Genomic DNA, 134814 nt, shown 5'->3' on the forward strand with positions numbered 1-134814 from the left:
GGAAGCGTAAACATTCCCCACCAGGGAAATCAGGAGAGATCAGGTATTCTCCGTGTATTAAGGACATGAAGAAACTTGGCTCAGCTTCATAGAAGTCAGTTCTGGGAGAATTCAGAGTTCAGGAGGACAAAGGATGTCTGTGCAGGGGCTCTTCACAAAGGTAAGCATTTCCTGAGTGACTGAAGATACTGCAGGTGAGCCGGAGGGGCTTCCCAACCACTTTAGGTGTGTGATAGTGGAGAGCAAGGTCCCAGGGGAGTTTCTAGCACTTGTTAGCCTGTGAGGAACTCAGGATAAAAACCAGGGATTGGCGCAAAGTGATGTGCATGCACATGCCACTCCTTTTATCTGTGTTATTTTAAATCGGCCTTTCACCAAATTGACTGCAAGGCTGCTTACCAAGAAAGAAAGTTCAATATTATAAAACCTCACGGCAACCCAATACAACAAAGTCACACAAGGCCTGCAAATTAAAACAGACAAGTAGATATGCAGAAGTTCATTTGAAAGCCGGTACTTGAGAATCAGCCCTTTGGACTCTCCTGGCCCCTTGTTCAAGTTGCCATATGGCAGATTTCTGCCAGATGCAGGAAAGGAGCGTCCGGTGGAGCCACAGGCCCCTTTCCCGGCCCCAGCAATGGACATGGCCTTTTGCATGGCTGGCTCTCCTCCAAGTGGCTTCCGTGAAGGTTCTTGGGGGTGGGGTAGGTGCTAGGTGCCTACGGAGAGCTAGACCACCCAGAGACATTCTCATACTTTGGCTCCTGCTCCTTCTTCTCTAGCAAGGGGCCTCCTCTACCTCCTCCAGCCTGGTTGTGGCTGCTGGGTGACTCACGGCCGCTGCCGCTGCCGCCGCTCTCTCCACCAGCAGGAGCTCCTGGCCCCCTGGGAAAGCCCTGGGCCTCAGCCACCTCCTCCGGGGTGCTGGCTTCAGCACAGAGCATGGTGGCAGCCTCCTGGCCGGTCCCAGCTTGGGGCAGCAGCCTCCCGGCGTCCCCCTCGGAGTCCAGCAGCCCTCTCCTCCGCGGCGGCTTCTGGAGGAGGCCCTCCAGGCTCCTTCTCCTGGGCCGCTGCTGCGCCTCCTCCCTGGGCAGCTGCCTGGCCCTCTGCAGGCTCCCCAGTCGCTGCAGGACAGCTTGCACCGGCCCCTCGCCCCCCGCCTTGCCCACGGTCACGTAGATGGTGGTGACGCCGGGGCCCTTGGCCTGTGCTTTGGAGGCAGCCTCCAGGGCTTCCACTCTTTGGGCCACGTGCCGAGAGCTGTTCCCCCGCTTCCTGTGGCCCCCGGAGCTGCTCCTCTGCGTGGAGGAGGAGGAGGAGCATGGTCTGTGGCTCCCCTCCTCCCGACCACCGGCCTCCACGTTCTCGTAGCATCCCCCCGGCGAATCGCCCGTCGCAGGGAGGCCCTCCTGCCCAGCAGGGTCCGCTGCGGGCTGCTGCAAGGAGGTGGCTCGGGCTGAGCCCCAGGGGGCCTTGGCCTTCCAGGTGGGGTTCAGGGCCTCCGTGGAGCCTCTGGGACTCTGAGAGATGAAGCGGGTGCCTTCTGCGAAGGAGACGGAGGGGCGCTTGGCCTTGGCAATGCTGGAGGTGCGGGGGATGGTGAAGGGCTCTGAGTTCAAGGCTGACTCCTCCGGGGGGAATCCTGGCTGGTGCTCAGCACCGGCCGCTGAAAGAAAGGGGTGTGCGCAGTTTATTTTTCTAGAAAAAGAGGTGCTGGAAATCACCGTGAATGTCTCCCTTGTTCTCTTAGAATGCCCCCCACTTGAGAGGTGCTGGGACTGAGTTCCAGTGAGTTCTGACTGGAAAAAAACCCTGGTTGTGGGAGAAGGGCTCAGCTCTTAATAATAATAAATAATAATAAAATTTTATTTATATCCCGCCCTCCCCAGCCGAAGCTGGGCTCAGAGCGGCTAACAACAGTAAAATAATACAACATTCTAAAATCAGTTCATTCTAAAATCAGTTCAAATCAAATTAATGGCAACCATTGGGCTAGAGTTCTGTGAGGATTACCAAAGGAGGGGGTCAGGCTGTGCTCTGGCCAAAGGCCTGGGGGAACAGCTCTGTCTTACAGGCCAATATCCAGATCCCTTGTAAGATCAATGTTTACATTTGTGTGTGTGCCTTTGCTTTCTGCGTGGGGGGGGGCTAACCTGGGGGTCAGGGAGGCGATTTAGAGGGGTGGCCCCCTCCCTCAAAAATCCAAATGTCCCCACCTGGGCCAACAAAGGTTTCCCACCCACTGCTGGAGACCATGTCACTGTGGCTGAGCGTGTGACTCAGTAGCCGAGGTCTTGGCAACTGAACTGTGCCACACTGTGCCCGCCCGCCCCCCCCACCTCACCAGCCTTCTAGGGAGGCCAATGGGAAGAAGGGAGCAAGACCCACAGCCCTACCTTCCTGGGCAGGGGAGGCTGGGTCCTCCTGGTCGTCGTCTGTGTCGAAGGAGGAGGAGAAGGAGCTGTCCGAAGGCCAGGCGGCTGACGGGGGCTCAATGAAGCTGGGGTTGAAGGGGATCTCGGCATCATGGTGGGAGACTGCCCAAAGCGAGGGGGGCGGGAGAGAGAGGGAGAGAGAAAGAAACCCCAAGAAGGGGAAGGGGAGTGCAAGAGTTTTGATCTGCAGAACTGGCATCACTAACAGCTACCCCCCAACTTGGTCCTTTAGTATGGCAGCACCCGCACTCTGGAACTCCCTGCCTCTTGATGTACTGTTTCTGGCACCTGCTAAAAGCATTTTTGTTTAGGAGATGCTTAGAAATGCTGGTGCCAGTTTTAACCTGCTTTTAGTATATCGTCATTACAACTTTTTAGAAACACTTGAATTCAAGTTGTCAGCTTTGTGCATTGATAATCTTATTGTTTAATCCTTTTAGAAAACCGCTTTGAGGGTTTTCTCTTCTTACAATTAAGTGGGGTATAAATTTTATGAAATAAATAATAAGTTAACAAGAGTTTAGAGCAAGGCACAAACAGGAAGGTTCCCAGATCCTGGATCTCTAAACCACAGGCCTTTGCTCAGCACCCATCCATTCTCCTTCCCAGGCTTTGTTGCCCCACAGATCTTGGGGGGTGGGGTGCCATTGCTTTGCAGTAGCTCAGCTCAGGCACACCTGCCCCAGCTCTTAGGACAGCAAGTGGGAGGGAGCCCTCCACTGTCAAGTTGCGTGTAACCATAGATTGAAGCTGCCTTCTACTGCGTATACACTTGGCTCAGTATTGCCTACACCAGTGCTGTTCACCTTTGGTCCTCCATTGGGACTACAACTCCCATCATCCACAGGTAGCTTAGCCAAGGATGATGGGTTTTGTAGTCCAGCAGCTTCTTGAGACTCCAGATTGAAGAATGCTGGCTGGCAGCTGCTCTCCAGAGTTTCAGGCAGGGGACGTTCCCATCATCCTCACCTGGCTACACTGACAGGGATTGAACCCAGGACCTTCTGCATGCAAAGCAGCTGTCCTGTCCCTGAGCCGTGTGACCCTTTCTTACTTCCAAGGGGCACCAGGAGGCCAAGAAGCCGGACAAAGCCTTTCACAAGGCAGCAGAAGCCCCCGGCTCCATCTCACCTGTCACGCGTGGGAGCTTGTAGCCCCCCAAGGAGAAGCAGGGCAAGGCGGGGCTGAGGTTGGCCAACGTCCCCAGAACCTGGTGCTTCACGCGGGAGATGGGATCTCCCTCCGCAGCTGCCGACCTGGGGAGGGAGCAAAGAGATGCCAGCTTCACACAAGGAGGGTGTTGGGCATTGTGCAAGTGACAAGCAGGGACAAAGGCCTTACACACACACACACACACACACACACACACACACACAGAGAGAGAGAGAGAGAGAGAGAGAGAGAGAGAGATTTCCTGTGCACAGGTGGGGCCCCCCCTCTCCTGGTGCTGTGGGACAGGGAGCACAGCTGGGGAAAAGACACTCAGCAGCTCCTTTTCCGGCTCCAGGTGTGGTTTCTGACCCAGTTCTCAGTCTCTGAGGTGGTCAGCCTGTCTGTGGGCTCTGGCTCACAGGACCAGATGCTCCTCCAACAGTTTATGATGCGTGGAATACCACCAGCACTTCAGAAATCAGTATGGCAGATCTCGCTGGATCTCTAATGAGAGCAGTGGCTCTCCAGGGATCATACAAGGGCATCTCTCAGCCCTGCTTGGAGGGGCCATTGGAACTGAACCTTCTGCATGCACAGCAGGCACTCTGCACCACTGAACTGTGGGCCTTGTCTTAAAGCACAGGCAACTGCCTTGTGCTCCATCTTCTAGAAGACAAATATTGCCTGCTCTGACTGGCAGCTCTCCAGAATCCCTGGCAGAGAAGGGTCTTTTCGCCGGCCACCTGGACCTTCTAAGCTGGAGGTGCCACGGGGACCCTTTGCATAAGTGCTCTAAAACAAAGCATGTTTCTAGTCCACATTATTCTAAGTCCACGGCTGGCTTAACTGTTTCTCAAGACTGCACCCCCCCTCCACCCACCACCACCCCGGCAATTTCCGTTTCTAAACAGTGTCAGTGCCCCAGGCAGAGGTTGTGTACAGTGGCTGGCACATGGCTGTTGCTAAACAGAGTGTCGGGTTCTCCCCACGGCCTTGTATCAGTACCTGGCGTCCATCGGGGTGGACTCAGAGGAGCAGCAGCAGCAGCAGCAGCAACACATACAGAGGAGGACGAGGAGAATCAAAGGGGTCAAGATTCCTGCTAAGAGGGCTGCCTGGTTCTGTCCTTTTGGGGAGACGGAGAAGTCAGAGAAAGCAAGGGAAGAAGCCCCCACCTCTGAGATGATCACAGAAGCAAGGCCTGGCTGTGCTGGAAAGCAGGGGTGGCATCTATAAAACACCCCACCTTTCCTGCAGGGAGCTCAAAGTGTCCCACGTGGTTCTCCTCCACCCTTCCCCTTTTATTTTCACAACAACCCTGTGAGGTTGGCTGAGAGGGGTGGCAACTAGATCAAGGCCACCTCAGTGAGCGTCCTGATGGCCGGGTGGGGATTTGAACCCTGGCCTCTCACAGGTCCTCGTCCAACACTCCAAGCCACCCCCACCCCCAACTCTGGCTGCCTTGCTCAGTGGACGCAGCTGCAGTCCTGCTTTTCTCAAAGCAAGGACATCAGGGGCCATATCCTGGTGCACCATTTGCCAGTCCTCTGCATGCAAAATAAATAAGCTAAGCGTGGTCCTGTATAGCTCAGTTGTTAAGAGCGTGGTGCTGAAAACACCAAGGTTGGATCCTGCATTGCAGGGGGTCGGACAAGGCGATTTTCAAGCTCCCTTCCACCTACGGTTCTGTGATTCTATGTTCTATCTCCCCTATCAGAGGCCAGTTGCTTGTAACTGCAGGTGGGGAGAGTGTCTCTGCCACACTCCGTCCGGCCTTGGGGGCATCTGATTGGCCCCTTTTGGCCTGGCCCACCGAGATCCTGGCTCTCCCCATGTTCAGTGGCAGAGAGACGTGACATTTGCATGCAAGGCAAAGTGTCAAATTGCCACTGAAAAAAATCCAGAAGTCCCTTTATTATTAAGAGCAACTAAAACATCACCAATTAGTGAGCAGGGTGTTGAACCCCCAACAGAACTCTTCCTCAAGCTGGATTATCAAGCAGGGTGAATTGGTACTGAGGCCGTAATGCCTGCATTGGTCTAAAGGTTGCTTTGGTTATACAGTCCTAGAAGGGGGGGGGGTTAGTAAGGATGTTCCCTTTTCTGCAAATTTAAACCATTTCCAGGCTTGAGGCATCAGGGTGGCCATTGTGAGAAGAGGGGTGCTTATGTTCTTATGGGGCCTCCAGGTCCAGAGGTAGTCCACTTAGATTCCTGGGTTATTTAGGGTATTTGGGGACCAAGAAAGCAGGATACTGGTCTTTGATGGCCTGACTCAGCTGCTGCTGCTTCTGTACTGCCTTTGTGCCCTTAGTGACTTACTCCACTGGCAGTCCCCGGTGACAGGGTGGCACAGGCGCCCCCCACACTGGCAGGGCTCCGAGCAGTTGGGGCCGTGAGACCCTTCAGGGCAGGTCCAGTTGCAGCTGCAAAGGGAGAGAGAGGAGCAGGAAGTCTCCGAGCTGCAGCAGCCGCCTTGTGGGCTGGGAAGCCCACATCTCTTCCTCCACAAGCCCCCCCCCCCACTTTACCTGGTGCCCCAGAACCCAGCCTGGCACACACAGGCCCCAGAGGCCGGGTCGCAGCTCCCGTTGAAGCAGTCCGGGCAGGTAAACCGGCATTCTTCTCCAAATAAGCCCTCTGGGCAGGAGAGCTCACACCTGCAGGGGAGGAGGCAGGCAAGGGCAGCAGGACAGCTGACGTGGTGTGCAGAAGGTCCCGGGTTCAGTTTCCAAGGGCATCTAAGGCACCCACCCACAAACTAGTGGCGGCTGATGCCCGTAGGGCGGGAGGCAGGGAGCCAAGCAGTAGGTGGCACCAGAGCCTGTGAAGAAGGAGGGGTGCCCCTCTGAGCAGCTTCCACCGCTCTGGCTTGCCCTCCCCCCATGTCGTTGAGCAGGGCCTGCACCAGCCCCATGGAGCCCCTCTCCTTCCCCAGCTGCCCTCCCCACACTCCAGGCAGGTCAGGGCCACTTCCCACACCCAACCGGCCCCCACCTGCTCCCACCTGGCACCTGTGAGGCCTGCTTTGCAGCTCCGGCATTCACCCGTCTCTGGGTGGCAGCTCTCTCCTCGCTGGCAGCCGGGAGGACAAAGCAGGGCACAGTTCTCCCCATGGTGCCCTGGTGGGCATGGCTGCTTGCAGTGGGTCCCGTTCCAGCCCGGGGCACAGGCCGGGCACGATCCGTCCACGGGAAAGCAGGCCTTGCGGTCCTGGCAGTGGCCGCAGCTGTGGGGAGAGGCAGGATGCGGAAGAGAGGAAGTGGGTGCCCAGGAGAAGGGCTTCCCCAATATAATAATAATAATAATAATAATAATAATAATAATAATAATAAAAAAAAAATAATAAATAAATTTTTTATTCATACCCCACCCATCTGGCTAGGCTTCCCCAGCAGCTCTAGGCGGCTTCCAACAAAATATTAAAATACCGTAATACATAAAACATTAAAAGCTTCCCTAAACAGGGCTGCCTTCAGATGTCTTCTAAAAGTCTGGTAGTTGTTCTCTTTGACATCTGACGGGAGGGTGTTCCACAGGGCGGGTGCCACCACCAAGAAGGCCCTCTGCCTGGTTCCCTGTAGCTTTGCTTCTTGCAATGAGGGAACCGCCAGAAGGCCCTCGGCGCTGGACCTCTGTGTCCGGGCAGAACAATGGGGGTGGAGACGCTCCTTCAGGTATACTGAACCCTGCCCTCCCCGCCATGGCTAGTGTCGTGTGGGGCCAGGCTCAGCCCTAGCCACAAACCCCTAGCTTGCACGTACTCATAGAAATATTTATATACCGCCGTCTCCCAGAAATATATCATGGCAGCTTTCAGCCAGCTTACCTTTGCATGCACTGAAGCCCGTATTTCCCAGCAGGGCAGGGGTCCTTGCAGCTGTCGCCCTGGTAGCCGGTGTGGCAGGTGCACCGCCCGTCCTGGGGGGCACAGGTCCCGTGCAGGCACTGGCAGCTGGCCTGGCAGGCCGCCCCCCACTGCCCTGCGCGGCATTCACACCGGCCGGTCTCCTGGGCACAGGGGGAGCCGTGGCAGCTGCAGAGCGAGGAGCACCTCCTGCCCCACCAGCCCCGGTGGCAGAGGCAGCGGCCCGTCACGGGGTCGCAGCGGGAGCCGGAGAGGTTGCAAGGGCACTGGCGCCTGCAGTCGGGCGCCCACCAGCCTGGCTCGCAATGGCAGACCCCGGTGAGGGGGTCGCAGCGGCCTCTGGGGCCACACGGGCACACGGACTGGCAGAGTGGGCCCCACCACCCAGGGTGGCAGCGGCACTCTCCGTTGGCCGGGTCGCACTTCCCGTTGGGGTGGCAAGCGCAGCTCTCTTTGCAGTCCGGACCCCAGTACTGGTCAGGGCAGCCTGGAAAGGAAGGGCAGGTGGTGAAGAAGCTGCCTCGCTCAGCGTTGCCTGCACGGACTGGCAGCAGCAGCAGCAGCTGCTCTCCAGGGTTTCAGGCCAGGACTCTTCCCTCTGCCATAGAGCTGTGTCTCTCCCCATTAAAATAAAAGAGGGTTCTAGTCCTCATGCTTCTGAATCCAGGGTTGACATGGGAACTTGGAAGCTGCCATTGTTTTGTCTAGCTGTGGCTGGATGGTTTCGTGGGAGCCGATTGAAACTAAATCCTTCGAAGACAGAGGTCCTATGGCTGGGTCGGGATGGCATGGAGATGAGGGACCAACTCCCTTCTCTTGCGGGGGCCCAATTAGTGCCATTGCCTTCTGTTAAGAGTTTGGGTGTAATCCTTGACGCCTCCCTTTCCATGGAAGCGCAGGTTACAGCAGCAGCCAAGGCGACATTTTTCCACCTTCGCCTCATCAAGCAGTTGGTCCCTTACCTTTCCCGCCCCGACCTGGCCACAGTGATCCATGCGACGGTCATCTCCAGGCTTGACTACTGTAATTTGCTCTACGTGGGGCTGCCCTTGAAGCTGTCAGAATGCTGCAGCGAGGCTCCTCACGGGGTCTCTGCCAGGGGAGCATATTCACCCAGTGCTTTTCCAGCTGCACTGGCTCCCGGTGGAGTACAGGGTCAGATTTAAGGTGCTGGTTTTGACCTTTAAAGCCCTTCACGGCCTAGGACCCTTGTACCTACAGGACTGCCTCTCCTGGTATGCCCCACAGAGAGCCTCAAGGTCCATAAACAGCAACACTCTAGTGGTCCCGGGCCCTAAGGAAGTTAGATTAGCTTCAACCAGAGCCAGGGCCTTTTCAACACTGGCTCCGGCCTGGTGGAACGCTCTGCCTCATGAGACCAGGGCCCTGAGGGATCTGATTTTTTTCTGCAAGGCCTGTAAGACAGAGTTGTTCTGCCTGGCCTTTGGCTTGGAGCCAGTTTGATTCCCTCCATCCCCCTCTTTCTTTTTCCTTTTTCCTTTTCTCCTCCTGTAATGAGGCTGCATTTTAATATTTTAATGTTTCAGTATTTTAATGTTGTATTTTAATCTTGTTTTTAAGTTGTTTTCATTCAACTTGTTTTTATTCTTGCTTGTTAGCCGCCCTGAACCCGGCCTTGGCTGGGGTGGGCGGGGTATAAATAAAAATTATTATTATAGCGTAGTACTGCCTGCACTTGTCCACTGTGTGGGAGCCCCAGTGGGCAGAAGGCAGGGAGCCTAGCAGTAGGTGGCGCCAGAGAGCCAATGAGAAGCAGAACCCACGCCTGGGTTGGTTGCCATTCAGAAGGCAGGCAGGTGGGGGTTGGCTGAGGTGGTTGGGGCAGAGCCCCATTTGCCCTCGCGGACCAGATGGTCCGTCTGTCTGTCTCCCAGCCCCCTCCCACTCTGCCTGTGCCCCCCCCCACCTCACCCTGAAGCCAGTACTTACGTGCAATGCAGTTGGCCCCAAAGAATCCAGGCCGGCAGCGGCAAACCCCCGGGCGGACACAGACTTCCCCCTCCCGGCAGGCATCTGCTCCTGTGCAGAGTGCTGGCCGCGGCACGAAGGAGACAGAAGGAGGCGTTCAGAAAAGCCCTCATTCTCGGGCAATGAGAACCGAAAGAGAAAGGGAAAGGTGGGCATGCTCACCAGCTGGGCACTCCTGGCCCTCCTGTTTCCATCCTGGGCAGCAGGTGAAGACTGGCGGGTGGCTGGTGGTGGGGACAGAAAAACAGACAAAGGGCAAACAAAAAGGCACCCTGCTGGGCTGCATTTGGGAGAGTCATAGCATCATAGAATTGTAGAGCTGGGAGGTGCCCAAAGGAGCATCTTGTCCAACCCCCTACAATGAAGGGGGCTCCCACTCTCTGGTTACCCCCCCCCAGCAGCACCACCCTCCGCTGGCAAAAGTACCCAGGAAGAGTCGCAGTTTGATGGCGCCATCTATTACGCGAAGGAGCGTCTCCACCCACCTCGTTCAGCCTGGACACTGAGATTCAGCTCCGAGGGCTTCTCGGTGGTGGCACCCCACCCTGTGGGACACCCTCCCTTCAAATGTCAAGGAGACTTTTGTAACTGTTAGAAGGCAGCCCTGCCTAGGGAAGCTTTTTAATGTGTGATGTTTTATTATGTTTTCATATAAACGGGAAGCCGCCCATAGTAGCTTGGGCAATCCAGGCAGATGGTCAGGGTACAAATATATTATTATTATTATTATTATTATTATTATTATTATTATTATTATTATTAACTCCCACAGCCAGTAAGAACAGGCCTGCCTCTTCCCCCCACCACCACCTTTTTTTTTAGAGGGGGTGTCTTTGAAGTTCACTTTTCAGCTTTCTCTGTTTCCAGACTGGTCACTTTGGCCTACTGAGCCCAGTAAGGAAACGGAGCCCGCCTTGAGCCCGTATTGCAGCGGGTGGGACTAGATGACCCTTGGGTGTCCCTCCCGTCTCTACAGTTCCATGATTCTTTATTACAGAGCATGTCACCCAAGGGGGCTCCACTCCCTCCACTTTGAGTTTAGCTGTCGATCGGCAGGGGAAACTTTGCAAGAGGCCCCTTGCTGGCTCTGTGGGTGACCCTAAATGCAGGGAGGGGGGCGGCTGTTGTGACTTCCAGCTCAGTCCCAGCAGGTCAGCAGGGTCAATGGTCAGGGATGAGGATGAGGATGGGAGCAGAAGCCACATCATCATCTGGGGGGGGGGCACACAGGCTCACGGCCCCTGAATGAATGTGCCCATAGAGAAGTGGTTTTGTTTCTTCCTCCTTGCGCTTTGAACAGAGCAGTCCCAAACTTAAATAGACTTCAGTATGAATGGCAGGAAACCGAAAACACAATAGTGGGGGTGGGGGAGAGATTCAGAAGTGGAAAATGCGCCTCAAGCAGAGGGCACGGCATGGGACCCACACACTCTGCCCTCACTCCACAGCTCAGTGACACAGAACATCTTCTCCACATGCAGAACGCCCCAGGCTCAGTTCAGGAAAGGATGGGAGACCCTGTCTGAAACCCCAGAGAGCAGCTGCCAGTCAGTGCAGGCAATAGAAAGCTGGGTCAGCCCAAGGCCGCATCCTGTGTTCCTTTTTAAATCCAGTCCCAAAGAACCACGAGGAACAGAATCTCATATACAAGGGAAGGGTTGTAGCTCAGCCGCAGAGCAGGAGGACGCTGGTCTCAACCCTTAAGGCAGGGGTTGTCAATCTGGTCCCTACCGCCCACTAGTGGGCGTTTCAGGATTCTAGGTGGGCAGTAGGGGGTTCTACGGCACCAGCTGAATCCTCCTTCCATCGAGCACTGGTGGGCGGTAAGGAAATTTTACCATCAAGAAAGATGCATTAGTGGGTGGTAGGTATAAAAAAGGTTGACTACCCCTGCCTTAAGGCATCCAGGGGGCCAGTGATGGGGGAAAGCCAGCGAGTAGCCTGAGACCCTGAGTAGCTGCTGCCAGTCAGAGCTGCCAGTACCAGGCTAGATGGAGCAAAGGTCCAACTTGGTAGATGGCAACTCCCTATACTATGGAGGCAAAGATAGAACCCTTGCTTTGCGTGCAGAAGGTCAGTCCCAGGTTCAGGCCCCTCCGTGGCACCTCCAGTTCTAAAGGATCCCAGGTGGGCAGTGATGGGGGAAGGCCCTTCTCTGCCTGCATCCTGGAGAGCCACAGCCACACAGAGAAGGTCATGCTAAGCAAGATGGACTGGGTCTTGCCTGACTTTCCCAGCCTGGAAGCGAGGGACCCTCCACCACCCTCCACTGGGGGGGGGGTTGCTCTCCTACCTGCTGGACCTGCAGACGTTTCTCCCACTGGGATCCAGGTCAGGGCTGCTGCTCCCGTCCCCCAAGCCCAGCGCCTGGAGGCAGAGGAATAGCGGCAGGGCCCAGCGCTCCATCACCCGCCTTAGGGAGTCCCACTAGACTGACTCTCTGCCCGGTCGGCTGCTGTGGCCACTACTCCTGAGCCGCCTCCTTCCTGCTCTGCTTCTCCCGCCCATTTCCTCCTTGGGTTTTCCTGAGGAAGCAAACTGGGAGGTGGGTGGAGGGGCGCAGAGGGCAAGGCCAACAGAGGGACAGACACACATGTGCCCCTGGCTATCTTTAGCCGAATGCAAGAGGAAGAGCAAGGGAAGCCGTGGTTGCGGAGGGCGCCTCTTGGGGTCGACGGAAGGGAGTCATCTCCTTCCCCCAGTGTGTCTGGTGGTCCAGAAACCTTCTCAGTGATGGCTGCGATTTTTCAGTGGTGCCTCTTTGATAAAGGCCTTCAGAAGGTCCCAGCCTTCCTCCCAGCTCTCAGGACAGGCTCCAGGAGGGAGCCCCATGGAGGCAGCTAAGGAACTGGCACAACCCAAAGTCCCACAGTGAAGAGGGGAGTCAAGGGCCTTGTAGGGTCTTTCCTGTTCGCTCCCTCGCCTTTAGCAGAGCTTTGTGTCAGCAGATTAACAGGAAACACCTTTTTCCTGCTCCGATGGATGCTTTGCACAGAGACAGTCCCCCTGCCGCCGCCACCTTTGCTGCTTGAGGACTCGTGTCCAGCCGAAGTCTGTGTCCCAGGCTTTTCTGCGTTGCAGAGCTAAATCCAGCCCACCCATCACCAACACCTCTTTCCAGGAAAATCTGTGAATTGTAGGTGTTTGGGTTTCTTTTATTTCATGCATTTGTTTATTAAATTTCTATACCACTCTTCACTCGAAGATCACGGGGCAGTTTACAATAGAAAAACTCAAAAATGCAACCCAACACACAGTTTCATAGGTTGTTTAATTAGACAAAGGCCTGGGAAGAAGAGGAATGTTTTCACTGGGCACCTGACGATCTGTAATGAAGGCACCAGGTGAACCCCCCTGGGGAGAGCATTCCACAAGTGGGGAGCCCCCCCCCGGACCTCCTGCAGAGGTGGCACATGAAGGCCCTCAGATGGTGATAGCAGTGTCTGGATTGCTTCCTATGGGGAGAGGCGGTCCTTGAGGTATTGTGGTCCTGAGTTGTTTAAGGCTTTATAGGTCAAAAGCAGTGCTTTGAATTGGGCCTGGAAACTGGTTGGCAGCCAATGCAGTCAGTCCAGGTTTGGCACTGTGTGCTCAAACCCTCTTGCAACCTAGCCGTTGAATTCTGCACCAGCCAAAGTTTCCAAGCCATTTTCAGAGGCAGCTGCATGTATAATGAGGTGCAGCATTCTAACCTAGAGGATACCAGAGCACAGACCACAGAAGCTAGTCTGTCCCTGTCCAGACAGGGGCACAGCTGGGCCACCAGTCGAAGCTGATGGAAGGCATTCCTCACCACCAAGGCTACTTGAGCCTCAAGCAGCAGCAATGAATCTAAAAGGACCCGCAGGGACTTACGATGGCAGGGTTAAGTGTGCAAGAATGGCAGCTGGCTCCAAGACTCCGGATTCTGTGTGTTGTACTGCGCAAACTACCTGCGGGGTTTGGAGCCCCACTGTAGAATTCAGCTTAGAAAATTGACTTTAATCTTGTTTTAAGATAAAGGATGTCTCTAGTCTTGGGGAAGTTTAGTTCTCTTTGGAAGTCCCGAATCCTTCTGAAGGGAGTCGGAGGTGGGCTCCCGGAGAATGGTGTGCTGTGCTTATTCTATGAATGGTTGAAGCTGCTCTCAAATCCCAGCCTTTCTTAGGGGAAATGGCCAGCTATAGCAATCCACAAATGCTGCTATGTTCTGCTCTACGCTCATTGATTCAACTAGCAGCAGCTGTCAAACTAAATTGGTTTTATTGTATGCACAAAGCCAAAAACACATGCATTTCACGGCTGGTTTCATAATCACTCGGCAACCTTACCCGGCTTTGGCTAAGGTGTGTTGTGCCACCACTGATAGGTAATATCAGATTGGTCAAGCACTCTGCTGCAGTTGACATTTTTGCTGTTTAAATTGACTTCTTACAATTAGGAAATCAATAGAGAATCATGATCTGGGATGAACAAATGATTAACAGACGATACCCGCCAGGCAGATCAGGAGGGAGGCTCACTGACGAATCACCGCCCCACAAACAAATCAGAATTAATTAAAAAGAATTCAGCTGCAATTCCTGCATTGCAGGGAGCGGGAATTGAGGAGCCTTTGGGTCCCTTCCCACTCTACAATGAAATGATTCTAATGGTTAAATAGAGAGTAGGCAGAACGCGTTCTCCATATAAGTTTGGGGCAAGGAAATCAGAAAGGACACTCTCATCAATAAGTCATTTGGAGGGGCCCTAAATTTGGAGGGAATCCTGGTGACAGAGTGAGGACCCCCCCAAAAAACACACACACACTTTCTGTAATGCCCCCACCAGCCCTTCACTCATCTTCTGCATTTCACCAATGGTCTGATGTAGTCTAAGGCAGCTTCCTATATGATATCATTAATTAATTAATTAATTAATTAATTAATTGACCCACCCATCATCCTAAGGTCCCAAGGCAGGCTGCAACAATTAAAACACAATATATTTATATATTTAAAAATACAGTTTAAAACAACTTTTCATCACAGAAATAAGGTGGGTCCTTAAAATATACATTTCCAAAATGTCCAAAGAATCCAAGGGTGGAGAAATGCACCTGCCGCCCTGTCCAGTGAAGGTGCCAAGCGCACCTCTGCTGGGAGGAAGCCCCACAGCTCAGGGGTCGATACCCCTGGCAGCCACCACCACCCCAAACCTCTGAGGGGCCCCCCCTGCACCTGGAGGGAGGGCCCATTCCTAATGCATAGACCAGTTTCTTGACTAATCGAGAACCCAGGTCACCCCTTGTAAAAATATCTGCATGGACTTCCAGCCCACCTCCAGGTTATCACCCTTTGTACCTCCGTCCCCTTCATTCAGATTTGGGTCAGAGGGCAGGCTTTGGGTGGCAAATGGAGAGCAGGCCCTTTTTTCTGGGGGTGCAGGTGGCACCCCAGTTGGCCAATAATAAATCCCCCCCCCCCCGTTGGGGCTGGCACAAATTTAATAGTTTCTCAGTGCTGGAATGACATCATGGGATTCTCCTGACCTTTAACGGGACGGTGTGGCCCCAGTCCCCCTGCTGCATGTCTCAGTCTTTTACTGGCTCCTGCTTTATTCGCTTTCAAAGGTTGACCTTTCAATTGCAATGTTTGTGAACTACCTTGGGGATCTTCTTGTGCAATATAAACACATCTCTCACAAAAACAAATCACATTCCCCAAACGCGTGCAAATTATACGGAGGGAAGTGCTTTAGGTTTCAAACTGTGCTTCACGGAGTCAGGAAGATTTTGAGGCATGGTTCTAAGGGCACTTTCCTACATGAGATTCCAGGTTCAAGTGTGCTCAAAGCAGCGCTTCCGCCTGCTGTTCATACATCAGTGGCGGGGGGGGGGGGTGGCAACGGGGAAGACACATTGAAAAGTCCTTGAAGGAGCCCAGGCAAAATCAGCCCCCCAGCAAAGCTGACGGGGAAAGCAGGTTCACATCCCCCCAGCTCTGCAAGTCAGCTATATCAGTGCACATACATCTCAAAAGGGGGAGTATGCTTCCCCGGCCAAGCAGAGCGCCCTATGCAGGAATAAAAACCTCTGCGCCTCTCCCCTCAGCACCAGCAGACGACTGCCAGAGACACCTCCGAGCGGCTGTGCTGCAGGCCTGGGTTCAAGCAGGACTCTGCAGAGTCCCACGAGAGGAGCCTTCTGCAAGGCTGTCTCCCTGTTGTGGTTCAGCCAGCAGCGTCTGGCTCAAGGGAAGGGCGAGGGTCCACTTGGGGGGCTGAAGCTGCAGGAGGCCTCCCTCCCTCCCTGCTCCTCCTCCTCAGGACCCACATCTTGAGGGTCAACTATCTCCCAGGCTCCAGGGCAGTCTTCTGGCGAGCTGCTTTTGCTCCTCCCTCGGTACCAGAGGCCAAAACTGCAGGCAGAGAGAGAGAAGAATGAGAAACAGAAAGAGAAGTGGAGTTTGGCAGAGGTTGAGAAATGCCCCACAGAAGAACCAGAACATTCGCTTTTGAGTGGAGTTTTTGCATCTTCAATTTGATTTCACTGCTACCATTTACTGGATTATTAGAGTTTGCAATTGCTGGCTGAAATTTTGTGTTTCGTTTTTGTGTGCTTTGTTGTACATGTTAATTTCTATTTTGATGCTGTGAAACCACTCCAAGTTCTCATGCAGAACAAAAAGAATCATGATCTAAATAATAGACTGATTGGTTGGGTGAGAGTTTGGAGGCAGAAATGGCGGGTGTCCAGCCCATTCCCCCAGCTGAGGTCATACGGGAAGGAGGACGCCTCTAACCCCCCTAAGAACCATCCCAGGAGCCCCACAGCAGCTGGGTGAGGCCAGAGGGCACCCATCTAGTCCAGTCTCCTCTGCTTGCAAGCTGGACCTGAAGGCAGCAGCTACTCTCCCTGCTTGCAATTCCCAGCCACCGGTATTCAGAGGCATTGACTGCTTGTGCATTATGACTAGCAGCCACTGAGAGCCTCACCCTCCAGGGTTACTGTGGGAATCAAAGGTGAGCGGAGAACCATGCATTCCTCATTGTGCTCCCGGAAGCATATATAGGAGGATAAATGTGGGGTGTAAAAATGATCTTTGTTTTTTTGTTTTTTTTTTTAAAAAGCAGGTATAAAACTGCTATGGTTGTAGCATGATTAAGCCATCCCTAAGAACTCAGAACAGCTTTCCCTAACCAGATTCCCTCCAGATGTTTTGGGCTGCATCTACCAGGCAGCACAGCCCCACAGCTGGGGTCCAAAACATCTGGAAAGCACCAGGCTTGAAAGGTTTGTAAATGCAAAACCATCCTTTGCAGGCTCCTGCCTCTTCTCCAGCCACTGTGATCCTGCTTCACTCAGGCTGATTAAACTGGAGGCTGCCTTCAAATTAAACCTGTTTAATTCTGAATTTAAGACCGCCATCTGCCGCCCAGCGGCTCTCCTCCTCGTCCTTCTCTTGAAGGCTCTGCAGGCTTGGACTGGATGGGGCCAGTTTGGTCTCTCTGTGCAAGCTGTCCTGCTGCCCGGCTGCTCTTCCGGAGACGGGTGCCCCTACCTCTCACTCCAGCCAAAGCAGCCGCCCCTCTACCAACGGGGCTCCACTTACAAGCTCCGGATCTTGGACTCAGGGAGGCGGCCGTCCACACAGTCCGAGCCCGTGGGGGACGCCAGCCACACGCCCTCCTCCTCTTCGTCGCTGGGAAGAGAAAGGTCAGGCCGTCAGGTCTTTTGCCAGTGGGGTCCGAGCACAAACTGGAACTGGAGGTTTGCACAGCCAAAGCAGGTTGAAGAAGCGCTCTGTCGCCCGAGCCCAACCGATTCCTGCACTGCAGGGGGTTGGGCTAGATGACCCCTTGGGTCCCCTCCCAACTCTGCATTTCAGTGAAACCAGCAGAAGGACCTCCAGCACGCACAGAGTGACCCAGCCGCCTCCTGCTTTCAGCCAGGGCAACGGGGTTGTTTTTTAAAGAAGGGTGGGATATAAATTTAATTGACGACAATAATAATGTATACCAATTTGATTCCCTTCCCCTCTTTATTTTTTCCTTTCTCCTTCTGTGTTGGAACTCCTATTTGGGGGCTTCCCTGGCTTTTTTATGGCCCACGTAGGACCAGTCTGGATAGTTAGCCTTGGTGAAGACTTGACGTTTTTATCCCCAAAGAAGTTTCCACTGAAATGAGGCTGCATTTTAATGTATTAAAGTTGTATTTTAATCTTGTTTTTTAAGCTGTATTTCAATCAATTGTTTTTATATTTGGTGTTAGCCTCCCTGAGCCCGGTCTTGGCTGGGGAGGGTGGGATATAAATAAATTATTATTATTATTATTATTATTATTATTATTATTATTATTATTATTATTACCACCACAGAGGCTGGGAGCTTGTGTTACTCTGGTTGATGCTGGACTACAACTCCCATCATCCCTGACCATTGAGCTGCTGGGAGTTGGAGTTCAACAGAAACCGGAGGACAACAGGTGAGCCCTGCCCAGCAAGATAATCTTGGTCCCCAAAAGTCAGTCCCAGCCAGGCCTGTCCCAGGGCATCCACAGCGACCCAGGGCCAGGAGCTTCCTCAGCCACCGGCTCTTCCTGCCAGAGTCCCAGGTGGGCCAGACACACGCCGGCCCTGCAGGTATTGCTCAGGCGGAGGCAGCAGGAGACTCACCTGCTCAGGGGCTCCTCTGCTGTGCCCAGCATCTTGGCCCGGATCTTCCTGCGCTGCTTTTTGATGGTGGATTTCACGGCGTCCAGGAGGAGGCTGGGAATCCGCTCATCATTCAGCAACTCCCTGCGGGGGTGAAGAGAGGCAGGAGAGTCTCAGGAGAGCCTTGGAAGGAAGGAAATGGACTCTTCCCACCAAAGGGAGACAGAAGGGCCTGCACCTCCCTCCCACCCAGGAATTCGGAACAAGGAAGGACTGCTTTGCATGGCTCATTGTGAAACTGTGGAACTCCCTTCTGCAGGAGGCAGCGATGGCCACCAACCTAGATGACTTTAAAAGGGGATTAGACAAGTTCACAGAGTCTCAGGCCATCCATGGCTACTATCTGCAATGACTGACATTATTGATTGTATTGATTTTACATTCCTGTTGAATTTGTAAGTTGCTTTGAGTCATTTTTACTGCATCTAACAACCTTCCAAACACCTGTGACCTTCCAGATCAGCCTCTCTCAACCTGTGGGTCCCCAGATGTTGTTGAACTACAACTCCCATCACCCCTAGCTAGCAACGCCAGAGCTGGGGGATGATGGGAGTTGTAGTCCAACAACATCTGGGGACCCACAGGTTGAGAACAGCTGTTCCAGATGATCATGAGCTCCCACAGCCAGCAGTCAGGGTTGGTGGGAGTCAAGAAGAGCCCGGCAGCTGGATCAGGCCAAAGAGAGTCCATCTAGCCCAGCCTCCTCTCCTCACAGTGACCAACCAGATGCCCCCATGGGGAGCCCAGCAGCCAGCAGGACCCGAGGGCAACAACACTCTCCCCACTTTGGGTTCCCAGCCACTGGCACCCCAGAGACATTTACTGCCTCTGCCCCTGGAGGGAGAACAGAGCCCTGGTGTTTAGAAGCCTTCAATAGCCCTCTCCTGCTCCTCCTCTTTTAAACGCACCCAAGTCAGTGGCCATCCTTACATCTTTGAAGCCACTTAACTCGGGAGGAAGTTGTGGTTGCACAAGACCTGGTTGGCCACAGCTTCCCCACTTCTTAATTTAAGGTAAAGGTAAAGGGACCCCTGACCATCAGGTCCAGTCGTGACCGACTCTGGGGTTGCGGCGCTCATCTCGCTTTATTGGCCGAGGGAGCCGGTGTACAGCTTCCGGGTCATGTGGCCAGCATCACGAAGCCGCTTCTGGTGAGCCAGAGCAGAGCACGGAAACGCCGTTTACCTTCCCGCCAGAGCAGTACCTATTTATCTACTTGCACTTTGACCTGCTTTTGAACTGCTAGGTTGGCAGGAGCTGGGACCGAGCAACGGGAGCTCACCCCGTCGTGAGGATTTGAACCACCGACCTTCAGCAAGTCCTAGGCTCTGTGGTTTAACCCACAGTGCCACCCGCGTCCCTTACTTCTTAACTTACAGGAACCCAACTCTTGGATAAAACTGCACATCCCTCTGCTTAGGGATTCCATCCTCTAAGAGCAACTGGCCAGTAGGACCACCTGGCTTCCCCCTCCCTACACCCAACATAGGATCATAGAAATGGAGAGTTAGGAGGGACCCGAGGGGTCATCCAGTCCAACCCCCTGCAAAGGCAGGAATAAACTGACCGCTGGTAATAGGCCAACTCCTCTTGCACCAGGAACAGGCTGGTCTTGAGCTCGTTGCGCTCCTGCAGGATCTGCTGCAGCTCTTCCTTCGAGTAGGACCTCCTGCCCTGGCCGCTGCCAGGAAGCTCTTGGCCAGCCACCACCTCCTGGCCCTACGAGAAGGTGGGGAGAGGTCAGGACCCCCATCCCACGAGCCCGGCCTCCCGCCTCCCGCAGACCACCCTCTCTGGAGCCCATCCAGGGGGGTCTGCAGAGGGCAGCCATCACCAACTTAGTGCCACCCAGATATTTGGACATCTGGGCTGATGGAGAGCACCAGGTTGCCACAGACTGGCAGAATGCAAGGCTATTACTGTAAACTGCGGTCTGCCAGTATTTTTACAAGTCGATACGTAGTTCTGGGTTACATCCTCTCACCGTGGCGCTAGTCCTCAAGGCCTCTTTTGCTGCCCCCGCAGCCTTGCTCAGCCTCTCCACTTCTTGGCGGGCCTCCAGCAGGGCGCTCTCCAGCTCCTCCTTCCTCTGGAGGGCGCTCTGCAGCTGGGCCTGGACGATGGCCAGCTTGCGGCGAATCTCCTCGTTGACCGTCATGAAGCGGTTCAGCTGCTCCTGCAGCTGAGGACACAGGCACTGTGTTGCCGGGGGTTGGGCTGGATGACCTCAGGGTACCTTCCAACTCTAGGGTGCTATGGCCCATAGTGCCAGCCCCACACTGGGGAGGGGGAAAGGGGCCCTCACATGCAGGACACAGCGCTGCTCTCACGTGCCGCAGGAATGGCGCTGAGCACCTGACGGTCCCCTCCAGGCCAGCCCCTGTGCCTGCCCACTCTCACGTCCCCTTACCGCCTCAGTGTCCCGGGCCTTGCAGAGGATCTCGTGGGCCTGGGCACGGATCTCATCCCGCTGCTTGTCCACCACCTCCTTGAGGCGCAGCATCACCTCCTTCTCTCTGCGCTGGGTGCTCTCTGGACAAGGACGAGAGAGCTGAGTGGCACCCCTGGGCGGACAGTCACAGCACCCACCACCCCCAGCTCTGGCAGGGTCCTTGGTTGCCTTCACTAGCCCCAGACATTCTTCCTGACCTGGCATTTGCCCATGGTAGTATTATTATTATTGTTGTTGTTGTTGTTGTTGTATGTCCCACCTCTTCCCCAGACTCAAGGCGGCTTCCACAAATGGAAACAACTACACAGATAAAATCCAAAAAGCTAAAATCACATAAAGGATATCCGTTAAAATCAATCAGGCCTTTTGTAAAATTAATATCAGGGAGAATTTTGGCCGATGCAAGTTCTCCCTGTGCTCAGATAACTAGATCTCCAGGAGCAGCCACCACCAAGAAGGTCCCCTCCCCCCTCCCCACCAAGCACCCCTGTGAAGGTGGTGGGACTGAGACAAGGGCCTCCCCCAAAGATCTCAGAACCCAGGGAGGTTCATATGAGGAAAGAGAGGCTTTCAGGTGTCCCTGCCTTCATCCTAGGAAGCTGCCTTAGACCAAGTCAGGCCATCAAGGGAGGCAGCTCCACCAACCTCAGCTGGGCCGTCCATCCATCCCCCACCCAGCCCAGGGCCCAGGGTCTTGCCTGTCAGCTCCCTCCCCTCCATCCTCAGTCTCCGTGTCCGGAAGGACTCCACAAGGAGGATGGGGACAAAACTGGAAGGACTCTTTGGGCTTGATAAGGACATCAGAAAATCCTCCTGCATCAGGCCAAAGGGGGCCATAAAAGTCCAGCTTCCTGTGGTCACAGTGGCTGACCAGGTGCTTCCAGTGGGAATCCCGCAATCAGGATTGGAGCACAAGAGCCCTTTTCTGTGGCTTCCAGCAACTCTCCGACTGCAGAGGCAGAGTAGAGCCATAGTAGCTGTCAATAGCCCTTTCCTCCTCCTCCATGGATTTTTCTAATCCTCTTTCAAACCATTCAGGTTGGTGGTTGGTCCTCACTGCCTCCTGAAGCAAGGAGTTCCACAGTGTAACTGCACTGTCCTTTCATCCTGTCCTGAATGTTCCCTGAATCTCCCTTCTCCTCGGTCTTGGGGGGGGGCAGGGACAAAACTGGAATGAGTTGCTTGATAAGAATATTGTGGGGTGGGGGGGTGCCTGCCTCTCCCCAGAGATGCAATGCAGGGCAGTGGATTTGGCCGCAGGCTGGAGTGTTGAGACTGTGCCTCCATCACTACAAAACCTGCCCTGTTTGTAGATCCATCCAGCTGTTACAAAACACCCTAAGCCTCCGTTGACCTCCTTCCAGAGGACGCTGGGTGTGGGGAAACGCTGCTCCTTTTGAACTCTGGGGGTGACCGTGGACGGTAAACGGCTGAACAAGTGTGCAACCCTCCCTGCTGCACTGACACACAGCCCAAGTTGCTGCTCAAAGCGCACAGTCCAGCAGCAGCCAAGCCAACGCCTTTAGTGGACCAGCTGAATGTCAAGGGTTTTCTCTTTTTCAAAAACAAGGCAAGGAGAGAGGGAGGGAGGGAGGGAGGGAGAAAGTGCAGGCTGCAAAGGAGAAGACAGAAGCACCACTGTGTGAAGAGGGGCAGCTCTGTTGCTGTTCCTCTCCTCTGCACCCACCCACTCATCTGGGCCTTGGCTTCAAGTTCCCTGCAGGGACTTCCAGGCTCATTTACCCGGAGGGGAGAGAGCGCCCAGCCTCTGAGTCTAAAGGAAGCTTTTTCAGCCTGGGGGCCACATTCCTTCACAGACAACCTTCCAGGGTCCACAGGCCAGTGGTAGGCGGAGCCAGGAGCAAAAGTGGGCGGAGCAACACAGATGCAACTCCCACAGGGCTGCATTCCAGCCACACAGAGGGCAAAGACATCAACACATCCTCTCCAACCAGTCAAGCAAGAGAGATGTCACAGCTCAAGGAGACATTCCTTCGAGGACAGTGGGGATGAGGCCAGGTGAGGCCCATGGCCTGAGGGCCAGAGGCAAAGGCCTGGACAGCTGCATTTGGCACTTGGGCCTAAAAGTCACCGCCCTTGTTCTAAACCCAAAGCAACAGTTTAAAAACTCAGAAGAGTGGTGAGGTACAAGAGTCAGAAGTCCTGTTCCTCCTTAGCAACAGGCACTAGCCAATAGCCACCCACAACCCAGAGATGTAGAGGTCCAGGGTTGCAAATTATAAGATTATTGCATTATCTTAGAATGTTGTATAATCATAGAAGGGGGCATGGCTATGATTATAATGACAGGACCCTGCACTTCTGAATTTACCAGTACACTACTGCCCACAACTGCCCGGCTAAAGCAGGTGAGGGCAGCCAGCGGGTCTCAAACCTCCATTGTGTCTCAAGACAGACAGATGCCAGCCAGACTGCCCACAACATTCAGACAACTGCATTTCACACATTAAGTAAAGCAGGCCAGATTAAGGGAGGGAGGGAGGAAATCGTCATGTAAGAAATGCAACTGAATGCTGAAGAAATGCCTCCCTTTGTCACAGAAAAGTGTGGCATTCCTAGAATCACAGAATCATAAAGGTGGAAAGCACCCCAGGGCTCATCTAGTCCAACCTTCTGCAGTGCAGGAGAGGAAAAACCAGATCTCTCCATCGTCTGCAACCTGTGAATGCGACCTGCCCAGGTATTTGCACTCTAGTTGCTTGCTCTTGCTCTGGGAGGCCCCTCCAGCCTGTCTCCTCGCTCTGGTTTCCTCCACGCCCTGGCAAGCCAAGGGAGGAGAAAGCAAAAGAGAAACAAGGTGCACACGAGGAAGCCGTTAAAGAGGACAAGGTCTTGGGCGGTCCCGGGCAGGCAGCACGCAGCAAGTCATTAACCAGCTGGCAGCACATCTCCCACAGCCACGTGGGTTACATTTACACCAGTCACGAGGCAGGCGAGTTTCTGTCCCACCCTGGGAGATTCCCCCAGGCCAGGCACAACAACCCCACATGTCAGTCCAAGTGCCTCCTAAGGCACCTGAGCGTGGCTGGCGCAGTCCGTCCCCCCAATCCCGCCTCCCTTGCAACTCACCTTCCTGGGACTGGGTGCCTGCCAGCTGGGCCAAGAGGCGCTGGTTCTCTGCTTCAGCTTGGGCCAGACGGCTCTGCAGGAGGCACGCTCTCTCCTGGGCCTCAGCCAGCCGCAGCTCCAGAGCCTGAGGAAGAGGAGGGAGAGGAAGCTGGACCAGGGAAAGCATGTGTGGAGAGATGGAGGCAAAGCGCTCTGTGGGCAGCTCACAGCAGCTCATCCTGGGGGCTGTTTGAGGGCAGCCCTCTAGACATTGTGAACTGCACCTCCCATCAGGCACTGCCAGCCGGCAGGTTGGCAAAGGTTGTCCTATTAGGAAACCTCTTGGCAACTGGACTCAGGCAGAGCCACTTCAGGCAGAGGACAAGGAGGCAGCTGGGACCCAGCAATCGCCCCCCCCCCTTCTTCCCAGGGGCACAAAACCAGCCTTGGCCTTCTGAGGATCTAAAACTGGGCGCACACAGAGAGGCCCACGTGGAAAGTCCTGCACACAGCTGCTGAACCGATCTGGGAAGGGAGCAGGGGCCCCCAAGGAACACCCAAAGGTGCCTTTTTCTGCCGGCTGGTGCACCCAGCGCAGTAGGGTCTAGGGAAGGTTTGCTATTCCCAGCCGGCGCCCCCCCCCCGGCCTCCCCAAGGGGCGCTTTGGCGCCCAGCTACGCTCCCTCCCTCCCTCCCTCCCTCCCGTTTCCACTCGGACAGTGCCAGGATTCAGCCCTCGAGCGCGTCCGGCGCCCGCCGGGCCTCTGAGCGCGTGCAGAGAGCCACCCTCCCACCGCCGAGCTCGGCCTCGCCGCCCACCTGCGCCAAGTCCCGCGTGGGGCCCGGCGACGGCTCGCCGGCCTCCTGCAGCTGGCGGGCCCGGCCCGGCCCCTCGTCCCGCTCCGGCCCGCGGCAAGCCAGCGCTTCGAGGAGCTCCAGCAGACGCACCACCTGCGGCACCAGCCCGGCCACGGCGCCCGGCCCGAAGAGGCCCGAGAGCCGCTGCAGCTCCGAGCCCAGCGCCCCCGCCAAGCGGTACACGGGCTCGGCGCCCGCCGGCCCAGGCGCCCTCCGCTCCGCCGGAGACTCCATGGAGCCAGCGAGCCGCGCGGGGCGCCGTCCCCGGAGGGAGTCCCCGCCGCCTCGCCTCCTCTCCGGAGACAGCAGCCGCGCCGCTCCGCCTCCTGCCCGCCTCTCCGCCGGGGCGACTCGGGAGCGCAGAGAGCGGCGGGCCAAGGCGGCCTGGCTGGCCCGGGACCTGCCAGTGGACTTTGGGCTACTGTGACGGCGGCAGTGACGCAGCTCGGCCCCCGGGACTCCCTGCTGAGCCGAGGGAGGGAGGGGGGAGCACCCAGGGGGGCTGCTTCGGAGGGGGGGGGGCTTTTTCCTTCGAGGGAAAAGCAGCGCCTGGGGGATTTTTCAGGTGGTGCCAAAATAACGCCCTCCGTTTGTACTCCTTGAAAGGGAGGCGCAGGCGGTAGAAATGCCACGGGCTGCCCTCCCTAGTTGATCATTCTTGCGTCAGTCCGCAAACTTTCCCTCCCAGGAGCTGAAGGGGGATCCCCTTTATCCTCACGACAAGCGAGGGAGCCTGAGAGAAGCGGCGACCTGCTCAAGGTTACCCCGTGAACTTGACCGCTCAGCAGGGGTTTCCAATGCCCTTCGCCCAGGCCCTCGCCTGACACTCTAACCATTGCACTGCACTGCTGGGGATTTCCTGGCAAGCTTGTCCTAGCCCAACTGGTGGCAGTTAAGGGTAGGAGGCCAGTGTTTCAGAAGGCAAAAAGCCTGGATGAGGCCCACCTCCCTCACCCAGGGTCCTGTTTCCCACAGCTGCCAGACTCCCCAAAGGGAAGCTGGCAAGCAGGACTCAGCGCAACAGCCACATTATTCCTGACTGCAGCTTCCAGAAACTTGTGGCAGTGGCTGTCTTCAAGTCTTGGCTTGCGGCCAGTTTCATTGCCCAGGGGAGGGTCCGGGCAGCCGGTGGCTTATTGGCAGCCCTGAGCAGAGGACCTACAAGAAGTTTCTGTGTGGCAGCAGCACTCTTCGGCCATCTAACCCTGTTCAACATGCTCCGACTGGCAGCAGCTCCCTAGAGGAGTCTTTCGTATCAGCAGGAGGCTTTTAAGTGGAGTTGCTGTTGGGGATTGAACCTTCTGCCTACCAGAGCCCCAATGCTGAGCCTGGGCCACTCCGTATCTGAGCCTAGGAAGCTGCCTTATAAGGAACCAGTCATTGAGCGACTTAGCTCAGTACTGCCAACACAGGCTGGCAGTGGCTCTTGAGGGTTTCAGGTGAGCCAGAGGGACAGTCTCTCAAAGCACTATTGGGAGATACCACTGGGAGACTGACTTTGGGGCCTCCTGCATGTAACACCATCACAGAAATTAGGGCTTCCCCGGCTTGGAGGGCAAAATTTAACCTCCTTGGAGGGCAAAAATTAACCTCCTTGAAAACTTTTCTGGCAATGGGATGGGACTTACATTTCTGCCAACCGCCTTGTGGAAGCAGAGAGGCTATTGAGCGGTCTTTGTTTTTATTATGTATTTGTGTTTTTATATTGTAATTTGTATGTTGTGAACTGTTCTGAGGTCTATGCGTATAGGGCAGAATGCAAATGTAATTAACAACATCCTCTGCTGTTCCCCACCTGCTGAGAGAGACCACACAAAGCTCCCATTTATACAAAATTTTTATTAAACAACTGTAGAACTACACTCCGAAGCAGGCACTATACACACACATACCAACCAATACACACACTTTACACAAGTGTTGTAAAGTGACTTGACTCAGAAACCTTAAAAGGGGCGGGGGAGGGAGATGCTGAACATTAACTGGGCAGGTGAGAAAGGGGGGGAAGGTAAAACATGGCAGGCACTGTTGAATGTCAACAGTTCTCAGTCTTGGCCAGCGAGCGTCTGGTTCCCTCGGCCACCCTGGGCCTAGGAGTAGAGGTCCTCTCGGTCAGCAGAGTACACCTCCCCTTCCTGCAGGAGGGCAAAGTTCAGGAAGTGAGAGGGGCGGTGGACCTCGTGGTAGAACTCTTTGGGGTTCGCCAACTGCAGCTCGTACTTCATGTTGGGATCGTGACGGACACCTGCGGGGGGGGGGGGGAGACACAAACACCGCCATCAGTCCCATCTGGTCCAGCCGCCTCTTCTCGCAGGGGCCACCCAGATGCCCCTGTTGGAAGCCAGCAAGCAGGATTCGAACACAAGAGCAACTCTCCCCTCGTGGGGTTTCTAGCAACTGGTGTCTGGAGGCAGAGCACAGCCACTGTGGCTTCGTAGCCATCAATAGCCCCTGCCCCCCACTTCCTTGATTGCCCTCTAATCCTCTTTTAAAGCCATCCAAGTGGGTGGCTATCCCTGCCTCCTGTGGAGGTGAGTTCCACAGTCTGCGCTGCATGAAGAAGTCCTTCCTTCTGCCCTGAATCTTCTGACATTTAGCTTCAATGGCTCCTGCTTTGGTGCCAGGAATGGATGGTGAGAAAACATCAAGGCGGGCTGAGGCTAGGCCGACATGTGATGGGGAGTTCTGTGGCGCCTCCAGATGCTTTATGGACTCCCAGCAGCCAGGGCTGGCGGGAGCGGGGAGTCCAACAACATATCAAGTGCCACAGATCTCTTGCCCCTGCCCCCAATCCCGGCCTAGGCTGATTCTGCTGCTCAGCAGGAAGGGCAGAAGTTAGGCTGCCCTCCTCCCCTCCGTTTCCTTTCCGAGCAGAACGGCTACATCCTGCTTGGCAGGAAGCGAAGGCGCAGGTGGGGTGGTGGGCACAGCTGGCTGGTTTTCTCAGCAGCCTCATCTCTGCCACCAGACACAAAAGCTCAGAGCTTAAGGGGACTGGATCAGTCAGGGGGGGAAAGATCCTGGGGAGGGAAGGAGCGGGGTCTTGACCAGAGAGAAGGCCAACCAGGGAGAGCTGCTTCTAGGTCACAGGCCCATCAGCCTGGAGAGAAGAGGAAGAGGCTCATTATGGGATGGGCCATTGCAGCAGAAACCCCTCCGCCTCAACTCACCCATGAAGTTGTAGTTCCAAGAGCCTTGCGCTGGCACCATGAAGAAGCCCAAGAAGCGGTCGGAGAGCAGCATCTGCACCCTCTCATAGTGAGAGGGCAGGTAGCCCTTGGGGTTGTTCCCTTTGTCGGTGTTCTGCCTGCCCCACTCGTAGCCGCTGGGGGTCAGCTTGTAGGCCGTCAAGGTGCAGGAGCCGGGGGTGAAGCTGGGCAGGGGAGAAACCCGGGGTGAAGACAAGGAACAGGGCAAGTTCTGTTCCACCCTCCTCCTCAGCAGAGCTCAGTTCCCACCCGTGCCCTCCAAGAGGATCCAAGACACCCAGCACCCAAGCACACTGCCCAGGTGCGACAGTGATTGCTCCAGCCTCCAAGCAGGGCCCACAGCCTCTCCTGCCTCTGGGACTCACCTGCAGGTGATGATGATGGTCTTTTCGCCATCCCAAGAGGGGTTCTCGGCCATGACTTTGGCATGGGTTGTGACGTCCTGTGGGGAGAGCTGGGGCGACTCATTTGGCTGCGTGTGGATCCACCCCAGGGGCTCCATCTCCTGAAAAATTGAGAGAAAGTCATCGCTGACTCCTTCCAGGGCTGGCGGCAGGGGGAGGCTTCCCAAAGGGGGTGGGGTGGGGCGCCATTGGGTAACGGACAGAGCGAGCCAGACATCTCTGCAAGGAACGCAGGCAGGCCCAAGCCGCTGTGCCCTGCCGTGGGGCTCTGTTGTTCCTCTGCCCCCTCCAGCCCACTGGTGGGTGACCAGAAGCAGCACAAAGATGGTGGCAAGAAGGAGCAGCAAATCCCTGCTGGTATGCGACTAACACCCAAGGTCTGTGTTTTCTATAAAAGACCATAGACCTTATTATTTCAAGCAGCTTTCCTCGCTGGGCAAAAAGGTCTCTGGTTTTAGGATTAAAAATAAACAGATGTTCCCACCTGGTTTTTTTTGGAACTGTTTTCATGGGATGTTCCTAAATCACCTTGGAATGATTCAAAAATTCCAAGGATAGAACTGTGTTGCTGCTGCATTAACCACTCATGACTTCCTCCCCACAAAATAAAGGCCCATCACCAAGACCCAAGAGACACCCAGAGCTGCCTCCCCTGCCACGTTTGGGGTGCCCAGGCCAGACGCACCTTGAGATACTCGTGTTGGGGCAGCTGGCCAGGAAGGTGGACGGTCTGGTGAGTGCCCCACTGAGGCACCATCACGATGCACCGGATCTCCTTCACCTGGGGGTTGTCTGGAGGGCTCACCCCATACAGGTATCCAGCAATCTGGGAGGAGGAAAAAAGAAAAGGCACACCAGCCTCAGTGAGAGGCTTTGGCAAAGCAGCCCCCAGGAGGCAAAAGGCCCAGGAAGCCCCAGAAAACCAAGTTGGATGAAATAGGTCAATGGACAGGAAGGGAACGAGGGTTCAAGGCACACGCAGGAAAAAATCAGATCCAGTGAAACAGGCGGGGGAATGACTGGCCCTCCAGTGGTTGCTGACCTACAACTCCCATCATCATCATCATCACCCCTGGTCCCTGGCCCTGCTGGCTGCTGGGAGTTGGAGTCCGGCATCATCCGGAGGCCTGCAGATGATCCCCACAATGACAGCAAGAAGACCCAAGGGGTAGGGAAGGTTGAGCTGGAATTCAGGGGGCAGCAAAGCTTCACAGTATATGACAAAAACATCAGAGCCGTGCCGTCTACGTTGCACTGACATTGTACACAAAACACAACAGGAAGAACAGTTGTGATGTTCTGGAGTGTCAGTTTTCATGAGGAAAAGAGACAACTGAAGGTTGTGCCATTTTTATGACCAACTTCTGGCCTAGTTATAAAGCTTCCTTCCCTCTCTAATTAAATATTTGTCTTTGTCACACACAATTTTGCTGGCTGACACTGTGTTATTCTGGACTCCTCCCTATCCCCAAAGAGAAAATTCCTAGCATCTAAAACATTTTTGCTGAGGAATAATACTGACAGCGGGTATCAGTGAGATCAGGAGGGGAACAGAATGTGGGCAAGAACGCAGCCAGCCAGTTAGTTGGGAGGAGGGGAAAAGAGCCATGGGGCACAGAGAGAGAGAGCAAAGACACCCCCCCCCCGGGCCCAAGTCCGTTACTCCCTCAACCGCCACCGCCACCGCCTTCGCCACCACCGGCCAGGGCACCTGAGCACGCAGGTCTGATATGCAGATGAACTTTTTCAGGACATTCTTGGGAAGGATGTAAGTGTAGCCTGTCTCCTTGATGTCATCCGACGAGACGTAGATGTGGTTTGTCCGCAGGTGGAGGTTGGCAGCGGAGATGGCCCTGTTTGGGAGGAGACGAGGAGGAAGAGGAAGGGGGTTACTGGAGGACCCAGACACGCCCCCGCCTCACCCAAGGCCACATCTGCTGCTGCCACCACCAGCCCCTCGCTGCCCACCTGACACGCCACTCTGTCTTGGAGGAGAAGGTCTGGGTCTCGTAGTTGCTGGTGGTGGAGGTGATGATCTCATCGCCGTGCTTGTTCACGGTCCGCGTCTGGGTGGCCGTCAGCTGCGACTGCTCCTTGGTCTGCTTCTCGATCTCGGCGATCTGCTGGCGTTGCTGCGAAGGGGCAGAGATCTCCATGCCCAGGATGATGTCCCGGATCTCCGACTGCGTCAGGGAGGCCACGTTCACGCTGGCGAGAGAGGAGCCAAGAAAGGTGAGATGGGGCAGCCAGAGGCCTGGAGACACTCTCCTACCTTGGCACCTGCTAAGGCAGCAGGACAAACCTCCCTCCCTCTGCTTCTTAAAAACTGCGTCTGGTGCTAAGATGGGGGAGAAGGGGGTCAAATCAGGGAGGTCCAAAGAGTGCAATGCCTCAGGGACTGCATCTCTCCACAAGAACCGACATGGACCCTGCAGCCATTCCTCGTATGCCCCTGTCCCTCCACGAGAGGCATGTGCTTGTCCCCGCCCCAAAGAAGGAATGTGCCCCTCTGGCTGAAAAGCTAGGGAGCCTCTTACTTGTTCTTTTTCCCATAGTCGGCCAAGATCAAGTCCTTCAGCTGCACCTCCACTTTGATCCACTCCTCGTCCGTCAGGGTGGGCCAGATGTGGTGAGGCTCCGTGATGGTGGTCTTGTCTGGCTTCAGGATGACCTTGGCCCGGTCGTTGTTCACGTGCAGAGCCCGGAGGATGAGGATCAGGCGGGAGAAGGCCTGCAGGCCGAGAGAGAGGGAGACGGGTGAACAGGGATGCAAGTGCGTCTCAAAGGGTGGGCATCTGCGGCTGGATCTTGCTGGGGAGGGATTCCTTCTCTGGGAAGCCTCCAGAGCTTGGCCAGAGGGGGTGCCACCATGCTCCAAGCCCCTGGCAGGTGCCAGTTTCTGCTGGAGGGGCTCTCCCACCCAAGCCTCACCGTGTAGGAGGAAATGGTCTTCAGCCAGTCGTCGTAGAGGTTGAAGAGCACCATCTGGGGCTCTGTGGCCTTCAGGATGAGGTCCCCGAACTTCTCCACTTTCAGGCAGGCCTGGAAGGGCAACTGGAGCTCCGAGCCTTTGATGACGATGTTGGGGAAATCCAGCAAGTGCACCTGGGAGGAGGGAGAGAGAAGAGAGGCGGGTCAGGAGAGCAGGGTGGGGCCAGAGGTCTCCAGCGCCACCTGGAGGAGAGCAGGTGCCAAGGGAGTCACCCCCGTCCCAAGACAAAGACCCCAACCCACCTCCAGAGGGTCCAACATGCCCTTCCGAGTGACGATGATCTGCTTGGGCTGCTCCTCAACGGGCAGGGAGCGGATCAGGGCCGCCACTTCCTCAGCCGTCTTCCACTTGGCCAGCTGGAAAAGGGATGGGGAGGGAGAAAAGGAAGAGAAGGCGCTGAGTAAAGAACCAGCCCTGCCATTGGCCCAATGGCTCCTTTTAAAACTCTGGCGCCAAAGCAGCCAAGCCACAGGCGCATGCACAGCTGGCCGTGGAGCTGGCTCAGGCCCCGACTCCTCACCTGGCCCAACCGCTTCTGCCCCGCCCACACGGAGGTGTGGATGATCTTCAGGAAGAGCTGCCCCGTCCGGGGGTTGAAGATGAAGATGGCCCCATTGATGGGCTTGGTTGTCAGGTTCCCTTCAAAGGTCTGGAAGGGGAAAGAACAAGCCCTTGAGGGTCTAGACCCTCCGTTGCCCTCGCCCCCACCCTGGTTCAAAGCAGGTTACAGCAGCACTGAGAGATCTCTCAGGCCGCGGATAGGCTGCCTCCTCCCCACCCCGCAGGGTCAGTGGTGGCTCTCACTTTGTGGATGGTGACCCTGTAGACGTTGGTGTCGTCGACAAACCAGATGATCTGGTTGGAGAAGAGCTCCCCGTAGTTCTGGGAGGACAGGTAGGGCTCGGTGGGCTCGGAGGAGTAGAGCTGCAGCCCCTTCCGGATCCGCTCCCGCAGGACGTACAGAGCCGGGTTCGCCTTCATGATCTTAGCCATGGCCTGCTGGATCAGGGGCTTGCTCCCGGGGAACCAGTTCCCGTAGGCGCTGGGGAAGCCAAGCAGGGGGAAGGTCAGGGTCACAGGTCAGGGCCAGCCCCTCCCCTCCCTTCCACACAGCCGGCTGCACAGACATTCCCGTTCCTCCAGGGTGGTCGCAGTCACCTATATGGGGACCCATTCTGTGGACCAAAGAAAGCTCGGGGTCTGGTATGGTTGGCTTGCTTATCTACTTTTTGGTAGTCACAGAAAGAGAAGCCTATGGGTGGGCTACAGGCAACTATAGCTATGCTCGACCTCTGAGTAACAGCAGCTGAAGGGAATCGCAAGAAGGGAGCATGCTGTTGCCCCTGGTCCTGCTCATGGGCTTCCAATGATAGCATCTGGCTGGCTATTGTGCAAAGATGGAGGAGATGGGCCCCTCTGGGCCTGATCCAGCAGCCAGGCTCTTCTTCTAGAGGATTGCTCAAATTCACGGAGGGGGACAAGGCTACCACTGATTGCTGGAGGCAGCAGACTCCCTCCGCTGCCGGGGGAGGTCCGCTTCTGAATCCCGGTCGCGGGAGGACAAGGTGCGGACTGTGCGGAGATGCTCAGACCTTGTTTGCGAGCTTCTCCCTAGGGCATCAAGGTGCTGGGCTGTTTATTTTTGCTTTATCTAAACTTCTACCCTGCCCCTTTCTCTCAAAGGGGCATATATGAAGCTGAATGTCAGTTTAGTTTTGCCATCTTTAGCGAAAATGAATCCGCCTCCTTTGTCTTTTAGCACTGTTGTGGCTTTTAGTGTTTGATATTTTACTATGTTTTATATATGCCTAAGCCATCTAGAGTGTCTAGGGAAACCCAGCCAGATGGGTGGGGTATAAATAAAATAATAATTAAAAATTCAAGTCTCTGAGTACTATGGCTACTCCATGAGTTTTTCCTGATCCGAGTGCTGTCCACTGTTGACTGAAGCAGGGTTCGCTCAGGTGATTCATCTGGGTGAGCTGTGAACTTCTTGTAAGAAGGCTGTGTGGGGTTTCATGGTGTTTATGTACGAGGTGATGCGTTTTCTTTTGACAGGGTTTCCCAGCCCCCTCCCCTTTAGCATAATTGCTTTTAAGCCAGGCATTCTGCATCTCTACTTTACAGGGCGATTCCCTGCCAACCCACCTGGGCTACCCTGTGTTTCTCCCTTTCTCCCAAAGGAGATTAGACTGGACCAGTCTGATCCAGCAGACATGCTCTTCTTAGGTTCCTATTAAGAGGCGAGCCCCCAAACCCTGCTGGGACCCCAACCTACTTTGCACCCCCTGGAAAATGCCCTCCCACCCCCTCACCTGTGCAGGTTGTAGGCCAGGTCGATGGCGATGAGAACGCCGGTGGGAGATGGGTAGATGCTCATGTTGTCTGTGGTGTAGTCCAGGAACTTTGCCCGGGCATAACGCTCAATGTCGTGGGAGTCGTAGTCACCCCAGCGCAATTGGATGTCGATCCAGTACTTCTGGGTGGTGGTGCTGTCCATCACGTCCCTGTGCAGGAAGCAGGCAGCCGTTGGCATGGCACTCGGCAAGCCCAGGAGCCTTGCCGCCACCCCAAGGGGGGTCCCCCCTCCTCCTCCTCCCCCCTCCGTCCCCACTTGCCCTCAGTGGGAAGAAGCAGACGGACTCACTTGGAGTCTGCCAACAGGGAGGGACGGGAGACGTTCCACTTGTAGGAAGCAAAGAGGAGGATGTCTGCGCAGGAGGAGTTCATCTTGTAGGACTTCCTGGGGTGGATTGTCTCCTTCTGCACCGTCTCAATCTCCAGGGCATCCAGCTCTTGGTCAAACACCTGGGGAGCAGTGGACCACTCAGAACAGCCCCGTGGGCCCAGAAGTCACCACCACTCCCCCAAGAAGGCAGCAGCAGCAGCAGCAGCAACAACAACAACAGAGGGATCCCCCTGAGTCCTGTCTCACCCAGAGGTTTAAGAGGTTTCTGCAAAGCCTAGAGACTCATTCACTGTGCCAGAAGGTTCGCTAGACAAACCCTCTTACAGCCTCTGCCCCCCTACAATTTGGTGCCTTCCCATTTTCCTTTTGGGGGGCAGAACAGGAGCCAGAGAACCCCCTTAAGAGCAACATGGAACTGGCTGGAGCAGAGAAGGTGGTTTTCCCTCCACTTGGGACTCAGAATGTCCCAGCTTCACCCCGACAGCATCTCCAAGGAGGGCAGTGGTGGGGGAGAAAATCCACTAGCCTGCCACCCCGGAGAGACGCTGCTGCCAGTCAGAGGGGGCAGCCTGAGCTAGACTGACCAAGGCCAGAGACCAAGCATAGGGCTGCTGCTCCTTCTGCCCCACTTGGCCGCCTCCTCACCTGGCACAAGTCCATGACGATGCTCTCATGGATCTTCTGCCACAGATGGGCCCGGAAGATCTGGATGAGGGAGATCTTCAGCGTGGGGATCTTGCCGTGCATGAAGATGCCTGTCAGGTCCAGCTGCACCTGGAAGCCCACGTATACCTGCAAGGAGAAGGGCAGACGCTCAGGAAAAGGGGAGAAGCGCCACAAAACCTCAGAAGTGGAAAGCTGGGAGGTGCGGAGGAGAGACGGAGTTGATGTCCCCACCAGCTGCCCCTCAAGAGATGACTCAGGAGCAGCCCCCCCAAGCCAGTAGGAGACTCACGTTGGCCCTGTTGATGGTGGGAGACCACCAGAGGGTGAACCTTCTGTTGGGGATCTGGTTGAGACCTGAGCGCTGGGCGTTGGTCAGCTTCTTCCACTTCATGGACTCCTCAAACCCGGAAGCCTTTTCCCTAGAAGCAAAACACAGGCATGGTGAGGCCTGAGCTCAGGCCTGGAGTCGCGTAAGGGTCTTCTGACCTCTCTCTTCCACACTCCCAATCCTACTTACCAAAAGAGACCCTCCCAGGTTGGGAAGTAGGTGCCCTTGAAGAGGGTGTGCTCCAGGATGCCCTCCACCCCGCCCAGCGCCTGGATCATGTCCGTACGGTAGTTGTTCAGGTTCCAGAGCTTCCCGTCGTGGCGCTGGTGGGTCCACCAGAACGGGTTCTGCTTCAGGACCTGGAAGGGGCAGGGGGAGAACGTTAGAGAAGGAGAAGCGTCAGGCGGAGAGGAACAAGAGCAGAGGGCTCAGCACCCCTGGGCAGTTTAGGGAGGGAAGGTTTTGTCGCTTGCCAAGCCACCCGCCCTTGTAAGAGAAAGAGGGAAGGGTTGGTCATGGGCCCCCAGTCCCCACCTAGCCCAGTGGGGCAGGGGAGTTCCCTACTGGAGGTGAAAATAACTGCCAGGCTCTGAAAAGCTGGGCTCACCAGATGACATTTATCAGTTTTGTTGAATTAATTAAGCTTAGTAATTTCAATTTCATTTTGAACAAATGTACAATTAACTGTTACTGAATTTTGATGTGTTACCACGGTCCTTGGTTGGGTTGTGCAGACCGCTCTTCTGAACGATGCTTTTTACAGGGCAGGGTGAGAGAGCGCCGGGGACAGGTTTATGGAAGCCAGGGACCCTCCTACCTGGTACTGCTTGAAATCCGTCCTGACCCTCCAGCCCTTGTCGTAGGCCAGGGTGTGGCGGTCCTTCTGGAAGAGGGTGTTGATGCGAGGGATGCCCCTGTCCCACGAGTCCTCCAAATCCTCCAGAGTCAGGCGCCTGGGAAGGAGAGGGGGAGAGACAAGGCTGCCGTTGGCTCCTCACTCTTCTTCTCCTGCCCCACCAGGGAGGGAGGGAGGGAGGGAGGGAGGGAGGGAGGGAGGGAGGAGAAAGAGGCACTCTCCTGCCTCTCAAGCGCACCTGTTCTGAGCGATGGCCTCCTGCCTCTTGAGGGCATACTCGGCCCACACCCGCTGGGAGTCAATGAACTCGCTCTCCCATGGCTGGATGTAGCGGTACAAGTTGGGGATCAGCTGGTCCTCCTCATGGCTCATTCCCGAGCGGAAGTGGGTGATGCCCACGTCCGTCTGCTTGGACCACCTGCAGGGAAAAGGGGAGAAGGTGTGAGTGGAGAAAAGTCCCCCCCCCCCGAAGGTCTTTCCGCTCTCTCCCTCCCCACCCCACCCGGCCTCCCAGCTCACCTGAGGTCAGACTGGGGGATGAGGACGTGCCCCATGGACAGCATCCCCAGGCCCCCCAGCTCCTTGGGGGTGTAGAAGACGACCGGCGGAAAGCGGCTGGGCATCTTGGAGTTCAGGCCAATCTTGATCCGAGTCTGGATCTTGTTCTCGCACTTCACCAGCAGGTCCAGCAGCTCCTGGGTGTTCACCACGGCCTCCCGGAAGTAGGTCATCAGCCCAATCAGGGCCGTGTTCCACTTGTTCACGATCTGAAAAGCAGAGAGCGGAGAGCCAGGCCTCAGAGACTCTGCACTGAAACCACACAAACACACCCCAGGCCCAAAGACATGCCCCTCTCCTGACCTTGGTGAAGGTGGTGGAGCCGGAGGCCATCAGGATCTGCCTGACCCGGTTGTGGAACCTCTGCATGGATTCATCGTCCACCCGCAGGAAGCACTGAGCCGTCCGTTCCTTGGTCACCTGAAAGAGTAGCCAGAGCAAGGACTTCAGGAGGGCCCTGCAGTGCTGGATCAGGCCAAAGGACTAAACCTCAGGAAGAACTTTCTGACAGTGGAACTTTCCTTCTTTGGAAGTTTGGGGCCACCAGCCAGGGATTCTTTAGCCGTGCCAGCATCACAGGGGTCAGATTAGGGGGTCCTTTCCAACTCTATAATTCTGTGATTCTACCTAGCACAGCATTCTGTTCTCACACAGACCAACTAGGCACCCTCAAAGGAAAGCCCACAAGCAGCATTCCCTGCACTGGTGATTCACTTCTGTCTCCAACAGTGGAGGGAGAACACAGCCCTGTCTGTGAACTTGTCTAATTCTCTTTGAAAGTAACCAGAAGAGGCCTGCAGCAGGTGGATTAGGCCAAGGGGCCCCCATCATTGCCCAAACTTCCACACAGTGGTGAACCAGATGCCTCAAAGTGAAGCCCAAAAGGGGAAGCTAAGCACAATGGCAGCAACTTTCCCCTGCTGTGATTTCCATCGACCAGCATGCAAAAGTAAGCACCACCTCCCATGGACTGACTTGGCCGTGGCCTCTTTGAACCCAAAGGGGACTGCTCCCCGTCCCCAAACACAGCCCGCCCTCTCCCCCCACCTCGTTCTGCAGATTCCAGACGCCGTCCTTGTGTGTGAACTCCTCATAGCTCGTGCGGCACTTGGGCAGGATGCGGCACTCGAACCCGCACATGTTGAAGAGCAGGTTGGGGTTGTCCTTGCTGTAGACGGAGACGAAGCTGTTCTCCCACTGCACCGTGGTGACTGAGCGCGGCAGGCGGTTCTTGATGTCCCAGAAGACGGCCCGGCCCCTGGCAGGAGGGAAGAGGCGTCAATCCCCTGGCCCAGGCAGGCCCCACAACCCACCCACTTTCTGGCCACAGAGCCAGGAGGGCAACCGGCCCCTCCACTTGACCCCAGAGCTAGCCACTCACAGGTTGACGTCGTGCTTCATCAGCCGCATCCGGGCATCTCGGGGCCAACACTTCTTGTTGTTGTAGCCGACGATGTTCTCATTGTTGGGGTCCGGGTGCTCCGTCAGGTAGCGCTGGATCAGGTCCCTTGCCTCATCGGCGGTGAACCTGAGGAAGCAGCAGAGGGCAAAGTCAGGAGGGTCAGAACTCCACACCACCAGGACACATTACCCTTCGGGGCAAAGCTGGACATGGGCAGGCTGTGTGCGGAGGGGGGTCTTTCCAGTTCAGCAATGGGATCGTAGGAAGCTGCCTTGCGCCACCCCATCAGTCCATCCAGATCAGTGTTGCCAACACTGGCTGGTAGCATCTCTACAGGGTTTTAGGCAGGGAGGTTTTCCCAGGGAGCGTTCCTCCTGGAGCCCCCTATCTGCAGGAGCACCCCCCCCTTCTCCTGCTCCCTCCACGGCCCCCAGTACCTGAAGAAGATGTGGATGCGGTCAATGTATCTGCAGAAGAGGCGGATGGGGTGGGCCACCTCGGTGGCAATGTCCTGGAAGCTGAGGAAGTCATTGGGCATCTGCGGGGGGCCGGCCATCTCACTGGCGCGATGCAGGCCAAGCACCAGCAGGTCCATCACCAGGCCGTAGTACTGGACAATGAAGGAGGCAAACTGCAGGCCGCGGATGATGCCGTAGGAGTTGGTGTGGTTCATGTCCTGGGGGAGGAAAGAGAGAGGTCAGCCAGGGGGCTCAGCCGGGGGCACAAGCCCCAGCTAGCCAAGATCAGACTCCACCTGCGTGAAGGAGGCCCTGGGCCCTCAGAGGAAGACGCCCCCAGGCCCCACCTTGTAGTTGATGACCACGTTGTTCTTGGCTGTCATGTAGTCGGCAATGTTGTGGTCAACAATGAGGCGCAGGAGCCTGTTGAGGAGCGTCAGGTCGATCTTTTCGTACATCTTCTCAAAGCGAGACTCCAGCATGACGTTGCACTCGCCCTCGCTGGTCTCCCACACGTCCTGCAGGTTGTTGATGCCTGGAAGGGAAGGGAGGGCGGGAAGAGAAGGAGCCCAGCTCAATCCAGTTCCATCCTGCTAAGGAAGGAAGGAAGGAAGGAAGGAAGGAAGGAAGGAAGGAAAGAAAGGAACCCCTGAGGCCAGCTGTGCCCTGCTCAACCCCCCCTGGAGGAACTGGAGTCAAGGAATAGGCTCAGGGGCTGACAGTTCAACAGCCAAGGCCTTCCTCAGCCCTCTTCCCAATCAGGAAACACCCAACCCTCTCTCAAAGCAGACAGAGGCTGCTCAGAGGGCTGGATCCATGGATGCTTCCCACGGACAAGAGCACCTGCGATGGCATCTACAGGTATGACTGGGAAAGGTACCCCCCCCCACTTGAACCCCTGGAGAGCCTCTGCCAGTCACTGCATACAAAGCTGAGCTAGATGGACCCACAGCCTGATTTAGTACCAGGCAACTTCCTACACAGGACAACCAAGAAGCCCCCCGCCCCAGGCCCCCTCTCCCCACAGGGCTCACCCTGGCACCACTTATAGACGAGCAGCGGAGGGGGCTCCGTGTCTGCCGGCTTGATCCAGGGCGGGAAGAGGCGCCTCTTGTCGGCCTCGTACCACAGGTACTGGTCCAGGTAGGCGTCTGTGATCTTCTCCAGGGGCTCCACATCATAGACTGGGACGAGGTGGCTGTAGAGGTCCATGAACTCAATACCCACCTGGACAAAGAGGATGAAGAGGAGTCAGCCAGCAAGTGGCGAGGGAAGGGCACCCAAGGACACCACAGCTGGGAACACGTCACTCTGGGGATGCTGAGGCCCCGTAGGCACTCCCCCCTCCAACAGCCTCACCTCCTTGAAGGCTCGCTGGGTCAGCAAGTGTCGCTTGATGCGGGACAAGGCCTCGTGGGGGTTGTCGTAAGCCTGCTCAATAAGGCCCAGCTCCTCCCGCTGGGACTGGTTCAGCCGAGACTTCACACTGCATGGGAGGGAAGTTACATTTCATGGAAGGGTAAGCATTCCTCAATGGCCGCAATTCCTCAGAAAACAGGGTTCCCCAAGGCCACCATAAGAACCTGAGAAGAGCCTGGCTGCTGGATCAGGCTCAACATCCCATTCTCACAGCAGCCACCCAGGTGCCCCAAAGGGAAGCCCCCAAGCAGGACCAAAAGAGCCCCCCTCTCCCCCCTCCTGCAGCTTCCACCAGCAGCTGTTCAGCAGTGATGCATAGCCGTTGTGGCTGGTAACCACCACCAGCATTGGACCAGAGTGCTGTTTGGGCCCCGCAATGTGGCCTGTGCCCTCCCGCCGCCTTCCGGCGGCTCACCTGTAGGCCTCCTTGAGCCTCTCCAGGGCCAGGATGAGCAGCTTGGTGTCGTGCTTGTAGGAGAGAGGGGGGAAGGGGATGGGCGAGAAGCGCCGGCTCTCCAGCCAGTGGACGGTGGTGGTGTAGACGGCCACGGCCTCCTCCGCCGTGATGTAGGGGCCATCCTGTGGGGGAGGCACAGCAGGCACACAGTCAGGCAGGGGTCTCTCCACCCTGCCGCCCCACAGCCCCCCGCTCCACTCCACCCGGCCCCACCTTCAGGTAGTTGTGCTGCCGCTCCTGCTCTGCCTTCAGGTACAGCCGCGTCAGGCGGCCCAAGTTCTTCTTGCAGACTGTCTTGTCCACGGTGGCCCCGCGCCGGATGCGCTCGCGGTTGTAGTGCGCTGTGTTGGTCCACCAGTCGGCCTTGGCCTTCACGTAGCGCAGGATCATGTTCTCAATGGGGGTGGGCAGCCCTGGCACCTGGCGGGGGGGGGAGGGAGGGGTCACTGGGTGGGACAGGACCTTTACTATGCTGCATAAGGTCAAAGATGCATGTTCTCCAAGTTCTGGTTTTGTCTATACTTTTTATTATTCTGTGAAGTTCAAGAAAATACAGATTTCTAAGACAGGAAGGACAGCGGGCAGGCTGCCTGGAGGAGTTGGCATCAGGTGGAAGGAGGGCAGGACCATTGATCCTGGGTTCAATCCGCGGCATGTCCTGATACAACCTGGGGAGTTGGGGATGTTTAGCCTGGAGAAGGGGCGACTGAGAGCCCAGTATCTCAAGGGCCGTCGCAGGGAAGGTGGAGCAAGCTTGTTCTCTGCTGCTCTGGAGGGCAGGACCCAAACCAATGGATTCAAGTTCTGAGAATGGCACATACTCCCTGGAAAGGTGGAGGACTCTCCTTTCTTAAGTTTTTAAAGAGAGGTAAGATGGCCACCTGCTGAGGGATTCGTTAGCTGAGATTTCTGTGTTGCAGGGTGTGGGGTCCCTTCCAACTCTTTCATTCTCTAACGGGAGGAGAGGCCTGCCTGAAACCCTGGGGAGCCTCTGCCAGTCAGTGTGGACAACAGTGGGCCAGCTAGACCAAGGGTCAGACTCCATTAGGCAGCTCCCAATGTCCTATATGGGTATTTGGTTGGGGGGCAGCCAGGGGCCACAAGGGACTTGCCTTCCAGGGGATGTTGGCTTTCCAGCACCGCCAGGCTTCGCTCAGGTGCTGCAAGATGGTCCTGGCCTTGTTCTGCTTGATCCCCTCGGGCATCATGTCCAGGATGTCGTGCATGACGGCTGCGCGCAGCTCCAGGTCAAAGTGGGACTCCACACGCTGCTTGGTGACAGTTTTGGCCACCCCCTTGGAGTGACGGCCTAAGAAGGGAGGAAGGAAAGGTTGGTCAGGGAAGGAAAGACGAGGCCAGAGAAACAGCTATACAGCAAGGAGGGGTGGGGAACTCTGGAAACGGCCCCCAAAGACTCCCACCCAGATGGCTCAGGAAACCCCAGACAAACCAAGAACCTTGTAAGGCAGAGATGCTACTCAATGTCTCTTAACATTTTTGCAGGGAATGCTCTTTTTCTAGCACAAACACAGGTGTGTTTGGATTTCAATATTGTTGGTATGCTTTCTGTCATTTGTAGTTGCATTATTTGGCATCTTCTTAATCTTGGGAGCCTCCTTGGCTGAAAGGCGGCACAAAATGGACAGCAACATAACCCCCCCTTCCCTCCCCATCTGCTCACCTTCGAACTGCCTGGCCAGGAGGTTGCCCAGCCAGCGCTCCAGCAGGGGAGTGATGCCTCGCATGAAGAAGAGCCAGACGCGCCAGCCGGGCGCCCAGAAACCGCAGCCAGGACCCTTCCCCACCGGCCCCTAGGAGAAGGGGGCAGGAAAAGCATATTAAAAAACTGGGGTGGGGGAACCCAGCAGATCAGCATTCCTCCCCCCGCTTCCACCTTCCACTCCCAGCTCAGCTGCAACCCCCCATCCAGGCTCCCCGCTGGACTCACCGTGTTGAAGCGGTAATAGATGAGGTGCTTCAGGTCTTTGCACATCCGGATCTGCCTCATCAGCTTGTACTTGTACCTGTACATCCCCGTCAGCTGCCCCACGTGGGCAAAGATGTACTGGAGGCCGTCTGAAAGCTGCGGGCAGAGGGGGGCAGTTGGGGATTAGAGAGAGAGGAGGCCAATGTTACAATGGTGGGGGGGCACTTGCACAGCCTCTCTGCAAGTGAGATGCATCTCCCTTCAGAACTGAAGAGTCACACTGGGGGGCATATCTAGTTGAGCATCCTCTAATACCCCGAAGGGGAGGGACCATGAGGGCAACCCTGAACCCAGCTGTGATGGCTGCTAACCTAGATAGGCTGTCAAAGACGACCGGAAAAATTCATGGGGGATAATGGCAATCAATGGCTCCTAGCCAGCATGGCCATGCTCTGCCCCCCCCGCCCCGCCCCCGGTCAGAGGCAGCAATGCTTCCGAATGCTGGAAAACGCAGAAGGGGAGGGGACTCTGGTGCTAGGATCCTGATTGTGGATTAAGGGGTGGGCTGCTACAAAGACAGGAAGCTGGACTATTACGGGGCCCCTTTGAACTGATCTCGAAGGCTCTCCTTGTGTTGTTCTGCTACATTCCTTCTTGGCAGCAGAAAAGGGGCTGGGCTGGCAATGACCTACCTGGAAGGCGTCCACGTTGCCCAGCCTGTACTGGACGTGGCTGTCCACCACCAGCTTGGTCAGGCGCAGCACCTCCCGGCAAAGGTGGAAAGCATTGCCAAAGCGGGACTTCTTCCTCTCCTGCAGACAGAGGAGGGAGAGGTGTGCTGTGTAGAACCCCCCCAACAGCAACTGCACCAAAGAAGCTGCCCAAGGCTCCAGCAGCAGCTGCCAAGCCCCCCTCCCCAAATCAGGCTAGGAGCAGGAGCTGTCTGACAGGGAAGGCCAGCTCCATCTTCCCACGACTCTGACTGGCAGCAGCTACCCACAATCCCTTTCACAGAAGAATGGGACTCGGGAAGGGGCTGTGTTGTGGCCCCTCACTGACTGGAGAAGGTTGTCAGCCCCTGTTGGGGAACAGAGCCGGCACCTTGGTGGTGAGGGTCTTGACGGGCTTCAGGTTGAAGTTGTAGTCCAGGTGGAGATAATTGAGGTTCTTGCGGTGGATCAAGAGGTTGAGCATGTTGTAGCCCTGGCGGCAGACCTGCAGCCCCACCTCCACCCAGTCCAGCTTGGTCGACTGGAAGAACTTGGTGGCCTTGAAGGAGCGGAAGAGATATCTGGAGGGGAGAGAGGGGAAGGCAGGCTGTGTGTCACATCAAGGTGCAGGACGCTGTCTGGTCCACTAGGCCCAGTTCCCATCACCTCCTGCCTGACACCCTTCCCTCCTCCCCAGGACGCCAGTGGGGCTTGAACAAGGACCCCTAGGCCTGCAAAGCAGATCCTCTGTCACTGAGCTACCGACTCCCCTCCAGGGAGGGCCGCTCACCTCTTCTTCTGGGCCTTAGGGGGTCGGTGCTTGAGAGCATTCAGGACGTAGTACTTGAGCAGCTTCTGGTAAGAGACGCGGACTTTGACGGGCTGCCCAGCGGGGCAATGCTCTCGATACCTGGGAGTCAAAGGCAAACAGTTTTGGAACTCCCTGCCTACTGATATCAGGCTGGCACCTGCTAAAAACATTTCTATTTAAAGAAGTCTACCCAGATATTTAGAAGGATGTTATCCTAACTTTTTGAATGTCTATTGCTGCTATTTTTTCTTAATGATTATTTCATTGTTTACCTTTTCTGTAAATCACTTTGAGTGTGGTTTTTAAAGTCAAGCAGTGTATAAATCTTACAAAGTAAAATAAGATACACTAACATGTTATACTTCTCCAGCGAGAGCTCCAGGAAGTTTACAACCACTAAGTTAGCACTTCAAGCATTTACAACTGAAAAAACACCCTCAGTTGTATCTCACCAAGTTCTGCTCAGAAGCATGTTGAATTTAAGGGACCCAAGTTAGTCATGTCCACTTTGCATTATATTGAGTCAGACCCTTGGTCCACCTAGCTCAGTACTGTCTACACTGACTGGTAGCAGCTCCGCTGGATTTCAGGCAGGAGTCTCTCCCAGTTCCACCTAGAAATGCCATTGGGAAATGTGTTTTTAAGAGCCCCCTTACCAGTTCTTGACGAGGGGGATGTCGAGGGCCCTGCGGGTCCTGCCAGAGCGCAGGTTGAAGGGACGAGGGGCCCAGAGGAGGGCGATGCCATTGGCTGTGTTGTCGGTGTAGAGGGGTGTCTCCTTCAGGAAGGGCTCCACAAACTCCGGGAGCTCAAACTCCTCATCGTCATCAGGGAGAGGCTCCTGGCTCTGGAAGGAGAAACCGGAGCACACAAAAACCCTCCAGAAACTGCCAGCAAACATTTATGGAGTTGTTTAAGTGAGCCTCCCTGCCTGCCTGCCTTCCTTTGTAAGTGCAGTGGGGAAGCTCAGGCCCTTCTGCCCTTCTGATGCCTCTTCCTTGCTGGACGGAGGATAGATGGGTGGAGAAGTGTGTAGGAAATTTCCATTCTTTGCTCTACCCACTTTCAAGGCAGAAAGGCAGGGTGGACTCACCCCACCCCACTAATGAATAAATGTCCCCCTCCTCACTAGATCCATGAGCCTACCTTAACAGAGTGCCTGTGAGAAATGGGGTTGATGAGGGGGTCGAAGTAGAAAGCTGGCAGATCCGGATCCTCCGTCTTGATGAAGACGACGTTTGGGGTGTGATACCTGCGTGGAACAGGTGATGTCAGGCAGAGCTATGCCCTCCACCACTTCCTCCTTCCCTCCCGTCCCCACCCCGCAACTGGCCCAGCCCCACCCACCCTCAAAATCTCACCAGGTGAGGTGGACGTGGTGGGGAAGGTTGTTGTACAGGTAGGGGAAGGCGATCTTGTACTCTGTCCGGATGGGCTGCCGGATGATGATCTTGTTGATGTCGTTGAACTCGTTCCAGTCCTCATCCCTGTTTGGACCAGAAGGGAAACGGGTGGTCAGCTCCAGGGCTCTATGGGGCAAGGGAACAAACCTGGCAGCTCCCTCCTTCCCTGCCTCAAGCTGGCCTTGGAGAGATCTCCCTGGAAACAGCAGCCTGCTACAGCTGCCCCCCTCAAAGCCTGCTTTCACTGCCACACAGGTCAAGCGACTGTCCCCCAGTGGTTCTTAGCACCCCACCTCTGGGTCCTGTCAAAATACACCTGAAATGGTCCAAGGGCAGTGAACCCCAGATCGGCTTCCTCCAAAAGCAGCCTGGGTCCTAAAACACCAAATCTCCCTCCCACCCCCAGGGAAAAAGGCTCCCACTTACTGCAGGTTAATGTCTCGGACCAGGGGCTCAAACTTGGGCCCCCCTGGGATGGCCATGTTGAGGGCCTTGGAGGTGAAAAAGGCCTTCAGGTCAAACAGGTAGAAGTAGTTGTCGTCCACAAGGTCCGTGAGGAGCTGGTTGGCCAGGCGGTAAAGGGTGGACATCATGGGGAGGGTGAACTGCCAGCGCTGGTAGGTGGAACCATTGACGTATCTGCAGGCCCAGAGCAGAAAGCCAACTTTCAAACCCATTCTCCTTCCTATCCCCACAGCAGAAACCAGGCCTTGCACATAGAAACTGGCATGGTATTTTTGCAGGTCAAACTGGCAGTGCTTAGCAATAGAGACAAGGAACGCTTCAGTCACCAAAAGCAGGATATTCTCAGGGGCCCCAGCTGGAACTGATGGGGAGCCTACATCTGGGGAAGGCACAGATCTAGTCCTGAGTTCCACAGCTTCCCAAAGGATGGCTCTGAATGTACCTACTCGGCCCAGCTGAAAGCCAACCCATGTGCACCTTCAGAGCTCTCCCTTCTCCAGCCGGAGACACAAAGCAACAGCCTTGGAGAAAGGGGCTGTTGAGAGTGCAGGCTGTTCTCCCAAGCCAAAAAAGCAAGTGCATCACCTCTCAGCCACCCTGACTGACACTTTCCAAAGCTCTCCAGCAGCACCTTTTTCAAGCCCTAGTGAAGCTTCCCCCCCCCCAAGTAATTTCATTTTTAACAAACACGATGGAACAAAAAGCATAATTCAACAAACACAATCCTGGTACGTTTCTGCAGAAAAATCAAAGAAGGGATTTTAAAAAATGGATGTATCGTGCTATATTAGAAGTAAAAAAAACTTGTTTTGATGAATTGGAAGAGCTGCAAGAAGATTCCATTGAGCACATGGATTGATAATATGGCTAGATTAGCTACATATTAACGAATTGCATGTCGAGGCAAAATAAGAATGGATAAATATGAAGAATCTGGAACGAATATTTAAGTGATAAGGCAGATAATGGTGGGAAGTAGAAGGGGGAGAGAGAGGTGGGAAAATATTGTTTAAAAAGGTGTAGTCACAGGTATATCAGTGTATCCAAATCTGAATTGTCAAATTGTGTAATTACTGTTATTATGGTTTTTGTTATATGTGTCTTTTGCGGTTGATATTTGTATTGATAAATTGGTTAAACAATTTTTTTTAAAAAGGGGATTAGGATCCAGAATCCAGGGTAGGGAGGAGAGTGGAGGGTTACCAGAAGGAGATAGTACGTATTGACACATTCAGTCTTTAGGTAGATTTTTAGGATCCAGGTTATTTGGAAAACTCATGCTGAGGGCTCAAAGTGTTTATGAATAATGGACGACCACAAAGGATGACGAGAATCAGGAGAGAGGCTCCTTGCTGCCATGATACAAATTCCATAAACGGAAACTGATACCGAAATTAGCAACTTGCCTTTAAGCCCCCTAATTTGTCTTCTGCCTATTCTGCAGGTTTCTCAATCACTGCCAGTCGCCATGCCTTGTTTGGGGTAGCAGAATTTGATGCCCATAAAGACCCCCTTCTGGTTGACTCCCTCTCTACCTGGTCCCACTCTCTCCATCCCTGCCTTCTGTACAGAGCCTGACATAGAGGATTTTCTGCTTTAGCCATGAGCCCAGGCAAGATGGTACCCACTTGCGGTTGTCCTTCAGAGGCTGGTGGTCGTAGAACCAGTCCAGGACTGGGGCGTCCTCCTCGGGATCCAGCTCCAGCTGGATGGCCTCCAGGGGCTCCACGTCCAGGATGTTGTCAGCATAGTCAAGGGGCGGCTCCTCGTCATCGAAGGGCGGGAAGCGCATGCGCTTGAAATGCCGCCGGTCCCTCTTCTCCCGCCTCATCATGATCCACATGGACCTGGAGCAGATCGAGAGGGTCAGGGGCTGAGATGCACATGGCAAGACCAAGTCCCCGGAGCCGGATGGGAGACCTCACTTACCCCCACTGGGCAATGTAGACGGGTTCGATCACCCACGGGATCTCGTTGACAAAGGAGATGGCCCCCGTGATGTGGTACAGGACAGGGACGTCACGAATCTGCTCCCAGGGCATCGGCATGTTCTCCAGAAGCTTCAGGACTGCATGGGGCATATATTTGAGGGCACTGGGAGGGAGGAAAAGCAAAGCTAAAACAGGCTCTAAAGGTTGGGCCAATCCTTACAAATGTCATACAAAATTATTATTATTATTATAAATTATTATTATTATTATTAAGCAGGAAGTGAGCACAAAAGCAAATCTCCCTTCCTGCCATTTCCAGCAACTGGTAGTCAGCAGCTTTATTATCATCAGGGTTAGCTGACTTGCTGTTAGCAGCCAACACACAACCACAAAGCTCTGCAGGTACATTTTCCAGGAAAAAAATTGCAGTACTTTTAATTTTCTGTGGGTTTGTTTCATGAATGGGTAACAGTGAATGGATGTCAATTGCATGTACTGCATCTGGCAACCTTGACGGTTTCAATGCCTTAAGCTTTGCTTGCTAAATAAGCAAAATATAAGTCTTTGGGGAGGGGGAATTGGATCAAATTAAGAGGGCCAGGTCCAGGAGTGGCCAACCCTCTGCTGGCCACTTCTGACAGATGGATGGGGCTGCCCACCTGTCAAACAGCTGACATCAGGTCACTGAAAGTTCAAGGCAGAGCTGTAAAGAACTTGCAGTGAACAGGCAGCCACTGAATAGGGTGAAATAAATAAAGCTATCAATGGCTGCCAGTCCTAATGGCTAAATTAAATCTCCACATTCAGAGGCAGTCTGCCTCTTAGGACCAGTTTTTGAGAAGCCAAAGAAGGTCAGTGCCTCCATGTGGGGGAAAACAGGTTGCTGGGCCTTCTGTCCAATTCAGTTCAGGGCTTCTTTGAAGTTCTTAACTTGGAGATCCTCCCAGTAAAAAGCATAAAGGATTCTGCCAAAAGCTCCCAGAATCAACTCAGCCTCCCACCCCTTGAAAGGCCTGGCTGTTCCCCAGCATAAGCAACGCCAGAAACACCCCATACCCCCAAACTGCCCGAGGTCACCATCTCCCCCTTCTCACCCCAAATAGACCCGCTTGTCATGCCGGAACTTCCTGTTGGTCATGTCCCCGTGGTCCCGGATGATCTTCCGCACATGCTCTGGCGGCATGTCCTCCTTCTGCGCATCCACAAAACCAAACTTCCGCTTCTCAGCATAGCGCTTGGCCTGCAGCTGCTGCCACTTGCGAGCTGGAAGGGGAGCAGGCAAAGTCCCAGCATCAATCAATCCTTGCCCTCTCCAAGGAGAGTTGGGGAAGGTGCTCTTACTGAAACCCTGGAGAACTATTTGCAACAAATGCCTTTCCGTCCAAGAGGGCAACCCCCCAGGGTCTAAGCAGAAGAAAGACAGGCCCCCCTCCCTCCCTCTCAAATAGGCACACAGGTCCTGCCACAGCCATACCTTTTTCTTGCAGCTTTTCTTCAGACATGTAGTCAGGCAGTGGGGTCAAGGGAGCAGGCATTGGGGGGCAGGGCCCCCGGAAAGGGAACACACCTGCCATGTTGAGGAGTTAGGGCTGGGAAGAGAAAGCAAATCAGGGGGAGAGTAGTGGGTGCTCCTCCTTCCAAGGGGTGCGAATTCTACTGCACTGTACTTCCCACACTCCAACCTCCACCCCACCAAACACACCACCTCTGCGGAGAGACAGAAAAGCATTTTTAAAAATCCCAGAAATCCTTCATGAGGGAGCGAAATATCTCACAAAGCTGTGGAATATGTTCTGCAGGAAGATTTACACTACAAGAAAATCAGTGTTTCCCATGTTTTACTTTTCATATGAGGAGGCCTGGCAAAGCCTCAGGCTAAGAGGCCAAGGCAATATCACACCCCAGGTCCGTCCATCTGATGAAGTTGATTAGCGGGAGCCATCTGGGAGCCCTCCAGAGGCTGCAGGACTACAGCTCCCTCACAAGTTCATTTAAATATAAATATCAAAGCACATCCAAAACACGCCCACAAAAATGGTACATGCAAACAAATGAGGGCACATTTCAACATTTAGAAATGTGTGCGTGTGTGTGTTGCGCCAAGGTCAGCCCTACTCAGAGGAGACCCCCTGAAAGACCCAAAGGGCGTGACTCACTGGGGGTCTCCTCCAAGTAAAGCTTAGTTGCATGCAGACTCGGGTGCTGGAATGTGGGTGCCTTACAGAATTACATCAGCCGTATGAATACATATACGTATATGTGTGTGTATGTATGTACACAAAAGTGACGTGTGTGTGTATACACACACACACACGTGTACGTATATATACACACATACATACTTATACATAATGTACATATATATACAAACATATATATATACACACACGCTCCACGCATAAATTAGTCGTGCCGTATTTTGCACGCACATTTAAAACGACCCTTAGGGCGCTTCTCCCGGGGAGGTGCGGCCCTTAATCCGGATTGGCGCATGTGGAGCCGTTAATCCGAATCGGCCACTCCGGTTTCCCCCAAGGCCCGACTCTCTTTGCATACCGGTCCCCTCCGCGAGGGGGGCTGCCCGGCTCTTCCTCGCCTCCGCTCCGGGTCCCGCTTTCTCTCTCGCTGCTGCCGCTTCTCTCCGAGCTCCTCGGAAAACTCTAATGGCCGCCACCAACGCCACCCTCGGGACGCGGATCGCAGCCACTGCGCAGGCGCGGCGCCGCGGAACCGGATGTGGCGGAGCGCGGTGTGCGCAAACGGCCGTTGAAGCCAATCAACTGTCGGCAGCGGGAGACGGACGCGGAAGGGGTCCAATCGGCGGCGCCGAGTGGAAAGGTCTTCTCCACCGTCGCTCCGGAAGGCACGAGCAGAACTTCCGGTTAGTGAGAGCGGGAGAGAGAAAGGGCGCGCGTGAGGGTGTCGGTTACGCGCCCCAGTTATTATTATTATTTCATTTACGTAGAAACCACAATCTCCCCCACCCCCTCGAAAAGAGGGGAGGGGAGGCGGGGAGAAATAAACGCGTCCAGCAGGGCCGGGGGAGGCGAATAGAGGCGCCCCAGGAAAGCCCTGAGAGGAATCTTCCCTCACCGTCAAAGGAGCAACTGATTCGCTCTCGTGACGAGAGACATTGGCGTTGCCTGGAGGTTCTCAATGGCCGCCGGCCTGTATTTATGTAACAGACACAGCCATTAAGAACCTTCATAGTAAGACTTCACCCGGGTAATAATAATATTAAGTTGAAATAGGTAGTAACATTTTTATATATTTATATATATATCAGCCATTATTAACCTTAACAGTAGTAATGACTCATCCCTTGAAACGTTTAAAATTAAAAATTATCAAAACAATAAAAAAGGTAAAGGGACCCCTGACCGTTAGGTGCAGTCATGTCCGACTCTGGGGTTGCGGCTCTCATCTCACTTTATTGGCCAAGGGAGCCGGCGTACAGCTTCCGGGCACTTATTAACCTAAACAGTACGGTAATAATTATAACAGCAGTTTGAAAGCGCATCAAAGTGCAAGTAGATAAATAGGTGGCGGAAAGGTAAACGGCGTTTCCGTGCGCTGCTCTGGTTTGCCAGAAGCGGCTCAGTCATGCTGGCCACATGACCCGGAAGCTGTACGCCGGCTCCCTCGGCCAGTAAAGCGAGATGAGCGCCGCAACCCCAGAGTCCACCACAACTGGACCTAACGGTCAGGGGTCCCTTTACCTTTACCTTTACTTTTAAAAAATACGGCAGCCACTATTAGCCTTAACAGTACTATAGTAATGATTCTCCCTCATAATAACAATTTCAATTTAAGATATTTCAAATGTATCTATGTATGGGGAGCCACTATGGCTTCTCTATCCTGTGAGCCCTGGGTGTCTCCTACAATTGCTGAGGCTGGTCTGCCTGAGGCTGCCACCCTGTTTCCCAGGGGCTACAGGAACGTGTGTGTTGGTGGTGGCCTTCCAGGTGCTGCAGGGCCCCTCCTGCTCTCACCCCCCCCCCCGGTCTGGCTACTGGCCATACATGAGGGGGAGGGGTGCCCATTTTTAGCCCATTTCCCCCTCCCCCAAGAATCCTAGGAACTGTAGTTCAAGGGTGCTGGGAATTGTAGCTGTGAGAGGTAAATGGTTTCCAGGATTCTTGAAATGTGCCTTACATGTTTGGCGTGTAAGTGGCTGATGTGTTAAGTATGTCCTGCCTGTCCAAAATCTACTGCCCTTCAGTTTTACTGGATATCCTCTAGCAGGAGAATGGGGAGCCTGTGGCCCTTCAGATGCAGCTGGACTCCAGTCCCTATAATCCCTAGCCATGGTTCTTACTGGGTGATGCTGATGGGATGTGGGAGTCCTGCACCACTTGGAAGGCCACCAGTTCCCTAGCCCTGTTGTAGACACACTTGCCTGGGGCTAAGCTCCATTGAAACCTGTTCAAGAGACGCACACAAGGTTGTCTCCAGAGGAAAGGCCCCAACACTTAGTGCAGAGGACCAGCTTTACCTGCAGAAGGTGCCTCCTGTGTTCCATTTCAATAATTGTTACAAATTTCTGGGGCAACTTCATTATGCTCTACTTTTGGGGAAGAGGGGGGCCTTTCTGAATCCTCCATCCCAGCCCAATGAAGGGTTCAGAAACACTCAAAAGCTTGCTCTTCTGTGACATTTCATGGGTCTTCCTACAGCTCTTGCCGTGTTGGAAGGCCTCTGAATTCAGAAAGCTATCTTTCGGAGTGTGACTACATCGTGGGGTCTGCCATCTTGTCCATCTGTAAACCTGATCAAACTCCTGAGGACAGTGGCATAGCCATCCTGTAAGGTCAGTGTTACAGGACAACCATGATGCTGGCCTGAGCAGCAACACAGCTTTGGGTTCCCCCAGCCCCACCTTCAGGGCCACTTGGAGCCTCCTTCCCCATTGGATGCCAAGGAACCTCCCTCCTGCCAGGTAAGACCGAGCACCAGCATTCACTTTATTCTTTTATTTCTGTTACTTTTGTGCAAACATATCCATACACCTTGTTAGAATAAGATTCTTGTAAGTGCATTCTCCCTTATTGTCTACACCAGTGATGGCGATCTTTTTAGACACCGAGTGCCCAAACTGCAACCCAAAACCCACTTATTTATCGCAAAGTGCCAACACGGCAATTTAACCTGAATACTGAGGTTTTAGTTTAGAAAAAACAACTCATACATTAACATCTTTTGTCTTAAAAAACCCCCACAATAACAGTGCTTTCAATGATACAAACAACTTTTTTTTTTGAAAGGTAAAAGTTTGCATTTGGCATGCTTTTGAACAATTAATGTGATTTTTGCTGTTGTACACATGCGGATAATTTGTCTAACCTTGCTGAACTCAAGGCGGCTTACTCCCGAGTAGGAACAACAATCTGGCGGGAGGCCCTGACACATCAAAAATCGAGGCCTGGACAGACCAGCAGTTTCCCAGCATGAGCCCTCCTCTCCTCCTCCCCTCAGGTGAAAATGGTGCCCTAGCAGTGCTGGGACCATGCTGGAAGCGGCCAGGAGCCCCCTGCAGTGCTGGAGCACCAGTTTCACCCCCTAGCTACGGCCCTGCTGGGACAATGGCGCACATACCCACAGAGAGGGCTCTGAGTGCGCCCTCTGGCACGCATGCCATAGATTCGCCACCACTGGTCTACACAATATTGAGGCCTCAGAGGAAGCCGTTTGGCTCTTAGCAGAGTTAAAAGATCCTGGCCCTCAGCATCCAGAACAACCAGGTGGTGCTGTCCCCTGGCACAGGGATGCCTTGGATTAATCTAGGTGGCCAGCAGGGTCAGAACTTGGCCATGGCAGCATCCCTGGCTTAGCCTGGAGAGAGGTGAGGAGAGTGGGATTTGCTTGCAACTCTTCAAAAGAGAGAATAGTAAAAGGACAATTGCCAATGGGCACTCCCCCACGCCTGCCTGCAGAGAATGCACCTACAGACTGTTAGTTACCGAGAGGCTCAGCTGAGCACGGCATGGAAGGGCAGATCACATACAGGCTCTTCAAGGAGATAAATATTCTGCAGAGAGAAAGAGAGGCCAGGGCAATCCTGCTTTCATGTGCAGGCAGAGAAGGGCCAGGAGGCAACAAGACAGAGGGGTGAGGGAGAAGGGAGGGGTCCTGGCATCCTGCCACTTGCTCTGGCCTGGATCTCAGGTGTTGGTGTTCGGAAAGGGGTCTTGCCTTCTGGAGCTCTGATGCAGTGAAACTCCCACCCTGCAAGGGGGGGGGCAGGCAGGTTCCAAAAACAACGGTCAGAGCACAGACAGTTGTGAGGGCCAAGTCATTTCAACCAGCTCCCTCCCTGCAGGGAGACGTTACATCCTTGGCTACTTCTCCCGCTAGCCCACATTCCTTGACCGCTGCCAAGACCCCCCCCCCAGCTAACCAGAGGGCCCCCAAACACTGTCCCAAGAGACTCTCCAGGAGCAGCTTCTTCCTGCCATGCGGCTGCAGCTGTGGCTGCGGTGGCCTTTCCATGACCCAGCTGGAGGGGCAGTTGCAACCTGGAAAACAGATGTTGAAGACCACCCTCTGGCTCTCCTCTCCTGTCCTGCTGACTTGCTCTCCTCCTCCCTGTGGCCTGTACAGCCAGCTGTTGGGGAGGGAGGAGCCAGGGGTGGTCACTTCTCCTTCTCACGCCGGCTGGAGGTGAGGAAGTCGTTGCGGAGCAGGCGGTAGAAAAGGATGATGTTCATGGGAGTCATGACGGCCATGCCCACCGTGCTGAGGGTGTAGGTGTTGGGCGGTATGTTCTCCCGGTTGAGCACCAGCCAGCGGGTCATCCAAGCCAGGGTGGTGATGCGGAAGACCACGTAAGTGCCCAGGTTGAGCAGGCTGGTCAAGCGGTAGGAGGTGGTGTGGGCCAAGCCAGCCATCAACAGGATCGTCCGCAGGTGCAGGAAGATGGAGTTGATCTCCACCAGCAGGGCCACCATGGCAAAGCCCACAAAGCGGTGGACCAGGAAGGCAAAGCCGAAGCAGAGGATCACCTGGGAGAGAGGCAAGAAGGGAGCAGTGGCTGTTAGGAAGCCAGCACCATCTCTGAAGGGTCTCTGGCTGAGGAAAAGGTCTCTCCCACTCCAGCTGTTAACTGGAGAGACTGCCATTGGAGAGTGCATCCTCCGTGCAAAGCAGACAGTCTACGCCCTTTCCTTCACACTCTCTGTCCACCTAGCCCAGGATTGCCTGCTCAGACTGGCAGCGGGTCACCAGACTCTCAGGCAGAGAGCCTGTTCGCCAGCTTCCTGACCCTTGTAAACTGCAGAGGCTGCCATTGGGGATTGAACTTGGGGCCTTCTGCATGCAAGACAGGTGTCCACGCAGTTATGCCCCTTCCTCTCCATCTGCAGCAGCTGAAGATGGCCAGCCTGGAGAGCCTGAGAGCGGATCAGCCCCAGCCAATTTCATGTCACATCATTTTCCTACAACGAAGACTTTGGGGAGCAGCTTCGGGGCTGAGGCTGAATCCACCTGGTGAGGAAGGAAGGCAGGGCACTTCTGGCTGGGGGAGAGGGTGAGTGCCTGTGACTGGGTCAATGCCAGTCAAGGGTGCTGTGGTGGATTTATTTAATTTACAGGATTTGTATCAGGCAAAAGGGCACCCACAGCAGCTTACCTACAGTCAATTAAAGTAAGACAGTCTCTGCCCATAGGCTTCCAATCTGAAAAGTACGACACATGAAGCCAAAGGGACAGGGAGTGGGGAGAGCAAAGCCAGGCACCAGCTAAAACAGTTTGAATCTTCAGGTTTTTTATAAGGCGGTTTTAACAGCTGCAAGCAAAGCAAAGCAAAAACATGGCTTTCCCCTTGCATGGAAATGTGGCAGTGGTACCTACATCACCTGTTGAATTTCTACCTGTCTTGCAGCTGTTAAAAGCAGTGGGGCCTTGTCCAGAAAAATTCTAGTGGCCAGCAAGAGGAGAAGCAGCCAGACAGCTCAGCACCTGAGGGAGGCAGGGAGAGGGAGGAGGATCTTGGGATCACACAGCAGACAGACTCCTCCTCCTCTGTAAACCTCAGTGGATTGGGTAGGACTGCAGAGGAAGGAAGGGGGAGCTGCCAAGATCCCCCTCTCTTAATGGGGGTGTGTGTGTAGGAGATCCATTCTTTGGGGGGGGGGTCCTCTAGCTCTTCCCAGCAATGCTGTCCTCAGCACAGGCCCTAATGGGATTAGCTGCCCCCTGGGGATTAAGCTTTGTCTCTGCCTGAATTAGATGTATTATTTAAATGGCCTTTTGACCCATCTGGCAGCAGCTTCTAATGGGCTGGAAAGCCACCAGAAGGATGGAAGCCCAGTGAGGAGAGGTGCCTGCCTGGGGGGGGGGTGCACACTGCCCCCCAACATACTCCAGACAGGCAGCTTAATCAGCGTGGGTCGAAAGGTTGTCTGCATGTGCAGAGACACTCCTGCCTTCACCACCACCTTACCTGCTGTGAGGCTGAACTGCCTTGGGACTGAAAACTGGGGCAAAGCCTTACGAAGGCTCCTTTCCTTGCCTTCTCTACCCCCTGCCCCCCCCAGCTGCTCCTAGATTACTTACCATGCGCTCATCCCACCCCCCACTTCAAACTTTGCCCACTTGCAAAGGGACCGGGAGGAGCAGGAAGCCCGTTTTCCTAGTAACAGGGTCTGAATGGGGAATGAGACCACCCAGCACATGCAGTCAAGCCCTGCGCGTATCAGCTTGCCTGACCCCACAGCCCCTGGCCCTTCTCGAGTGGCCTGAGCCAAGGGCTGCGCCAAGAAGCTGAGCTGCCAGAGACCATTGTTGGAGAGCAGCCAAGCATGGCACGCCCTGCCCTGCCCAGCTCCAAGGAGGCACAGGTCAGCTTCTCTTTATGTAAGCTGCACAGACATCATTATAAAACACGCTCAGGGACGGGGCGGGTGCTGACAATCCTCGCCTAGCATCAGAACCAAAGTGCCTGCTGGATCAGGTGCCCCACGAGGATGCCTGCTAGCAGCACTCAAGCACAAGAGCAACTAGCCCTTCCTGTGGTTTCCAGCAACTGAAGAAGAAGAAGAAGAAGAGTTTGGATTTGATATCCCGCCTTTCACTCCCCTTCAGGAGTCTCAAAGCGGCTAACAATCTCCTTTCCCTTCCTCCCCCACAACAAACACTCTGTGAGGTGAGTGGGGCTGAGAGACTTCAAAGAAGTGTGACTGGCCCAAGGTCACCCAGCAGCTGCATGTGGAGGAGCGGAGACTTGAACCCGGTTCCCCAGATTACAAAACTACCGCTCTTAACCACTACACCACACTGGCATTCAGGAACACTCTGAATGTGGAAGACAGAGCACAGCCATCGACAGCCCTCTCCCCTTTTATGAATTTCTCTAATCTTCTTTTAAAGCCATCCAAGTTGGCCATCCCTGCCTGCTGCAGGAGTGAGTGTGGTTTGTGAGGAAGGCTTTTCGTTATCCTTTCTGAATCTTTCAACATTCAGCTTCACGGGATGGCCAGGAATTCTAGTGTTATGAGACAGGGGAGGGAGGAAACTCCTCTTATCTACTTTTCTACAGGCCATGCATAATTTTATAAACTTCTGCCATCTGGGGATTTGCCTGCCTGAAATCCCGGAGAGCCCTATCCCTGAACTAATTTGAGGCACCTTCATTTCTCCTAGCCAGTTGGCTAATGCCTGGGAAGTGTGGTGCAGGGGTGAGATAATTGCACTGGGACCCAGGAGAGACCACTGGGTGTCATCTCTGCCAGCCTCACAGGGTCCTGTGCAGATAAAGCGAGGAGGAAGAATCCCTTCCCACTGCATGTGGGGGAGAGGTGCTCCCAGAACTCACCACAGAGTGATGGAAGAGCAGTTCCCAGCACTGCTGGATCTTCTGGTGATACATCATGTCGACGAAGTCCTGCACGAAATAGCCTGAGGGAGAAACAGAAAAGAAAGCGTTAGCAGCCAGGCCCCTTCACACACACACACACACCAGACCAAAGAGGAGGGGAGTGTGCAGAGCTTGGCCTCGTGCTCCTCCGAGGACTGGCGTGTGTTAAACTTTCCACAGATTAAATTATGAAGATGCTGAAGAGGCTGGAAAAAAAGTCTCCAAATTCCTGGCTCCAGACTCCTTCCACCCTACCCCACCTCTGACTGCTTAGTTTGCAGTGGTCAGATTCAGCCCATGCTAAGAACATGCATACAGGGAGGGGAAGATGGCCCAGCCTGTCTCTTCAGCTCCCCAGGCAAGCAGATGCCTGGGCGTTTCCCCCTCTAACCCGACAGATAAAGATTCCCCCCCTCCCAGCTCTAGCGTCTCCATTCAGGGCCAGTGGCAGGGAACGAGGCTGGCAAGGGTTGTTTGCCCACGTTTCCCTGACAATGCTGTTTCCTCAAAAGCTCCCGGCCTTGCCCTTTGCCCCCCTTGTAAAAAAAACAACAGGGCCTCTTCGGGACAAGCCTAGAGAAGGCCTCTCGCTTCCCCTTCTCCTCTCCAAGGTGACAGCCTCTGATCCCAGCAGCCGGTCCCGGGGGCTGGCAGCTCAAGGCCACTTTCCTCAAGCAGACTTCACCAACCTGGTGCCCTCCAGATGTCTTAACATTCATCAGCCCCGGCCAGGCTGACAAACGCCGTCCTGATGAGCATGGTCAACTGGCAGTTGCACCATGCCACCTGAATACTGCCTCAGCACCTGCACAGGCTCAGAGGCGCTCTTGCCTGTATTCTGTGACTGAGTCCTGGGATTTAAGCTCATGATCCAGGTTGAAGCCATAGCTGCCCCAGCCCTCTCACAGCTCAAGGACAAACCCCACCAGCAGAGCCTGCAGGATCACTCACACAAAGGATCCACTCTGATAGACTGGACCTGCCTGCTCTCATGGCCTTTAGTTACAATTTACCAAAACTGAGTCTCTGGTTGCGGCATAATTTTAACTGCCGGCTGCTGTGCTTATATGTTGCTTTAAAGGTGATCTTCCTAAGCTGCTTTGGGCATGTTTCGAGACAGAATCCCATGCATCAAATAAATGATCTATAGAAATACAGGATTCTCCACCCACTTCTGTCAAATGCTAAGAAGATGAAACCCCTCCAGGCCCCCAAATTGTTCACCGGGACGTCCTCCTCCCCGTCGACATGGGCACGAGTGCCAAGAGCCCAGTCCTGAGTGCCCCCAGAGGGATAAAGGCAGGTGAAGACACACAGCCAAAAAATAAAATGAGGTTTTTTTGCCAATAGGGGAAGGCAGCAGTCTCAGCAAGGCTGGCAACCGCAAGGCATTTCCATGTCCCTTTGGCTAGGACTCTGGGACTTGGAATAACAACACCCCACCCCCGCCGACTATTTTAAAAGTCACATGAGAAGCATTCCTGTTCCTCCTCGTGGCATCCCCTGCCTCAAGAGTATCTGGCAAAAAAATCTCAAAGTGCTGGGTGGGGCATCTCCACTTCCAGGAATCTAATTCCCCCAGGCGGGTGCCCTGCTCTCTCCTGATCCGGAAGAATGTCTGTTGGAGCAAAAGACTGGAGTGTGGGGAGAGAAAGAGGCCATGTGGCCCAGCTCTGGAAGGCCTCCCCCCAAGCCCCTTGGGCCACTCGCATCTCTCCCAGGCACCATCCTCAGGGACCTGCGGTCAGGTGCAGTTCTGGAGCCTGGTTTGAAAAGGAGGAGTGAGAAGTCACTCACTGGCTATGTGCTCAATAGTGTTGCACGGAACCTCCAGGGTCAGAGGCAGTCTACCACTGAACATCTGGGGAGAAACAGCAGGCAAGGCTTGCCACCTCTCTGTGCCTTGCTTTGCAGGCTTCTGTTGTGGGAAGTAAACCAAAGCAAGTGTCCCAGTGACTTTCCCTGTTTCCCTGCTATCTAGAGGAAGCTTACCATGCTATATCCTGTCAGTGGTGGGGAGACATAGCCAGACATAGCCCTGAAACGGATCTGCTGCATGGGGTGAGGCTGGGGAGTGGCCCAAAGGGGGCTTTGCATGCGCTTCAATGACTCTCTGTCTCTTGGGGGTGGGCAGCGAGGCCGAACTCTGCGGAGAGGAATTTGCTGTGGCGGCAGCAGCAAGGGATGAGAATGGGCTCGTTTGTTTGCCCCCAGGTCACGTGCCTGCCAGAGGGAAGTGGCGAGAGGCGCACCCAGGAGATAGCCTGGCACCAGCCGCTTCCCGCCCCGTGGGTCAGCTGCTGAGGTTGCAGGCCCAGGCAGTGGCGTAGCGTGGGGGGTGCAGGGGGGGCCGGCCGCACCGGGCGCAACATCTGGGGTTAGGGCAAATCCACGGGTTAGGGGGCGCAAATCCACGGGTTAGGGGGCGCAAATTACTTGCCTTGCCCCGGGTGCTGACAACCCACGCTACGCCACTGGGCCCAGGGGACAAAGGCAGGCAAGCAGAGCAGCCATTGAAAGGGAAGGCTCTGGGGCACCAAGGCAATCTTTCACACACAGGTCCTTCTGTGGCTTCCTTGGGTCCAGAGCGCTGTGTTCAGCTTCCAGGGCCCATTTTCAATCCCACATCAGCTCTGGGACCGGGGAATCGTGGGCAAAGTGCCTCTGGGTGCGCACAGAGTGCCGACCACTGTGCCCACCGGGTGGGGCTTCACACACTCCCGCCCGCCCGTCTTTTATGGTCAGCGCTTAGGAGGAGCGGGGGTCGGCTGCAGGCGGGGACCCCTCCTCCTGCTGCTGCCCCTTCTGGCGGCCACTCACCCACGGAGATCCCGAGCAGGTGGTGCGCGGCGGGCAAGTGGGTGTCGATGAGGTCCTCCGCCATCTGCGGGTGGAAGTAGAAGCTGGAAAAGGAGAGCGAGAGCCGTGAGACCCCTGAGCGCGCGGTGTTCCGTTTTCCCCCAACTCCGCCCAGTTTCTCTCGGCCCCCGACTCACCCGAGCAGCGCCCACGAGCCGCTAAGCAGACTGTGCGCCAGGGAGGTCCAAATGTTCCGCCACTTCCAGCGGTTGCGCTGCGCCGAGGGCGGCGGCGGCACGAGGCGCTCCAGGCCGCCGTTGAGCAGCCGGAAGGCGACCACCGACCCCCCCAGGACCAGCAGATCCATCGAGGGGCTGCCCGCGGGCCGCGAGCCCCGCCGATCTCGCCCGGCCGCGCCCCAGAGAACTGCCCCCGACGGCGGCGGCGGCGCCTCCAGCTCCCTTTGCGCCCGGGCGCAGCAGCAGGAGCCGCCGGACCAAGCGGGCCCCCGGGCGCGCCTCCCATTGGCTCCTCGGCCAGCCCGTCTCCATGGCGACGGGCACGCCCCGACGGGACGGGAGGGGGCGCTGCGGGCGGGATCAGCGGCGGCAGAAGTGACGCGGCCGGAGCGACTTGGTCCTGTAGGGTCCGGTTCCCGCCGCCCACAAGAAGCAAAGCGCAGCCGGGCAGCGGCAGGACTACACGGGGATCCCTTTCCAGCGGGGAAACGGGGGCAGGGAGGCACGCCCTGGAGCAGCAGCGCCAGCCGCGTTGGATGCCGTGGTGGGGTACTCCGACGTCCCCTTCCTCGCCAGCAAAGACCCAACCGGTTAGGAATGGGCAGGGTCAGCGAGGGGGGGAAGTGGACCCGGGGAGGGGAGGGGAGGGGTCTGCCCACCTAGTCATTTTGAAAATGCTTAAGAACCTACCAACATAATAATATTCATCTCTAATTTGTAGATATGGCTCGTTCTCTCCATCTAAGAGTGTTGTTGTTTAGTCGTTTGGTCGTGTCCGACTCTTCGTGACCCCCTGGACCAGAGCACACCAGGCCCTCCTGTCTTCCACTGCCTCCCGCAGTTTGGTCAGACTCATGCTGGTAGCTTCAAGAACACTGTCCAACCATCTTATCATCTGTCGTCCCCTTCTCCTTGTGCCCTCCATCTTTCCCAACATCAGGGGCTTTTCCAGGGAGTCTTCTCTTCTCATGAGGTGGCCAAAGTCTTGGAGCCTCAGCTTCACCATCTGTCCTTCGAGTGAGCACTCAGGGCTGATTTCCTTCAGAATGGAGAGGTTTGATCTTCTTGCAGTCCATGGGACTCTCAAGAGTCTCCTCCAGCACCAGAATTCAAAAGCATCCATTCTTCGGCGATCAGCCTTCTTTATGGTCCAGCTCTCACTTCCATACATCACTACTTGGAAAACCATAGCTTGAACTAAACGGACCTTTGTTGGCAAGGTGATGTCTCTGCTTTTTAAGATGCTGTCTAGGTTTGTCATTGCTTTCCTCCCAAGAAGCAGACATCTTTTAATTTCGTGACTGCTGCCACCATCTGCAGTGATCGTGGAGAAGAGTAGATACCAGTGATCGTGGAGAAGAGTAGATACCTAAGAGTAGATACCTTGAAATTAACGGACCTCAGGACATGATGCCCATTCATTACTTTGACACTTGAGTACAGCCTGTAACAGATTGAGAAAAATCTGTGTTGTTTTGACTGAGCAAAGGCGCATGTAAATTCCCTCAGGCACCAAACTGCGTGGGAAGCGTTGCTAAAGCGGACACCATGCCAGCCTGTGCCAGTCTGGTGCCAATCCGCCACATGCTTTGGACCACAACCCCCATCACTCCCAGCCAGCGCAGAACGCTCTGTTTGGGGGCAAAAGGGAGGGGAAAACAGGCAAATCTGTCTGCCCTCTCCCAGACTTAGACAATGTTGGTGGCAGAAGAAAAGGTGAAAAAGAAGAAATAAAATCAGCACTAAGCTTGGGGTGGGAGAGCCCAGTGCTCTTAAGGGCATTCAGATCTACCTTTCTCCAGTCATCAAATAGTGGGGATGCTACCAGCCTGTGTGTGCATATGAGAAAGTGAGAGGGCACACTTTGAGTATGCGCTCTTCCCCACAGGCTTGGCCAAGGGTCAGAGGGCCAGAACTTAGTGACAGAGCATCTGCTTTGCATGCAGAAGTTCCCCAGATCACTCTCACGGAGCATCTCCAGGAAGGGCTGGGGAAGGAGTCCCTGTCTGAGGCCCTGATCAATGTTCTGAGGTAGAAAGCAACTTCCTACGTTCCTAAGGCTAACAGCCCTCCAGAGAATGCCTGCCTAATCTTTGTCCACTGACACAGCAAACTCATTCCGTAGTCTTGGGTGCCATCCTTTGCTATTGCTTTGCCTCATGGCCAGGCTTTCCCTTGCCCCCCCCCAATCGCTTTCTCTGCAACTTGTAGGGGAGGCCATGCCAGAAATTTTCTGCCAATGTTTATTAAGCTATGCCTTTCTTTGTAAATTGACACCCAACCTCTGGCAACACTAATTTTATGCACACTCTCGTGCTTCTCCAAGCGATACCAGAGCCAGTCAAGTCACTCTCGGGTCCCTGTTGCAACACCAGACTTGCAGACTTGGCTCTAATAAAGGACTCAGTCAATAAAGGACTCATCATTCATTAGAGGACCAACCTGTTGCATCTTTGCTCCTCTGCCCAGGACTTGCCTCTCCCTTTTTCCTGCTGACTCAGAGGCTGTTCTCACCAGAGAGCAGGATCTTGCCCATCTCCCTATCTGCCTGCTGGGTCCCCTCCGCATCCTCCATCAGACAGGCCTGTCCACCTTCTTCACATCTGCTTGTCTATACAAATGAAAGTTTTGCTGGTTGTTTCATAAAATTTATCCGCCACTTGATTATTATTTTAAAAAACCAAAACACCTCAAAGCTGGTTTACAGAAGAGATAAAACAATGAAATTATTACTAAGAAAATATAGCAGCAATGAGTTAAGAAATTTGAAAAGCTAAAATAACAAGGGATTAAAAATGGATCAAAACTCACACCAACTTTCCAAACATCTGGGTAGGCTTGTCGAAGCAAAAGCACTTCTAGCGGTGCCGAAAAGAGTGCAGCGAACGCACCTGCCCGGTGTCAATAGGCAGGGAGTTCCAAAGATTGTAGGGGCAGCGGAGAGATGGTTTGCAGTTAGGCCCCAACAGCCTGGGCTCCAGTATTACTGTTCGCCTCCCCCAAGTTGGAGAGGAAGAGGATTGAGGCTGCAAGTCCAAGAAGAAGTGTCCTTGGCTGGGCTGGCTTTGGGAAGGGTCCTTGTAGCTCAGGAGCAGAGCACCTGCTTGGCATGCAGAAGGCCTGGGCTCAGTCCCCAGTGGCATATCTCCTGGGAGGGCTAGGAATGGCTCTCTTTCTGTCAGCGTAGACAGTCCTGAAATGGATGGAGCAACTCCTGCCTCATTGCACGTGATGTAGGAGTTGCCAAGCCTCTGCCACACCCAGGCCCAGCTGCTCATTACCCCATGGGCAGTCTGCACACTCCCTTCCTGACACCTTGATTAAGGAGATCCAGAAGCTCCTCTCCAGGTCTCAGCCCTCCGGAGCAACAGGGGTGCCCCTGGGGGCCCCAGTTTCCAGCAGAGCAACAGCCGTGGAGGAGCTGTGCATTGGAGGCAGGAGCTGAGAGGAGGAACTGGTTGAAGCAGGCCAGCTGCCTCTCTTCACGCCCACCTTCTCTCCCAGGAGAAGCCGGGAGGGAAGGAGCCACAGGCGGATCAGCTGAGCTCCAGGGAAACCGAATCCCAGGCCGTGAGTACTTGCTTTTGCCTCGCTGGCACTACCACAGGCCACCTCCCTGGCAGCACAGGCTGAAGGAGGTACAAGGGATGGGGCTTCCCTCCAAGTTTGAAGGGTGGCCAGCATCTCATTTCCCCCCTGGGGACAGAGAACCTGTCTTGCCTTTGGGAGGCTGCTGCTTCCTCCCTGGCCTTGCCTGCTGGGCTCTCCGCAGCCAGCCTGGGCTCATAGCTAGGGGCGAGGAGGAGGATGCTGAGGGGATCTGGAGGGCAGCCACCGATGTTTCCCTCTGCTCTGTTGGAAGGGTCTCTGGCAATGAGGAAGACCTTTCCCTGCCTGCCACAATCCTAGCTTAGGTGATCAGGCAGGTTGTTAGAAGGCAGCATCCCAGGGGTAGAATGTCGCCTTGCAAACGGAAGGGCCCAGGTTCAATCCCCAATGGCCTCTCCAGGTGGGGCTGGGAGAGACCCCCTGCCTGAAGCCCTGGAGAGCTGCTGCCGGTCATTGGAGACACTACTGAGCAAGGTGGGCCAAGGGTCTGACTTGGTATAAGGCAGCTTCCTATGTTTCTATGCACTGTCTCTCTGTCTTGTAACAGCAGCCATTGAACCCTCACAACGCTCCTTTGAAACAAAATAAAAAAATTCCTTCCAGTAGCACCTTAAAGACCAACTAAGTTAGTTCTAGGTATGAGCTTTCGTGTGCATGCACACTTCTTCAGATACACTGAAACAGAAGGTCCCTGTCTTCTGTTTCAGTGTATCTGAAGAAGTGTGCATGCACACGAAAGCTCATACCTAGAACTAACTTAGTTGGTCTTTAAGGTGCTACTGGAAGGAATTTTTTTGTTTTGTTTTGACTATGGCAGACCAACACGGCTACCTATCTGTAACGCTCCTTTGAGGTAGGCTGAGAAAGAGAGAGAGAGAGAGAGAGAGAGAGAGAGAGAGAGAGGCTGGCTGGCTGAAGGTTCTCCAATCAACAGATAGACATTTGAACCCAGATCCCTCCAATCCAAGCCCAATTGTTAGCCTATCCAGTGGTGATGACCTAGGGGCTGATGGGAGTTGTAGTTCAAAACATGCGTTGGGCGCCAGGCTGGCAAACTCTGTCATGGTGCCATTTGTTTCTGTGTCAGGGAAAGGGTCCCTTGATAAAAAGTTGTATTTGATGAGCTGCCATTGAAGGCTCAGGAATAATTTCGCAAAAAATAAATAGATGGCACTCGAAGCACCTGGTTCTGCCTCTTCCGGCCCAGTGGCTTCCCTCCCCCAGGCACATCCTCTTGCCTTCCCACACGCAAGCAGCACACCAGAAGGTGCCTGAGATGTAGAAGGACACTGGCCACACCAGCTGCGGCTGGGTAAGAGCACTGAGGGAGGTGACACTGGGAAAGACGCCCCCCAGGAGCCGGGAGGAGAGAAGCTGGGGTGAGGGACTCCCAAGTGCCCTGCAGTAAAATGAAACAGGGGAACAGCACTGGGTGTGCTAAGTTAGGCTCCTGAATTGGGAGGGGGGAGATGCTGATCAGGAGTGGGGCTTTGTTCCTACATCATGCTTATTTCATGAAAAATATACTTCTTGATTGTAAGAAGCAGCCAACCTCAAAGCGGATTTATGGGAGAGGGCTGTGAGGTCACATCATATTCTGTTTGTTAACTCTTCTGAGGTTTGTTTGTTTTTTACAAAGTCGTGTATACATTTTATAAAATTAAATTAAACGGTTCTGCCACTGAGAACAAAGGCCCTTAGCTCAGAAGGTGCTTGGAGGCTCCCCTGCCCTCTTTGCCTCTCCCACGCCATAGCTGCCTGTCTCTTGCACCTGACTCTGATTGGTAGAGCTTGGGGGTCCTAATCAGAGGGCACAAAGTAGGTCCCACAAGAGTGAGGCCTGCCCAACCCTCATCTCTACTTGGCCTGCCTCCCTCTGCCAGGCAGCCTCTCTCTCTGTCTCTGGTCCCAGGCAAAGGAGGACTGGGCCTGTCTCGCCATCACCAGCTGCTGGGTCATTTCTCAGCAGGAGACACTTCCCGGGGCTGGCCTGGGGTCTTCTGCATGCAGAACAGTGAGCTCTGCCACGGAGCTGAGCCCCCCTCTCAACTCAGGGCTGTCAGCTGGGTGTTATCAGAAACTGCTGAGGGCTGAGCCACCACAAGGTGCTTGGCAGCTGAAAGGATTGTTGTTGTTTAGTCGTTTAGTCGTGTCTGACTCTTCGTGACCCCCTGGACCAGAGCACGCCAGGCACTTCTGTCTTCCACTGCCTCCCGCAGTTTGGTCAGACTCATGTTTGTAACTTCGAAGACACTATCCAACCATCTCGTTCTCTGTCGTCCCCTTCTCCTTGTGCCCTCCATCTTTCCCAGCATCAGGGTCTTTTCCAGGGAGTCTTCTCTTCTCATGAGGTGGCCAAAGTCTTGGAGCCTCAGCTTCAGGATCCGTCCTTCCAGTGAGCACTCAGGGCTGATTTCCTTAAGAATGGATATGTTTGATCTTCTTGCAATCCATGGGACTCTCAAGAGTCTCCTCCAGCAGCATAATTCAAAAGCATCAATTCTTCGGCGATCTGCCTTCTTTATGGTCCAGCTCTCACTTCCATACATCACTACTGGAGCTGAAAGGATAGTGTCTTCTAATAAAGAAGAGAGTGCCTCTGAGAGTGTGTGGAGTGCTTTCTCTGCATTGCCAGCCGACTTCTAGCAAGGAATTAGGCGTTGATTTGCCCTGGGCTCTCTTCTTTTACAAACGCAACATGAGGGAATCTGGTGTCATCATTGTCAGAGATAATGTTTCATGTAATGTCTTTGATGTCAGAAAAAAGCAAGCTTCGCTCCCTTTCCTTCTGACTGAGTCCTGCCTTGTGGAACTCACTGCCTGGAGTGTGCAGCTGGGCAATGTTAATGCAGACTTAATGAAGTGGGGTGTGGCCCGGGTGGATTTGGGTGCTTCCACCCACTCATCTCACCGCTCATTCTGCTGAGAGAGGTCCCAGGGTGGGGGGCAGACAAGAGAGGCTGCTCAGGGAGGGAGGGTCTGCCCTTGTGCTCTCTGCCTGACCTTGTTTCTTCTGGGCCTCCAGCAGGAGCCATGGAAGGGGGAGACACGGTGGTCACACAGCAGGTCTGCCAGGAGGACGACATGTATGACGGAGAGTGAGTATAGACGGCAGGGAAGCGGTAAAAGCATTGCTGCGTTTGTTTTGGCTGTATGAACAGAAGCAGTGCCACCATGGAAGACCACCAAACAAGACACGGAGGGAACAGCCCTTTCCTATCGCTTCTCCCCAGCTGCTCAGGGATAGACTGCCTCTGTCCCTGGAGGTTCCACATGAAGTTCTTGAGGCTAATAACCAATGACTGACTTCTCTTTCCTGCATGGATCTGTCTAGTCTTTGAAAGCTGTGGGCTGATATAGATACAGATATAGATACACACACAGGGAAGTGTTCTCTCTCTCTCTCCCCCCCTCCCTCTCCCGAAGGAAGACTTCCTTCCTTCCTTCCCCGCTCCCCCCACCCAGACCTCCTGCTACTAACTTCTGCCTCCTTTTCCTCCTGTTTCTGCTTGGCTACCCAGCCCCTCCCAGTTCTGCCCTTTTATAGACCTGCAGAGTATCTGGATGGGGGGGGGGAGGACACATTTTTAAGGCTGCCAAGTTCCCCTCCTCCCTTCCCACTTTTACAATATATGTATCCTGGCCTTGTGCATGGGATTCATTCTTTTCCATTACGGTTTCTTAAGCCATCGGGCTGCCCAGAACAGGAGCTGAGCCAGGCGGCATGTTATGAGCCTGCATGTTATGCAAAGGCCTTTGCATAATTCCTGCTCGGGTCTTATACAAGCCTCCCCACCCATCTGCACATGTCTCCAAGGCCTTGCAGAGTTGTCTGGCAGCTCAGGTTCAGCAAAGGCTTCTTTTCCTGCTTTCACATTAGCTCGTTTCACAGCAAGCTAGACATGCTGTCATTTGCAAACGGTGCAGAATCATCCAGCCTGCAGACCTGGTGCATTTGGAGCTCTGAGTCAACAAAGAGATTGGAGCATCTGTCCTGACCCTCTGGCCTTTGCTGTTGTGGAGGCAGGAGATTGGACAAGGGGGAGGGCAACTGGCAGCAGGACAATCCCTGCCTGCCTGCCTGCAGGACTCCTTTGGACCCTAAACCCTAGAGTCCCTGGCTCCCTTGGATGTGTGGGCTGGGGGAGTCCAGTTCCTAGGAAACTCCTCTGGAGAGCATCACCGAACTCTCCCAAAAATAGGCTTCTGGAGGGAGAAGGAGCCTCTGCTTCTCAAGGGCCACCTGTATCCCTTCCACTTGCAGGATGCGAGAGGTGGAGGTGGCTGGGCACCCGGTGTTGCTCGTGAGGGACCATCTGCAGTTCAGCGCTCTAGGGAGCAGGTGCACCCATGCCGGAGCCCCCCTCATCAAAGGTAAGGGAGTGCCTCTCTCCCATCTCTCTTCCTCCCTGCCTGTTTCTCTCTCTCCTGCTCAGCTGGTCTCTCCTTCTGAATTCCAGGCTACTTGGGACGGGGACGGATCCGCTGCCCCTGGCACGGGGCTTGCTTCAGCCTCAAGACGGGGGACATTGAGGAATACCCCACCCTGGACTGCCTCACATCCTTCAAGGTGCGCTCTGATTCTGACTGCCCCATCTGCTGGGGCTTCCTTGCAGGTCAGAGTAGAGGATACTAAGCTTAGTAGACCAAGGATCTGACTCAGTTGTGCCATGTGAATTATTGTGGCTATAAGCTGCCTTTGGTGGCCGCAACCAAAGTCAGCCTCAACTGAGTCAGCTGTGAAGGCGCCAAAATGAGCATATAAATCAGTGTGTGTTTTAATGCCTGTGGCAGCTGGAATCCTGGCCTTTGGTCAGCCTCAGTAGAGGGAGGCCAGTCCACAAATGCTGCAGTGGGAATGAGGATGGCTCCACGTGGCCCCACTTACTTCCCTTGGGGGTGAGAAGTCCCACAAACGACTCGCCTGGGCTTTGATTTCCTCTGGAAGGAAAAGTCACAGGAGACTTACAAGCATTTTGGCAATTGCATTCACTTACCAGTATACAGGTGAGCACAGGTGGAGTCGGCAGGCACAGCTTCACACACCCAAAAACCACTGCTCCCCATCAGATCCCCGGAGGGAGGTGGCTCCCCAGAGACCCAGAAACCTCGTCTCTCTCTGGGTCTTCCTTGAAAAGTTCCTGCTCTCCCCCTGGCTTCCTGCCCCAGAGACACCCCACGCCCTCAGTTACCTCAGATTTTCCTCGGTGGAGGGTGTGGGGAGTTAGAGAGCCACCAAAAGATGTCTGTGCCCACTTCCTACAGAGCATCAAGGGATATTTGCAGCCCCATTAACCCTCTGCTGTCCAAGCTCCAGTCAGTATCCTTTGGGTCTCCGCAGGTGACTGTGGACGGTGGGCATGTGTACGTCACGGCCAAGATTAAGGTAAGGAACTCTGACTCCCCTCCCCTTCTCAAGGCTGGATGTCAGGGGTGCCATGGTGTTGGCTACCTGTCCTTCCTCCTGCCCAGCCACATCCCAGGCTCACACCCTTCTTCTCCCCACCTGCCCCCCACTTTCTGGCAGGACCTGGAGAGCAGCCACAGGGTGAAGCCCATGAGCAAACGGAACCCGCTCAACAGCCAGACGGCGCTGCTCCTGGGGGCAGGTGAGTCCAGGAGGGCCAAGGCTGGGGGGGGGGGCGTCACCCAGAGTGCCAAAGTGTCATCACTGCTCACCTGGCTGCCCTCTCCTTCCTAGGCCCCGCAGCCCTGACTTGCGCCGAGATCCTTCGCCAGGAGGGCTTTACTGGCAGAATCGTCATGGTGACCCGGGAGAACCACCTGCCCTATGACAAGACGAAGCTGAGCAAGGTGCCTGGGGGGCCTGGGGCATGAGCAGTGGGGCTGAGGATGGGAAGTCTCTTTGCCCCTCATTCATTACACCAGGGATCACCCAAGGTTTTGTTTTTTACAATGAGGCTGTCTCTAGCTTCCGTAGAAGGAAAGTTACAGGGCAAGAGGTGGAGGCACCGTTGAAGTGATTTCTTAGAACTGAGAGGGTGGTGTGCCTGCCTTGCCCATTTTTCCTGGCACAGAGGATCAGTATGGTGGGATCTGCCCACCCAGGACCAGCAGGAAGCACTGGCCTTCTCTGGGCAGGCATAAGGTTGCCCGGGTGCAGGGTAGGCAGGACAGTTGTTTAGTGGGGTACGATGCCACATTCTGCATGGCAGCCGTTTTGTGGCTGGTGCCCAAGGCACTACCTGTGCCCACTTGCCCAAAAGGATGGGCACCCCCTCTGCCACATGATGGCATTTTTATACTGCCCTTTAGCAGGAACCCCACCCAGTCAACCCCACCACTTTTTAAATCCCCTGCTTTAGAAGACTGCTGGGCTGGGGAGAGATGAGCTGGGCGCTCCCAGTCTTCAAAGGTGTCTTCTCCCAGGCAGCTTTGGAACTCCCTGCCTATTGAAGCCAGACAGGCTCCCTCTTTGCTGTCTTTCCACCAGCAGCTGAAGTCCTTCGGTTGCTTTTTAATGAAAGGGCTGGTGCTGTGAAGTTTTTATTGCAGTAATTTGTATCTTTTAATAGATTATATAGATCCATCGAAAGGTATAGTTTTAATTCTATAGTTTAGAATTAATTAAATGAAAAAAACTAAAATTAAGAGTTTTAAAATTATTGTTTTCCCCCAGTGTTTTTAGCTGTAAGCTGCCTTGATTCCACGTCAGGGGGAAAGGCAGAGTATAAATAAATGTTGTTTAGTCGTTTAGTCGTGTCCGACTCTTTGTGACCCCCTGGACCAGAGCACGCCAGGCACTCCTGTCTTCCACTGCCTCCCTCATGCTGGTAGCTTCGAGAACACTATCCCACCATCTCGTCCTCCGTCGTCCCCTTCTCCTTGTGCCCTCCATCTTTCCCAACATCAGGGGCTTTTCCAGGGAGTCTTCTCTTCTCATGAGGTGGCCAAAGTATTGGAGCCTCAGCTTCAGGATCTGTCCTTCCAGTGAGCACTCAGGGCTGATTTCCTTCAGAATGGAGAGGTTTGATCTTCTTGCGGTCCATGGGACTCTCAAGAGTCTCCTCCAGCACCAGAATTCAAAAGTATCCATTCTTCGGCGATCAGCCTTCTTGATGGTCCAGCTCTCACTTCCATACATCACTACTGGGAAAACCATGGCTTTAACTATACGGACCTTTGTTGGCTAGGTGATGTCTCTGCTTTTATAAATATAAAACAACAAAAATAACACTGGTATAAAGCAGGTCTCCTTCCTTTGCTGTTCATAGGCATTGGGTGCCAAAGCAACAGACATCTACCTGCGGTCTCAGAGCTTCCTGGATGCTCACAGCATCGAAGTCTGGATGGAGAAAGAGGTGAGTGGTGTTGCCACCTGTGAGGGGAGGGGGGAGATTAGGACACTGAAAGGAGACCCCCCCCCACTAACATGGATGATGCCACACAAACCCCTGCACCTTTGCATAAGGAGGGGGTCTCATGCCCTGCAAAATGGGGTGCCCCCATTTCAGAACAATGGAAAGGACAAACAGAAAGGCAGGATGAGGAGGAGCTGGCAGTGTTGACCCTTGTCCTGCAGGATGAGGCTTTTCTTAAAGCCCAAGCTCTTCCCCAGGCCATTTAAGGACTGTGGTCAAAGGCTCAACGGAGGATGATGTTGTGGGCAGATTTAGTTCATGGGGGTGGACTAGATGACTCTTGGGGTCCCTTCCAACTCTACTGCTCTAGGACTCTGTCTATTCCCCCTCCCTCCATCACAGTCCCACTTTGGGTCCTCTCTTTGGCCTGGCTGCAGGTGGCATCTCTGGACCTGGATGGCAAAAGGGCAGAGTTCAGTGACGGGACCTGGCAGACCTACGACCACCTGCTGATTGCCACGGGCAGCAGGTAGGCACTGCCCCCTCCCAGGCACAAGGGGCCAGTATTGCGCCCAGAGCTCAGAAACTGCTCATGCTACTGAAATTCCCTGTCGCAAAACGTGCCTAGAACAATGGGAGCTTTGAACGCTGCCCCTACCATAAGCCAAGCCATCCTGCTCAGCCCCCTCTCCTCTTGCCCCCGTTTCAGCCCCAGGCGTCTCCAGTGCCCAGGCGCCAACCTCCAGAACGTCTGCGTCCTCCTCACCCCTGAAGATTCCAGCCGGATCCAGCGCTTGGCAACGGGCAAGAGGGTGGCAATTGTGGGAGCGTCCTTCATCGGTATGGAAACCAGGCACGCTCAGTTTGGGTGGGCCCGGCAAGCAGCAGGGGGGAAGGCAGGGACAGAGCAGCTGCAGGAGCCTGGCTCCAAGGAACCTTCTGCGAAGCAGGTGCCTAGGAGCAAAGAGACGCAGCTGGCCTCTCCCCCCTGCACCCCCTCCCCAAAAAGGCCCCCCGAGTGAGGCACCTCCTCTCCTTCTTGCAGGCATGGAAGTGGCCGCCAGCCTCGTGGGCAAAGCCGCTTGCATCGAGGTGATTGAGAGGGCAGAGTGCCCATACCAGGCAGCCCTGGGCTGCCAGGTGGGCCACGTGGCCATGAAGGTGAGCAGCCCAGGCATGGAGCCAGAGGGATTTCTAGAGAGGGAAGAGGGGGGAGCTCAGGACCAGAGTGCCTGCTTGGCATGCTCTGATGGTGGATTGGACCTTCTTCCAGGCTGGGTTATGGGGCGACCTCTTGGAAAGAGAAATAGAAGGTGGGGGGTAATTTCTTGTGGGCATTTTCTGGCACCTGTGACGCCCACCCCAGACCCTCCCAGTGTAGTAGCTGCATCCCAGGAGAAGGTGCAGGCTGCCTGCCCTCCCTGGGTGCTCCAAGGCCAACACCTGTGTCTCCTTCCACCTCTGCAGATGCTTCAGGTGCAGGGAGTGAAGTTCCACCTGCAGGCAGAGGTGACAGAGCTGCAAGGCGAAGGAGGAAAGGTCTGTTCGGGGGGGCAGGGGCTGAGCTCAGCGACCACAAAAGCGGGAGGCTGAGGGCTTGGCAGGTCCTCAAATCACAGCTGCCTTCCTCCTCTTTCTTCCCTACCCCCAGGTCACGCAGGTCCTTCTGAGCAGCGGGCAGGTGATCCTCACAGATGTGGTGATGGTGGGAATAGGTGAGTTGAAGGGTCGGGCTGTATGGAGGGAGCGCTGTCCCCCATGAGCAGCAGGGCAGGCAGCCCCGGCTCTGTACCCCACATACGGGGATGGTGGTGTTTTCTCCTCCCCCCACACCCAAAAAAGCTGGAAGCCCTTTGCACACTCTGGCAACAAGGTTCGGTGCTCTTGCCACCCACCCATTGCAGAACTGGAATGATTTTTCTTTCTTTCTCTGTATGTTTCTATTTATTTTTCAAGAATAATATCTCGGCACAGAATAATAAAAATATCTTCAGTGGTACAGCAGATGTCAAGGCAATAAGCAACTATTTTACTTTTAAAAGACAACTTCCCTGTTTAGGGAAGTTTTTAATGTTTGATGCTGTGTTGTTTTTAATGTTTGGTTGGAAGCCGCCCAGAGTAGCTGGGGAAACCCAGCTAGATGGGTGGGGTATAAATAATAAATTATTATTATTATTACCTATCCTTTGCTGTTTTAGCTACAATGATTTCTAGCATGTCATGCCAGTTGTTCAGAGCCCAGCAGGGTCACAATCTTGCTCTGAAAGGGAGAGCTTAGTGTTCCCCTTAAACAAGCAAATAAATAAATAAGCACACACACAGAAAATAATTTGTAAGTCACATGGCTTGGCAAGGAGGGATCAGGCCAGGGCTTCAGCAATGCCAGGCTAGAGGCCAGGGAAAAGCACTTTGGTGCCAGCTGGGCATGGCCACCACCTCACTCCCCCCTCTCACCTCCCAGGAGTGACCCCCAATTCCAGCTTCCTTCAGGACAGCTCCATTGTGCTGGACCGCAGAGGTGCCGTCGTCGTGGATTTGGTAGGTGGAAGATGCAGAGGACCCCCCCCTCCCTCTGTCCCCTCCCCATCTCTGACCACCATCTCCTTTGCCCCCTCAGTTCATGCAGACCAGTGCCCCCTCTGTCTTCGCTGCTGGGGACGTGGCCTCCTTCCCCGTGGCTCTGCTCGGAGGGAAAAACATCGACATTTGCCACTGGCAAATCGCCCAAGCCCACGGTAGGCACTGCAGGAGTGGGGAAGGAATGTGCGCACCCCTCAGGGCAGCCCCCTCAGCCCAAATACAGCGTTTGCAGAATTAATTGCCCAGCGCCTAGAGCTTGCATGTGTTTCTTCTTAAAGAAACATCAGGTTTCTAGTCCTTATTGACCACAGAGAACAGAGGGTTGCTTTCTTGAGGAAGGGGCAGGCAGGCGGAGCATAAGAAAAGCCAGAAAGGGGTGGGGGCAGCTGTCCCTGCTCAGTCGCTGTGTCCTCAGAGTGATCCCTAGAGGACTGACCACAGCCCCCCCTCCATCCTTCCTCTGAGGGCTGTTCCCCACTTCTCCTTCTCCCCCCACAGGCCGCGTGGCTGCCCTCAACATGCTGCAGAGGCAGGAGAAGCTGCAGACGGTGCCTTTCTTCTGGACCAAGCTGCAGGCCAAGAGCATCCGTTACGCAGGTAGGCGAGGGGGGCGGGGCACACACCAGCCTCCTGCCCCAAAGCCGCCAGGAGGCAGAGGAGCCAACCAACTGGTGGTGCCCCATAATCCCAGCCCTACATCTGTAAGAACCCAGTCATTTAGTGTGGCAGCGCCTACACTTTGGAACTCCCTGCCTATTGATATCAAGCGGGAGCCTTCGCTGTACTCATTTTGGCACCTGCTAAAAGCATTCTTGTTTAGACAAGCTTGTCCAGGTGCTTAGAGAGTAGAGGTGATTTTTAACCTGTTTTAACATTTTAACTTTTGTATGTTTTAAAGCACTGCCGCATCTTTTTCTTCATTTCCTCGTTTTTATCTTTTAGTAAATCCACTTGGCAGTTTGTCTGGGTTTTTTTAGTCTAGCGCTATATGAATTTTATGAAATATAATAGTAGTTTTCTTATTTATACCCCACCCATCTGGCTGGGTTTTCCCAGCCGCTCTGGGCGGATTCCAGCAAAATATAAAAACATAATATCTGCATAAACCACCTAGAGAATGCCATCCTAGAGCTTTGAGCCTCGTGTCCAGGAGGGGTCTCAGCCCTCTGCCAGCTCCCTGCCAAGTATCCTGTCGGATCCCAAAACTTTGCTGCCCTCTTGCCTGACAGGCTGCGGGATCGGCTACACCGAGACGGTGCTCAAGGGAGATCTGAGCCAGGAGAAGTTCCTCATCTTCTACATCAGGTGAGTCAGGGGGCAAGCAGGGGCCCCAGTTGCCAGTGCAGACGCCCCCATGCCCAGCGCTGCAGAGAAGCTTTGGATTGGATTGGATTGGTTGCATTTCTGTGCTGCTTTCCATTCAGATGAAACCCAAAGTGGCTCACAAAACAATGAACAACAATAACAGAACAGAACAAGTACAGCACAAACCATTTAATTAATAATCAGTAAAACAACTGCAATTTATGAAATTCGGTCAGCAAAACGGAACCTAAAAAATAAGCTGAACATCAGAATTACAGCATAAGGCATATCGTATTATTTCTAAATCGACAATATAGCATTTTCTGATCGATAAAACAGCATTTTCTTTGGGTGGGGGTTAAGGATAGAGCATTAATGCTGGTGACGCTCCAAACTGTCTCAAGGCAGGGGCAGAGAGATCCCTTTTCTCCCCACCCCCACCTCTCAGGCTGATGTGCATTCTAACGCCTATTGCATGGAAGGGGAGACAGCAAGGGGGGAGTCCCCTAAATGCTGTTGGTCAGGGATGATGCGAATCCATTGCCACCTTGCGGGGGAGGGGTGTTCTCCAATCCTGCCCTCTTACGTTGGGCCTGACAGATTCAGAAAGAGCACCTCTGCCGATAGAAACCTAGAACTGGAAATATCCCAAGAGACATCTCGGCCAACCCGCTGCGATGCAGGAATCATGCAGGACTCATTCTGCTCTGGGTGGGGCTGGGCAGAGGCTTGTCAGAGTGGCACCCGTCATTGGGGGCGGGGGGGGGGACATTGCTGCTGGCAAGTCCCAGGTTCATTCCTCAGAATCTCTCCTTAAAGACGGGTCAGGCAGCAGGGGCTGATGGGAAAGATCCTGAGGGAGGGGGGAACCATCCTGACCCAGCCCTCTCTCTTCCTTGCGCAGGGATGGCATTGTGACTGCAGTGGCCAGCCTGAACTTTGACCCCATGGTGGCCATGGTGGCCGAGGTCCTGGACTCGGGGAAGATCATCACCAAGGATGAGGCAGAGTAAGTTGCGTCAGGGGTCCCCCCCCCAACACAGGTGCTGACCCCTACCAGGGCCACGCTTCCTCTGTTTGGGTGACCCCAGCCATCTTGTTTCCTTTCAGGGCGATGAATGAAGAAGCCCCACCAGAGAAGGCCTAACCTCTCTCCCCACCCCATGCCAGGATCGGGGCCAGGGAGAGGCCATGAGGCTCCTACCCCTGCTGAGAAAAAAGAGGCTGGATTTGATCCTAACAGGCACTGAAGCTTCTAATTTTTGCCTAAAAGAATTCCTAAAACTCACGTTAGCTTTCGGTTTCTCACAAACTTTTGAAATTCCGATCTAAGCTGCCCTCTCTGCTAGTGTTGAAGGCCAAGAAAAAGTGCCTGAGCTGTGGTGCCTCCAGATGTCCCACCCTCCTTCCAAGCAGGGCCCCCATACCATGTTTTTTTTTGGGGGGGGGGAGAAGGGGCTGCAGCAGCTCAGGGGTGGAGCATCAGCATCATCTCCAGGGAGGGGCTCTCCTCAGACCCCTCAGAACATCTGCCGGCCTGTGCAGACAACACTAGATTCTGTGGAGAGGAGGCAGCTGCCTAGTAGGTCTTGCAAAATGTAATATTTGTTCTGATATGATGAAGGGCTTTGCCACTTTTGTTCCGAATTAACTATAGCAGAGTTCATAAACAGTTTGTCCAAAAGAACTCCAGGTGAGAGCCTTTAATGTAATAGGATTTTTGCAAGTGGATCCCCCTTAAGGAGATTTGACAGACAGACGCCCCCACTAAGCCCACACCTCCTCAGATGGCGAGAGGCAGGGAGTTCCACGCTTGGCCAGCAGAGGGTGCTCTTGCCCCAGCTCTGGTTGCACTCTGGCCGGCTCACTTCCTCATTGACTGGAGGTTCCCTGGCACCAGGGCAGAGGGAAAAGCGGCCCAAGGCAGGCCCTGCCCCCCCTTGGCTCCCCAGTTTCTCAGCTGCATCACCAGTCAGGCAAGTGTCAGGCAGGGTTGGGCCATTCCAGGCAGAAAGACATGCGGGAAGGTGAGATTTTGTTGCATTGCAGGGGATTGGACTTGATGACCCTCAGGGATCCCTTCCAACTCTATGATTCTATGACCAGTTTGGGGGTGGGGAAGCCTCTGCTACAGAACCATCTTAAGGAGGGAGGAGAGGAAAGACACCTGCAAAGAGCAGCTCGGCATCTGTATTGCACAGGAGGGGTGCCCCCATGTACATCTGCTTTGCATGCAGTGAAGGTCCCAGGTATAAACTCCAGGGAGTTCTTCCTAGGACAGACCTTTGAGGGCCAGGCAGGAGGGAGGGGTGTTCCCCTGATTCTGCAGCAAGAGAGTCTCTCTTTTAGCTGTAGGAAGGACCCTGCACCCCCCCCCCACAATAACCATTTCTAAAAACTCCGACCAAGTTCATTTAGCTAAAGCAGACAAGAGATCTCCTTAGAAGAGGCTCCCAGCAGGAAAGCAGAACTGGACCAAATAAGCTGACACAGGATCCTGGCTGAGAAGAGGGGTGGGGGGAGGCTAGCCTGTCCTTTCACCTGTTCCCCTGCCAGAGACACCCCTCACGCCAAATATCCTCCCCCCCCCTTATGTCTCAGCTGCTAAGGGTAGCCATGGGAGATACACTGGGCCCCTTAACTAGACAGTGGGAAGGCCAGGCCCCCTACCCCCCCCAAGCTGTGGTGGTGGGGCTCCCATTCTGCATTCCGCTACTGCTGGGCCCCCGGGGCCCCCACCCCACACAACTGCACTTGCGGGCGAAAGTATCTGTGAGGGTCGGAGGTGGCTGGATGCCCACCTATCCTCGCTTGCCAACCCTCTGTGGCCCTCTGCTCCCAGGGGAATTCCCCCAGCAGACTAGAGGCCCCAACCAGGGTCTCCTTTCCTGGGGAGGGAGAGGAGTGGAGCTCCTCCCTTAACCCTCCTGGAGCTGCCATTTTTGTCTCTCACAAGAACACACCCTTTCATCCTGTGGCTGGCTGTCTCTACGGTGGTGGGAGCACCAGCAAGGCTGGAACCGGAGTGGGTGGGGAAAACGGCTAAGCTGAGCTGCTGAGAAAGTCCCCTGTCTGGCTGCCCACCAACACCAGCTCCCAGCTGGGGCTGCCACGTTGCCCGCGGACCCCCAGCCAAGGCCAGAGCCCGCGGAAGAGACGTCCGACTTACCCGGAGGCCGCAGCGAGGCGCGTCCACACCCATCCGGAGGCGCCGTCGGGGCAGGAGAGGAGCAGCCACGGCCAACAGTTCTTCAACTGGCAGCTTTAGTTGCGAGAGGGGAGACGTAAAGCATGCCACTGAAGAACTGCTGCGCGGTAGCCAGGCGGGCCCACCAGGCGCAGAGCCTGCGGAGCGAGCGGGGACACGTTAGACGGCGCGCACGGACCCCGGGCGGGCAGACACGGGCGCGCAGCCGCCGCCGCCGCCACCCTGGCCCGGCGAAGGAAAGCCCTGCGCAGCCTCCCCGCCTGCCTTCTCCCCAGGCGGCGGCGGCGCCCTCTGGCCTCGGGCTGGATGCCGAAGGAACCAGCAGCTTCCGCCAGAGCAGCTCTGACTCATCCCCGCTGGAGCGCCGCTCGGCCAAAGGGCTCCGCTCGCCCCCTCGGGGCCCCGGCGCGGCACGCCCCCGCGGCCCGGCCAAAGGCAGCACCTCCACCGCGGGGACCCTCGCCGACGCCGGCCAGCAGCAAGCCCGCCTCCGGGGCCGCCACTTACCCCGCCAAGGGGCGCGACGCGCATTCCACGCGCGTTTGCTCCGGATGCTCCGCATTCCAGCCCGTCTGCCGCGCTGAACTTCGGCCCGAGGGCGGCCCGGCCGGACTCCACCCCCTCCTGCCGGGGGCTGCGAGGCATGAATCAGCAGCCGGCCCGGGCCAAGGCGCTCCGACGGCGCGGCGGAGGAAGGGGCTCCGTGCCGTCCATGGGGGGCTGCTGTCCGGACGCCTCCCCGGCCGGGCGCGCCAAACTTTCGCGGAGTGGGAAGCGGAGTTGGCCGCCCGGGGAAGAAGGCGGCTGGTCTCGGGACTCCCCCTCGGGGGGGTCGGGGGACAGCCACACGAGACACCCCCAGCCGGGTCTCCGCACAGGTCGGGCGCGGGGCAGCGAGACGCCCCTCCCCGGCCGGGCACAAGGAAAGGTGACCTCCGGCGGGGGGGGGGGCGGCGGCGGCGGGGCGGGTGCCACCCACTGGAAACCCTATAACCGGCCTCTGGTTGCATAAGCGGCGCCGGCCGCAGCCCAGTCGCGGCCACCCCGCCGAGTAACCCTTTCGCCCCCACCCCGAAGGAGGGCAGGGACCCCGCTTGGCCCGGAGGGGGAGGGAGCAGCAGGGGGCGAGGGGGAGTCAGCGGGACCCCTGGGCGGCCACCTCCGTCGAGGGAGGAACCCCCGCCACCTCTGTCACTCCGGGGTAGGAACCCCGCAGCTGGCCGAAGGGACCCCGGCTCAAGGGGCGGGGCCGGGCTCGCGACTGGGCGCCCCTTCCCCTCTCCCTCTCCGGCCGCCTGCCCGCCCGCCCCGCCGCACTCACCGGCTCCCGCTGCCTCTGATCAGCTGGCGGCCTCGCCTGCCGCCCAGTCGCCGCCCAGCCGTCGCCGCCCCCCGATTGGCAAGCGGGACCAGCCAATTAGCGCCGGCGGCAGCCTCCCTCGGCCCCGTCCCGCTGCAACGTGCGAGCCAAGCCGGCCGTGATTGACAGGAGCTGAGCCGGGGAGGGGAGAGGGGGCCCGGCTGGCTGGCCCAGGGAGACCCCGCGGCCGCGCCAGGGGCTGCCGGGAAATGTAGTTTGGGGAGCACCGGCTCCGGCACCCTCCCGGCATGCCCGGCGACGCCGCTGTGAGTTGGCATTTTCGAGGGGAGTAAAAGCCGCGGCGGGGCGAGCCCGTCTGGGGGGCCGGGAAAGAGGCTCTCGGGACTCGGAGGGGGCCCTCTAATGAATGCAATAGGGGAAAGCGGCGGGGGGGGGGCGGGTCATCCCTGGCAACTGATGCCATTAATGCTAAAAATTCCTTCCAGTAGTACCTTAAAGACCAGCTAAGTTAGTTCTAGGTATGAGCTTTCGTGTGCATGCACAATGCTGATTGCAAGACTTTCTGTCTGGCTCGCTTTGCAAGCCAGCTCCTCCCCCCCCCTCGCCCGCCCCCGTTTCTTTGCTCCCGGGGTCGCGCGCACTGCAGCTTTAACGAGAGTTCCAGCTCAATGACGCAGGCAAAGATTCCGAGATGTTGCAAACTGCGGGAGCCAATCGGAAGCGTCTCTCTCGTCCTTCGCCGCCGCCCGCCAATCGGAGCCCGCCGAGGGGGCGTGGCCCAGGGAACTCAGTTGAACCCGGTGACTTGGCAATCCGGGCAGGGCGGACGATGACTGCGCAAATTGTTTAAAGGGACAGACGCCCGATCTGCCCTGCCGCGCCTCCCGTCGTGAGAAGGCGCGGGTGGGGGTGGGGAGATCCGCGGGAGAACTCGGGAGAGAAGTGCCGGGAATCGGGGCGGGGGAGGAAGGGCGAAACAAGAGCGCCCCGGAGCATGTGCAGAGGACTCCTCTCGGAGCCTCTTTTAAAGCCCTGATGGTGGCGCAGGCCCCGTTTCCTCGCAGCCACGGCTCGGGCTCGGGCGGGGCGGGGTGCGCTGGCCTGGGCGAGAGTGGGGCGCCTCTGGGTGTCGCGTCATTGGCGGGAGGACGAAGAGGCTTCTGGACAGAGGCGCCGTGTGAACGCACCACGTCTGACGGCTCTTGCCTTTAAGGGCTACCGATCGCTGCCAATGTGCGGATGAGTCAGGGGGATTCACCTGCTCCCCACCTGGGTCGCCGCCCCCCACCTGCCCAGATGCGCTCGCCTTACACGTGCGAACCAATTCTCCCTGGCAAAACCCTTCTAGCTGCTCAGCTGGTGGGGGCGGGGGAATTGTGGTTCGCGCTAAACGGGAGGCAGTCTCTGAGCACATGCAGAGTGCTCGCCCATTCCCCATAGCCGCAGAGGCCCGTCTCTGCCCTCCGGAGGAGAGTTTTCCAGAACGATCTCCCCACACTGGAAGAGTGGCAGATGCAACTGATAGACTATATGGAACTGGCTGGGATGACCGGCAGAATCCGAGACCTGGGAGAGGAGACGGTGGAAGAAGATTGGAAGAAATTTAAGATTTATTTACAAAAATATTGTAAATTGTATGAATGTTAAGAAGGATGCTAGAGTATAAACAACTGGGCACCATTGAGTTCAAGGAAGTGAATTATGAAGATAAGATAAATTTAAGAAATGATAAAAATTTTGGAATATGTTGGTTATATCTAAACTTTTTAAGATTTGAATAAAACGATAGTCAAAATTAGAGATATAACATTGGAAAATTAGTTATGAAGATTAAAAATAAGGGGATAAATTTGCTGAATAAAATTATAACCAGGAACGCAGGAGCGGGAGATGTGAGGTAGTCCAAAGAAGTGAAAAGATCTATGTTAAGAGATGTGATATTGTATTGTTTTATTGGCATTGTGATTTAAACAAAAAATTGTTAATAAAAAATATTTTTTTTAAAAAAGAGAGAGTTTTCCAGAATGAAGGCGGAGCTCTCGCGAGAGCCCTGACCTCCAGGACCTATTCCAACTGCCGCCCCACTTCCCGGCCAGAAGCCCCCTTTTGAAGCCTATGAACCAATGCATTGCATTCACACGAACACCCTCAGTGAAGCTTCTGCCGCTTTAAGAAAGTTTGGCCGCCCTTCGCCCCAGTAACAGCTGATGGATGCAAAGCAGCAACCGGGACCTCAGGGGGCCAATCAGCTGTTTCCACATCCCGCCCACGTGATTACCACGCGCCTGAGGAGCCGGCGGCCGTGCAATCAACCGGAGGGGGGGGCAGCCCACGTGCGCCACTTCCCCGAAACTGGATCTTAAAGGGGCCGCCGCCCGCATACTCCCGCCCCCCACTCCGAGGGAAGCCCCCTTGCTCTCAGCGGTGGAAAAGCGCAAAGCACCGCTTTGCGAGTTACGATTTTTTGCACGTGTAGACGGCATTGGCGAAGTTTCCTCCTTTGGAGCAAGGGCTCATCATAAGGACAAGGCGAGCCGTGCTGGCCCAGGCCACAGCTAGCCCACAATAGTCCAGGGAGTGCCCTGTTGTCCCAGTGGCTGAACAGTGAGAAAGCAGCAAGCAGGATCCAGGGTGGAAATCAAAGCACTGCTGCCTGTCGGTGTGGAAGCAGAGCATGGCCACAGTGGCTGGGAGCCATCCAGAGCCCTCCCCTCCATGACCAAAGAGCCACATGCAGAAGGTCCAGGCAGAGCTGGGAGGAGAGACTTTGCCCCAAACCTGGAGAACTGTTGCTGAGCCCCCTGGCTAGCTGCTGGTGTTGGGAGTGGGGCACAGAGGCTGCCCTGGTGCAGCCTAGGCCTTCCTTCCCCTCCTGCTCTTTTGCTCCTCTGGCGCTGGCCAGGCACAAAGGGACACATCGTGCCCAAAGAGGACTGCAGCCTAACTGAGAGGCTGGGGAGGGAGAGGGAAGAGGCCCCTTGACAAATCCTGGCCACGGAATCGGCCACGAGGCTGAGCAGAAGCCCAGCCAGCATGGAGGAAGCAGGCTGGAGGGTGGAAGGATGGCGGGGGAGGCAAATGAGAACTCTAGATATGATAGATGCATATTGCGAAGGCCTCTGAGAAGGAGGAGGCCGATTGGCTGGAGGGAGACTTTGCTAAGCCCTAATTAGCCTAAGCGGCTTTTGGAGGTAGCTTCCTAGTCAGCCTCTGGCAAGGAGGCCAAAAGGGCCCGTAGGGAGGCAGAGGTTTTTTGAGCAAGGCCACCTGTCTGGGATTCTCTAGCCATGATTTCTGCATTGCAGCGGGTTGGAATAGATGGCGCCTGGGGGTCCCTTCCACCACTGCAATTCTATGCTTTTATTATTCTATGCCTATGAGGGTGAGGATCTAAGGCACAGGAGGCTTGGGAGGGTCTCAGGAGGCGAAGAGGCCAAGTGCATGGGCACAGAGGCCCTGCTTGGCATGCAGGTGGCTCTGTCCCCACTGGCGGCATCTCCAGGTAGGCTTGAAGCCCTGGGAGAGCCACTGCTGCTGGTCCGTGTGGAGCACAAGAGTCTTCTGATGGTAAAGGTAAAGGGACCCCTGACCATTAGGTCCAGTCGTGGCCGATTCTGGGGTTGTGGCGCTCATCTCGCTTTATTGGCCGAGGGAGCCGGCGTACAGCTTCCAGGTCATGTGGCCAGCATGACTAAGCCGCTTCTGGCAAACCAGAGCAGCGCACGGAAATGCTGTTTACCTTCCCGCCGGAGCGGTACCTATTTATCTACTTGCACTTCAATGTGTTTTCGAACTGCTAGGTTGGCAGGAGCAGGGACCGAGCAACGGGAGCTCACCCCATCACGGGGATTCAAACCACCGACCTTCTGATCGGCAAGTCCTAGGCTCTGTGGTTTAACCCACAGCGCCACCTGCGTCCTCTTCTGATGGAGGTGGCCACTAACTACAGTGACTCTGCTCTGCAGAGTTGGGAGGCAGTAAATGCTTCTGAATCCTGGTTGCTAGAAACTGCAGGAGGGGAGAGGGCTCATGCACTCAGGTCCCGCTTGCAGGCTCCCCATTTAGGCACCTGGTTGGTGACAGGATGCTGGAGCAGATGGACCACTGGCCTGATCCAGCCTGCGCTTCGCATGTTCTTATGACTCAGCAGAAGGCAGCTTCTCTTGTCCCTGTGAGGAAGCAGGCCAGGAAGCCTCAGGAGGAGAGAGAACTGAGGCGATATGTTTATTCCTCACAAGCTTGACACAGCAGCTTCTGTTTCAGCCAAACACACTGACCTCTTCCTCTGGCCTGCCTTGGCAACTTAGTCCCTGGAGGTGACCTGTTACATAGGGACCAAATGCCCCTGGAGAGACAGGAGCGGGATGGGGTCCACCAACTCACTCCAGGCAGCTGCAACTCCTTTCCCTCCCTCTGGCGTCTGCCAAACCCTCACCCAGAAAGTTGCTTCCCCCTGCTTGCCCCCTCCTCCTCTGGGGCAGTCCCTGCTCTCCCCTCCCCAGTCCTGGCTTGCCTCTCCTGTCCTTGCAGGACTCCTGGCCTGCCAAGGCCCCTCCAGACCCTGCCAGAAGCTGCAGAGCGAATCAGGCTTCTGCACATGAGCCCATGCCCCAGCAATGTCAGCTATGTGCCTCCGCCCTTCCTGCAGCATGTGGGCCTGACGGAGCCCTGGAGGCAGCTCAGGGTGGCAGGGGCTCCCTTTCCAGCCAGAGAGACAGAGGTGCCCAGGAGTGGTGCCACATGGTGGGTGGCAGGAGAGGCAGAGGACTCAGGAGTCTGGCAGGCAGCCCCCCTGGAAGGGGGAAGGTACCCAGGGAGGGCTTTTCTAACCAGGAAATGCCACGCCCTTCCCTTTGGTGCTGGAGGGGCAGGGCGAACCCACCTGGGCAGCAAAGGCCCCCACAAGCAGCTCCTGGTTCTCCCGCCAGACCTTGCCTGCATGTGTGAACACAGGTGTAAAGGGCACCATCCTGAGGGATGCCACGTGGGAGGGGAAAAGGCAGCCTCTGCTGGGGCCCCTCCGCCCTCAGCAGCTCTGGGGTGTAGAGGGAGGGAGCCTTGCTTGTCTCACTCTCCAGACATTCCTGGATGAGTCATGGGAGGAGGCGGCAGAGGAATGCTCTGTGGCCACGGGGGCAGCAGCAGAAACCCAGCAGTCGTGGCCTTCGCTCTTCCCATGTCACCTGAAACAGCCCCCCCATTGGCCTGGAGGGTGTGGGGAGGCCAGAGAGCAGCTGACCCAAGGCTGGAGGCCTGGAGCAAGGGAATTGGCAGCAGAGATGGGGCGAGGAAGATGGACCTAGGCCCAGGCAGCTGCTTTTGCTGCTGGGGTTCCAGGCCCATCTCACGACTCCCGGTGCCAACTAGGAGGGCTGTGGCAGAATCATAGAATTATACAGCTGGAAGGGGCCCTCCAGGGTCATCTAGTCCAACCCCCTGTGATTCAGGAATGGCAGCTAGAGAGGAGGAAGAAGAGTTTGGATTTGATATCCCGCCTTTCACTCCCTTTAAGGAGTCTCAAAGCGACTAACATTCCCTTCCTCCCCCACAACAAACACTCTGTGAGGTGTGTGGGGCTGAGAGACTTCAGAGAAGTGTGACTGGCCCAAGGTCACCCAGAAGCTGCATGTGGAGGAGCAGGGAAGTGAACCCGGTTCCCCAGATTACGAGACTACGGCTCTTAACCACTACACCACACTGGCTCTCAATAATAATAATAATAATAATTTATTTATACCCCACCCATCTGGCTGGGCTTCCCCAGCCACTCTTGGCAGCTTCCAACAAAATATTAAAATAGGCAACGCGTGTTTGGAAATCTCCAGTGAAGATGGCAGGAGGCTTTCCTTGGGGCAAATGGTTTCTGAGCCATCTCAGCCAGAAACCTGGCTCTTCCCGTGGGGGTTTCTAAAAGGAAAAAAGAACCAACTCCTCTCCTAGGGAAGGCGGCTGCAGCCGCGGCCACCTCCGCTTCTGCGTTAGACGGAGGGCACGAGGAAGAGGCTCCCACTCCCAGGCTCTCCCGTCGGCCCTGCCCGACGTCCCCCGTCGCCAGCCCTGTTAGGCGCCCTGCGGCCGCTTCGGGTGCCCGAGCCTTTTCGAGCCGCCGCCTCGCCAGCGCCACTTTCCTGCCCGCGGCCTCGGGGCGCCTTTGCGCCGCTCTGACCTCCGCAGAACCTCCTCCTGGCCGCCCGGGACTGAAATAGCCGCCGCCGCCGCCGGCGGGCTATGTATAGGCCGCTGCCTCGGGCACCCAGCGGGGACTTGCGTAACTCCCCTTGGCCGCCCCTGGCGAGGGCAGCGCAGCATCTCCGGCGCACCTGTGCCAAGGTGAGGGGCGCCCATCCCGGGGCCGCGCGCGCGCGCACCCGTCCGGGCGCCGACCCCTTTCCCTCGAGTCCACATTGGACAGGGGAGAACTCGAGCAAGGCTGCCCTGCTCACCCCTCCGCGAAGGAGGTTTCTTTTATTCCCATTTCCCGGAGGGGAGACTGAGGCTGAGAGGCGCGCAGCAGATCCCAGGAAGGCGACAGCCACCCACATCTCCCCCCTGGTGCTTGGCCGTCCCCTCGCCCCCCCGCCCCCCTCAGGCGCCCCTTGCTCAGACCCCTGGCCCGTCTCCGGAGGAAGGAGGGTCAGCAGCCGGGCGAATGCCTGCGGACCCAGCTAAGGAGTTAGCTCAGAAGCAGGCAAGCCTCGCCTCTCCCTCCATTGACCATTTTTACTCCCCCCCCCCGCCTGCTGTGAGAGGAGAAGCTCCTCGGGGGCGGGCAGGAGGGGGCGACTCTTTGCAGCGGCGAGAGTGCCGGGCTGGGACCCCGGAGAGACCCCGACTGCAGTCCCTGCTCAGTGTGACCCTGGGCCACGCACGGTCTCTTTCTTAGCCTAACCCCCCGCGCAGGGCTGGCTGGGAGGATAAAATCGGAAGGTGGGATAGAAATAGGAAGAGGGTGACCCGCTGGTGGGTCAAAACTGACCCCTTTCCTGAACCAATTAAAGGTATTTTTCAGTTTTTAAAAGGCAAGCAACTATCCCAAGCGGCGAAAATACATTTTATCCACTGCGCTGTCGGTGGGGAGGCAGGAGAGACTAGAAGAAGAATCAAGGGATCATAAGAGACCCCCGACTTGCTCTCCTTCAGGGCTCACCCAAAAGTTCCCCGAAAGAAAACCCCTTTCTCTAAAACCTGGCTGGGGCGCCATCTGCTGGCCACAGGGAGATGGTTTTGCTTATTTATATCTTTCAGGTAACTAAGGTATTTAGGCATTCCTTCCCAGCACATAGGGTTGTATTGCTTATCTCTTGCGTTGGTTTTGACCTTTCAAAGCCTCAAACTGCATGGGATAAGAATTTCTCAACAGTTGCTCATCCCACAAAATGATGCTCCTTTTCTGCCCCCACCCACCAATTATTGGATGGTGGCTGGTGAGTTATGGAAACAGAGTCTTTCCAGTTGTGGTACCCAAAGTCTGGAATAGCTTTGCAAGAGATATCCTCCTGTCCTTGTCTCTGCGGATACTATTCTGCCTAGCTGTGAACTAGCCGCTGAATGCCTATAGCCATTGCCAGAGGCCTCTGAGTGCCTATTGCTGGGAAACTAAATTGGGGGGAGCTTGCGTGCTTCCCTTTGGGGGCACCTGGTTGGCCAATGTGAAAGCAGGAGGCTAGGCTAGATGGGTCTCCTTTGGCCTGGTCCAGCAGCCAGGCTCTTATTATGGTCCTATGGAACCTCCAGGTCCACAGGCAGTCTACCTAGACTCCTGTGAGGACGAGATGCCAGACTAGATAGCCCTGCTTTGGCCAGATCCAGCTACTGCTGTTAGGAAGGATGAGATAGGTGAACTGAGGAGAGTAAGGCTTAGTGTGTCTCCTAGTCACAATGGCAAGGTTCTTCCTCCCCTGTGAGAGGCAGCTCTGAATACCAGTTGCTGGGAATAGCAAACTGGGAGAGCAGCAGCTGTGGGGGTCCTGCTGGGGGGCTTCCCAGGAGAGGCATCTGCTTGGTCACCCAAAAATGGTGGAGTGGAAAGTTACCAGGAGGAAGAAGCACCTCAGAATATTGGGAGGGAGCTGGTGTGGTGCCGGGGTGAGAGCAGCCATGGGGCCCCACAGATGAGGGGTGGGAGTCCATCCACTTCTTCAGTCTGTCAGGGTTGGTGTCTCAGACTAGGCCTGAGGAGACCCGAGATCAGGTGTGATGGGTTCTGCCCAACACAATGGGAGGAGGCCCAATGGGGCTCAGCTGGCTGAGGAATATTGACCTGTCAGTGAAAATTGTTAGTGGGTGGGGGGGCTTGGCCCCTACGGTCCTCCAATAGATAGTGCAGCTGCCCAAGATAATAAAACTCAGCAACCAGCCCAACTTGGGCCCATTGCTACCCCTAAATCTAGTCTACCTCTCAGGATTGTTGTGACGATAATTTGGGGAAGGGGAGGAACAAGGAACAAGATACACAGCTTTGAACTCTTTGGAGCAACAATTTGCTGTAAATGAATTGCTTTTAGCAGCAGCTGAGATTTGCAGAGTAGTGGGGGCCAGGAAGGCACCCCCCCCCCGCAGAACTACAAGGGCTTCATGCAAAGGTGGCGACTCCCACCCCCACCCTTCAGATGTTGCTGGACCTACAACTCCCAGCACCATGACCTGCCCATTGGCCATGCTGCGATGGGAGCTGGAGTCCAGCAGGATTTGGGGTTCCCCAGGTGCCCCACCACCCCATAGATCTGATCTTCAGAGAGGGCCCTGGAGTGCTTGTACAATCCAGGGAGGTCACGACCCGACCTCTGGGAACAAGGGAGAAAGCTTGCAGCAGCCTTTGCCCACCCGCTGGGGCTGATGGGAGTTGAAGTCCGAGGCGCCTGGAGGGGCAGAGGGTGGGCTCGCAGGCTCCTCTTCCTCGCGCAGCCTGCCCACCTTTGCCGGCTGTGTCGCAACAGCCGCCACCGCGGAAAAAGACGAGGGTGGCGCCCCAGCAGTTGCCACCAGGGGCATCGCAGCTCCAGATGCTACAGTGGTGGGTGCGGGGGGGGGGAGAAACGGGGGGGCGGGTCGGGTCTGGAGTTCCCGGGCGGGTCAATGATGTTCCTTCCAACCCGCCCACGCACCAAACTCTCTCAAATTCAAAAGAAGGGCGGGGGGCGGGGGATGCAGCACGGCAGAGACGGTTTGTGGCTTTTTCAACTTTATAAGGCACAGTATGGATTGTGACCCGCGCCCATCATTCGGGGGGAAATCGTCAGCACATTTCCTTAACTAGACATCTGATGCGCAGGTGTCGTGATCGCAAAAACAAAACCTCAGAGCGGTTTACAAAAAGACGAAGCAATAAAATCGAGAAATTTTTACAGCGTTGCTTTAAAACAGATGAAAAGTTAAAATATTAGATTAAATCCCCCAGCAACTTCCATTTGGGTGGTCTTGAGTAAACATTACTCTTCTCAGCAGCTGCCCAGCGGAATAGTGATATCAATAGGCAGGAAGTTCCAAATTTACGTAAATTGGACGTAAATTTAGGTCAACTCGCTCCCCGCGCCCGCCTCTCGAGCGCGCGCCCCCCCGGGCCTCCTTGGCTGCGCGTGCACGCCGCTCCCCCCCCCCTCGGGCCACGTGGAGTTTGTGTCTTTCCCCGGGAAGCGGCGCCACGTGACCCGCGCGTCAGCTGACCCAACATGGCTGGGAGCAGAGCGAGATCGGCCGCCGCCGAGGAAGGCGCCCCCTCGCGCGCCGCCTGAGCCCCGCGCCCAGGCCAGGTGAGGCTGCCCCGCCGCCCCTGCTCGGCCCCGAGCCTCGCCCAGCAGCGCTCCCCGCCAGGGAAGCGGGGCAGGCGGGCCTCTGAACATGTGCAGAGTGCCTTGCTCGCTGCCGGAGGTAGGGCAGGCGCGCCCGGCGGGGAAGGGCCGGGGAGGGAAGGAGCCGGGAGGGTCCGCCGCTGCCGCGACCCCGGAGCTGAGGGAGGTTGGAGGAGGGGGCCGCCCCACGCCCGGAGTCCGGGCTTGGACCCTCAGCTCGTTTCCCGCGTGGTCCTGGCAGCCCGGTCGCCCGAGCGTGTGCAGAGTGGATTTCCCCTTTCCGCGGGGCAGCGCCGGCGAAGCGCTCTGTCAGCTGACAGCTTGCAGCGCGCGAGGCGCGTGATGCGAGGCAGCCTTGGGCTGGGCCCTTCCTCAGTTCTTGGAAATTAATCGTCAAGGAGCTGGTGACTTTCTCCGGGGTGGGTGGGATCCCTTGGCCTCCTGGGAAGGGGGGTGCCGGGGAGCGAGGTGGGCCTCTGGTTTGATCCTGTCTCTGAGCTCTGCTTGGGCTCAGCTGCCCCTTGTTTGCACGCAGAAGCTCCCAGGCTCAGTCCCTGGCAGCAGATCCAGGAAGGGCAGGGAATGGCCCTGGCCTGAAATCCTGCAGAGCTGCTGCCAGTCAGAGCAGGCAGTCCTGAGCTAGATGGACTCATTTATGTGTAGGTCTCTTAGGAGACTGGGCAGCCGCTGTTTGGTGAATGGACCGACATGGTCGGAGCTGGTATCTGGCGGCTCTCTTCCATAGAACCACAGAACTTTTAGAGTTCGGAGGGACCCAAGGGGTCATCCAGCCCAAGCCTTTGTTCAAATGGGGCTTGGGTTCAACACAGTGGCGTAGCGTGGGTTGTCAGCACCCGGGGCAAGGCAAGTAATTTGCGCCCCCTAACCCGTGGATTTGCGCCCCCTAACCCGTGGATTTGCGCCCCCTAACCCGTGGATTTGCCCTAACCCCAGATGTTGCGCCCGGTGCGGCCGGCCCCCCCTGCACCCCCCACGCTACGCCACTGGTTCAACAGGCAGCCCACAGGCATTCCAACTTTGCCACAGGCCTCTGGCTGTGAGGGCAGAGCATGAGACTCCCAATCTCAGTCCAGGTTGTGGGTTTGAGCATTGCAGGGGGTTGGACCAGATGCCCCTTGTGGTCCCTCCCAGTTCTCTGATTCTAGCCACCCACCCCTTCCACAGACGTTCTATGTTCTGCCCCAGTGATCTGTGGCTCTTTGTGTCTCCCCCTCCCCAGGGAATGCTGCTGTGCTGCCCCCCAGGATGGAGACCCTCCTCAGGCAGGTGGAGAAGGACTTGGGCATTGACCGCAGCCAGCTGGCAGCTGCCACGGGGAGCTCCCACGTCATCGCTCTGGTGCCCACCAAGTGGCTGGCCGGCCTGAAGGAGCGGGGGGTGCTGCCCAGCCTGTGCCCGCACCCCGAAGGGCTCAGCGATGTGGAGGTGCGCACCTGCCTCCAGCACTCAGTGCAGAAGCTGCCGTCCGGCTGGACCCGGGTGGAGATCCACGGCCTGAGGAAGGACCAGCTGCGCTACGGGCTGGCTGTGGTGCCTGGCGACCCGAAGGAGCCCCCGGAGACGCTCCATGGCTTCATGCGCCATGTGGCTTCTCAGAACTACCGGAACCTGTGGAGCCAGGCTCACCGCCTTTATGTCTGCCCGTACTGCCACGCAACCACCCCGCCCACGGCCCCTGCCCTGGAGGTGCTCTGTGGGGCCCTCCAGAGGCTCTATGGCTGCCCCATCGTCCCCGTGGGCAGGGGCGCCCCCTCCTGCACCTCCCCAGCCAAAGAGGGCGGTTGCTCGCCCGGCAGGTGCCCTCCTCTGCGCTGCCCCAGCATCCTCCCGGCGGAGGTGCTGCTGGAGTCCCCGGAGATGTTGTACGTGGTCTTCCCCTACGTCCAGTTCTGCCTCCACGACATCGTGACCTTCAGCCCGGCCAAGCTGACCAACAGCCATGCCAAGCTCCTCTTCATCCTCTTCCAGGTCCTGCAGGCCATGGAGGCCTGCCACCGGGCAGGGCTGGCGTGCGGGGCCTTCTCCTTGCACGACGTGGCCGTGGACGAGAAGCTGTGCGCCCGGCTCAGGGTCCAGCTCCGGGACTACGAGCGGGACGAGGACGAGGAGGAGGAGGTGGCGGCAGAAGCGGAGGCGGGTACTGCAGGGAGGGACCCGCTGGCGGACGGAGGCAACATCCCTGCAGCGCCTGGGAAGGGCCTTGGGCAGCTGGTGCTGGACTGGGTGCACGGGCGCCTCAGCAACTTTGACTACCTCCTGCACCTGAACCGCTTGGCTGGCCGCCGGGCGGGTGACCCCAACTACCACCCGGTCCTGCCCTGGGTGGTGGACTTCAGCACCCGCAACGGCCGCTTCCGGGACCTTCGGAAGTCGAAGTTCCGCCTCAACAAGGGTGACAAGCAGCTGGACTTCACCTACGAGATGACCAAGCAGGCCTTTGTGGCCGGGGGCGGCCTGGGTGGGGAGCAGCCCCACGTGCCCCACCACATCTCCGACGTCCTCTCTGACATCACCTACTACGTCTACACCGCCCGGCGGACGCCCCGGGCCGTGCTGTGCTCCCACGTGCGCTCCCAGTGGGAGCCCAACGAGTACCCGGCCAGCATGGAGCGCATGCAGGGCTGGACGCCAGACGAGTGCATCCCCGAGTTCTACTCGGACCCCGCCATCTTCCGCTCCATCCACCCGGACATGCCGGACCTGGAGGTGCCGGCCTGGTGTGCCTCCCGCGAGGAGTTTGTGGCGGCCCACCGGGCGCTGCTGGAGAGCTGGGAGGTGTCCCAGGACCTCCACCACTGGATCGACCTCACCTTCGGCTATAAGCTGCTGGGCAAGGAGGCCGTCAAGGAGAAGAACGTCTGCCTGCACCTGGTGGACGGCCACACCCACCTGGCCAGCTACGGGGTGGTGCCTCTCTTTGACCAGCCCCACCCCCGGCGCCTGGCGGGGAGCTGCGCCCTCCTCTCCGCCGAAGCCCCGCCCATCACCAGGCCCCTCATCCCACCTGTGCAGGAGACGAGAGTCCTGGAAGGGGGTGCCCCCAAGGGCCAGGCCAGCAATGGGGCCGGCGGGCCGGTCGTGGAAGCGGCGCCATGCGAAGGCGTGTGGGCTGGAGGTCGGTTCACGGCGGCAGAGGAGGAGGTGGAGCAGGGGGCAGAGGCACTGGAGGCCCTCCCTGCGGGGGCATGCCGGGCCACAGAGCTGCCCGGTCCCCCCGCCCCGCCCCCGGGGATCCCCGCAGAGGGCAAGCACCTCGGCCGCAGCAGGACCAAGGCGGGGGCTCCTCCTGTGGAAGGGCTGGACGCCAAGATCGTCGTTCCCGAGGGCTGCAACTTCCTGCAGGCCTTGGAGGAGTTGGAGAAGCTGGACGCCTTCCTCCTGAAGGGGCTGCACGCCCAGGTGGGCCAGCCGGAGCAGCGCCGGCCTCGCTTGCCCCCGGGGCCCTCGGACCTCTTCCAGAGAGACATGCAGGCCCTGGGGGTTGTGGTGGCCGAGATCGTCTTTGCCCCGAAGCTGCGGGCGCTGGAGCCCGGGGCGGCCCTGGCGGAGCGCTTCCGGGCGGCTCGGAGGCTGTGCCGCCAGCACCCCAAGGACATCCCAGCTCCTCTGCAGCACCTGCTGGATACGCTGCTGCAGCTGAGGGTGGCGGATGGGCAGCTCGCCAGGGCGGGGTGGGGGCCGCTCCTGTTTGACTACCCCCCTGTCTGGCAGGGCCTCCCTCCGCCCTGCCCCTGGCAGCTGCGGAGCTCCTTCAGCGCGGTGCTGCCCTTCCCTGCCTACTTCCCGGCTCTGCACCGCTTCATCTCCACCTACCTGTCTCGCCAGGCGGAGGCCGAGGGCCGGGAGCTGGTGTTCCAGCTGTGGCGGCAGCTGGAGGGCGTCCTGAGCAGCATCACCCCCGAGGGCCTGGAGATCCTGCTGCCCTTCGTCCTGGCGCTGCTGTCCGGGGAGCGCACGGCTGTCCACGCCGCCTGGTACCTCTTTGAGCCCATCGCCAGGGCCCTGGGCCCCCGCAACGCCCACAAGTACCTGCTGAAGCTGCTGGTGGGGGCCTACGAAAACCCCCGCTGCCTCCATGGGCGATTCTACCTGTACACCGACTGCTTCGTGGCGCAGCTGATGGCGCGGCTGGGCCTGCAGCTCTTCCTCTCTGCCCTCCTGCCCCACATCCTGCAGGTGCTGGTGGGGTCCGAGGGGGCCGCCCCGGAGGAGAACAAGGCCCTGCTGGGGGTGACGGAGGAGGAGGAGGACGAAGAGAGCGGAGGGGGCAGTCCCGGGCCCTGCTCCTTTGGGGAGGAGGCCAAGGCGGAGGCGGAGAGGGGCTCGGCCCTGCAGCTGCTGGGCTACATGTCCGGGGTCAGCCTGCACGACCAGGCTGACCTGCCCGAGAGCGAGGACTTCCAGAACGGGCTCTACGTGGCCGAGGCTCTGCGGGGCACGGAGGAGGAGGAGGAAGAGGAAGAGGCTGCGGCAGCCGAGGAATCCCTCAGCCTGGGCCGCCTGAGCGACAAGAGCAGCGCCAGCGAGGTCTCCCTGGGGGAGGACCGGTCGGCCGCCGACGGGGAGTCCCAGAAGGACAAAGGGAGCCTCAAGTCCCTTGACAGCAGCCAGGACCTGAAGCACAGCGAGGAGGAAGAGGAGGAAGAGCAGGAGGAGGAGCAGCCGCAGGAGGAGGAAGACGAGGGCCAGCAGGACGGGGAGGAAGAGCGCGACGCCGCCACCACTGTGGTCGCAGAGGAGCTAACGCTCTCCTTGGGACTCAGCGCCTCGGTGGAAGCCAGCCTGGCAGAGGACAATGATGGCGAGGAGGAGGAGGAGGAGGACCGGGTCGGACGGGGCTTGTTGGACCAGGAGGGGGACAAGGAGAGGAGCATTCTGCTGGGTGAGCCAAGGCTCCTTCCGGGGGTGGGGGGCCTAGTCATTCATTCATTGATTTAAAAAATTGTATACCATAGTGGTTTAGAGTAATATAAGTTATAAGCAAAAGAAGAATTCAAAGCAAACACCAGCAGGGACTGGGGAGGTGCTGGGATGCCAGGCTGCGCCCGCAAAGGGAGCTCCCTTGGGTGTGGGCAGGGTGCCGCCTAACCACCCGCTCCCGCCCTCTCTTGTCTCCCAGACACAGCCTGCAAGATGGTGAGGTGGCTCTCGCCCAAGCTGGGCCCCACCACCACCTCCCACTACGTGGCCAGGAACCTCCTCCGACTCCTGACCTCCTGCTACATCGGTAATTCTCGCCTGTGGGGTTATGGGGCAGGGGGGGTGGGAAAGGAGGAGGCTGCTTTTCATGGTTCTGGGGGAGGCCTTCTGTTGGAACAACCTTTGCCAACCTGGTGCCCAAGTGGGGCGGGTGGGCAGTTGGGGTCTAGAGTGAGTTTAGCCTGCAGAAGAGGAGATAGGAAAGCCATCTTCCACTCTCTCTCTCTTTCGAGGGCTGTCACATGGAAGAAGGCGCAAGGTTGTTTTCTCCCCCCCGGAGGGCAGGACCTGAAGAAACAGACTCCTATTGCAAGAAAGGAGAGTCCAACCAAAAACTTTCTGAGAGTAAGAGCTGTTCAAAGTGGAACAGATTCCCTCTGAAAGTGGTGGACTTGTCTTCACTGGGCTCCAGTTTTCTATCAGCTGCAGCAGCTGGCATGGGCAACCTGGTCAGGGACAGGTGTTAGAGCCCAGCAGCCCCACAGGCATTCCCCAGACGGTAGGACTTGAACCAGGAGCCTTGAGGGTCTGAGATGCCCCGGGGTTTGTGTGTGTGTGGACCCTCCTTCACCAGGGGCGTGTAAGCAGTGGCTGAACGGCCGCCTTTCAGGGCTGCTGTCGCAATCGGATTTCCTGCCTTGGGAGCGGGTTGGGCTGGATGACCTTTGAGGGTGTCCCCCACACTCTCTCTCTGCTCTTTCTCCTTCTGCAGGTCCTGGCAGGCAACAGTTTGTGGCCGGGGCTGAAGAGAGCAGCCCTCTGAGCTCCGGGAACATCTACCAGAAGCGGCTGCTGGTGGGGGATGTGGTGTCCGAGCCGGTGCTGGCCTGCCTCGTCCACCTAGCACACCTGTATGGGGAGCCCGTCCTCACCTACCTGTACCTGCCCTATATCAGCTACCTGGTCAGTGTCTCTATCTGAGGGTGACTTTCAGGGCTCCAGGCGTGTCTGTGGGGCCCCTCCACTTTCCCTCTCTCTCCATCTTCCTTGGAGCAAAGTTCCGATGGCCATCTGCCAGGGATTCTTTACCTGAGATTCCTGCATCGCAGGGGGTTGGACTAGTTGACCTTGGGGGGTCCCTTCCAGCTCCAGGATTCTCTGATTCCATCTTGCCTTCTCCTACACCATTGCCGTATGCTGCGTCAGACCCCGGGCCCACCTGGCACAGTCTTGTCCAGACAGCAATGGCTCTCCAGGGTTTGGGGCAGGGAGTGTCCCTGGGGCTGCCGCTGGGGATTGAAGCTGGGACCTTCTGCATGCCAAGCAGGTGTTCTGCGCTACTGGGCCCTTACCCGGGGCTCTCTCTCATATCCTTCCACTCCAGCACCATTCTTGGGCAGCCTGAGCAGCTTGCTGCAGGGAACACAGGATTCTGTTCAAGATTTCAGCAGCTGGAGAAGCTTAGCTTTAAAAACAAAGCAGCCCAAGCAGACTCGCCTTCCCAAGTTTCTAGCCCTCATGGCTTTAGGGAGAAGCTGAACTGTACCTGAGCAGTACCTAGCGAACTCCCAGAGGGCGGGAGTGGGGGGCTGAGCAGAGGAGGGGCCAGCGGGAGGGAAGATTGAGCAAATATATGCCAACTAAAATCCTAGATGTTGCCCCCCCTTCCAAGGAGGGAGTTTGCCTTGCTTTGTGTCCTGGAGGGGGTGTGTGGCAGCTCAGGGAGGAATTTCTTTTATTATTATTATCATTTCAAAACCAAAAAATTTTTACAAACATCAAATTCAAAATCCATATTCATTTTCTAACATAAGCCTATTACGTAGATTACCTAAATTAAAATATATCTAATTGTTCTATGCTTCCCTTTGCTGTATGTAAATACAAAGCAATTAACAAATTATAAATTATATTATAGGTTCCCATATACCTTCCACTCCCCTTCACCCATGTGTGATCTCAATATTTTACTTCTTCCATCTTGTTGTGTTGTTATAATTTAATAATTATTCAATTGATTCTATTGTTATTTTCTTGCTTACTCCTGCACATTTTACACGTTCTCTATTAATATTTCAATTCCGGAACCATATTCTTTCAGGGAGGAGTTTCGTTTCCTCCCTGGCAGCTGCTCTGAAAGGAGAAGCTGACTCGCGTTCAGCCTCAGGGGCTCTGAGTGCCTTCTGCACACTCACTCGCTCTCTCTCTCTCTCTGTGTGGAGGTCACACTCTGTATTGGGGGACACTTCCCCATTTTAAATCTTTCCCAACATGGAGGGTTGTATTCAGCAAAGTCAGGGGAGGGAGCAGCCCCTTCGCTGGGTGGGAGGAGGAGGAGGAGGAGGAGGTGGCCTCTGGGAAGAGCTGCGCTGAGCCTCACAGCCGTGATGTCCACTTGGCCAGTTTGGCACCGAGGGTGAACCACAAAATGGCGCCCCCTCCCACTAGGGGCAAAGGGGTGGGTGAAGAGCTACATTAGGAACAAGAGGGGAATCAGCCGGACGGTTGAAGTGGGAATCCAAGGACACTGAATCATGCCAGGAGACACCTGGGGGAGACTACTCAGGAGGTGGCAGATCCGGCCTCCAAGCAGCGCAGCACAGCCATGGCGGCCACAGAGGCAGCAGCAGCAGCAGCAGCAGGTGATGCCTTCCTTGGAGACTGGATCTGCTGCTGCTGTGGATCCGGCCATCTGAGGCAGTCACCTCAGCCTGCTCATGAGTGGGCAAGGCAGGGGTGGAATTGAGGCCACGGTCTGTTTCATGGACCAGGTGCTGGAAAGCACAGGAGGGGAGAGGGCTCTTCTGCACGGATCCTGCTTACAGGTTTCCCCCAGGGGTTGTACTAGATGACCCTGGAGTCCTTTCCAATTCTACCACTCTATAATTTTTCTCAAGTGCCATAGGAAAGGCAGCGGTGACTCTCAAGGATTTTAAGGTGGGGGTTGTCCCCAGCCCTACCTCCTGGGGGTTGACCTGAGGACCTTCTGCATGCCAAGCAGGCGTTCTGCCGCTGACCCACCTGGGACCTCTTTTCCCTGTTCCAGGTGGCTCCTGGGGGCGGAGCAGGCGTCGTCCGGCTGAACAGCCGCAAGGAGGCCGGGCTCCTGGCCGCCATGACGCTCACCCGCAAGATTGTCGTCTACCTCTCGGACACCACCCTCATGGATATCCTGCCCAAAATCAGCCAGGAGGTCCTTCTGCCTGTCCTGGGCTTCCTCACCTCGGCCACCATCAGGTGAGAGGCTGGGGCGAGAGACCCCCTCTGGCATACAGCAGGAGGGACCTGTCCCAGGCATCCCTCTCTGGCCACGAGGGCCTCTGCTCTGGAGGCGCTGGCTGGGGGAACCCTGCAGCCCCTGCTGTGCCCCCAGAGCCCTTGTGGGGGAGACTGGGCGGTGTGTGCTGGGATGTCTCTCTTGGGCACCCTTCTTGGCTGACGCCCCACCCTCCCCCTCTAGCTTCCCCAGCGGGGCCCAGGCCCGCATCGGCTTGTGCCTCAAGACCATCAGCCTGGTGGCGCTGGTTTGCTTGCGGATCGGGTCGGAGATGGTGCAGCAGCACCTCAGCCAGACTCTCCGGACGTTCTTCGAGACGTTTTCGCTGCTGGAGCAGGTGAGGCGGGAAGGGAGGGCAGAAGGTCGGGGAGCTTTTTCAGCCTCTGCTGATGGGGGGGGGGGGGAGAGAGAGAAGGACCCCTGGCTCTGGCAAGACTTGAACTCGTGGCACGTGGAAGTGGGGTGGAAGGGGTTCTTTCTCATAAGAGGCATCAGGTCAACCCAGGAGACGTTTCTCAGGCCACAAACATCCAGAAAGTGATCTTTCCTCTGCAGAGCCAAAATGGTCTTATTCGCTGTACGGATCATATCTAGGGAGCCTTGGTGGCAGAGGTTGGGGGGAAACAAACACTGGGTTCCAGTTTCTACAATGCTTTCATGGGGTCCCTTCCAGCTCTACAGTTCTATGAAAAGTGCAGGCAGGGGGGAAATGGCCTCTTCCAAAATGCAGTGCTGTTCTCAGGGCGGCTGTTGGCGCTGGGTGGGAATCCTCTCCCAGAGGTGGGTGCCAGCAAGGCGGAGGTTTGTCTGACTGGTTCCCCCCCTCCTCCTCCCCCCCCCCCGCCCAGGGTGTGACACAGGAGCCGCCTGCCCTGCCGACGAGGCTGCTGCCCCCGGACCCGTCTGCTGTGTTGGAGCTGCAGAAGGTTTTCAGCCTGGAGATGGCTTACATCACCTTTGTCCCCTTCTCCTGCCTGCTAGGTAGGGCGTGAGGCTTGACTCTCCTCCCCTGCTCTCTCTCGACCCGTGTCTCTTGTGCTCTTGCAGACACATGCATGCACACACGCTCTGCACCTTCTCAAATGGCTCTGGGTGTGAGTCTCAGGCAGCAGACACAACAGCAAGTCTTGTGGCACCTTGAAGATCGGCCCAGCCTGTGCCCACCTGGGGCCCTCCAGCTGTATTGGGCTGCAGGGACTGGGGTGGCCAAGTTGCCCAAAACATTGGGAGGGTGGCAGGCTGGCAAAGCAGAAAGGTATAAGTGTGTGTTTTTCCCCATCTCCTTGAGATGACCTGAAGGCCCCTAAGGAACATCCATTCTTCCTTTTGGACCCTGGACATCTTGAGGCAGTGAGTTCCCCAGGTTAATTTGCAGCAGTTTGAATAAACTTTTTTATTCTAGAACTGCATGGGAGAGGGATAAAAACATCTCCCTGCTTCCTTTCTCCAACCTGTGCACAATTTTTATAAATCCCTCTGACTGTTTCTCTCCCTCCTTTTTAAAAACTTGACAAGCCCCAGACTCTGTTGCCTTCGCAGCTCCTTGACCCCCTTGCGCTTGGTGAGGAGAGGCCTTGGAGCTCCCTGGCCTTGCACGGGGCCTGGATCCATACCCAGAGCTCCCCCATCTTCCTCCCTTCTCTGCAGGCGACGTCATCCACGCCCTCGTCCCCAACCATGCGCTGGTCGGGCGGCTGGCTGGCCTCTACCTGGAGAGCATCAACCCCCGGGGCCTGGCTTCCCAGAGCCAGGATGCGGCCGCGCTAGGCCCGGGTTCCTTGGAGCAAAGCGTCCTGGGCGCGGACCCCTCCTCCGGCCCCTGCGAGGACACGCACTCTGGGACTTTTGGGAGCGTGCTGGTGGGCAACCGGATCCAGGTCCCCATGGAGGCCCAGCAGGAGGCCTCGGGGAGCCCCAGCAGCTTCTGCCCCACGGCGGGGCGCCGGGAGGAGGGGGAGGCCCTGAAGCAGGAGCTGCACCGCAGCGCCCACCACCTCTGTGGCAACTGGCTGGCCTACTGGCAGTACGAGATCGGGGTGAGCCAGCACGACGCCCGCTTCCACTTCCACCAGATCAAGCTGCAGAGCTTCGTGGGCCACGCGGGGGCCATCAAGTGCCTGGCCCCCCTGGGCGGCGAGGACTTCTTCCTCAGCGGCAGCAAGGACAAGACGGTGCGCCTCTGGCCCCTCTACAACCGGGGGGACGGCACCCGCGAGGAGGAGCCCCGCCTGACCTACGGGCACCACAAGAAGTCCGTCTTCTACGTTGGCGCCCTGGAGGCCCCCCAGCACGTGGTCAGCTGCGACGGCACCGTCCACATCTGGGACCCCTTCACTGGTGAGGGGGGGAGGGGGGGCTTGGCTGGGCCGCAGGAGTGTGGCCCCCTGTGGCTGGGTGGTGTAATAATAAAACTAATAATAATAAACTTTATTTATACCCCACCCTCCCCGGCCAGAGCCAGGCTCAGGGTGGCTAACACCAGTAAAATTACAGTAAATACATAATGGGGGGGGGGCGGGGGAGAACAAAACAAAAAAACCCCAATTTAAAATGCAGCCTCGTTTTAAAAGTAGCTGATAGATCAAAACCATAAGGGGAGGGAAACATAAGGGTCAGACTGAGTCCAAACCAAAGGCCGGGCGGAACAGCTCTGTCTTGCAGGCCCTGCGGAAAGATGTCAAGTCCCGCAGGGCCCTGGTCTCTTGTGACAGAGCGTTCCACCAAGTTGGGGCCAGTACAGTGGTATCTCTGGTTACAAACTTAATTCGTTCTGGAGGTCCGTTCTTAACCTGAAGTACCTTAGCTAATGGGGCCTCCTGCTGCCGCCACACGATTTCTGTTCTCATCCTGGAGCCAAGTACTTAACCTGAGGTACTATTTCTGGGTTAGTAGAGTCTGTAACCTGAAGTGTCTGTAACCCAAGGTACCACTGTACTGAAAAGGCCCTGGCCCTAGTTGAGGGAAAGCGGGGCTTGGAGCCTCTCCGGAATGCCTCATCTGGTGACGCCCGTGTGCCAGGAGGAAAACACACCAGAGGCGGATTTGGGGCAGCACAACCGGCTCTGGAGCCAGCTGCCCCTTTCGCCCCATCTGAACAGGCTGTCTCTCTCTTGCAGGCAAAGTCGTCCGCACGTTTGAGGCGCCTGACTGCAAAGTGCCCATCACGGCGGTGAGCGCTATGCCCCCTCCCTACACCAGCATCAGCATGGCCAGCGCCGACTCGGTCCTGCGCTTCATTGACCACCGGAAGCCGGGACTCCAGGTACACTGAGGGTTCGTTGTGCCCGGGGCTGCTTTAGTTGGCGGAGGTGGGGGACATTTCCTGCTCCCCATTGGTCATGCCTGTGGAGAGGAGGCTGTAGCCTTGGGACAGAGCAGCTGCCCTGGTCCAGCTTCCCACTGGAAGAGCAGGCGATGGTTTTCTCTTCCACAGACACCAGGGAGCCAATACAGGCAACTCCCAATTTATGCAGCAGTTACGTTCCAAGGAATCTCATGCTCATGTGAAATTGCGTATGTTTGAATTAAATCTTAATCACTTTGAAAAAAAAATAAATCTTGATCACTAAAATATAACCTAAAATTATCATTTAAAACCTTAATCATTTTTGCAGTACAGCTTTTCCCCTAAGTTTTATGGCAGTCCCCCTTTTGATGATGTTTTTGGGTCGTTCGGAGCTTGGCGTGTTGCATGAATACGTGTAAATGGGGTGTCGCTGCCTGTACTGCCAGGACTGAGCTGGGGAGAGAAAGGCAGAAGGCAGCTCAGAATAACAGCCTTGTCGAGTCCTCCAGTCCAACTCCCTGTAATGTCAGAATCACAACAGAAGCATCTCTGGCAGATGGCCAGCCAACTTGACGGGACATTCGGAAGAACGTCTTGGTGGTCAGAGCTGCTCAAAAACCTCCAGCGAAGGAGGGTCCCTTCCAAGGGACTCTGTCCCGCTGCCAAACAGCTCTTAGGAAGTTCTTTCTAATGTTCTGCCAGAATCTTTCTTGCCATTTGGTATCTGTTGGTTCGGCTCCTGCCCTCCAGAACAGCAGAAAACAAGCTTCCGCCACCTTCCATGTGGCAGCCCTTCAGAGACGGGAAAATGGCTCTCATGTCACCTCCGAGTCTCTTTTCCGGGATCCCTTAGCCGCTTCCCTATTGGATCTGTCACTCGGAGACAAAACATCTGCTTTGCATGTAGGTCTCTGGTTCGCTCCCAGCCTCTTGGAAAAGTGTCAGGTGATGGGGAAGACCCTCCCTTGCCTGAGGCCCTGGAGAGATGCTGCTAGTCAGAGCAAGCAGCACTGGACCAGATGGACAGGGAGTCTGGTCTGCAGCCAGGCAGTGCCCTGTGAGGGTGGGTCTGGGGGCTGGAGGGGCCTCACATTTATCTGGGAGTCATGAATTGTGACCCCAAGCGACAACTTTGGGAGTTGGGAGGCACCCAGCTTGCAGGCAGGAGGTCCCCAGTCCAGCCCCACACCAGTTCCCTCACTTACAAAAGGGGCCACGTGGCAGGTGCCGGGAGAGTCTCCCTTTCCCAGGGCCCTGGAGGGCCTGACGTGGTTCCCCTGGTCCTCTGAGGCAGAGCAGTGGCCTTGCAGGCAGAAGGTCTCAGGTCCAATCCCTGATGGGGAAATGCTGGGGGGAAACCCTGGAGAGCTGCTGCTGCCAGTCAGAGCAGGTGACACCGGGGGAGAATTGCCACAGGTTCTGACTGGGAGAAGCTGCTTCTGACGCCCCTCTGCCTCCCCTCCTTCTGTGCCCCCAGCATGAATTCCGCCTGGCCTGTGGGGCCAACGCTGGCCTTGTCCGCTGCCTGGCCGTCAGCCCCAGTGGCCGGAGTGTGGTAGCCGGCTTCTCCTCTGGCTTCATGGCCCTGCTGGACACCCGGACAGGCCTCATCCTGAAGGTGTGGCCAGCGCACGAGGGAGACATCTTGCAGATCAAGGTAAGGGGCTGGGCTGGAGGGGTTCATTTGGGTGCATCCCCCCCCCGCCTCGTTCGTCTCAAAGGGAAATTCGTTTACGATTGACCTTTCAAATGCTGGCTAAAACTAGGGACCATCCCATCATAAGAACCCAAGAATAGCCCTGCTGGTTCAGGCCCATCTAAGCAACCTCCTGTGGCCAACCAAGGCCACAGTTTTTGAAATAAAAGCCAGGAATTAGGAGGTGTGGGAGGGCATCCCAGGCGATGCCTGGAGGCACCACTGTGCCCATGGGCACCACCCTGGGGGCCCCAGATTACCTCTCCTGGTCTGACCTAGATGCCTTTTCACTCTCGCTCAGAGACCGGCTGCCCCCCTTTCCCCACTGCTGCACCTCGGACAGCTGAAGATTCCCTTCTGTGGGTCCAAGGTATCGCCTGGTGCTCTTGGGCGCTGGGCTGAGGGACTCAGGTTAAGGGAGCACAAGGAGCCAGGCTGAGTCTTGCTCTCTGTACAGAGAAATGCTCTGCATGGGGGGGGGGTCTCAGGCCCCCTGCCCCAAGGCCCTTGCAGCTTCAGATCTGACACAGGGGCATCATTCGCCGTAGCCTTGTCTGCTTACGTGTCTCCAGTGCATTCCCAGATTGCACGCTGAAGAAACCGGGGAATCTGGTATTGCAATGTTGCACACAGACAAACAGAAACCCCTGCCTCCAGCCTTCATGATTCCAGAGAGGAGGGCGGTCGCATGTGAGCAATACCTTGTGGAAGGCGTCCGGTTGTGGAGCGGCTTGTGCTGCGTGGGTGTGGAAGTGGGGTTAGGGCATTGGGGGTTTGGCCGGTTGTTCCCTCTGTTGATCCTTCTCTGGGGGCCGTTTCTGAGCTGGTGGGAGGAGGACAAAGGTCTTGTGTGCCAGAGGAGGGGAAGCCGAGAATGTGTGTGTGCTGGCGGTCCCTGCTTTTCCCCCTTAGCACTGGCCGGCTGCCCCCATCTGAATGGCTAACCCTTCTCCCTATTTGCCTGCTCCCTGGGCTGCCCTCCGTGTCCTTCACCCAGAGCCAAACAACCCAGCTGCTTGCTGTTTCTCCGCTGACGGGAGGCCCTCGGCCACAAAGCCCCACTGGCAGCTCCCAGGCACTGCTGCTGTCAGGGACTGGGCTGGCTGGGACCCATGCGCACACCCTCCTTCCTTGGCTAGGTGGGGCATCTGCATCCTGTGTGGCAGCAGGGCCGGCCCACCCACTCTCGCTTGGACTACTGCAATGCGCTCTATGTGGGGCTACCTTTGAAGGTGACCCAGAAACTACAACTAATCCAGAATGTGGCAGCTAGACTGGTAACTGGGAGCGGCTGCCAGGACCACATAACACCGGTCTTGAAAGACCTACACTGGCACCTAGTATGTTTCCAAGCACAATTCAAAGTGTTGGGTCTGACCTTTCAAGCCCTAAACGGCCTCGATCCAGTATACCTGAAGGAGCGTCTCCACCCCATTGTTCTGCCCAGACACTGAGGTCCAGCACCGAGGCCCTTCTGGCTGTTCCCTCCCTTCGAGAAGCCAAGTTACAGGGAACCAGGCAGAGGGCCTTCTCGGTGGTGGCACCCGCCCTATGGAACGCCCTCCCACCAGATGTCAAAGAGAAAAATAACTACCAAACTTTTAGAAGACATCTGAAGGCAGCCCTTTTTAGGGAAGCTTTTAATGTTTAATAGGTTATTGTATTTTAGTGTTTTGTTGGAAGCCGCCCAGAGTGGCTGGGGGGACCCAGCCAGATGGGTGGGGTATAAATAATAAATTCTTATTCTTATTATTATTATTAGGCAGGCTGCCTTGGGTGGCAGATGCTGAAGGCGGCATCCCACAGGCGCCCTGCTGCCTCTGCTGCCAGCGGCACTGGATTCCGGCAGAACGTTGCCAAAATCTCACGTGATCTTGCCGGAAACTGCTGCTGCTACAGGCAAGGGAGGCTTGGTCGGCCGCATGTTCTGGCTTTGCCTCAGGCGGCAAAATGGGATGTGCAGCCCCTGTGAGGCAGCCCCCTGGTTCTTCACAACCGATTCTGCATTGGGAGGAGTGGCCTTTGGGAAGGCCCTCCCCACCAGTTCTGCGGAGGCAGTGAGATGCCAGTGGCCGGTTTTGGTTTTGCCACTCTTGCTGGAGAGCACGCTGAGAAGGGTGGAGAAGCTGGCACCCCTGGAGTCCTCCACGAAGCACGGGTGGGTGGTGGGTGAGTCCCCCATTTAGTGCTGGGGCTGAATACTAGCCAGAGCTCCTGCCTGGAGCACAGGAAGTGAAATTATTTATGTCATAAAATTCATTCACCGCTTGATTGTTAAAAAAGAAAGAAAAGCAAATCATGAAAAATCCACAAGTTCTTTAAAACAAACAAAAACCTAAAATACTAAAATGGATTAAAATTACCACAACTTTCTGGGCCACCTTGCCTGAACGTGAAAGTTTTGTGCTGGAAAGAGTAGAGTGCAGGGGTCTGCCTCATATCAATAGGCAGGGAGTTACAAAGGTTAGGTCCCACCACACTCAAAGGTTGAGTTCTGAGCAAATGTGGGATGGGTGTTATATGTGGCCAGTTGTGGCAATGGAAGAAGTTGAGTGGGCATATGGAACGTAGGACGATTCTGCTGGGTAAGGAAGAGTGCCTTGAGGCATGTGCAAAGTGCCTTTCCCCTGCCACTTTGTAAAGCAGGATTCAGTGGTGGGGTGCACCTTCCCTTCGCGTCAAAGGACTGCTGCCCCCCACATTCTGGGTGGGGTTCCTGGGTGTGGGCCGAGATGCCCCTGAGCTGACGGGTGACGTTTCCCCCACAGGCCACGGAGGGCAACCTGCTGATCAGCTCCTCCTCCGACCACTCCCTGGCCATCTGGAAGGAGCTGGAGCCGAAGCCTCTTCAGACCTACAAGCCGGCCTCCTCGGAGCCCATCCACACCTTCGACCTCTACGGCAATGAGGTGGTGGCCGGCACCGTGGCCAACAGGATCAGCGTCTACGCCCTGCAGGAGGCGCTGCCCCCCAGCATCACAAAGCTCAGCTCCGAGAACTTCCGGGGCACCCTCACCAGCCTGGCTGTCCTGCCCACCAAGTGCCAGCTCCTGCTGGGCTCCGACAACGGCACCGTCCGGCTCCTGGCGTAGCCCCGGCTCTCTCCTCCCTTCTGGGGACAGGGGCAGAGCCCCTTTGGGGGGGGACTGGGGGTGGGTGAGAGAGAGGGCAGGGGGCTTCGAGGAGACCTCCGTGCCCGCTTTGACTCTCTGCAAGCAGGCTGCTAGGCAGCCAGAGGCCCCAATCCTCTCATCACCATATGTGCCTGACTCTCTTTGGAGAGTGGGGTGGGCATTCGCTGAGGAACCCACGGAGGGCAGCAGCTTTGGTGCCCTCTTCCACTGCCCCTCTCCAACGCAGCATTCCTGTTCTTGAACTTTTCGATTGTGTGTGTGTGTGTCGCACAAGACTTCTTCTGTCCTCCTGGCTCCCCCCACCCATCCCATATGCGTCTCCCCCCCCCCCCCGCAAGAGCTGGCCTCCGTGCAAAGAGAGAAGGCTTTGCACCTGGGCGGCGGCAACACCTGGGCAGATGCCCCTGGCACCCAGTTCTCCACTCTCCCTGTCTTTGCTCAAGCCCAGTGAGCATGCAAACACACACACACACAGATTCAGTGGTCCAACTGCCCTGCCATCTTGAGTACTTGGGTGCCACCAAGTGCCACGTTCTGTCTCGCTCTGCCTGTCCTCCTGGAATGATATTTTTCCCCTGGGGTGGGAGTGGCAGGGAGGCAGCTTGTGGGAAAACCCCCCACCCAGGCAAGGGTCAGCACACCTGTGCAAGTGCTTGCCCCCTTTTCCTGGGGGGGGAGGGGAGCAGACCCCCCCTTGCTGATTAACTGATTGCAATAGATTATATATATATATATACATATTCTAATAAACACCCTGGAGCTCGCAGTTGCCTTCTCTCTCTCTATGTGTGGCATGAATTTGGTGTCCTGCTGCTGCTGCTTCCTTCTCTCCCCCCTCCCCAGACCTCCTCCTCCTCCTCCGTAAGGGACAGCAGGGCGCCACAAAAGGGCCAAGATGTTCCAAAACTTTCTGTGGTGACTCTGTGCTAGACAGTGAGACAGCCTGGCTATTTATTTATTTAGTAAGCGTATGTCCGGTCCCTGACAAGAAACAAACACACCAGATAGTCAAGGAGATGAGTGCCCTCTAGGCCAGGCAAAGCTGCAATTCCTGACTTCAGGGGGTTGGACTAGATGACCCTTGGGGTTGCCTCCAGCTCCACATTTCCATGACTGTTGATTTCAAAGGAGCCTCCAAAGGCCAAGCAGGCAGGAATTATTAGGGTAGCATTCCGCTAAGTTTTGCAGGGAGTGGACCTGCTAGAAATCATTGGACTTCACTTGGGGCTGTTCCTCAATTTCTCCCAAGGCAGGCTGCTTGTTCAGCTCTTGTTTTCAAGGGGGGGGGATGCATGTCCCTTTTGCAGGCAGAGCTTCGAGAGTCGTCTTTCCCTTTCTTGCTGCCCCCTCCCCAGATGCCTCTGCTTTGGCCAGGATCCAGCCGGCGGCTGCTTGAGGGCTCGGTGGTCCCAGCTGGGCCGGCTGAGGGGGCCGCGTTGCTCGCCTCTGCACGGAGGCTGCAGCTGGGCTCGGGGTGCAAAGGGCCCCCGTTCTTGCCCTCTGGGAGGCTCCCCAGCCCACCCCAAATACACGTCGGGCAGCAGGCAGGGAGGCGGTTCGGTCCTGTTGCTCAGGTCCCTTCCTACGCCGCCACACAGTTCCCAGAGAAATGTTTAACCAGATGCAGAAAAAGTCAATATTTGCCCACGGAGGGTGGTGAAGTAGTGAGGAAGGGGGGAGAGATTCCGCGAGTAGGCGTTGCTCCTGCAGCTGGTCCCTGGCGAAACTTGGGGGCCACTTCTGCAAAATCGCCCCCCCCTCCACGAAGCTGGCAGTGGCGGCGGCGGCGGCAGGAGACAGGCGCAAGGAAGAGCCCCGTGCAGGACCAACGTGAGATGGGGGGCTTGAGCTGGGGGGGGGGGAGCCGAAGCTTGGAGTCCTTGCGCAATGGGCAGTTTGGGTTCCTCTGAGTGAAGACAGAGAAAGGCTGCTTTGCTAAGCGGGGCTTTGGGGGAATCTCCTGGATCTGCTTTCCTGGCTTTTATTAATTTAATTTAATTGCATTTCATATCCCACCAAGGAGCTCAAGGCGGCATGTCCAATTATCCCCCTCCTCATTTAATCCCCACGACAACCCTGCGAGGTAGGCTAGGCCGAGAGGCAGGAGTGACTGGCCCCCAGGCTCACACCCCGTGGGAGCTTCATGCCTGAGCTGCGGGATCTGAACCCGGGTCTCTCCCGAGGTCCGACACTGACTCACTACGCCACCCCTGGCTTCTGTGGCCGTGGAAGGGAAAGAGCACATGCCCTCACGCACCGGCTGGAGCTTCCAGCACCCACTCCTGCCCTTTGGGCCTGCAGCTGGGTGGGGGCTCAGCCTCCTTCCCTCCCAAACTTGCGACCAGAAAGCGTTAAGGAGCCGAGCGAGTCCCTGAAGAGCTTCGTTTCAAAAAGCAAGGACAGCCACCCACCAAAGTCCCAACTCCAAGGGACGCGGGGTGGAATTTAAACGTATGCAACCCTCAGTCTAGAAGAGGATGGTGACTGGAAGGGGGGCTTGCCGTGGAGATCTCCTTTTGGGGGGCAGACAGGGGGTGAGCTGAAGGGAAAGCGGCTGGGGAGGTTGTGAGTCCCTCTCTCGGGTCTGTCTTGAAGGGGGGACGGGACCCCGAAGCCACCCTAGGCATCACTTATCCGCCCATCTCCGGCAGATTTCCACCCCTCCGTCGAAAGATGGCTGCCCCGCCCTGGCCTCTGCTGATGCTCCTGCTGGCCGGCCTGCCTGCTCTGCGCGCGACGCACCACGGGGTAAGTCCCGGCCACGGTCCGGCCAGCTCCTCCTCTCCGACCGGGGCAGAAGAGCCCAGCCGAGGGAGACTCGCGGGGAGACAGGCAGGGGCAGGAGAGGGCGTGGGGACCAGGGGTGGGGGGACTGGCCCCTGGAATGTGCTGCTGGTCTCCCAAGTGGGGGGGGGGAGCTTCCTGTGGAACAAACCCCCTCGCCTTGGGAAGGTGGTGGAGGTCTTTAATCAGGAGGTTGGTTGGCCAGATGTCAGGGATTTTTAAGCCGTGGCTCTTGCACTGCAGGGAGTTGGCTACAAGACCGTTGGGGGGGGGTCCCTTCCAACTCTAAGATTCTATTATTTTAGGTCTCGATTGCCCATGCCTTTGAAGATGACGGGCAGAGGAACATTCTACAGGTAAGGGGAGATGAATCTCACAGCTTCTCTTTTTTAAAGATTTGTTTATTTTTAATTAAAAGGCAAATACTGTCGAATTCGGGACTTGGGAATGGAGAGCAGGGTGGGTAACATTGCTGCGTGATGGTTCTGGTCCTGGGTCATCACCACATTTTAATCATATATGGAGGCCAACACCAATGGCGTGAGCAAACGTAGCCAGTCCCAGAAGCAGAATTTAGGTTGGCAAGTAGAAAGTTCAAAGACAGGACCTGTTGAGGCAGCTTTCTCTAAAAAGTTCCCCACAGAAGGGCTTGGGCACGTGGCTGTCAGGAAGAAGGGTTTGGTTTTGTTTGGGGCTGGGGGGCATCTGCTGGAAGGTGGGCCTCTGGACAACCAGGGAGCCAAAGCTGTGCAAAAGGAGATGGTCGAGAGGATGAATCGCTGCAGGAGATGCAGGGCAGATCTCTCAGCCTTGAATGACAATTTCGAGAAAGGGAGTTTTGGGAGCAGAGGCAAGCAAGAGAGGAGATGGCAGGCCGTGCTGGATAATCTGGATGGTATTGCCTAAGAGCTCTTAAGGAACTCAAATGTGAAACTGATCTTCTAACAAAAATATGTACCGTTCCTAAGAGTGTCCTTGGTCCCAGAGGACTGGAAAGCAGCCAGCGCAAGACCAATATTTACAAAGGGATTCAGGAAGTTACAGGCTTGGCGTCTCTTCCAGGTAAATTGCTGAGAAGTACTATTAAAGGTAAAATAATCAAGCGCATGCAGGATTTCCTCAGCAGAGACCCCACACTGTCATGAGGACTCCCTGCCAGAAGAAGCTTTTAAAAAGGGCCTTGCAAACCCAGCCAATTCAGGCGGCTTTCTCCCAAAGCAGCTATGGAGAACCGATTGCTGGCCCTTCAGATGCTGCTGAACTAGAACTCCCATGATGATAGGAGTTGAAGTTCAGAGACGCCTGGAAGGGCACAAGCTCTGTCTTAAAGGACCTGACAGTGACACTGATGCTGAAACTTCTTTCAGGTTTTTTCTCCAGGCCCATGCTGCTTTTAAATGATTGGTTTTTGCTGAAATGTGATTTTGTGTGTTGCTTTTATTTTTCTGCATGCTGCCTTATGAGGGTTTAAGGAATACTTAGGCTAGCTCTGATTCATTTATGTGTTCTGTCTCTGAATACCAGCTGCTGGGAATCACAAGGGGGAGAGTCCTGCTGTTGCACCTCAGGTCCTGCTTGTGAGCTTCCCTTGGGGCATTCAGATGCCACGGTGAGGACGGGAGGCTGGACCAGATGGGGCCCCTTTAGTTTGATCCAGCAAGGCCTTTCTTACGCTTATGAAAACTACCATCTATCAGGCCAGTCTCTGTGTCCATGCAGTCCAGCACTGCCTGCTCTGACTGGCAGCAGCTCCCTGGTCTCCTGACGAGCAGAGAACTTGCCAGCTTTTACCCAGTGTGAAAACAAGGTGCTTCTTTCTTTAGAGGGTGAGCCCGGGCCCTCTTGCCTGCCCAGCCCATCCTCTGCCCCTCAGCTACCCAGATGTCTCCTTCCATCCCAGACTTAGCTGCCCATTCTTTTCCCCCCACCCTCAGCTCCTAGGGCCCATTTATTCACAGGCCGATGAAGCAGATGGATTGGTGGAAGAAGCATTGCTGCCGGAGGTTGCTTTGCCTGAGGCGGAGGTGCTCCCACCTGCATCCGAGACCCCGGAGGGCCTCCTTGGCACCATGCTGCCACCCTCTGATCCAAGCCTGGCAGAGGAGGTTTCAGCCACAGAGCTGGGCGAGCCCCAGAGCTCTTCTGAGGCAGAGGAGGACGACCATGGAAGAAGCTGTGACAGGGGCATCCCTCTGGAGAAGACGCAGGCGGTGGCCGAGGCTGTGATGAAGCTGGGTGCTAACCTCCTGCGGCAGGTGGAACTGGAGAACAGCAAAGGCAACCTCTTCTTCTCTCCCCTCAGCATCAGCCTGGCGCTGGCTCACTTGGCTCTAGGTCAGTATCCCCAAATCCCTCAAAGACAGCCTGTTTGTTGACTTCTGAACTCAAAAGCAAAGGTGCTTTTCGTGGTTAACAGCAACGAAGAGTTTTGCTTTTAGGATGCGGAAAAGGTGAGATGCTGCTCTCCCTCCAAGGAATGATGGCTCCTATGTGCATCTCTCCTGTCATCTCTCTGAATGAACAACCAGTGGCAGGAGAAATGCCCAGCAGGGGTGAAAGCAAAGCAGCCTGCCAGCCACTGAGTGCTCTGGACTCCAGTTAACTGAATTTCCTCCAGCACATGAGCAGCCTTGTTGGCCGCACAGTCTGAGAATTTCTGCAATGGAGATGGGAAGAGTAGGAGCAGAAGACACTGTCTTGTACAGGGTCTGACCAGCAGTCCATCTAGTTTGGTGTTTTCCACACTGTCAGCTGTGGCTCTCCAGTGTCTCAGGCAGGAAGTCTTTCCCAGCTGTTGGGGCTGCACCAGAGACCTTCTGCCTGCAGCGCTGGTGCTGTTACCGAAGGGTAACAGAGTGCTAAGCATAGAAGCCTCCCTCTTCCTGCTTGTGTGATGAAAGGTCTTTAGCCCTCTTCAGCTTTAACATGGGGCCTACAGTGGCAACTCTCTCACTCCTGGCTGATGTGACAAGTGCTTTGGAGCACAGTGGCCCAATGCAAGCAAGAGGGCTTCCATGCCTGACTGCCATGCTCACACGCTCGGTGCTGCTGCATCTGAAGGGTCAGGTTACCATGTTCCCAGGTTAGCTGAGTGTTAACTGTGCTGCTGTTAATCTGGTTTCCCTTTCAGGCGCAGCCAACCGGACCGAGGAGCAGCTGCTGAAGGCTCTGCATGTGGAGTCTGTGCCCTGCCCACACCAGGCTCTGCGCACCGTCTCCCAGCACCTCAGCCAGACGCTCAGCATCGCGGCCCGGCTTTACCTACAGAAAGGTGAGAGGTGTGGGCAGGCAGGTATGGAATAGGAGAAGTCGAGTGAGCCTGCCCTTTGGGCGTGAGAGGGAAGAGCAGGCATTTCCACATGGTGTGGCTTGAATTTCTCTCCTTATTTTATTTATAAAAAAAATATTTGTATCATTAAAAAAATGTATCACAATGTTTCCTACCAATATAAAAACAGAAAGTAGAATCATAAAAAGTTAAAAACAGGTTAAAAGCCAAAGAATTAAAAACAAACATCAGTAGACCATTGTGGGAGATGTATTCTTAACTGCCTGTGTAGGCTTGTCAGGGAAAAAGGCAAGGTATAACAAAATAACAATAATAATATAGCTGGCAGAATATAAAGGTTTTTAGCAGGCATTTAGAAGTTGGCATAGAAGGTGCCACTGAATCTCCAGTGGTAGAGGCTAATGACACTAAAAGCTTGGTCTCTTGTTATCAAACGAGCCTCACCAACTCAGGGAACAACCAGCGACACTTTTGTGAGTGATCTCAGTGATTGAGCTGAGGAGATATATAAGGGTTCAGGCGAACCTCTACTAAACCTTTAATGGATAGCAGATATTGAGGGATGGGGCAGGGGGAGAAGCTGTATTGGGCCTGGAGAGGAATAGTAGTGCTTTTTCTTAACCCTTTTGCCCATGTAATTTTCCCAACTAATGTCACCACCATCCATCTCCCTGCACCAGTAGCAAAGCACCATAATGTGAATGGTGCAAATAGTATTGGTTGGATGGGTGGTAGCAGTTTTCATTAGGATAACAGCACTGGGAGGGGTCAGCACCCCTCTCTGTCCCCATCTGGATCAAGAGTCCCCACCCCGGCAGCTGCTATTCACAAATAAGTTTGAATCCCGAGGACCTCGAGTGCAGGGGAGGAGGGAAATCCACACAGGAGCAGCAGTCCCTTGGCCCAAAAATGGGTTGGGGAGAATCCTAGCAGGCTTACCCCAGTCTTAGGGGGAGGGCGGAAACTCTTGACTGCCTCACATCCAGTGCTTTTGCAGGATTCCTAGTGAAAGAGCAGTTCCTGGAGGACTCAGAGACGTTCTACAGGGCGAAGCCAGTCACCCTGTCTGGGAACAGCGAGGCGGACCTGGCGGCCATCAACACCTGGGTGAAAGAGGCGACCCATGGACAGATCCCCACCATGCTGACTGAGCTGCCGGCCAGTGTCGTGATGCTGCTGCTCAATGCCGTGCACTTCCGAGGTGAGCTGGGCTGCTCCTCCCCACCCCCACCCCCCTGACCTGCTGGGACAGCCAACAGATCAGTCAACTTTTAAATTATTGCAGCAGCCCAAGAAGTAACTGTGTGAACAAGGCCTCTGTTTCTCCCGTTTTAATCCATCCTAATAACTTAATATTGTTGTGATTTTGTGGACCGTAGTTTTTTCCACCTACAGGAAAAGCAAGATTGTTATAGAATCACAGTTGGGAGGGAGCCCGAGTGTCATCTAGCCCAACCCCCAGTAGTAGTAGTAGTAGTAGTAGTAGTAGTAGTAATAATAATAATAATAATAATAATAATAATAATAATAATAATAATATTCTTATTTATACCCCTCCCGTCTGGGTGGCTTCCAAGAAAATATTAAAATACAATACTCTGCTAAACATTAAAACTTCCCTAAACAGTGCTGCAGTAGAGACATCACCTTGCCAACAAAGGTTCATATAGTAAAAGCTATGGTTTTCCCAGTAGTGATGTATGGAAGTGAAAGCTGGACCATAAAGAAGGCTGATCGCTGAAGAATGTATGCTTTTGAATTCTGGTGCTGGAGGAGACTCTTGAGAGTCCCATGGACTGCAAGAAGATCAAACCTCTCCATTCTGAAGGAAATCAGCCCTGAGTGCTCACTGGAAGGACAGATCCTGAAGCTGAGGCTCCAAGACTTTGGCCACCTCATGAGAAGAGAAGACTCCCTGGAAAAGACCCTGATGTTGGGAAAGATGGTGGGCACAAGGAGAAGGGGACGACAGAGAACAAGATGGTTGGACAGTGTTCTCAAAGCTATGAGCATGAGTTTGACCAAACTGCGGGAAGCAGTGGAAGACAGGAGTGCCTGGCGTGCTCTGGTCCAGGGGGTCACGAAGAGGCGGACCCGACTAAATGACTAAGCAACAACAACAACAAAAAGCGCTGCCTTCAGATGTCTTCTAAAATTCTGGCAGTTGTTTTTCTCTTTGACATCGGGTGGGAGGGCGTTCCACAGGGCGGGTGCCATTACCAAGAAGGCCCTCTGCCTGGTTCTCTGTAACTTGGCTTCTTACAGCGAGGGAACCGGAAGAAGCCCTCAGCGCTGGGCCTCAGTGTCCGGGCAGAACAATGGGGATGGAGACGCTCCTTCAGGTATACTGGACCAAGGCTTTAAAGGTCAGCACCAACACTTTGAATTGTGCTTGGAAATAATGCAGGAATCACAATTAAGGCATCCCTGACAAATGGCCATCCAACCTCTGCTGAGAAACCTCCAGGGAAGAAGAGTCCGCCACCTCCCACTCCACTGTCAAGCCATCAGAAAGTTCTTCCTAATCATTAGTTTCTTGCAATTTGATCCATTGGTTCAGGTCCCACCCTCTAGAGCAGCAGAAAATAAGCTCTTTCTCTATCTTCCCTGTGACAGCCCTTCAGTTATCTGAATATGACTATCATGGCACCTTTTAGTCTCCTATCACACAGGCTAAACATGCCCAGCTCCCTCAACCATTCCTCATAAGGGTTGTTTTCCAGAACCCTCATTATTTCAGTCGCCCTCCTCTGCCCACCTTCCAGCTTGTCAATATCCTCTGCAGTGCCCAGAACTGGAGACAGGACTCCAGGTGGCTTGGTTTCCAGATGCTGCCTTTCCTCTCCTCAACCAATTTTTTATTCCCTCTTTTGGGCAGGGTTTTGGAAGACCAAGTTTGATCCCCTTCTGACTGAGCCTGACACATTCTACCTGGATGATGAATTCACCGTCTCCGTGGAGATGATGCGGGCTCGCGTCTACCCTCTCAGCTGGTTCAACCTGGAGGCCCAGGATGTCCAGGTGGGGTAACAGGGGGGTGGGAACTTTTGTTGTTGACGCTGCCCAAGGGTCTGACATCAGGTCAAAGTGCCTGGGAGATCGTTGGCCTCCTTCCCTTCCCACGTGGGGTGAGCCTGGGCCTTTCTCCTGCCCCTGGAGCAGACGAGAGGAGGGCTCAAGGCAAAGGCCGTCCTGTTGCTGCTCCTCTCCTCTGTTCTTTGCAGTTGCCCTCTCATATCCACAAATAATGTTCTGTTGGGCTGCCCCTGCTGACGCTTCCCTGTGCTTCTCTCCCAGGTGGCCAGGTTCCCCTTCAAGGGCAACACGAGCTTTGTGGCCATCCTTCCAAACCACCCTGAGCAGAACTTCTCTCGGCTGCTCTCCGATCTCAGCCAGGCCAACTTCCAAAGCCACTTCCCCAAGGAGAGGCCCACCATGGTGAAGATGCCCAAACTGCACCTGCAGCACCACCTGAACCTAGAGCAAGCTCTCCGCCAGTTGGGTAAGAGGAGGGAGGGATCGAGGGGGCCAGCCTGCTTCACTGTTCACCTTTACAGGACGGTTTTGGATACCCTCAGCCACTTTGCTGCCTTATTTCAAACAGCTTGATGGGCCACGCTTCATAACTCCTGCTTTGCATGCAGAAGGTCCCAGGTTCTGTCCCCCTGCCCCAAGCCCTGGAGAAGCCACGGCTGCCAGTTGGCACAGACCAGAGTTGGGGGGCTTCACCTCCCGGCAGCCCCAGCAGCCAGCAAGGCCAGCTGTCAAGGATGGTGGACTCTGCAGTCCAAGGAGAGCCAGAGATCTACAGGTTCCGCACTCCTGACATGCTCTGTGCGAGGATAGCTGGGCAAGCAAGGCAGATCCCTGTGTTAAATACAGTCCCTGCCTTGTGCTCCTGTGACCTCAGACACACAACATTATCTGAAGACTTGTCTGTTCTGATATGTTCTGGAGTCCTCACCAGACGGAGGTTGGAAAGAGCTTTCAGACCCTTAGCAGGGCATGTTGGCGAGTGGGTGTTTGTGTCCTCCTTTCCCTCTGCTTCCTCCACAGTGGCTCTTCAGATGCTTCCAGATGGAGGCTTAATGTTGCGAAATGGGCTGCTCTGGTATTGCAAGCAAGTCACTGGCAGCAGTTTTCTTTTTGACTCACGGATTAAACGTGTGTGACTTTTTCCTAACTCTTCCGCCATCTCCGCTCCAGAAGTCCAGGTTCTGTTTCAAGCTAGTCTTGGAAGCAGCAGAAATTCTGCCTCCTTAGTAAAACATACAAGCGCTCCATTTTAACGATTTTAATGCAGTGGCAGAATTCAGGCTGTGGGTGGGGGGAAATTCTCCTCACCCCCCAAATATGCACAGCCCTGAGAATAGTCTTGGGTCACAAACGCTGCTGATGTTCTGCACCAGCACCATCCTGACTGACGGCTGCTTTCTCTCTGGAGAAGCCTGCATCTCCCCCCTTGGCACTGCCTTCACTCCCGTCTCTTTCTTTGCAGGCCTTGGCGAGCTGTTCTCTGCCCCAAATTTCCACCCCATAACAGAGGGTCCCCTCGTGGTCTCCAGTGTCCAGCACAGAGCCGCCCTGGAGCTTTCTGAGGCCGGGGTAGAGGCATCAGCCGCCACCAGTGTCTCCATGTTCCGCTCCCTCTCTGTTTTCAACCTCAACCAGCCCTTCCTCTTCATCATCCAAGAGGACACCACCGGCATCCCTCTCTTCCTGGGCGCCATCCGGAACCCCAACCCCAGCGCTCCTCAGGAGAGGAAGACGAGTGACTGTGCTGTGGGAGATGATGGAAAGCTCTTTCCGTGCTTCACGGACCAAGAGAAGCCCTGAAAGCCTCAGAGGCCTCCGGGATGCATGAAAGCCAGGAGGGCAAGTGTGTTGTGGCCAGTCAGGGTTTTTTTCAGCAGCCTCTCCCCAAATGTCCAGAAAACGAAACAAAAAGCCACCCTTTCACCTAACTGGCTGCTGATGTGGGTTGCCATCCTGTACCCAGTCCTGCAAGCTATAAAATATGGCCCTGTTGACTCATCTTCTTCTCAATGGCCCTTGCGGATGGGATCCTGCACCCTGACCTGCAGGCCTTTGGCCCTAGAATTAAAGCTGAGCAAAAGGTCACAAGGTTGCACCTCCTCCTCTGGTTCTGTGTTCTGCAGGGACACTGGCTGAAGCGCCACAGATATGAATGAGCTGTGAGTGCTGTGAAATAAAAGGATGCAGAGAATACAAAAACCACCACCAGCAGCAGCAGCCCAGGCCCTGGGGAGTTTACGGGCTCACTTCCCATCTTGGCACTAGCTTCTCTTCAGTATTGCAGCCCCACAATATATCCAGACCACAACTTTTCCTTTCAGGTGGCCACAAAAATGCAACAGAATAGACTGTGTAGTGCTGCACAACTCAAGAAAAAATAAGTGTTGGGAATTGCTAGGAAAATAAACCTGCTGGTATCCTAATGCCCGTTGCCACTAATGTGTGTGACCTACCACACTTTGAATCCTGCAAACAGTTCTCAAGAAGGGCATTGCAGAGCACTGTGGAGTCTTTGTTCTCTTTGCTTGTTGGGTTTGTGTAAAGTGCCCCTGCCCTTTCTGTGCAAAGTCCCACTTGGGCTGTTTTACACTTACATTGCTGTAGCAACAGAGCATGTGTGAGAGAGAATATGAATGTGAATGCCAATTGCCTTGATAGACAAGGAGGCTACTGGGTGTGGGGAGAGAATTGCTTGGGGATCTCCAGTGACTCATGGGGGGGATGAGGCTGAGGTTGGTTAAGACTTCCCGGTTCTGTATTCCCAGCTCCTTATTTAAAGCAGCTGCACAAGCAGCCACAATGCGGAACTGAAAGTTGGTATGTGCTTCTGGCTGCACTCCGGAATCCATTAGACTGCCTCCCCACATTGCACACCTGTGACCAGCAAACCGCTCCCCTCCAGATGCTCAAACCTTCTTTCCATAGAACTGTAGAGTTGGAAGGGAACCCCAGGGTCATCTAGTCCAACCCCCTGCAATGCAGGAATCATGGCTAAAGAATCCGATGAAGCAGAGCCCACCACCTCCTGAGGGAGACTGTTCTAATGTCAAACAGCTCTTCTTGTCTGAAAGGTCTTCCTAATGTTGAGCCAGAATCTCATTTCTTGTCATGTGAATCCATTCACTTGGGTCCTAACCTCTGCAGCAGGAGAAAACAAGCTTGCTCGCATCTTCCATGTGAAAGTCCTTCAGATATCTGGAGATGGCTCTCATATCTCCTCTCAGTCTCTTTTCCAGGCTAAACATACCCAACTCCCTCAACTAGTCCTCATAAGGATTGGTTTCCAGACCCTTGACCGTCTTTGTTGCCCTCCTCTGCACACATTGCAGCTTACCAATGGCATTTTAAAATTGTGGCACCCAGAACTGGACACAGTATTCCAGGTGTGGTCCAACCCAGGCAGAATAGAGCGGTACTATTACTTCCCTTGATTCAGCCTAGTATAGCATTAGCTTTTTTTGCTGCTGCATCACACTGTTGACTCATGTTCAGCCTGAGGTCTACCAAGACCCCTAGATCCTTTTCACATGTACTACTGGCAAGCCAGGTGTCCCCCATCTTCCATTTATGCAGCTGGTTCTTCCTTCCTAAGTTTATAACCTGGCATTTGTCCCTTTTGAAATTCATTTTATTAGTTTGGGCCCAGGTGTCCAATCTGTTAAGGTCATCTTGAATTCCGATTCTGTATTCTGTGGCATTAGCTACCCCTCCCAGTTTGTTGTCTTCTGCTAACTTGATGAGCACCCCCTCAATTTCTTCATCCAAGTTGTTTATAAATAATGTTGAACAACAACAGGCCCAGGACAAACCCTGTGGCACCCCATTTGTCACTTTATTCCAGGATGATGAGGAACTCTTAGTGAGCACTCGTTTGGATTCAGCCAATCACCTACAACAAAACCACTTAACAGTTACTTCGTCCAGGCCACATATTACTAGCTTCTCTGTAAGAGTATCATGGGGAACTTTGTCAAAAGTCTTTCGGAAATCAAGATACACTATGTCCACAACATTCCCCTGATCCACCAAACTTATAACTATCAAAAAAAGAAATGAGATTCGTCTGGCATGAGAAACCCATGCTGGGTCTTAGTAGTCACAGCATCCTTTTCTAAGTGCTCATAGACTTAATTATCTGATGTAGGACATTTCCTGGTATCCACATCAAGCTGACTGGTCGGTAGTTACATGGGCCTTCAATATTTCACCTTTAAGATACTCCCATTCATCTTCTCTTTGAGTATTTCTGTTCATGGGATCTCACCCAGTAGTTCCTTAAGCTTTTTGAAATTGGCCTTCTTAAAGTCCAGAGTGCATGTCTGTCTACACTCCGCTTTCCCTTTTTTTCATGAAACCCAAGAGGACATGATCACTTCCTCCCAAGGTTGATCAGTTCCTCAGTTGGTGAGGGTCCGGTCCAAGACAGATGATCCCATTGTTGCTTCTTTCACCTTCAGGGTGATGGTGTCACTGTCAAGAGAGGCAACTGAGGAATTTGTTGGACATTTATGTTCTTGGCAGAGTTTGAGTTCCTACAGATATTGGGGTAGTTGAAATCTTCCATGACTACGATATGTCTCCTTTTTGAATGTGTGGCAGTCTGCTCTAGGAAGGTATCATCCAAGTCTTCAGACTGGCTTGGCAGTCTATGGCATAAGATGCTCTTTCCTCATTTTAGAATCCCACTGCTGAACAAGCAAAACACTGCACTATGCTAGCCAGGGACTGTGGCACCCAGAGGACGAATTCTCAAGGTTAGGTTATTGCCACAAAGGTAAAGGTAAAGGGGATGCGGGTGACGCTGTGGTCTAAACCACTGAGCCCCTTGGGCTTGCCAATCAGAAGGTTGGCGGTTCGAATCCGCACGACGGGGTGAACTCCCATTGCTCTGTCACAGCTCCTGCCAACTTAGCAGTTCAAAAGCACACCAGTGCAAGTAGATAAATAGGTACCGCTGTGGCAGGAAGGTAAGCGGTGTTTCCGTGCGCTCTGGCTTCTGTCACAGGGTTCCGTTGTGCCAGAAGCAGCTTAGTCATGCTGGCCACATGACTCGGAAAGCTGTCTGTGGACAAACGCCCGCTCCCTTGGCCTGAAAAGCGAGATGAGCACCACACCCTATAGTCGCCTTTGACTGGACTTAATTGTCCAGAGGTCCTTTACCTATTGCCACAACAGAATTTCCTTGGGCAGAAGCAAATAACTGAGCAAAGCCCTGACCACCGAGAACCAGGACTCCTGCTGAGCCCTTTCGTCTCTCTGCCATCACCAGGTTTTGCCCACACTTTCAAGCCAATCTTTGCAGGGTTAAGGATGAGGAACTTTGCCAAAGTAGCAGAATGTCAGAAAAGTGTTTAGCAGTCTAGCATCTAGGTTATGAAGAAATTAAACTTGGTTGGTTAATTATTAATCTGTCCCAGCATTTGAATAAATACAAGAGTGTGCACCCACAAAGCATGTTCTGTGTCTGCACATGTGTGTGCAGGGTGGGTAATTAAGACTCCACCCCATCTCATGCTAGCAGCACACCTCCAATCCCAGGACTCGTCTGCTGGCAAGATGATCGTGGCTCTGCTAGGCTCCCCTTTTCCAGCCTGGGCCAAGCTTCATGGAGCAGGGGTGTCGTCAATGGCTACTGGCCAATGGTGATTATGCTCTGACCCCACAGAAGGGGCGAGTGCTCTTGTACTCGGGTCCTGGAAAGGATGCTGGTCTCTCACTCCTCCCTGATCCAGCAGCCAGGCTCTTATGCTCTGCCTCGCAGCACAGCTGTCCATGCAGTGTGGAAAACAAAAGGAGGCTGCTTTAAGAGGGGAGCTGTAACTTGAAGCCTGCTGATGGCTGGGCTGGGATAGCCTGTGGGCTGGCAGCTACAGCAGCAGCAGCAGCCCAGGCAGATGTGAAGCTCCACACACACTCACACACAGCCTGGTCAAGAAGGACTGCAGTGGAGGACAGGAGCCTGAGGTAAGGAGGTGCTCAGAGGAGCTTATTCCAACTGCCCAGGTGGGTGGGTGGGTGTGAGGCTACTTTCCTTTGGGGCGTAGAGCACAGCGCAGAAGGAAGGCAAAACTCAAAAGGAAAAAAAGGTCATATTGGGGTGGGGTGGGGGACATGGGAGCAATGTCCATTTTTTCACCCTCTTCCGTCAACTTCTGCCCTACTTTAGAAGTATTGTCTCTGCAACAGAAACCAAATGAGAGTTTAAGAGAAAGCAGCATCAGTTAAGAGCCAGGCAACACCTCCATTTTTTCACTTGGAGAAAGAAGGTCCCAGTGTGAGATTTTGTAAGAATAGGACTGTTTTTGTAAATCCTACCCAGGGCGCCAGGGTGCTAATGGCAAATCCTCTGACAGCTGCACAAATTCCACCCTGAGAGAACAAAGCCTCAGTCCACCTTTTAGAAAGAAACCTGCCTTTTTATTTCAGACTTGCAGATGGCAGAGATCACCCACCACCTCATCTGACAGCTCCTTTTATCTTGCCTCAGGTGCCTCTGGTGTGTGGGGGGGGGGGAGAGAGAAGTTCAGAGTCTAGATTCTTCTCCTTCATAGAAGCAACTTACAAAGGGGGGGGGGGTGGACCACCCTGTCCCAGGAACCACCCAATGTTGGCTAAAGTAGTGGCTCTTATTTTTCTCATTTTGGCTGTGTGCTTAAGTTTTGTGCTAATGGGATCCAGATGTCTAGGCCCCCTCAAGCAAGCAAGCAAGCAAGCAAGCAGAGTTTCAGCATAGGTTTTTGGCAAATGTGGAAATTCTCAGCCTGGCAATGGTGATCAAGCTGGAGCATGATCATCTCCTTTCTGAGGCCCTCTTCCCCAGTGTGGAATGGGGTTACGACCAACATGCCCATAGCCATTTGCATCTAAATAAGGTATCACACACACACACACACACACACACACACAAAATCTCTCTCTCTCTCTCTCTCTCTCTCTCTCTCGTTCTTCTCTGGTCACCTCGCACAATTAGGGAAGGGACTGAGAATAAAACTGCCAATGACATAATGCCATTATAAAAATCTATGGTGTGGCTGCATTTGGAATATGTGTCCAGTTCTGGTCGCTTCATAACAACAACAACAACTTCTTTATTTATACCCCGCCCATATAGCTGCGTTTCCCCAGCCACTCTGGGCGGCTTCCAACAAAATATTAAAATACAGTAGTCCGTCAAACAAACTAGAAAGGGATATTGGAGAGCTGGAAAAGGTTCAGGAAAGGGCAACGTTTGGGAAAGGCAGCTAAGAAGAGACCGGACAGAGGTGTCTAAAGCCAAGCACAGTGTGGAGAAAATGGACAGAGAGAAGTTTCTCTCTCTCCTAAGACTAGAACTTGTGGCTTAGGCTGAATGTTGGAAGATTCAGAGCAGAGGAAAGAAAACCCTTCTCTGTGGAACTCGCTCTTGCAGGAGGCAGTGATGGCTAGAACCTGGATGGCTTTAAAAGAGGATTAGAGAAATGCACAGAGGAGAGGGCTATGGATGGCTGCTAGCCACAATGGCTGTGTTCTGTGCCTCCACTATTGGAAATAGTAAATGCCTCTCCATACCACTTGCTGGGAATCACAAGTGGGGAGAAAAGCCTGCTTCAGACATGATCACTCTAGATCTGCAGTAATTTGAAACTTTTGTGCCATCCTGGTGATTTGGCTGCCTTCCCTTTAATTGTAGCCTTTTAAAGACCTAACTACTATTTCCACATAGCCCTTGTGGCGCCAGCTTTCAGGGACATGACTTTGGTGTCTGCTGAGGTTGCATGCTACCCTTTGGACTGGATGAGGCATTATCTAAGTCTATCCCCTGCAAACACAAGTGATGAATTCATGCCAGAATCCTGCAAAACAAGAGGTCTGCTTCACCTGCCCCAGTCCAATTGTCCCGATGGGAGAAATAGGTGCCTGTGGCAGTCCAAGGAATTGCTGGTCTGGAGTTATTGCACAAATTATTAGAATTATAGGGAAGTCTTAAAAGCTCAAGGTTTTGATTCATGTTTAGGACCGTGACAAGCATTGGACTTGAGCTGTGATTCTTTCATTGTTTCTTGCTTGGAATATTCACAAGGGGGTGGAAATAGTAAATATTACTTGTAGTTTTATTGCTTCTGCTGGCTCATGGGAGCAGGGCAGTTAGTAAGACATCAGCAAGTACCAAAGCCAATGCCCACTGCAGTCTTCTCTTTAATGAAACAGGAAGTGAGGTTTTGCTGGTTTGTTTTAAATTAAAGTCCTGGGAAATGAGTTCCTGACTCAGTGCTCTGTCCTGTATTTGCAGCTCCAGCTACAGAGAAAAGGCTGAGGGGGACAGCAGTTAAACTTGTTCGTTCTTTCCTCTCCAGGCCCCGCCATGCGACATCTGGTGGTTCTTCTGTGGCTGGGACTCCTAGCCATCTCCTGCAGAAGCCAGGACTCTGGTACCAGGAGCAGCCCACAGGTCTGTCTGAGGCTTCAGGGCTCCTCCCAAAATACTGAACACGACCCCTGAGGCATTCTTCATGTCCCCTTTTGTTTAAAAACTAGAAAAAAGGGGCAGGGACGGGCTGCATAACCTAGCCCATGGCAAGCTGGGGATGAAAACCCATATGCTGCCTTCTCGCTTTTGTACTTTGAGAAGTCCCTAGGATGTTTCTACAGTGGCCTCTGTTAACCTGATGCCCTCCAGATGTTTTAGACTACAGCTCCCATCAACCCTTGTCCAAAACATCTGGAGGGCGTGGCAGCGGCGAAGGCTCTCTTTAAGGCATTCAGACAAATGGAAGGAGTCTTGGGGACGGGACAATTCTGAGCAAGCAAATTTTGCCTTTCACAGGATCCTGAACCCGACAACACAGCGGGAACTGAGGAGGAGGATCCCTTTTTCAAGAGCCCTCTCAATAAGCTAGCAGCTGCTGTCTCCAACTTTGGCTATGACCTGTACCGCCAGCAATCCAGCCAGGCTCCCAGCGCCAACGTCCTGTTGTCCCCCTTCAGCATTGCCACTGCTCTCTCTGGCATTTCCCTTGGTGAGCTCAGTTCTGTTCCATCCTTTCCTAACATCACCCTTCCCGGGAAGGCGAATTTCACAGGCCTTTTTCTTTGTGGTTTGTAGGGGCAGGAGAACGGACCGAAGGTATAATCTCTCGTGCTCTGTTCTACGACATGCTTGACAAGGCTGGGATCCACAGCACATACAAGGAGCTCCTGACCACCATGGCGGCTCCCTCCAAAGGCCTGAAGAGCGTCTTCCGCCTCATCATGGAGAGAAGTAAACCTTGTGGCCCTGCTCCCCATGTCACAGGGGATGGCGAGGCAGAGTGGGCAGCCACGGGGAACATGGTCCAGCAAGCAGCAATTCCTGGTCCCCAAATCAAATCATCCGTACTTGCAGGATGTACCCATTTGCCTTGGTAGGATTGGATATTTGGGCAGCAGGCGCCACCTAACCTAGCCACTCTATTAAAAAGTCCGTCAGTCTCATGAGCAATTTGGCCCAGGCTGTTTGGAGCCAGTGAGCACCAGCCCAGCCTCAAAGTCCAAGGCAGAATTAACGCCTGCCTTCTGCACGATTCTCTCTGTTTTCTACGAAACAGGTCCTGTTGAGAACTGCTAAAGTTACTTCAGATTTAGTGCCTGGAAGGGTTTTTTCATTGGCTGCCTCTGGGCAAGTGGCTCTATACAAGTAGGCTGGACCAGGTCACCTTTGGCTGCCTCCACATCTGTGGCTGCCTGAGTACAGGCTGTTAAGACATCACCTCCAAGTACTGAGCAGGATGGGAGCTTTCTGGTCTCACCCCTTCCCACTCCCCTAGGGCTGAAAATGAAAATTGGGTTTGTGAATGAGCTGGACAAGGCCTATGGAGTCCGCCCCAGAGTGCTGAGTGGAAACGCCCGGGCAGACCTGCAAGAGATCAACAACTGGGTGCAGCAGCGGACTGGCGGGAAGGTCACGAGGTTATTTGGCGAGATCCCTGCTGGAATTAGCATCCTGCTCCTTGGGGCAGCCTATTTCAAAGGTAAGGGGAGACATGCCGAGAGAGATGCTCAAGGAAAGGAGAAGGTAAGGTCCAGTGGCGGGCACCTTGGGGTGACAAGAGGTGTCTCAAATTCCTTGAGGTTAGGATCACAGAGGAGGGTGAAGGCTGGGCTGTGTCTTCTGCTTCTCCCCAGGGGGAGTCAGTTCCAGCTGAAGCTTTTCGAAGGAAGAGGGAATTAGGAACTCGATAACATTTCTTTCCCTTCTCTAATAACAGGGCAGTGGGTCACCAGGTTTGACACCAGGCTGACTAAGCTGCAGGACTTCCATCTGGATGAGGGCCGGACGGTGAAAGTGCCCATGATGTCAGATCCCAAAGCCATCCTCAAGTACGGCTTTGACTCTGAGCTCAACTGCAAGGTCAGTACAGGGAGCAGACCCTGCCGAAAGGGTCTCCCTGCCTGCTTCACAGTATAAGGGCAGGCAGGCCTTCCTTCACCAGTTGCTCCCTCTCATCGCTAAATTTGTGACAAGAAGGGAACAGCTTCATTTGGCCAGATAAACTAGGTGAGGGTAGCCAAAGCGTCTCAAACCCTCAGGAGTTAGGGACTTCCTCTGCATGTGAAGACAGGCTCTGGCGGATAGAGGAGGTGAGAGCAATAGTGGGTCCAATAGTCAAGAAGGCAGTTTCAGCACGTGCCGTAGAGAGGTGAGGAGCAAGTGGGGTTTGTCAACTTGGGAAGGCAGTCTATCTAGAAGGAAAATTCTGGTCCTAAACCTCCACTGCCTTGTGGGATATCTTCAGGAGAAGAAAAGGCTCAGGAGTCAACCCTACACAAGTCCGGAGCGGAGTCCTTAATATAGTTGGATGGCGCTTTGTAGGTCTCCTTCCAGGAACTCCTGCCGCCAACTTATTGCTCTGCTTTCCTTTGGACCACATAAATGAGGCTGAGAGAGGCATCTTGTCTTCTGGGCAGCCCAGGACCTCCATATACTGCCCAGACTTGCTCCCCAGGGAAGTCACATTCCTTTGTCTCTCAAGACAGACGGATACAAACAACAACAACATTAATTGTTGCACTTTCAGTGGCCCAGATTTGTTATTTGCCCTTGTCCCCTTCTTCCCAAGAAGCCATTCCTGTTTAGCAACGCTGCCACTGAGAAGCGGCCAGATATTGCCATCTGCCCAAGATCCACCCTGAGGATGGATTTGAACCTCTGCATGGATATGCTATTGAAATATAAATGTGTGCCAATGATGTACCTCCATGGGTGGCTCTGCCCTGCTATAAGCTAAAACTGGCCAGCAAAGATTCCCCAGTTCCTTGCAGGTTGGCAACTCATTCACACATCTGGAGCAGTCCCTCCCACCCTGTGGCTTCTCTCAGAGGTCCAAGTCAGAGAGCAGCACAATCCATTGCTTGTTTGGGCTGAAGGCCAGGAGAACCAGGCTACATAAGATGGGGTTATTTTGGTTCATGAAGAATTGCAAATTTTGCAAGTACAATGGTACCTCAGGTTACATACACTTCAGGTTACATACGCTTCAGGTTACAGACTCCGCTAACCCAGAAATAGTGCTTCAGGTTAAGAACTTTGCTTCAGGTTGAGAACAGAAATCATGATCCGGCGGCGCGGCAACAGCAGGAGGCCCCATTAGCTAAAGTGGTGTTTCAGGTTAAGAACAGTTTCAGGTTAGATACGGACCTCCAGAATGAATTAAGTCCTTAACCCAAGGTACCACTGTATGTCAATTTCTGCAGCACATTTGCAAGCTAAACTTGGAAGCTGGGGATGAAAAAGAAGGGATTGTAAACTGCAGCTTATGCACTGAGAACAACTTTGATTGGGCCATCTCTTTCATTTTCAAAAGTGCCTCTCTTCAAGTGGTAGGACCCTAGCCAGCTGCTGCAATAGGGAATGAAGGGTGTTCTTAAGTGTTGCAGGTACAAATGCCCCATGGATATATGTGTGCGTGTGCAAATATGTGTGTAGGCAGGATTCAAGCCTTCTAAACATCCCAAGACCCCAGTTTCCACCTGCCTACGACTGTTGCCCCGGCTCAGTCAACAACTCCCCCTTTTGCTTCCCAAAGAGCTGCACCCATAGTCCCAGTGACAAACACATCCAAAAATCCTCCTCTGGAGCTTAAGCTTCTTCCCACAGGCTGGGAACAAACAGGATCCCCTGGGCCGTGGCAACATTTCTCAAGCCATCTATGATGGCTAAGACATGAATGAACAGAGGGAAATTAATTACCGTAACAGTGGGGCAGACAGCTCACTCTGCAACGTTCTTTGGGGGGGTGGGGTCCTGGGCTGAGCAAGTGGCTCAAAGCCCTGCAAGGAGCACAGATGGGGGAACTCCTTTGAAATGTCAGCACCTAACACCTTTCACTTTCTCCGACTGCCATTTCTAGATTGCTCAGCTGCCCCTGGCAGGAAGTGTCAGCATCATGTTCTTCCTGCCCCAGAGTGTGACCCAAAACATGACGCTGATTGAAGAGAGCCTCACCTCCGAGTTCATTCATGACATAGACAGGCAGCTGAAGACCGTCCAGGCAGTGCTGAGCCTACCCCAGCTCAAGATGACCTCTGAGACGAACCTTGCCAGCACACTCCAGGAAATGCGTATGTACCCAGCCCAGTTCTGCAGCTGAGGTGGGGCGAGAGCGTCAGTGCAGTGCTGCACTTGGCAAAATAGATACACCCAGTAGGGTGGATGAAGCACTGCAGGTTACAAGCCCCTTCCCTTCCCTTATTTTTGCACTGGCTGCCTTTGAACATGAAAGGCCATTCCTAGTTGCCAAAGCTAATGGACACAAAGATACTCTGTCCACGTTGGGGATGGGCAGGATAAGAGGCACATGCTTTGCCTGAAGAAGGGCCTCAGGTTCAATTTGTGGAGTCTCCAGGTGGGCTGTTTCCCTTCCAGTCAGTGCAGACACTGCTGAGCTAGATGGCTTGGTCTAAGGCTGCTTCCTCTACTCTTCCAGTGAACCCGTCTAATCTTCTGAACAAGTAAACTGCACTTGTGGCAGCCATAGGCCAACTGCAGGAAGCAATGTGACCCTTGGTGCCAGTTTTTAGTTTACTGGATGGCGAGAGGTCTAGGATCACTCATGTAACTTCCAGCCAACTGGACTGTACACTGAGGGCCACAGCTCTATGGTGGAGCCCCCATCCTGCATATTGAAGGTCTCAGGTTCAGATACCTGGATGGACTCCCTGCCTGAAACCCTGGAGCGTTAGTGCCAGTCCTGCCCAGACCAGGCTGAGCTCAGTGGACTTATGGTCTCAGGATAAAGCAGCCTCCTCTTTTCCCATGCACTGCCTTGGTCCAGCCATGTCAGCACCGATCTTCCTTGCTGGCCAACTCTCCCTAGTTTGTCAGTGTTGTCTTCTTCTTTTTGGCTAGGAGCCCAGGAGACGCAGCTTGGCTGCACCCCTGGTCAGTTCTCCCCCCAGCTAATGAGACATCCTCCTTCCTCACAGGGCTCCAGGCACTCTTCTCGACTCCCGACTTCAGCAAGATCGCTGTGAAGCCTGTCAAGCTCACCCACGCACAGCACAAAGTAGTCCTTGAGCTCAGAGAAGACGGCGCACGCCCTGTGTCTGCTCCAGAGATGACCGGACCCCTGAACTTCGCCATAGACTACCACCTGGACAGACCTTTCCTGTTTGTGCTTCGGGACAATGACACAGGCACTCTCCTTTTTATTGGGAAAATTCTGGACCCTCGGAGTGCTTAGACTCCTCCCCCCCCAAAAAAAAATCCCATCAGAACAGCCTGTGGTCATCGGGGAGGAAATGGGTTGGGGGTAGGTAGGTGGGGCCCGACTGCCCTGTTGCACTCTTGCTGTGCCCCACAACTGTTTATGCTTACGTGCTGCAATAAACATGCCCCAAGAACAACTGTGTGGGTCTCAGTAGTTCATTATCTTGTTGGTGACAGAGAAAGCATACCAGGGGAGACAGAATTATTGAGAAGGATGGAAGAGATAGCAGAGAAAAGTTACCTCTGTTCCCCGTTTTTCCTTCCCAGTGTCCAACACAATGTTCTCACCACTAGGCAATACCCTACTCCCCAGGGATCCAGAGAATCTTGTGTGTGCTTTGGGGGAGGGGGTTGCCTTCCAGCAGTCCCGCCTGTACCTCTGGAGGGGCTCTGACCTGTGTGTATGCACCTGTATGAACCAACAGGTACCTCCCAATCCTGTGACTTGAGGACCCCACTCCCCCCCCCCGAGACACAGATGCATCTGCCCCTCCCAAAGCATGTATTTGATGGCAGCCACCTTCAATGCACTGAGGAAAATTTCATGGCAAAGGATTGCTGCTTCAGTGGTGAAGAGAGCATGTTTTGCATGGGAAAGGTCCAGCCCAACCATCTCCCAGTGGGAAAAACCCTTCTGCACCTGGGATCCTGCCTAAGAGAGGAGACCATCCTGGGTTTGTTGGCCCAAAAGTCTGACTTGGCACAAGGCAACTTTCTATGTCCTCCTTGGAACAAGTGGACAGAGGCAGGAATGGTTTTTCAAGCCTTTGGGGAAGTTTAATGAAGTTTGCCAATATCACATGATTTGCTCCCTGCCTCTGGCTGCCCAGAGTACCAAGGCCGTGTCCTTCCCATCATTCAGGTGTCTTCATCCCCGCCAAGGGTACCAAACAGCAGCCTAATCGGGCGGCCTGCATGTTTCTCACTTACGACATCTTGGGTCTTGCACTGGCAACAGAGGCTCCGCCTCCTCTGAGCAACTCCTCCAGGCAGGCTTTCATCTCTTGCAGCTCTTGCAGCTGGGTACTCTGGGGGCCGAAGTGCCTAGACAAAACATTCTCAGCCTCCTGGATGGTGTGCAGGGCTTCTGGTACAGCACGCCTGGCCACAGAAGGAAAGGAGGCATTCTTGAAAGGGCTGCAGCAATGGCTCCCTCCCCTCAACAGAACCCCAAGCTGAGCTCTGGACCTAATCTCAGCCACCCAAGATGAAGAAGAGTCCAGAAGGAGGAGAGGCTGAAGGGAGGGAGAGCAGGAGGCCTCAGGAAGGATGAGGAGGCAGCGAAAAATAGGGATGGAGGTTCTGGGGAGCTAATTATTAGGAAGAACTTAGTGTTATGTAACAGCAATTTGTCCACAACCTGGACAAAAATCTCTCTGAAAAGCAATTCATCCTGACCGTGGCAGGGAGGGGGAGAGGGGGGGGGACTAAACCTCCCCCTCCACATGGCTTCCAGGCTTAGCAGCTGCTATTTACATTAAAAATATACACATGTTCTTAACATACAATTAACTTCCCATGTGATTCAGCCCTTGAGTAACACAGCAAAGTGCTCAGGCTCTTTTTGGAGGGCTCCAGTGAAAAGTTGGCTCTTGCGGACATTTCCAGAACAGGACTTTCCGCCTTGAATAGAGGCAGGGGTCAGATGAGGCAACCCCAGGACATGCCTCCCAGTCCTATGACACAGGTAAGTCCATTTTCTCCACAGCCCCTAAGGGGATGCAGGGTGGGCCACAAAACCCCTCTGTGTGAACCCTTCAGCTGCTTTCCCTAGGCCAGCGCTGAAAAGCCCCTTCTGAAAAGCACGCTGCTCCTGTCCACTGCTATGCGGAAGCATGTGCCTTGTGAGCCACCATAGGGAGCGGGGGAGGGGCACTTACCCATTGAAGAGGACTTGTGCCAGTTTGAAGAGCTCCTGGCCTGCTTCTATGCTGGAGGGGCCGTAATGGTCTTCCACCGTCTGGATGCTGCTGTGTAGATGCCCTGCTGCTTCCTGCCACTTCCCTGGGAAAGATTGGGAGCGAGGTAGGAGAAATAATGTGGGAATCATTTTACTGGGCGCCAGAGCGCTTCCTTAGCCTCCTCACAGCTACTGCTTCATGCTCTCATTATCTTAAATGCTATCTATTTACGGATTACGGAGGGCTCTAGCTCTAAGCAATGGTGGTTGCCTGTATGCATGTACGTATTATCTCATGGGCTGTTATCATCACAGCCCTGCTGCCAAGCTCCCATTTTAAGATTATATGACCCTTGCAAAATCAATCAATCATGCAAACTTATTACTCAAGTGCAAACTGCCAAATATCAGTGCAAAGTGATGCATATTGGAGAAAACAAGCAGACAGACTTAGGGGATCTTAGCTGGCAGGGCTTCAGGTCACTGTGGTTAGCTCAAGGACAATGATAATTCAGAGTCTGATTGTGTCAAAAAAAGGCAGATTCCATGCTGGAGGATGTTGGGGAAGTGGCTGAAAATAAAACTGCACTTATCGTAATGCCTTATGTAATTATTTGTTGCAACCAAACTTGGAATAAACATAGTGTACACAGTTCCGGTCACCCTGATTCAAGAAAGGATATCAGAGAGCTGGCCAAAGGTGTCCTCAAAAGAGGACAAAATGATGAAAAAGCTGGCACACCATTTTTACAAGGAAAGATTGGTGCATTTGGGCCTTTTCAGTTTAGAAAGACAATGAATGCTGTGGGGGATGTGCTAGGGATATATGCAGTCATGATCAGCTGATGGGCAGGAGAGCTGAAGCAGGCTGCATTGCCTGCACAGGGATTGCAAAGCGCATTGCTTGGGATTCCCAAGGGCCTGACAGCCAGCAGAGCGCTTGGGATTTTGACAGTTGGGCCGGACAGGTTACCTGTCACTCATCTGTTATCATAATTACATCATGTGATTAGCAGGTAGGTTTCTCCATGCACGCACACCCCCTGCAACAAAGTTGGTCTGCAGGGGTGGGGCCAGATAAGGCTCTGGCTGGCAGAGCCAAAAAGGGTTTCCCCCCTTAGTTTAAAAGAGCACCTTACCCAGGGTGACGCAGGCCTGCGCCAGGCGATCCTCAATCTCCCCCACCATCAAGTGCGCTGGAGAGAGGAATCTCTTGGCATCCAACCTGCATTTCAGAAGCAGCTCCATCGACTGATCTGGAAATTCAAGAAGCCCAGGCCCAATGCAATTGTGAGATGGACACATGACAGCCTTGGCCATATTCACAAGAGGCCTGTGGGGCAGATTTCTATTAAGATCTCTGTATTGTTTTGCATATGTGCGGCTGTGGAGGTTTGCTGTTGAGACAGATAAAAGTGTCACCTTTTGCTTTTAATGTTATTAAGGGCTGATTTGCTGTGAGATGCCTTGAGTGGCTCATAATGCTGCAGAAAGGCATGGCAGAAACGTTTAAGTAGCTAAACCCAGGGCTTCCTGGTTCCCACCCGACTCTTCTAGATACATAAGCTACCCAGGGAGAGGCCCTGCCTGAGTTTCTTGGGTGTTTTTAAGCCTCACACTTTATCTGGCCTCTCCCCTTCAGAATTTCCCAAAAGGCGGCTCCTTAAGAGGGAAAAGTCTGAATACAACAATGCTGCCCCCATGTGGTCATCAGGAACACGACATCCTAGGCAAGGTCATTTCTACTTGTGCCAACTGGTCAGTGAGGAAGCAGCGGCACAGGCACTTGTTGCAGAAGATGCTCACCTGGGTGGCCACACTGCAGAAGCTCCAAGGCTGCCTCGGACTGCAGTCGAAGGTCACAGAGCTGATGCTGGAAGTGATCCTCATGAACTTGTACTTCGCAGGCCCCACTGGAGCAATGGAGCAAACCCTCTGCACCCTGGAAAAACCCACCGGACAGCTCCCTGTTTGTATCACATTACAGAGCCTCATCCATCACACCCCTGAGCCAGGTGGTGCTTGGGGGAAAAGGGCACCCCATAAACCGACTCAGGCACAGATCCAGCCCAATTTATGCAAAAAACGGTTTGAGTGTCTTTGCAGCAAATGACATGAGCGTTACTCTCACAATGAAAAACATGTAGAAGGGCACCGTAACTGGATCAGGCCAAAGGGGCCCCAAGTAGTACATCCTCTTGTTCTCACAACAGCCAACTCAGCAAGAAGCCTGCTATCAGGACCTGAGTGCAACAGCAACTCCCCCCACTTGTGTTTCCCAGGAGGGCAGTATAAAAATTTAATGAATTAAAAAAATCAACCAACCAACTGCAATTGTTCAGAGGCCTTTACTGCTTCCAGCAGTAGCAGCAGAACACAGCCATTCTGGCTAGCAGCCATCAATAGCCATCTCCTTCTCCATGAATGTGTCTGATCCTGTTTTAAAGCCATCCAAGTTGGCAGCAATCACTGCCTCTTCTGGGAGTGAGTTCCACAACTATGTGTGGAGAAATTCCTTTTCAAATATTCCTTTAGCTATATCATGAAAGGGGAAAGCAAAGGGATGCGAGGAAGGCTAAAACCACCAGGCAAGCACACCACAGTGTGGACTGGTGTCCAGAAGCTGCAATGGCCATACTATGCCTCTTCCATGTCTAGGTGCCAATTGGTGGGGAATGACAGTGGGAAAGGCCTGTTTGCCTTCATGCTGGCCCATGGGAACAGAATGCCTGCCTGGAGAGGCCTGTGACTTGATGCAGAAGGGCTGCTCTTACGTTCTTAACTATCATAAGCGGAGAACGTCAACAGCTTGTAAACTGGAGGGCTGTGCCCTGCCCCCCCCCCCGTCAAAGATGCAGCTGCCCCATTCAATACTGCAGAAGCAACCCTGTCAGAGCATTACCTGCTGCATGGGCTTGTGGCAGGCAGGGCAATAGAAGAGACCGCCTTGGGAGGATGCTCTCTTTCCTGAGTTGGGCTGCAGCTCCTCCAAGCAGGGCAGACAGCAACATTCAAAGAAATACTGAGAAAGGAGCTGCTTACGCCTTTCGGCAGCCCCCATCCTACACCTGTGAGGCCCTGTTGAGAGAGGACACAAAGAATAGCCACAGGAGCCACAGCCACAAGGGGAAACTGATCTGGAGTGTAGGGTGCTTGCAAAAGCAGATCAAAGCCACTGCTCCCGCACCACGCTTTTCTGTGGTTCTGAGTCCAGCTTCCTCCTGCTGCCTTTGCTTTGCCAGAAACAAGCAGACTTGCCAGCAATCCCAATGTTATTTGAGCTCTCAGGTCTTGCCCCTCCCAGTAACGTGGGCAGGTTGATGGCCATTAAAAACGTATAGAAGGGTTAGAACACTGCCTTCATTCAATTTAATGTTTAATGGATGACTTTTAAAGGAAATAAGCATGGTCATTTTTTCTAAAGGTTGTAAAACAGATTTGGAGAGGTGAGGCTGACATCTTGACCAACAGCATGCCATCTCCCACTGCAAAACCAGAAAGCTTATTTCCCCTGAGTTTGGCCCTGAACAGGCACAAACACTTTCCCCCTTCTCTGTCCCATGGGGTCCTCATCCACTATCAACTCGCCTACGGGGAGGATTCCAGGAGAGAGCAGGAGGCAGGCGAAGGCCACCTCAGGGGGGACCTTAAAGCTTTTGGTTGTTTGGTATTGTCAGGGGCTCAGGACTTTTTTAAAAAATAGTTGTTTATAGTGTCTTGGCATTGGAATGATTTGTATCATGAAAGGTGGGATATAAATAACTGAAATGAATAATTGGACACTTTCAAGAGCGTGGCTCTTTTGGTGCCTTCCTGTGTGCACCTTTCACTCTGGCCTGAGCTTTCTTGAGCTGGAAAAATTCCATGCACTCGGGTCACCCAGAAATACGATATTGTGCTAACTACTTAAAAATTTATATCTCGCTCATCAGTTGGCTGGGTTCTCAAATTCACTTTCAATCCCAGATACAGTAATTGAAATAAAAATGATAAAACCATAGAACTCAGCTGTAATCGTTTTGACAAAAAGCATGTTGAAATGTTGGAAAGAAGCAGAGAAATTGTTTTCCAAATTCCAGCATCCTGAGGAATTTGAGAGCAGCTCCCCAGAACTTTTTCAGCATCACCAAGAAACTAATGAGGTTGATCTGCAGGCATGAGGCCCTTAAGCCCCGTTTTCAGTCAAGGAGGGGGAAAAGGGAAAGGGAGGAGATACAAGCAAATATAAGATCCCAATACCTACGCCACTGGTACATTCTGGCTTCTCTTGAGAAAAGCGTGACAGGGTTTCCAGGCATCAGTTCACCTGGCCCCCTCCTCAG

The 134814-nt window shown here is 55.0% G+C and overlaps 9 protein-coding genes and 2 long non-coding RNA genes across 24 annotated transcripts in view; 5 read left to right on the forward strand and 6 right to left on the reverse strand.

Moving 5' to 3' along the window:
• Window positions 1–321: 321 nt before the first annotated feature.
• On the reverse strand, window positions 322–15619 carry SCARF1 (scavenger receptor class F member 1). The gene is made up of 11 exons (XM_081844006.1): window positions 11738–15619; window positions 9607–9668; window positions 9406–9507; window positions 7417–7942; window positions 6595–6816; window positions 6119–6247; window positions 5910–6013; window positions 4593–4713; window positions 3567–3691; window positions 2397–2537; window positions 322–1666 (listed from the first exon to the last, which is right to left on the reverse strand). Exons 1-11 carry the CDS (start codon window positions 11848–11850, stop codon window positions 720–722), a joined length of 2592 nt encoding a protein of 863 aa, XP_081700132.1. The 5' UTR covers window positions 11851–15619; the 3' UTR covers window positions 322–719.
• A 17-nt stretch (window positions 15620–15636) lies between these two features.
• RILP (Rab interacting lysosomal protein) lies at window positions 15637–24759 on the reverse strand. Of its 2 annotated transcripts, none has more exons than XM_081844010.1 (8): window positions 24457–24759; window positions 23659–23782; window positions 20527–20648; window positions 20101–20292; window positions 19684–19835; window positions 18078–18200; window positions 17016–17105; window positions 15637–15821 (listed from the first exon to the last, which is right to left on the reverse strand). In XM_081844010.1, the coding sequence occupies exons 1-8, from the start codon at window positions 24727–24729 to the stop codon at window positions 15653–15655; spliced, it is 1245 nt and encodes a 414-aa protein (XP_081700136.1). In that variant the 5' UTR covers window positions 24730–24759; the 3' UTR covers window positions 15637–15652. The 2 variants fall into 2 exon arrangements, with proteins under 2 accessions (XP_081700136.1, XP_081700135.1); XM_081844009.1 differs by having other exon boundaries at window positions 20101–20298.
• Window positions 24760–26314: 1555 nt separating this feature from the next.
• On the reverse strand, window positions 26315–49897 carry PRPF8 (pre-mRNA processing factor 8). Its single transcript, XM_081843702.1, has 43 exons — window positions 49737–49897; window positions 48655–48769; window positions 48275–48443; window positions 47179–47343; window positions 46878–47096; window positions 45211–45423; window positions 44743–44868; window positions 44528–44633; window positions 44038–44228; window positions 43361–43480; window positions 42962–43151; window positions 42553–42672; window positions 41882–42016; window positions 41615–41744; window positions 41046–41242; window positions 40147–40353; window positions 39892–40055; window positions 39417–39543; window positions 39092–39284; window positions 38405–38592; window positions 38037–38275; window positions 37579–37725; window positions 37245–37455; window positions 36501–36617; window positions 36159–36406; window positions 35878–36057; window positions 35601–35736; window positions 34973–35142; window positions 34745–34874; window positions 34435–34581; window positions 33748–33908; window positions 33416–33607; window positions 31905–32142; window positions 31621–31749; window positions 31343–31456; window positions 31040–31213; window positions 30646–30839; window positions 30077–30316; window positions 29820–29961; window positions 28794–28934; window positions 28070–28209; window positions 27666–27868; window positions 26315–26740 (listed from the first exon to the last, which is right to left on the reverse strand). Exons 2-43 carry the CDS (start codon window positions 48752–48754, stop codon window positions 26586–26588), a joined length of 7008 nt encoding a protein of 2335 aa, XP_081699828.1. The 5' UTR covers window positions 48755–48769; window positions 49737–49897; the 3' UTR covers window positions 26315–26585.
• A 509-nt stretch (window positions 49898–50406) lies between these two features.
• Window positions 50407–76577, forward strand: LOC309331720 (apoptosis-inducing factor 3-like). 9 transcript variants are annotated; one of them, XM_081844168.1, is made up of 20 exons: window positions 50407–50431; window positions 51860–52122; window positions 66709–66781; window positions 67948–68057; window positions 68144–68253; window positions 69025–69069; window positions 69211–69292; window positions 69385–69497; window positions 70919–71005; window positions 71443–71534; window positions 71715–71845; window positions 72051–72166; window positions 72473–72544; window positions 72657–72720; window positions 73467–73543; window positions 73623–73740; window positions 74084–74182; window positions 74815–74890; window positions 75795–75899; window positions 76001–76577. In XM_081844168.1, the coding sequence occupies exons 3-20, from the start codon at window positions 66717–66719 to the stop codon at window positions 76035–76037; spliced, it is 1599 nt and encodes a 532-aa protein (XP_081700294.1). In that variant the 5' UTR covers window positions 50407–50431; window positions 51860–52122; window positions 66709–66716; the 3' UTR covers window positions 76038–76577. The 9 variants fall into 9 exon arrangements, with proteins under 9 accessions (XP_081700294.1, XP_081700293.1, XP_081700288.1 ...); XM_081844167.1 differs by having other exon boundaries at window positions 66712–66781; XM_081844162.1 differs by lacking the exons at window positions 50407–50431; window positions 51860–52122 and adding an exon at window positions 54506–54668.
• TLCD2 (TLC domain containing 2) lies at window positions 52142–60401 on the reverse strand. The gene is given in 5 exon segments (XM_081844274.1): window positions 52142–54184; window positions 56995–57077; window positions 59857–59939; window positions 60033–60203; window positions 60205–60401. Coding segments are annotated over 5 exon segments (888 nt in total). The 5' UTR covers window positions 60387–60401; the 3' UTR covers window positions 52142–53815.
• Window positions 62317–63016, reverse strand: LOC309331812. The gene is made up of 2 exons (XR_014151983.1): window positions 62886–63016; window positions 62317–62685 (listed from the first exon to the last, which is right to left on the reverse strand). It is a non-coding gene; the product is annotated as an uncharacterized lncRNA (long non-coding RNA).
• A 12484-nt stretch (window positions 76578–89061) lies between the features above and the next one.
• On the forward strand, window positions 89062–106110 carry WDR81 (WD repeat domain 81). 2 transcript variants are annotated; one of them, XM_081843710.1, is made up of 11 exons: window positions 89062–89168; window positions 90448–94110; window positions 94348–94455; window positions 95140–95330; window positions 97414–97604; window positions 97828–97981; window positions 98493–98625; window positions 99292–99981; window positions 100761–100906; window positions 102408–102587; window positions 105395–106110. In XM_081843710.1, exons 2-11 carry the CDS (start codon window positions 90474–90476, stop codon window positions 105716–105718), a joined length of 5754 nt encoding a protein of 1917 aa, XP_081699836.1. In that variant the 5' UTR covers window positions 89062–89168; window positions 90448–90473; the 3' UTR covers window positions 105719–106110. The 2 variants fall into 2 exon arrangements, with proteins under 2 accessions (XP_081699836.1, XP_081699835.1); XM_081843709.1 differs by lacking the exon at window positions 89062–89168 and adding an exon at window positions 89734–89866.
• Window positions 106111–107459: 1349 nt separating this feature from the next.
• Window positions 107460–117292, forward strand: SERPINF2 (serpin family F member 2). Its single transcript, XM_081843755.1, has 9 exons — window positions 107460–107590; window positions 108412–108508; window positions 108850–108900; window positions 110479–110878; window positions 111675–111815; window positions 112831–113034; window positions 114712–114854; window positions 115131–115335; window positions 116332–117292. The coding sequence occupies exons 2-9, from the start codon at window positions 108434–108436 to the stop codon at window positions 116667–116669; spliced, it is 1557 nt and encodes a 518-aa protein (XP_081699881.1). The 5' UTR covers window positions 107460–107590; window positions 108412–108433; the 3' UTR covers window positions 116670–117292.
• Window positions 117293–120638: 3346 nt separating this feature from the next.
• Window positions 120639–128729, forward strand: SERPINF1 (serpin family F member 1). The gene is made up of 8 exons (XM_081843749.1): window positions 120639–120833; window positions 123203–123297; window positions 123673–123865; window positions 123952–124107; window positions 124652–124855; window positions 125093–125235; window positions 127235–127445; window positions 128310–128729. Exons 2-8 carry the CDS (start codon window positions 123211–123213, stop codon window positions 128564–128566), a joined length of 1251 nt encoding a protein of 416 aa, XP_081699875.1. The 5' UTR covers window positions 120639–120833; window positions 123203–123210; the 3' UTR covers window positions 128567–128729.
• A 615-nt stretch (window positions 128730–129344) lies between these two features.
• The window catches only part of SMYD4 (SET and MYND domain containing 4), a 13621-nt gene continuing 8151 nt past the window's right edge, over window positions 129345–134814 (reverse strand). For all 4 annotated transcript variants that reach the window (XM_081843719.1, XM_081843717.1, XM_081843720.1 and 1 more), the window contains 5 exons: window positions 133395–133570; window positions 132299–132434; window positions 131632–131748; window positions 130473–130596; window positions 129345–129693 (listed from right to left, as the gene is read on the reverse strand). In XM_081843719.1, coding sequence (XP_081699845.1) covers window positions 129519–129693; window positions 130473–130596; window positions 131632–131748; window positions 132299–132434; window positions 133395–133570 — 728 coding nt within the window. In that variant the 3' untranslated portion in view covers window positions 129345–129518. The remainder of the gene's footprint in view (window positions 129694–130472; window positions 130597–131631; window positions 131749–132298; window positions 132435–133394; window positions 133571–134814) is intronic.
• The window catches only part of LOC309331525, a 12761-nt gene continuing 7646 nt past the window's right edge, over window positions 129700–134814 (forward strand). Inside the window, exon 1 of the long non-coding RNA XR_014151883.1 lies at window positions 129700–130279. This is a non-coding gene — a long non-coding RNA (uncharacterized lncRNA). The remainder of the gene's footprint in view (window positions 130280–134814) is intronic.

This window comes from Podarcis erhardii, assembly GCF_964252035.2.
Source record: "Podarcis erhardii genome assembly, chromosome: 16".
In the NCBI taxonomy this organism is placed as follows: Eukaryota; Metazoa; Chordata; class Lepidosauria; order Squamata; family Lacertidae; genus Podarcis; species Podarcis erhardii.

Excerpts from the sequence above, each read along its gene's own strand:
- LOC309331720 (XM_081844162.1), top strand. The coding sequence starts at position 54,521 with ATGCCCCTTCCTCTCCATCTGCAGCAGCTGAAGATGGCCAGCCTGGAG. Across the intron at positions 73,544-73,622 it reads GTGCCGTCGTCGTGGATTTG|TTCATGCAGACCAGTGCCCC; the intron begins GTAGGTGGAAGA and ends TTGCCCCCTCAG. Across the intron at positions 73,741-74,083 it reads GCAAATCGCCCAAGCCCACG|GCCGCGTGGCTGCCCTCAAC; the intron begins GTAGGCACTGCA and ends CTCCCCCCACAG.
- WDR81 (XM_081843709.1), top strand. Across the intron at positions 97,605-97,827 it reads CTCACCTCGGCCACCATCAG|CTTCCCCAGCGGGGCCCAGG; the intron begins GTGAGAGGCTGG and ends CTCCCCCTCTAG. Across the intron at positions 98,626-99,291 it reads CCCCTTCTCCTGCCTGCTAG|GCGACGTCATCCACGCCCTC; the intron begins GTAGGGCGTGAG and ends CCTTCTCTGCAG.
- SCARF1 (XM_081844006.1), bottom strand. The coding sequence starts at position 11,850 with ATGGAGCGCTGGGCCCTGCCGCTATTCCTCTGCCTCCAGGCGCTGGGC. Across the intron at positions 2,538-3,566 it reads CAAGCTCCCACGCGTGACAG|TCTCCCACCATGATGCCGAG; the intron begins GTGAGATGGAGC and ends CGCTTTGGGCAG. Across the intron at positions 1,667-2,396 it reads AGCCTCCCCTGCCCAGGAAG|CGGCCGGTGCTGAGCACCAG; the intron begins GTAGGGCTGTGG and ends CCTTTCTTTCAG.
- PRPF8 (XM_081843702.1), bottom strand. The coding sequence starts at position 48,754 with ATGGCAGGTGTGTTCCCTTTCCGGGGGCCCTGCCCCCCAATGCCTGCT. Across the intron at positions 42,673-42,961 it reads TCAAGACCCTCACCACCAAG|GAGAGGAAGAAGTCCCGCTT; the intron begins GTGCCGGCTCTG and ends CTCTGTCTGCAG. Across the intron at positions 41,243-41,614 it reads CCTGGCCAGGCAGTTCGAAG|GCCGTCACTCCAAGGGGGTG; the intron begins GTGAGCAGATGG and ends CTCCCTTCTTAG.
- SERPINF2 (XM_081843755.1), top strand. The coding sequence starts at position 108,434 with ATGGCTGCCCCGCCCTGGCCTCTGCTGATGCTCCTGCTGGCCGGCCTG. Across the intron at positions 108,901-110,478 it reads GGCAGAGGAACATTCTACAG|CTCCTAGGGCCCATTTATTC; the intron begins GTAAGGGGAGAT and ends CCCCACCCTCAG. Across the intron at positions 110,879-111,674 it reads GCTGGCTCACTTGGCTCTAG|GCGCAGCCAACCGGACCGAG; the intron begins GTCAGTATCCCC and ends TTTCCCTTTCAG.
- RILP (XM_081844009.1), bottom strand. The coding sequence starts at position 24,729 with ATGGAGTCTCCGGCGGAGCGGAGGGCGCCTGGGCCGGCGGGCGCCGAG. Across the intron at positions 23,783-24,456 it reads CCACGCGGGACTTGGCGCAG|GCTCTGGAGCTGCGGCTGGC; the intron begins GTGGGCGGCGAG and ends CCTCTTCCTCAG. Across the intron at positions 18,201-19,683 it reads GAGTTGGCCTATTACCAGCG|GGAGTTGCTGAATGATGAGC; the intron begins GTCAGTTTATTC and ends TCACCCCCGCAG.
- SERPINF1 (XM_081843749.1), top strand. The coding sequence starts at position 123,211 with ATGCGACATCTGGTGGTTCTTCTGTGGCTGGGACTCCTAGCCATCTCC. Across the intron at positions 123,298-123,672 it reads GTACCAGGAGCAGCCCACAG|GATCCTGAACCCGACAACAC; the intron begins GTCTGTCTGAGG and ends TGCCTTTCACAG. Across the intron at positions 123,866-123,951 it reads TCTCTCTGGCATTTCCCTTG|GGGCAGGAGAACGGACCGAA; the intron begins GTGAGCTCAGTT and ends TGTGGTTTGTAG.